This window comes from Opisthocomus hoazin, chromosome 18 (assembly GCF_030867145.1).
Source record: "Opisthocomus hoazin isolate bOpiHoa1 chromosome 18, bOpiHoa1.hap1, whole genome shotgun sequence".
Lineage (NCBI taxonomy): Eukaryota > Metazoa > Chordata > Aves > Opisthocomiformes > Opisthocomidae > Opisthocomus > Opisthocomus hoazin.
The window spans coordinates 17,504,731-17,645,618 of record NC_134431.1 but is presented as its reverse complement, the minus strand read 5'-3'; the positions used below and the strand labels follow the sequence as shown (position 1 = coordinate 17,645,618).

The 140,888-nt window shown below is 49.3% G+C and overlaps 2 protein-coding genes across 10 annotated transcripts; both read left to right on the top strand.

Annotated features, from left to right (window-relative positions):
- The first annotated feature begins 43,761 nt into the window (after positions 1 to 43,761).
- Positions 43,762 to 113,358, top strand: MYT1 (myelin transcription factor 1). 7 transcript variants are annotated; one of them, XM_075438808.1, is made up of 23 exons: positions 43,762 to 43,860; positions 68,535 to 68,635; positions 76,381 to 76,435; positions 78,322 to 78,352; positions 82,119 to 82,181; positions 82,958 to 83,205; positions 84,062 to 84,934; positions 85,611 to 85,745; positions 87,162 to 87,252; positions 88,877 to 88,990; positions 90,436 to 90,650; positions 93,326 to 93,450; positions 94,131 to 94,400; positions 95,130 to 95,284; positions 97,710 to 97,772; positions 97,977 to 98,045; positions 102,160 to 102,222; positions 102,809 to 102,892; positions 106,971 to 107,192; positions 107,763 to 107,854; positions 108,763 to 108,866; positions 108,977 to 109,120; positions 110,579 to 113,358. In XM_075438808.1, the coding sequence occupies exons 1-23, from the start codon at positions 43,836 to 43,838 to the stop codon at positions 110,717 to 110,719; spliced, it is 3,483 nt and encodes a 1,160-aa protein (XP_075294923.1). In that variant the 5' UTR covers positions 43,762 to 43,835; the 3' UTR covers positions 110,720 to 113,358. The 7 variants fall into 7 exon arrangements, with proteins under 7 accessions (XP_075294923.1, XP_075294921.1, XP_075294922.1 ...); XM_075438806.1 differs by having other exon boundaries at positions 93,245 to 93,450; XM_075438810.1 differs by lacking the exon at positions 43,762 to 43,860 and adding an exon at positions 48,217 to 48,400 and having other exon boundaries at positions 93,245 to 93,450.
- An 11,829-nt stretch (positions 113,359 to 125,187) lies between these two features.
- PCMTD2 (protein-L-isoaspartate (D-aspartate) O-methyltransferase domain containing 2) lies at positions 125,188 to 137,722 on the top strand. Of its 3 annotated transcripts, none has more exons than XM_075438701.1 (6): positions 125,188 to 125,302; positions 128,428 to 128,756; positions 130,009 to 130,111; positions 131,895 to 132,066; positions 132,669 to 132,792; positions 134,317 to 137,722. In XM_075438701.1, the coding sequence occupies exons 2-6, from the start codon at positions 128,450 to 128,452 to the stop codon at positions 134,697 to 134,699; spliced, it is 1,089 nt and encodes a 362-aa protein (XP_075294816.1). In that variant the 5' UTR covers positions 125,188 to 125,302; positions 128,428 to 128,449; the 3' UTR covers positions 134,700 to 137,722. The 3 variants fall into 3 exon arrangements, with proteins under 3 accessions (XP_075294816.1, XP_075294817.1, XP_075294818.1); XM_075438702.1 differs by lacking the exon at positions 125,188 to 125,302 and adding an exon at positions 125,364 to 125,620; XM_075438703.1 differs by lacking the exon at positions 125,188 to 125,302 and adding an exon at positions 125,674 to 125,727.
- The last annotated feature ends 3,166 nt before the right edge of the window (positions 137,723 to 140,888 follow it).

Here is a 140,888-nt window from a genome sequence, read left to right as displayed (position 1 = left end):
AGGACCCTCGTGTGAGCCGTGGGCTCTGCAGGCCGAGGTGGCTCTGGCTGCTGGAGGGGGCTGGAAGCCGGGTTTAACCCCAGTCCCACAGCGCTGCAGGGGCTGCCGTCAGCCGGTGAGGTTTTGGAAGGCCACCTCTGCCACCGTGCAGCCCCGGGATGGCCACGGAGGAGCGAGGCAGCCCCCAGCCTCCCCCCTCTCTCTGCCCGCAGCCCCCCCCTGCAAGCAACAATTAGTGTTAATGCTCAGATTGTCTTTTTGAGCCTTGAAAAGACAAATAAAGGGCAAAGAACTAGCAGGGCTGCTGTGATTCACTAATTGGCACTCCCTTCCCTTGCCTGTCTGCTCACTTGCAGACCAACAGCGCTTTGAAGACCGATGTAATTGAATTGTCAAGTGGCAGGAGATACTTAGGTGGCCGCGTCCAGCTCTGCCTTTGTTCGTTGATTTGCAGTGTTTAGCTACAGGAGTGTGCTGCTGGCTCTAAGCTCCACAGACCTGGCAGGGTCTCGGTCACCGCTAGCACCAAACATCGCTGCCGCAGCCCCGCAAGGGACAGGTTGCCACTCACCCATGTCCCTGAGGACAGAACTCGTCAGAGCTGTGCTAACCGTGCGTGGCAAGCGATGCCGGTGCAATGAAGTCTCATCTCAAGGTTCAAGTCACTATTGTGTACTTTGATCTGATGCTTACTCAGTGGGTCCAAGCTCCCGCTTGGAACCCTGAAACCTCTTGCTGATGGGAGCGCCCTGGGCAGGAGATGGAGGGACTCAAGCAGGACGTCAGGCTTGCCGGTAGCTGCAGTCTGCTTTGTCTTACATCTTTATACTTATTGCCAAGGCTGTTTTGCACTAATCATCTACTAAAATCTCCCCAAGAGCACCAAAGTCAGTTTTGCCTCACAAATGCCACCAGACTGCACATTCAGGAAAGCGTGTGAGCTCTTCCTTGGAGCCGTCTCTAGCCTTCTCCAGCAGAATTCAGGCAAGTCCTAAAAATTACATGTGCACGTCCTAAATCAGGGCCAGAGAGGTTAACGTGTTCAGCGAGTGTGCAGAATATGCCACCACCTCCTGCCTTCGCAGGCCGATTGAGAGGGGTGAGCTGGAGCTGCCTGTGTCCACCCCAGTCACGGGTGGATTTTTAGATGTCCTCAAATTCCAGCAATCCCTCAGAAGCCCCTCAGGCTTTGAAGATTCCTTCATCCCACATGTAGGATGCTTTTGATGACCTGTCAGGGAGTTTTATGAATCTGATCTATTGGGTATCAAACAAATACTTTGTGGCAATTATTCCGAGATAAAACTTTATTCTAGCAGCAGCCTCTCTGCCCTGGGAGCGACAGAGATATCCTCCCATTTCTTCAGTTTGCCACCTGGGAAACTTCTCAGCAGTAAATAGTCGTGAGCTGTTATTCTGGATGCATATGGTTGGTTTCAGAACCGTGTGACAGGTTAAAAATAAATAAAAATAGCCTTTCATATCAAAGAACATGTTTCTGATCTCTGCTGCCTTCTGCCTACGGGACTTGCAGGAAAATAAACTCCTACAGGCTTGATTTGCTTTAAAAGAATAGAGTTGCTAGACTTGGGAGCAAGAAATCTGCTGATTTGTTCGGGTGGTTGCTGTTGTTTGCTCTGCTCTTTGGGAAAGGGATGAGTCACCACCTGAAATCGGTACGTTCTCAGAAAATGTTCCAATTTGACTAAGAAGTCAACAAAATTAATTTCCAGCCAACTACAGAAAATTTGTGATATCAAGTCTTTATGACAATATGGAGTATAAAACCACTTTTTTCCCCCTCTCTAACCAGGAGGAGTTGTAATTCATAAAGGAAATAAAGCAAACAAGAGAGCTTGAGCTAACACCACCAAACTGTAGGATAATCTGCAGGATTATCCTGTAGGTATTGATCTCAAGAAAAAGAGGAGCAGCTGCAGAATCCTCTCAGGGCAAAATAATTGTGTCTGAAAGCTTGTTTGCCAACTGATCTGTATCGAGAGCAAAGGAATTATTTTGGCCTTGGCAGGGGGGGGGAAATGTCAGACAGGATAATTTAGTTTGCTGCTGGGATGATGCCGGGAAAGGCTGGCAGCCTGCTGAGCTCTGCCTATCTGTGCATCGCTGAAAACCAGCTAGTTTCCCCCCCCAAAAATGTATTTTTTTTTAGCCCTTGGAAAAGCCATACTGTCCTGTCCCCTCCTTCACTGTTTCTTGGAGGGAACAGATTTCACCCTGCAAAATCCTCCTGGCACTGCTGGAACTGCCAGCGCTCGCACCCCTCTGCTCCTGCGTTCAGCTGTGGCTGGGAGGCAGGAGTCCTGTCCCCGCGGTGGGGACAGCAGTGTGACACTCGAGTGGCAGATGGTCTGTGGGAAGCATCGAGGGTGCTCCAAGGTTGGGCTCAGAGGACTTAGGGCACAGAATAGATGTGGATGGTGCTGGCTATTGGGCTAAACTGGGCTGATATTTGGGCTGGAACTGGGAAATTGGTATTTTATACTGTGTGTAACCGACACGAGGAGGAGTGGAGCAGGGCTGCAAGAGGGGGCAGCTGGAGGAGGGCTGCGCTCAGGCATGCATCTGGGGGAGATGCTGTGTGGCCCCTTTGTGCCATCCAACAAACCTGGCTCTGTTGCAGCCCCGGGGCTGGAGGAAGATGGAGCAGGAAGGAATATTGCCTGTCCTGGAAGTGGGAGCACCACAAAGCCCTGCATTGAGGGAGGGTGATGAGCTGAGAGGGTCCTTTTTGTCCTTGGAATCCTTCCCAAGCAAGTCGGAGGAGCTTTGGAGTTGTCTGTGCTTGCTAAGGGACCCATTCACAGAGCCTGACCTCATTTCCCTCGTAGCACACACCAGTGTGTATTCTCTCTGCTTATTAATATGAAAGCATCATCGCTCTCACCTGTGTTTGTCCAAGTTCCCCACAGATCTTTCCCAGGTGGGGGCTGCACTGCTCTCTTTCCTCCTACATCCCCAAAATAAACCAGCTCAAAATTAACCTTGGGATCGTTTATTACTGTTCTTTTCAAGCCCCTCTTGGATTAGAAGTGGAGGTTGGACCCCTCTGAGCACTGTGCCTTCAGCCCTGCAGCACTCATCCTGCTGCCTGCGGCTGGGGTTGTGGCATCCTTAGCGGGGCAGCAGCTCCCGCGGGGAGACAGGGACCTGCCAAGCCGCTGCTTGCTCCGGCTTCTGCCGCATCCCTGGTCACCTGAGGTCTGTGTGACCCCTTGTCATCGCTGCTTTTCTGGGTGGTTTGTATTCCCCTCTCCCCTCTCCTGATGTGGGTCTGGCCAGGAGACCCTCTCCATTCAGCCCACCCCCCCAAAGAGCACAAGGAAGGAGGAATAGCAGATGAAAATCGAAAAGCCCGCTGAGGAGGGTGACTGTGCAACCTAAGCATGCAGAGAAAGCCAAAGATGCACGGAACAGCATTTTTTGACTCGAAGCCATGAAGTTCCTCAGCCATCCTCCTCCTCTCTCTTTTCCTGCTGCGAGAGCTCTGCGTGGTGCCCAGGGAGGCACAGACGTAGGGATTCATCCATTTCCCATCAGCTAGTCCTGGAAGAGGATTTGCGTGAGCCTGAAAATGTCAGTGTTCCTGGAGGACAAACTGGCTTAAAATCCAACCTGGAGTTTGTAGAGCAGCGTTCAGAATTCCGGTGGTGGCACCAAGAGAACAGCGTCCCCTCACGTCATCACATCTGACCAGGAGACCAGGGCAGGGGAGCTGGAGACCAACCTGGCTCAAAAGCTCTGTGTGAGGATGAGCTTGCAGCTCCAGGGAAGTTTTAGGGAGGAAAGGGGAAAGGCAGGTATCTTCCTGAATGTGTGCATGAAGTTGTCTCTGGAGCATTGGCATGGCAGAACTCCTTTCCACCAGGGCTTTGGGGAAAGCTTCTGCTGGGGATACAAAGGAGCAGCACGTTGGAGTAGTTGGCGTGGTGATGGGGACCACCATCACTGCGGTTCATGGTCTTCCTCAGAGGGGGAAAGGACTTTCTGCAGCAACAAGTTAATGCTGCAAAATTAAGCCAGAGAGGCACCGAGGAGGCTGTCTGAAGGTGTTTCAGCCACTGTCCTCCAACTTCAGCCCGAGCAGAAACTGCTGAGCAGGACGCGCTTTGCAGCATGCCAGGCTTGAGGCCAGCTTTGGGCGTCTTTCGAGAGCGAAGCTTTTTAGAGCGGGGACCAAACCGTGCGTCCCAGGCTCTCGGGTCTGTGCAGCTCATCGGACCTCGTAGGCAGTGAAATAATTTCCATCCTTTCTGCTGCTGAGAGCATCCCTGTGCCGGACGCCGCGTCCCTCACATCAATAGATGGCAGCAGCTTCCCGGGCGCTGATGGAGGAGGCTCTGCTCAGAAGAGCTGAAGCAGTTATCTGGAGTTCAGCCTGTCTCTTGCCTGCCTTTCCCCCTGGTTCTCAGCCAAGCCTCCTCCACAACCCAAACTGTAGATGGCAGCAGGAAAAAGATTTTCCTGTTTCTTCGTGACTTCTGTTCTGGACAGTATTTTCCTGCTAATGGCCGCTGGCTGAAGGAGCTCGTTGGCTCTGATGTTTCTGGCCAGCTCACAGCCCTGGCTTGACTTCAGGCCAGTTTGCAGGCTTTGCTGAATGGGGCCGAGAGAGTTTTCTCCGTGTGCTCCAAGTGATCTGCGTGGTGTGTGCATGGGAGACGCCTGTAAGCATCTGCGGGGGAGCGGAGGGAGATGCTCCCACCGAAGTTCACACCAGAGCAGCCCAAAAGCTTTGGTGCAGACTGGTGCGTTGCAGCCAGGAGGCAAACGTGGCTGCCGTCTCCTGTTAAAGGAAACAGAGTTTAGGCAACAGTTGTGCTGGCAGAGAGGTTGTGGCATCTCCATCCTTGGAGATTTTCAAAACTCAACTGGACAAAGCTCTGACATGTGGAGTCAGCTTCACCCTTAGCCCTGGTTGGAGAAAGAGGTTGGATCAGGGTTCTCCAGAGGTTTTCTGCACTTGTCAGCCCGAACTCCAACTCGCTGGTCTGCGTGTGCTAGTCATACTCCTCTGGGTCAATACAACATGTTTTTCTCTGCGTTGTAACTGATTGCAGAGTCTGTTACTCCTTCTTGAGTTGGGATAGATGAGTCTTCAGCAGCACCATCCAGGCTGTTTGACACCTTACAAGTAACTGTCAGTGTGTCCTAGATGTGTCAGCAGCACCCTGAGGCTCCATCCGTACGTGTCTCCCAGGTACAGCCACGCTGAGGCTTCCTAAAATGTTTTTTGAGGCCCTATTTCGTGAATTTGTTTAAAGCTTCACTCTTGGTTGATGTAACAGGAGTTTAGCAAGCTGATGCCCTAAGGAACATGGGTCATTTGAAGTATATACCGCTCAGCAGAGGAGGAAATTTTAATGTAATACATGCCAGATATGAAGAAAAATCAAGATTAAAGTGAATCATTGGAAAAGCTTCCTGAAAATGAGAGCTATTAGCTACTAGAGTAACTCATGGGGACGGAATATTTAGGCTATTTAATGCACCATAAATTAGACGGGGAATTCTCATGCTTTAACTCAGTAGTCACTTGATTTAAATCTGCTTCTCTCCCTGGCTTCCTATAATTACAGCATAGCTATCAGCCACATCCCCAGCCACCTGCAACGCCTGTTCCCAGTGAAAGGGACTCCCAGATGTTCGACACCTCTCGGCGCCGGGTCCCACGTCTATGGGGTCTCTGTCGCGGAGCCACCGATCCCAGCTCCCACCCTGCCAGTGGCTCTTGAACCGCCCGGCTGCTTTTCACACTACGGCTCTCTTTGTGGAGCTGGGAAAGGTTCCAGAGCAGCTGTGTTAGGATCTGTCAATCTCAAATTGCAAAGTCATAAGGAGGGAAAATAATCATCGTAATAATAATAATAAAGTCATCAACTTGTCTTACCCTCCAACAGAAAAAAGGTTTTGGTTGGAGGTTTGCATTAGTTATAATTTTCTCCAAGCTGATTTCTCCCTGTGATGCCACTATACAGCCTATAAACGATGCTCAGGCAAAATCTCTTCTGACATTCATCGCTGTTTACAGAGCTCATCCAAAAACAAGAGGCCTTTTCTTCACTTTATTCAGCATCACCACGACTCGGTTGCCAAGGCATCAGCCTTTGATTCCTGCAGTTTGGCTCTAATCAGCGATGCCTAACACCTCCCGATCACCACGAGCGGTGAGCTCAGCCGTCCCTGCACCGACCCTGCAGCCGAGCAGCGTCGTGGCCCCGTGATGGGACATCCACCTCCACCGCCCAGCCTTGGTCGTCTCCTTCCTGAGCCTGCCCTAATGACCTGCCTTCAAGCTTGATTTGTCAAGGGCAAAAAAGCAGGTGGAAAAGATGGGCAAAACGATGTTTTGTTAGAGCTTTATTAGAGCTTGTGCATATATGGTTGTTCATCAAAAATCGCCGCTGAATGGAAAGAGCTGGTCAAGATGACCCTGAAACAGGGGGTCATGAAGCCCTTGATGTGTCAGGAGCAAAACTGAGGCTGTTGTTAGCTCTCCTACATTTTGACTCTCCCACAACGCCACCACCTCCGCCAGCTGATGCACATCTGTCCTCAAATACCCAGGGGTTTTCTAACAAGATAATTTCTAGCTGCAAACCCCACCACCCTGAATCAATCGCCCACATGAGGGCTAAGCAGTTCTTAGATGAGGGGTCTGTTAGCAGCCCCTCCTAAGATCCCCATCCATGCATTGCTGCTAAAGCTGCCAACATTTATTAATATCTTCAAATCCAAGCCTGACCAATGGAAAAAGAAGTTTCTCCTTTTTTTGGTTTTTCACCAAAAAAAGAAGCATCACCTAAGCTGCACAGCATGCTAAGGAGCAGAGAGAAGTGAGTTGAAGAAGGGGACAGACAGTGCATCTTGGTGCCTGTAAGTTGCTCAGATGAAGTTCATTTCTCCTTGTCTGTACAAGGCTGGACTCTTTGCATTTTCATGGTAAATTTGTTTACCGAGCCGTTGTTGAAATTCTGGAAGCAGAGAAAATGCATTTGCTCCATAACCTTTCCGGATCTGACAAGTCCTATAAAATCTATTAAAGCCTTTAATGAAATCCCCGCTCAGAGCCAGCTCCCATGAATGAATGTGGAATCGGAATTTAAATTAAAATGTTGTTTTTGTAGTCTATGGGCTTTAGCCTTGACAGAAATTAAAGGGACAGTTCCCATTTTGGGGTACATCGCTTTCTCCCTGTAGTTTTGTTCCACCCCACAGTGCCTCTCCAGGCAGAGGATGGGTGTTTGAATCTCTTTTCCTCTCACTGAGACTGTGGCCAGTTGGGAGCACTCAGCTGCAAGCACAAAACCTGGTATACTGGATAATTTCAATTAGAAAAGAGTAAATTGCTTAATAGGCAGCACTGTCCTTTAAATAGGATGCAGAACTCTCGTTAGCAAACGGAGGGATGCTGGGTCCAACCTCACCCTCTGAGGTACATGGACCTGGCTAGGCACAACGTGCCCTTGCTGCAGAGGTGACCACGGTGCCAAGGGCACCATCGTTAAGGGCATCCTTGTACACTTCCCAGTCCCTCTGCCATCAGCCACCTGGGGACACGCTGTGGCTCGGCCCCGGAGTCTTGGTGCTAGGGAGACACTTCCAAGCAATCCTCTGTAAGGAGCCTGATGTAAATCCATTGGATGTGCTTGGCTTTGCATACCCAAGGATTTAATTTCCATATGTAAATACAGGTCTGCATTTGCAGGGGGTGTGCAAGCAGTTAATTATTTTTGATCTCTTCTGCACTGAGCAAAGCAAAATCCCACGTGAAACATGTGCATCTGAGCCTCAAAAATAAAAGGCTGCTCAGGGTTTTGATTGCCTTCTCCCAAGCTTGGACCCTGCGCCAGCCTAATGCTGCACAGTTCAGGGATGGACCAGCGTTATGTGGGTCTCTGATACCTCCTTCTCCCAGTGAAAATCTGCCAGGATGTGCTGGGTTTGGCTTCCCATGGAGTGACGCCACCAGCTGTCCCCACTGCCTCTTTGGCTGTGCATTTTCCAGCAAGAAGTGGCAAAGTCTACATTTGTTTCTTTAAGCAAGTTGACTTCTTTTGGGGGTATTTTGGTTTCGCATATTTGCTCACCACTGCATCAGCTCTTGTTGTTCCCCTGCAAGGAGTCAGCTCTTTACCTGGGAGAAGGAAAGGAAACCATCCATCTTCCTTTCCTAGGAGCCAAAAGCTGCCCCAGCTCTGGACTCCTCTGGCTGTAGCCGCTCATCCCTGGACTTGGACCTGACCAGAGGAGGCTGCAAAAGCTACCCAGCTCGCTCTGTTTTGGGGATTTTTGAGTTTTCAGTCACAGTTTTCACAGCTTGCACCTCCTTCTGTTTGGGTTTCTCCCTTTGTAAGGGTTATTTTTACCCAGAGAGGCCCTGTGCTTCAGCCTGGATTTATGCCATGCCCTGGGCTCCCCTTGCCCTGTGGTGGTGGTGGGCTGAGGAGTCCTACCCCATGTCCGAAAATGTGTTGAGCATGCCTGGTGCTCTGTGGTCCTGACCTGGGGCCGAAGGTTATTCAGCATCTTCTTTCTTTCCTTTTCATGGTGGCTGCTTCCAGAAATGCATCCCCAGCTCCCCTAACCCACATCGTTTGATGCTGGGCCTCAGCAGAGGATCTGTTATGAACAAGGCATTGCAAGAAGGGCTGCAGATCACAAATAACTGCATAATAAACACATGCAAACAGCCATTTGGTTCATGGCTGATAAACTTTCATAGTCCATTTTATCACGGTGTATGCAGAGGAGGAGAGCTCAGGATGCTGCTGGTCAGCTGCGGACCGTTGCTCGCCCTTCTGCCCTGCCAGAGGTTTGGGTGCAATCCTGAACTGTGGACTCATTTGATCCACACACCAGTTTCTGCAGGCTGGGAGGACATCTGTGCCTCCAAAATGTTGCAGAAGACCAAGGAAAAGGGTAATTTCTGGCACGGGTGATACCGCAGAGAGAGGTTTCATCCTGCAGGATGCTCAGCACACAAGCTATGGAGGAGGTGGCTCCTCTCCCAAGGAGGAGAAAGCAAATGCTGCTTGTATTAAAACCTCTCTGGGGTGAGCACACCCATGAGCAGAGGGGCTTGCCCCAGCTTCGTAGGAAGCCTTGCTCCTGCAGCAAGGCTGGGCTTGGGAAGAGCCTTTCCAGAAGGGAGGATCTTGGAAGCCAGGCGAAGGCGAGAGTCTGTTTTCAGTGCAGAAAAGCAGGGGAACTCATTAGTGCAATGTGAAGTGAAACAGAAAATGCTTAAATTTGTTGGCAAAATGGCAGGAGGAGGGAAGGAAATGCTCTTTCCATGTCAATGCATCGCTGGAAGGATGGTGAAAAGTTTGTTTTGTTTTGGTGGCCGTCAAGCCTTTGCATTTTTCTCCTCTTCCCTTTTTCTTTAACTCTGGTTATTACAAAGCAATCCATGCTGTTTCTAAGAAAAATATCATTAAGTTTCATTTTGAAAATGTCAAAACAAAATGTTTTGGCATTTCTGAAGTGAAACATTTCATTAAAAATGCTGTGTCTGAGTGTTTTGACATTTTTTAAATCCGCTCTCCTCCTCCCATTTTCTCAACTTAAATTTGTTAATATTTTTAGCCCTTCTAAAACTTAATTTTGCAGCAACATAGTAGTAGTAGTTAAAAAAAAAAATTGCTACCTTGTGTGTTCTGAAAGCTGTGAGCCATGGGAAACATGGGCAGCTGAGGTCACCACTTGTCTTACAACCTCAGTTGTCATTTCCATGGTGCGAAAGGAGTGTGTAATCATGTAATTTTGTAGTAAGAGCTTTATTCACTTTTTATCCACTTAGTCGTAGTGGCAAGAGTACTCTAAATGCAAAAAATGGTCTGGTGGTGGGGAGCAAAGCCGGAGCAGATTGGGAACTGGGTGATGATGCTGATGTCCCCTTGCCTTCCTCCCAGTCCCTTGCAGCACCCCTGGTTCAAATGCTGGCTGCATCGGAGCACCCAAACGGCTGCAGGGAATCGTCTTGGTGCTTCGGCCAGGAGAGCACGGGGAGGCTCGAGAGGAACGGGCTGCTTTGAGGTGCACCAGGGTGGGCTGCTTGCATGGTGTGGGATGGTTTTTGCCTGCCAGCTTCAAGCCCTCCTGGTGTGCCATGGGCATGCGGCGTGGCCCCCCTCCAGCCAGAACAAACTGCTGATGCTCGGAGCCGATCCAAATACCGGCCGACTCGAACGCAATCAAAAGCTGCCTTTAAAGTGCTGCTTTTCCCGTCGCGGAGGGAATAGCTGGTGGGGAGTGTTGCTTGTGGCAGAGTGTGATAGTCGCCTACAAAGGCTTGAGGTGTTTGTCAAAGGGGACGGGGAAGCTTCTGAAGCCAAGAGATGCTTTCAAGAGGAGAGTGAGTGAGTGCAGGCTCCGGTCTGCGTCCCATCACTCGGAGATGAAAGGATGCAAGGCTCTGCTGTATCGTCTGCTTGTTACCGCAGCTCCAGCATGCAGCAATTGCACACCCTTCCACTGCCAAAGCCTTAACACTGGCTAAGTTAGAAAGAACATATGAAAATATGGAGTCTTTACGTTTGCTTTCAAATCACCTGACTCCAGGAGTTCAGGTCTTGATAAGCATAGCAAATATGGGCTCAAAATAGTACTGCTCGCTTGGCTGGTGTCACTGGATAAGAGAGAAGTAGAGTTTACATGACATTTACCTGCTTGTAGCAGCACCTCCCAGTTATCTGCTGGCAGATAAACCAGCACTCCCACCAAGAGGTCTGGTCAGAGGAGAGGCTTAAACCAAGAAACACCGGTTCTAGGTGGGGGTGATGGAATAAGGCAGTTCTGTTGCTGAAACATAAAGGCAGGCTGGATCCTCTCTCCCCAGGCATCCTGCAGCAGGCAGGAACACGCTGGGGCCGCTCGGGGCTTGAGCTCCATCTTTGCCAGTCCCTGCTTAGTTTGGTGCCATTTCAAGGATTTGGATGAGCCACGTGAGGCTGAGCAGGAGCAATTCGTGAGCATTCGTTTCCTGGAAAAAATATCCCGTGGCCTTACAAATGTCTATCTGGAGGTTTTCCCAGGACTTCAGGAAGACCCAGAAGCTGCCTCAGCAGTATAAAATATTGACAATAATCCCAATCTGATTAAGAAAGATCCATCTTTTTTAATCCTGATCAGCCAGTTATCTTCATGCCAAAAAAAACATGTTTGTTCTTGCCAGGGCAACTGGCTTGCTAGAGGGCTGCGATCCCAGCTCTCAGCTCCAGTTTCAGCATCCTCCAGGCTGGCTGGGCAAGCAGAGCACTGACCAAGGACCTTCTTTCAGTGCTGGCTACTGGCAACAAGATCTAGGCAAATGGGCCAACCACATTTGGGTTTGGAAAAAAACCTTTTTTTCCTTTTCTGTAGCTGAACTTTTAATTCCCACGTGGTGGGAGCGGTTCTGGATCTTAGGACCAGAGAGCTCCCTGAGGGTATCCCACGCTGCTGCTTCAGGGGGATGCAATCATCTTCAAGGCTGAGTTTCCCCAGCAAGCACAAGCTTACTCTTGCACCGAGGTTACCAGCTCGCAGTAGTGGTCTCCAGCTGAAACCCTCACGGAGATGAGACAGTGGTGGTTTTTATAGGGGTGAACTCAGGTATGGGGACAGATCCGGGCTTGGACAGCCTGAAACATGGCTTCATTCAGGAGGAAAAGGGAAAAAACTGCCTCTGGTCTCCTCATCCTTTGAGTTCTTGCATTTTTTTAACAAATACTGTCACTCTTCCAGCCTGTTTGGTGACCAGTTGCCTTCTCAGGGCTGCTACGCATCTGTGCTGCATCACTGCTCTAGATGACCCCAGCAAAGCCAGCCCATGGCTGCACCCATCCAGAGCCCACACATCAATGGCATCCTGGGGTGTATTAGGAAGAGTGTGGCCAGCAGGTCGAGGGAGGTTCTCCTTCCCCTCTACACTGCCCTAGTGAGGCCTCATCTGGAGTACTCTGTCCAGTTCTGGGCTCCCCAGTTCAAGAAAGATGAGGAGCTACTGGAAAGAGTCCAGCGGAGGGCTACGAGGATGATGAGGGGACTGGAACATCTCTCCTATGAGGAGAGGCTGAGGGAGCTGGGCTTGTTCAGCCTGGAGAAGAGAAGGCTGAGAGGGGACCTTAGAAATGCGCATAAATATCTGCAGGGTGGGGGTCAGGAGGATGGGGCCAGACTCTTTCCAGTGGTGCCCAGCGACAGGACAAGGGGCAACGGGCACAAACTGAAGCAGAGGAAGTTCCAGTTGAAAATGAGGAAGAACTTCTTCCCTCTGAGGGTGCCGGAGCCCTGGCCCAGGCTGCCCAGGGAGGCTGTGGGTCTCCTTCTCTGGAGATATTCAAGACCCGCCTGGACAAGGTCCTCTGCAGCCTGCTGTAGGTGACCCTGCTTCGGTGGGAGGGTTGGACTAGATGACCCACAAAGGTCCCTTCCAACCCCTGACATTCTGTGATTCTGTGATCTCCTCGGGGCCCTCCACTTCTCCTCTGTTCTAAACAAGCATGCAGAAAAAAGGGCGGAAGAGAGGTGGTGGTTCAGGAACATAAAGTCCCACAAAGAAAATTATCTTCCTTTCACTGGAGTTTTTCTGAAAGCTGCTGGGTTGCAAAGGCGGTTCTGTTGATTGCCGTTTCACTCCCTGATTATGCAGTAATGGAAGCAACAGAAATCATCAAGCTTCCTTCCTCAATTTGAGTTTGCCCTTCATCCCGTGGTTTAAGGAGAAAATGGTCATTTGGAAGAGGAAGGGGGAAGAAAACACAATATTGTTTATCTCCCTTAAAGTCATAGGTCTTTATATGCCATTCTCATTTTACAGCATGGCCACTTGAAAGATCAATTAGCGACTGCCTCATACACGAGCAATAAAACCTTTCACAGGGAAACTTTTCCCTAAGCTGAAAAGTACTTTTCTGTCCTCCCTACAGAAAAAGGAAAGGCCAGGTGGTTCCTCAAATGAGGAATTCCCAGGTAAGACGACACGGGCTGTGAAGAGGCTTCCAGACGGGCTGTCAGACCCTGCTCCATGGGCGCTGTGCTGAGGGTCGGCACCAGTGAGCAGGGGATGAGAGTTTTTTGGGAAAACTCAGCAGGTTGTTGGGCTGGGGACATACCGAACTCACTCCTGATTAGGAGCTGCAAAGAGAGGAGGAAAGCAGCTCTTGCAATGGGAGGTTCTGGTGTTCATGATGAACTTGCCCATCCTCTCGCTTTCACTGCGCTCATCCTCTGATCGCTGGGATGACTTGTGAGGGCACTAAGCGGTTCAAACAACTGCTCTAGGGTTATTCTCTCTGGGGCAAAAGCACCGGCTCTGTTTTGAAGTTTTATAATGCATGTGCACATCTGTATACCCACAAGGGTTTACAGACATTTGTGTAGATAAGGCTGATCAGAATTTCACAAAGCAGGGGCAAAATAACTGCAAAACCCAATTTTAGGGCATCGCATCTTAGCAAGGCCTGGGATTTGGGGGTACTGGAGCTGCAAAGGGTGACCCTGCTGCCTTGGCACCTCATTTTGGGGGGAAAAGCAAAGCTTTGGCCATCCTAACATGCCTGGGACACTGCTCCTGCTCACCCTGGTGCCCTGGGCAGCTGATGCGGCTGCACCTCTCGCAAGGGCTGAGCACTTTTCTTTTCTCTTTCTTATTTTTTTTTTTTTAAAAAAAACCTCCAATCTGTTTGCACTTCTCCCCCCCTCCCCGTCGCCATCCCTTAGGCCTTCTGGGGAAAGAAAGAAACAGCCTCTCTGTTTTTAATCAACCTAATTAGTGTATCTTTAATACAATTAGAGGGAAATTTTACCGCTTCTCCCCCCTCTACCTCCCCGTGTATCAATTAAAGCCCCACAGTTGCAGGGTAAATTTCTAATCCATTTAGGACCATCTCCCCCAGCCTTGCATCCCCCTCCTCCTCCTCCTCCTCCTCCTCCTCCTCCCGCCTGGCAGAGTGTTGCTTCCTCCTCCGTTTTCTTTCGGAGTCTGTTCAAACAGCACATTGTAAGGAGTAAATAAATTACTCTCTGCCCCCTTGCCCTCTCCTCCGCGGCAGCCGGCCCCGTTCCAGGCAGCTGCCCTGATTGTACGGGCAGGCGCGGGGGGAGAAGGGGCTCACACAAAGCCGGGGCTGCGGGGCTGCACGCTCCGGGTCAGGGGGGGTCACGCTGTTCATCCCTCCTTTATTCTATTCTTCATCCCCTCTTCAGCATCTTCTTGGGTTTGGGTGGGGGGTTTTTTCCAGGTCTTGGGGTGTTTGGGGCGGTTGGGGAGTTAGTGTCTATTTTTGTGGGATGTAGGGGTTTATGGCTGGAGGACCCCCCATGACCCCAGGTGGGTTTTTCTCCCTTTGGGGGTCTGAGGGGGGGGGTGGTGGGTTATGGCCCCGCTGCTGTGGTCATGACTCCTGCTCCCGGGATGCTGTGTGGGGAGCTGGGGGGTCCTGCTCTGCCCAGCTGCCTCCCTTCGCCGCCGCAATTCCCACATGGAAAAAGCTTCCCTAAACCCAGAGGGAACAGCCCTGCCCCGTGCCAGCATCCTACAGACCATCCCAACTCAGCACCCGTGGGCCCAATCCTGCCCTACACACAGCTATAGCAGGTTGGGGAGCACGAGGTACCAGCTGGTGGAGCAGCACCCAAATAGTAAGAGCATTTTCTTGAGGTTTGGGGTTTTTTTTGGTGTAGTAAAGACATACGGCTGCTGCATCTGCAAAACCCAACTGAACACCACAAAATGTGGCATCCTGCAGTTCCTTCCCTGCTCCTTCAAAGCTCCCCGAGACGGCTCCTGCCCAGGCTTCTTCGCTCCAGCTTTCGCAGGACTTCAGCACCCACCCCAGAGACTTGCTTAATTAGTGCATGCTCGTTTGCAGACTCCTGAGAGGAACTGAGGGCTCTGGGCTGGGATACCTGGAGCGTGGCTCCCGGGGGGTTCAAAGCTGGGAGGGAGCTGGGAAGGAGGAGGCAGGACCCGAACTTCTCCCCCTCTTTTTGCCCATGGGTGTCAGAGCTTGCTCGCAGAGGTGAACAGCGAAGCGATGGGTGCTGTGGGGCTGGGTGCTGGTCCTGCACAGTGCCTGGCAAGCGTCCCAACACAGGGTGATGCCCTGGGAACCCCACCACAGCCTGTCACTGAGCTGTGCTCCAAAAAGTCCTGCTGGCAGTTCGTTATCATCAGTGCAAACACAATTAGTAGCTTTGCTGCTGCCTTTTTGAGGGAGATGGGCAAGACTTCCCCTCTCTGCATTTCTCCCCAGCTGGCCCACAACTACAAGGTCCTGCCTTTATGGATCACCGAGTCCCTGCGCTTTCTTAATGAACCTGCGTTTAATGCTTGACTTCTCTGTGTCATGTTTAATTACAGCAGCTGTAACTTCCTCGTTGGTCGGCTTGAAATAATATCTAAGTGCTTCTGAGCTTTAGAGCCTTGTTATTCTTCTATAATTAGAGTTTTAAGGCTGGTGCGAGCCATCTCTATAAAATAGGCAGCCATTTGCCATGCATGCTTATTGCAAGGTTTCAGGTTTCCCAAAGACGGGACAGAGATGCTGTTATTGCAAATCTGGCAGGATTCAGTGGAAGGAAAGGTGGGCCCAGGGTGCAAGAGGTGGCAGCCACGCTCTGCAGATTGATGACAGTGAAGCATCTCGCCAAGCATTTCGAAACTTGGTTATCACCAAGGAGTAGATACAGAAAAGTTCCTCGGGGTGTATCTGAGACAGAATTGCTTAAAGTTGAGTTTGCCGCTTTTCATATCTGAATGTGCTGCTTTTCCCCCAAAGAAGGACTGGGGTTGGGAGGATTTGGGGTCCTCACTGTCTCTTCACATCCCCTCTGCTTGGGTCTCTGTCTGGTGACCCTTCAGGGAACAGGACACGAGAGCAAGATGGGTACAGGGATGAGCATCGGCCAGTGCGATTGATCTGAGGTGACACTGTGCCTCCCTGGGAGACGGCGGGTGAGACAGCAGCCAACTTGCCAAACAAGTGGCCTTTTAGGACCTGCCAATTCGGGAGAGAAGGGGGCTTTGAGAGGGTAGAGATCGCCCCATTTATATCACATCTGCACTCCCAGCAGAGGGGCTGCAAATGTTCCCGCTTCTGAATCTCCCCCGCTATATTCACTGCCTTTTAAAGAAAGGGTTTTATTCCAGCAAAAGTGAAGGGATTGATGTCTTTTTCTTCACTTATGTTCGGGTACCTGTGTTGTCTGGGCAGCTGTGGTGGGAGCTCAAGCATGCGGACCAGCAGTCCAGCTGGAGGGGCTTGTGCCAGCTGTGGTGGTGGGCTGAGCCACGGTGACTCCCCAGTTCTGTCCTTGCTCTGCCCAGTGGGTCTGGGGGGCAACATGGGGACTTCTCAGCTTGGGGACAGCTCCTGTCCGAGTGCGTACGGTGTGTTCCCAGGCAATGGCGTTGCAGAGCCAGTGCCACCACCAGAGGCGAGGTGAGAAGAGCAATAACATCTCCAGTTTTTATGAAACCCATGCACCTCTGAAATTCCCTGCAGCTGGAGGGCCTCATTGCCCCAAACGAGGCAGAAAAAGTCCCAGCCTGTGATGGATGCTGAGCCGCTGCTGGGGTACAGTCCCAGCCCCAGGGCAACCCAGATCCCATGGTATGGGACAAAAACCTGGGACAAGACTGAGCTGGAGACCTTGGGGTGGTGCTGGGCTCACATGGGCTGGGGCAGCTGGAGATAGGACACCCCATGGGTCAAAACACAGCAACTCCCCAATGTGGCTTAGGGCCATCCCCTTGTTCCTTCGGAAAGTAGTTCCTTAAAAGAAAAGGGCAGCCTGCTGATCCATCCCTAGACTGGGATGAGCTGACACAGGCAAAGAAAAAGTGCCCCAATACATCGTTCCGTGCCGTAAACTCTTTCCTGAAGCATCAGCCACGGACCATGTTCAGAGGCAAGATCCCAAACCCAGCAGAGCTCAGGCTGAGCCCATGGCATGGGACCTGGCTCTCGAGGCCGGAGAGAAGCTCATCTCCTCCCAAGCTCCCCGCCCTACTGCTTGCGCGGAGCATTAAGAGGGCTTTTTCCAGCGAGAAGGGGATGGCGGGGAGTGACAGTCTCTGAATTGCAATTTGAAACGTTTACAGCCCAGTCAGTCCTAATTCATTATTAGCTGTAATTGTTTCAAAGAAAGTGTCCACTGTTATGTAAAATGCAGTCCCAGATGCTCCTAATGGTTCAGGCTCTCTGATTGCTGTAATTTGCAAAGCTTTCGCCTCGTTGTATTTTTTTTCCCCCCTCCCTCTGTAGTTATGATGTGCCTTTTATGAGCCAGCGAGGAAGAAAGAGAGAAAAGCACGCCATTAGAGGAAAATAATCATATTGTACCTGAAAGGCCATTAGTGAGTCTGATATGAAAGTATGCACCTGGTCTGCGCCCAGCCTGGCCCGGATGCTCCCCGGCACCCGGACGCTGCGCGGGCACACGTAGGGGTCGGGGACACGCGGGGCCTGGGGATGGTTCTGCTTGCAGGGAGAAGGGTAACAACTTGGGTGCGCAGCCCAAAGCGATGCTGCGCTAACCCACGCATCAGGGTGTGTAAATACCCAGCGAGCTCCACAATTAATTTTCACAATTAGACGCGGGCTCTGCACGGATGAGAGATCAGCTGGGGTGGAGCAGCTTTTGGCTGGCAGATATAATGGGGGGGGATTTTGCTGATGAGGGGGGGTTTGTCTCTTTTTTGACGTGAAGGAGACATCCATTTCCCACTTCCATCCTCTGATGTTGCTTTGTATAACGGCGGAACTGCAGGGATGTCTCTCGCCAGGATACCCAAGCTGTGTCGCTTCGGGGCGTTTCAAAGCTCCTATTGCTTGCTGTCTTTCGCCTCCACCTCTGCTTTGAGTGCAGGTGTCTGCTTTAGCCTGTCTGTGTCGATCCTGTCACCAGGACTTCTGAAGTCTATAATATCAACCTAATTTAAGGAAGGCTTTACTTGATGAGACAGATTTCAGCCCCTGCTGTGTGCAGAGGGAAGAAATGAAGGTTGGCTTGGTGTTTTCATCACACCCTGCCCAAGGCTGAGCTCCCACGGGATGAGGCCCAGTCTTTGGGCTGAGTTTCTCGGTGCAGTTTGCCTGGATGGACTGCACTAAACCTAGAGCTGGGATCAGACAAAGAGGCACTTTTAGTGCTTTTTGGGGTTCTTCTAGGCAAAAATAGAATAGAATAGAATAGAATAGAATAGAATAGAATAGAATAGAATAGAATAGAATATTTCCATTGGAAGGGACGTACAATGAACATCTAGTCCAACTGCCTGATAAAACCCAAACTCATTATAAAAGGGGCTGGAGGACATGAAAAAGGAGTACAGTGTCCCCCGTGTCTCGCAGATGCTGCGTCCGTAAATTATCTGGGAGTGAAATACTCGATGAATTGCGCTGGGTTTTCCCCGTTTCCGAGGCCAGGCTGGGGGGAGCAGCGAGACGGAGGAGCAAAGGCCAGGAGGAGCGAGCCGGGGCGGTGGGGAGGGAGGGCAGCCCTTTCACCTCCGCTCTCCCATATCTCCACCAAAACTATCTGCAACACGACCCAGCCTTGCCGCTTCCCACCAGACAGCCCTGCCCCGGCCCCCTCCCCGGGACCCCCTCCCCTGAGACAGGCTTTGTCTGGGGAAGATTGAGAGGGCTGATGGAGCGGGGCGGCCGCCTTACCCTTCACCTCCGAGGAGGGTGGTCCGCCGGGGTCATTGCCGGGGGCACGCAGGGCAGTGTGCGATGGTATTGTCTGCTCAGGAGCCTTGAGACGGGCTTTTAATGGGGGAGAAAGGCATGTAGCACCCATCCCAACACCTTCCAGTTCACAGGATCAGTCCCAACACCTTACATTTTACAGCATCCATCCCAACACCTTGCATCTTGCAGCCCCCATCTCAGCACTTCGCATCTTGCAGCCCCCATCCCAGCCCCTTGCATTTCTCCCCCTGTCCTGGTGCTGGAGATTTCCCAGTGTTGGGAATAGAGGGGATAACTCTTATTCATGGGAAAGGTTTAATACGGATTAGCTCAGGAGCCCTGGGCTGTGGGTCCAGCTCTGGCAATTAGCAACGTGCATGGGCTTGGAAGTGTCAATTAGGCTCTTGAGCCATTGTTTGCTCGTTAACACAAGGTCTCTAATTACCCTGACCTGATGCTGCGGGGATGCTGAAGTTTGCAAATCAAACATGTGCGTCCTTCAAAACAAAGTTCAGGCTCAATATCGAGAGAGCCCTGGCTCCTGCGGGATGCGATGATGCAGGTGGCGGCGTGGCCGGACTCGCCAGCCCCGGCAGGAGCAGGGACGGCTGCGGTGACGGCGGGCAGACAGCTCAGCCTCAGGCAGGGCTGCGCGGGGCAGACGGGGTGATGTGGCTGGAGAGCTTCGCTTTGCAATCTGCCAAAGTGATGATTTTTGGGGGTGAGGTGAAACACTCTGAACTCCCCAGATCAGAGCTAGAAAAACGGATACCACAATCACAGGCACAATGGGCGCATGGGAACCAAAGCAGCCTTTCTTGTTCGATTTATTTTTTTTCCTTCCATCTCAATTAACTCTCTTTATTATTTCATCACGGAAATTGTTTGTGCCTTTAACGAACGGGAGGAACATTTGCAAATGCCTTTTTGTCTGAAGTCAAAGCTGCTTGGTGTTACTGAACTTCAAGGGATCGTTCCCTGTTTCCGCTCCTCTCCCTTTCTCTGCTGAGGCAGAACGTAGCGAAACTTAAAAGTCAGTGATTCAGACTGCAATTATAACCTAAAAGCACAAATAAAAGATAAGCTGGCATCCTACTGTTCTCCATTTGCATCTGTGTCACATGGGATGAAGGGAAAAATAAAATCTGCTTTTATGAAGTGTTGAGCCAGAGAATCTTGTCCAGCAGAAAGAAGAAAATAAACAGATCCCCTGAGGCACCGGGCGTCTGAGTTGCAAATGACAACTCGGTTGGAAGACGGTACATGAGAGGCACCAGGAGTCTGCACACAGGCTGGCCGCTCCGGCCACGCATGGAGCATCATCCTGATGCTGCTAAAAAGCTGCCATGTGCTGGTTTTTGCACGTCCCATGAGCACCACGCACCTAAATGGGAGGGGTTCCTATTGCTCCCCCCAATATTTCCAACGCCGAGGAGGGGTGGTGGTGGCTGCCCGGGCACTGGAGGGCTCGGTGGGGCTGTGGGGCTGCCGTAGTTTGCCCATGCCCCATCAGACAACCATCCCACGTGGCTCCTCAGGGCCAGTGCCTCAAACGTTCTCCTCTATTTTGGGGAGCAATGGCTCATTTTAGCATCAGCAGAGATTTCTAGTGCTCCTGTCTCGGCGGATTGAAAAATGACCTCCCAGGGTGTTTCAGGTTTCTCTGTTTTCAGAGACAGTTGGGAACTCACTGGGGCCCTGTAAACACTTCTTGCTGAAAATAAACAGGTTTTTGAGACAATGAGCTTTTTTTTCTCAGAATGTGATGGGTTTCTAACAGAAGAAAAAACCCAAGGAGAAGGCAGGAGGAGGAGGGGTTTGGCTGCGATACTGAAGAAAAGCTATCGTATTTGGGAGCAGGGGGGCTGTGCTTTGTGTCTCTTGGGCTGGAGGGGAACCGAAGCCCCGCCACCAAGTCTCAGCTGCCAGAATTTGTCTTCCAGCCTGGGAGCAGATCATCTCCCATCCAGGCACTGAGCTGGATACGGGGAGCCACATCAATACAGAAAAAGCTCTAAGCTGGTCTCCCAAACTTGGCTCTGTCCTTTGCCACCTCCTGCTTCTCCAGAGACCTACCCAATGCTTAAGGAAAGCAGGTGTTATTTTTCCCTGCCCCTATCCGAGACCCTTCAGTGCTGCATATATTCACGGCTATGGGACAGGCAGCACTTGATATCTTTCCCTAAAATCGTGCAGAGCTTTCCTTGGAGGGGCTCCTGCCAGCCTGCCCGGCCCCGGGAAGCGGAGCAGCTGTGCTGGGGATGCTCGGAACAAAGTGCCTCTCCCGGTGCCGGCAGCCTGCCATTTGCATACAGATGCGTAGGGAATCCTGGCGGGTCCCGGCGTCGAGGGGGAAGGGGACCACCGGTGCGGGCAAAGAGGTGAGGCCGGCCGATGTGCGGCCCCCAAATTCTCCACCTCATCGTGGCAGGCTTGGGGGGTCCAGCGGCGAGGCTGTCCCCACCGCCACCCCGATGTGCATGGGAGCAGGAGCAGCCTCCAACCCAACATGCTGGAGTGTGCAGGATGTTCCCCAGGACGCAGCATCATCCTGCCCTGTCTGTCTGTCCATCCTTTCTCCCTTCCCTGCCACTTCTCTTGTTCCTCCTCTTCCCTTCTTCCTCAGCCTGTTCTCATGCTTTTCTCCCCCTGCCGTCTTTTGTTGAAGATCCTGAGTAACACTTCAAGATGATGTTTAGATCCTGCTCATTTGCTGTCCAACAGCTCTGGGTGCTCTGCACTACCTCACCCAGAGCACAACTCCCCCTGATTGTGCAAAGGGTGTAAAACCCTGTCCCCATCACCCTTGCACCTCAAGTCCTCGTCCCATGCCACGGGCAGGCATTCACCAGGAGCAGGGGATTCTGCGTGGTAAGGAGGGTCGAACAAACCCTCCATCAACAAGCAGGGAAAAACTACAGCCTGTGAGCCCCTCACCCCCACTCAGCAGAGGAACTCCAACTGGAGACTGCTGTGGTCCATAAACAGCTTGTTTGCTTTATTTTAAAGAAAAGTTATCCATCAAATCTGTTTGAATAGCAAATAGATGCAGGGAAGCTGTGAGCGGCCGTGGAGGGTCCTTGGGCAGAAGGAGAGGATGAATTTGTCAAACGCGCTGTTTGTACAGCTGGATCCCTGAGCTTTTTGCAGCATCGAGAAAGCTGAGGTTGCATCTGAACGAAACGCTGAATTCATCACCCACTTTCTGTCTGCCCTTCTCCGGATGCCGATGGCTCTCTGTTGTCTTTGCTGCTGGACTCCCAGCCCCGCTTGACACGAGGCTGGCGATGGAGGGGTGCATGGCAGCTCACATTGACTTTCCGAGTGTTGCAAAAGGCTCGAAGAGGTAAAACACCAGAGCCTCAAACGCTGCGTCTCAGCGAGGAGCTCGGCAACCCCCCTCTCCTACCAACGTGCAATTAAAGAGAACAAAAACCCAACACTGTGCAGGCGCCGGAAATGCGACTGCTTCCTCGCCTTCCTCGTAGCTCCCGTTATCAAATATCATCCACGGCATCCCAAATGCATGACCTCGGCAAACGGCAAATTGGGTCTGTTTATCACGTGGCTCCTGAAGAGGTGCTTGCCTGGTGAATGGCCTTGGCATACATTAAGTGAATAAACTGCCCCATTGTGTGGCTCCTTCAGCCGCTCTGCTCAGTTGACCCATTCAAGAACTGTTTGTTTGCACAGATTTCCCTGTACAAGTGCGACAAGCTGAACCCTGGATCTGAGCAGATGTGTTTGGAGTAGGCTCTCTCTCTTCGCTTCCTTCCCATCAAGGTGTATTGTTGCATCTTTTGAGAGCTCAAGCTCTCACCAGCGTGACTCACTCAGGCAAAATTTTTGTGCTGTTTTCAGGGACCCTCAGGGGTTTCCAGGCATGATTTACCTCTTCTGTGGCCATATTTTGAGCCTCAAACTGACCCAAAACTTCCTCCTAAGAGGTGTCTTTATGCTTTGTCACAGCATAGCCATGCATGAGAAAACAGGGAATGCAATGGGGCTCGGGAAAGGTGTGCAACCGCTTTTCAAAGCCAGAACGGAATCAGGGCAATGGAATCTTTTACCCTACATCAAGCAGGTTTGAATGGATAAGTCTCAGCCCTGCTCCTGGCATTCATAGCTGTGATACCTGTGTCAGCATCTCCTCTCTGAGGGTGCTTGACCCAGGAGAAGGTGCCTTGCAGTCCTCAGGGACTGTCTATCTCAGACATCCTTTGCCTTGACCTCGCAGCACTGTGCGTCCCAGCCCTTCCCAGCAGCCTGGGGCTCTGCCGGAGGAGTTGGAGATAGGAGAGCCCCAGCCTGTACTTCTGGGATACAGAGAGGCCAAACTATCCCTGTGGCTTCAACTTCTAATTGGCAAAATCCCAAATGATGTTAAACCCTCTAATTAATCCCTTGTGCAAGGGCAAACCCCTGGCAGCACCCTTATTTCAGGAACCCCATTTTTCAGACAGAGAATCTGGAGAATTTTTACAAAAACAGCACTTCTCCATTTGAAAACCACAGATATTTTGGCTCCTAAACTGTCTGATACACAGTTCCCACTGCTTGTAGCTCATGTCTCAGAAGTAGCAAAGCGCTGTGTAAATGTCATGAGTTGAGGCTGATCAGGAACAATCTCACCTTGGTGCAGAGACCCAATGGCTCAAGGATGCATGGAAAAATAGTCTCCAGGGGTAAAAGTGAAGGGATGTCCTCACATATTTCAAAAACGTGGGTGACTTCAGGTATTGATTAAGGGCACGTCCCTCAAAACAAAGAAATGGTGGCAAGCTCTGGAGTGCGTGACGCTGCTGCCTGAAATCAAAGTCAGCTCGAGGTTAGCTAAAAATACAGCAGGCACGTTCCGCGGGACTGTGGATGCCAAGACCCAATAAGCTATTAAAAGTTCTGGAGATTTTAAATCCTTTTTCCATTGATGTATCACATGAATCACAAATACCCTCAAACGAGCCATTTGTTCGTCTCCCTCCAGACGGAGCTGACAGGGGGATAAAGCAAACGCATGCAAATATTATTTCAGGGCAGGCTGAGATTGGACGGGGTGAAAGAGAAAAGTTAAACACAGAAGCATATTTATTTCTGCATAATTTTGTCAGCTTTCTGCTGGCAAGCGAGAGACTAAACTTCGGAGGAGCCTGACCTCGGGATTATCCGAGGGAAGACATGTGCTCGCTGTTTCGGAGTCACCATCTGTGAGGGAGAATTCGGGGAGCGAAGGCGCGTGGCAGGGAGGCGGCTGCATCAGCCCAGCCCGGAGAGGGACCGCCGGGACCCTCAATTCCTGAGCATCCTCCCAGCCCTGCCCATGCATTCATCACCACCACGAGTTTCTGCTGGACAGCGGGGCTCTTCAGCTTTTCTATTTCTTCCCCACCAACCCTCCAGCCCAGCTCCGGGGGACTTTCCCCCCCTCCTGCAATCAACCCCGGCGGGTCCATTTGCTTTTGTCTCCCATTAATTGCTTGCTACTTTTCACTGCCTGCTCCTCCCCCTTTTAAAGATAAATCTTCAAGCCCGAGCGAGGTGGAGAATGGCTGAGCCCGCTGTTATTTTTGACATTCGCCCCAGTGACAGCTGGACCTTGCAAGGCAGGGGCCGTTCGCACACAAAGCCTATTAGCTGTGCCCACTCACTTAATGAGGCCTGAAGTCTGGAAGGAAAATTTCCTCCCCGAAGTGTGGCAGAGCCCTTTGTCATTGTAAACAGGCGCTGCTCGCCGAGTTCTGCCTTGCCTTTCTCCTTCCTGCCACCGTGGCTTTTCTATTTACTCAGGAAACAAAAGCGAAGCCGTGTCAGCGTGCAGGGAAGAAAATGTGCCCAGCTACTCCGGTTCACACGCATGCAGGGACACGCGCGCCTCTGCCACCCACCTACCTCGGCCAGGGCTCCCCAGTGTCACCGACACGAAGGGGACACCCGGGCACGGGCTGCGGGATGGGGAGGGAGGGATGCGCCTGGGATTTGCAGATCCATAGGAACTGCTCCCTGTAAGAACTGGCTGTACAGGTCAGAAGAGCAGTGGGAAGAAGAGCGGGATGCTTCCTCCAAAGTCCTTTACCAAACCATAGTGATATGGGGCTCCAGAAATTCCTGCATTAGCCACCAAGTTGGTTTTGAGGGATATTTTCTTCCATAAATTTCTCAAATTTGCTTCATTTTTTTCTCGTGCAAGGAGCTTCTTTCACAGCTCTACAAATAATTCTTGAATATCTCCTTCTGCCTCTTTTGAACTTGCAAACCACCTGGGTTTGTTCATCGTAAGCCCCAAGATGTCCCATGTTATGCCCCTTTACAATGGCAGTCACTAGCCAACAGAATAAAACCATAAGTGCCTATAAAGCATTTTAGAAATGGAAACACACTTGGTGTAACTGGTAGCACATGTTTATGGAGACTGTTAGCAATATGCAAGCAAAGAGCAAGGAAAAAACCCCAGCTGCTTTCCCTGAGCAAGGCCACCACGCAGATGGTCCTTCCTTGGGCTGGGGGTGACCCGTCACTTGACATAGACCCCGTCACCTAGAGCGAGCAAAGTTACGAGGATGAGAGCTTTGGAATACAAGCCTTGATTTGCTTAAGAAGATGAAATGTCCAGGTCCCAAGATTTGCAACGTAACCTTGAATGTCAGCCAAGCGTAAATCAAAGCTGGAATATCGTCTCGCTCCTCATTCCGACTGGGAAAGAGCTGAGAGGTAAGAGCTGGCCCTTCTTTGTTGTGTTGCTACTGAAGCCTAAAGAGCATTTCAATATCCTGCCTGGAGTGCGCGCGAGGGCGGGCTGAGGCTGCTGCAGACATCACAGCCTGCGCAGCGGCGATTTGCTTTTGTGGTTCAAGTGGGCAGAGGATGGCTTGAGAGCTGGACCTCCGAGGGTGTCCTCATGTCATTGCTTTCCTGGGCTGCCCCTGGCTAAAACTTCCAAGAGGCTTCAGAAAAGCAGCTCCCAGCCTTCGGCGTCTCAGTATCTGAACTGGCACCCCTTCCCTTGTTTCTTTTTTTGTCCTTCTTCTCCAGGGATTTGCTTGCTAGTTTTTAAATATTTGCATATTTCAGTGCTTTCTTTCTGTTGGTAACCAAGGTTGTTTGGTAAAAGCTGAGACATTGTCTGAATGTAAGTCAGGCAAAAAATTACCTTTCTTGTGTGCTTTGCAATTATCACAGCAAAATGATTCCTTTCTTCCCTCTGTAGGCAGTAATTTATTTTTTAACAGTAAAACGAAAACGTTACTTCAAGAATGCCGGGTTAATGCTGCTCTTGTTTCCCCTGTGAAGTTAAGCTGGCTTCGTGACTGAAGTGTTTGTCTTCAATTTATAAAATTGCTTATGGGTATGTCCCACTTTGGGGAGACACAAGAGGCATTCACAGGCGAGAATATCTCAGGTTCCAAATCGGTTGTTTAGTAATAAAAGGAGGGAAAAGACCAATCTTTATCCTGTATTTTAACTTGCCTTTGCCACTGTTTCTAAAGAGGCTTTTCTCAGTTTGCGTCGTAAATCCTAATGCATAAAACTGAAATACAGGAAATACACAGTGATCTCTGATCGCCGATCTCCACATCTCCGGCTTGCTCGTCCAGGTCCCTGCACTGCTGCCAGCCCACGAACATGAGGACTCCTGCACCCACATTGTGGCAGCCATCAAGGGATGATGGAGAGGGAAACAGAATAAATAACGTTGATGTGAAGTCACCAAGTCCTTCCCTTCCCACAAGCCATAATTGCTCTTTTGCACCTTTTGAATTTCAGCCCGTTCTGAGGATCAGGGGAAGAGATTTTCTGCTCTCACATGGCTTTGCGTGAAGCGCTCAGACAGCAGCAGCTTTGGTGGAGCTCCTCATTGACCATCCCAGCTCTTGCCATCTTGGGCCAAGACCATCTGTTTGCAGCAGCTTAGTCTATCTGATGGGTAGACAGGTCTTGAGAGACAATGATGATTTGGCAATCCAGGTCTCCCAGTTTAAGAAGTGTCCAGTTTAGGGAGACATACGTAAATGCTGATTGCAGGGTAGGAATGTGACAGCCTGGGCTGTAAAAGCAATGCTAATGCCGCAGCAGTTGTAATGTACTGCATAACTTTACCCACCATTCGAGCAAGCTTTCCAGGTCCTCTGTTTGACGGCTCCTGCATTTCCAGCACACGTGAAAGCCTCTCAGTCATACTTCTCCATAAATCCTTGAAAATTTTCCCTGATGGCAGTGGGGAACCTTCCCGTTGCACATAGTCACCTTGCATAGGGCAGCTCAGGAAAGCACAGAGCCTGCCGTGGTCCCCTTTTCCTCATGTCATTCTGTGTACTTTGTGGGCTGGATTTTGACACAGAGAAGTCTGCAGAAGCCCCTCTTCCCTCTGGTGTCAGCTTCTCCCCAGCAGACTCTGTGCAAGGGGATTAGGACACGGAAGAGGAGCCCCAGAGACTGGGGAGGAGTTTGTGCTACAAACCAAGATGGGGGCGAGGAGCCTTTCTCCACCACTGTGGCCTCTTCATCTCAATGTCCTTCTAATATCTGCTAATCGGCTTTCCATTTGTAGGCTCCGTTTTAATGCACTGGTGTTCATACCTCCAACATTAAGTTGGCAAGCTTGTGCCTGTGTAAAAGCTGTAAGTCAGGACTGGGCAAACGGCTCCAGGAGTGCCTGCGAGCTTGGTGTGCGTCAAGGGGATTTGCATTTTGAAGACAGAGCTAATCCCTTTTCTATGGTCCGCACTTGTAGGCAGCTGCCCCAGAAGCATTTTGCCTGTCCTCTCCTCCACCCTCGCTATTAACGGGGATTTCAGAACAAAGAGGGCTGCGGGTCAGGGGTGGGAGCACCAACCTGGAGTGCAGAAGACCTGGCTCCAGCCGTCTGCTCTCACACAGCTTCTCAAGGTGACCCTGGATAAGTCTCACAGACGACATCTACACAGGCACCAGAGCAGGCTTACTCATGCGAACACCCGACCCATCCATGAAGCTGGCCTCCAGCCCAGCTCCAGCTCCGGTGGCCAGCCTATATCAGGAGAGCTGCTGGGGAACATGGCTGGAAACATATAGCTACAGAAACACCTTACCAGCACTTCCAACCAGCTTTTTAAAATTTTAATTGCATATACTCAGTAGTGCTGGGCCTGTATTTTGAGAGCTCTGTGAAAATCTGGGCACGTGTTTCTGCCCCTTCGGTCTACGGAGTCTTCTAAAGTGCTGATATTGAGCAAGGGTTAGATTTCATATCGTCTCAGCTGAAAGATGCACGTACTGCAGAAGTTTCTCCGAGACCAGCAGCTGTCGGGGGAGATGTCCAGAGTCCCTGGATGAGACCGCAATTTTCAAAGCCAGCTGCAGGATGTAGATACTCTGCACTCACCGAAACCGAGTGTTAAATCTAAATATTCAGTTGGCTTTGCCTAGTGAACAAAACCCCTCTTGCCACTATTTCATTAAGAATATTAACCTGAAGATGAAGAAGGTGAGAGAACGGAATGCCAAGAAATTTGCCTGGTTTTGTGCTTCATTTACTGAGTCCAGGATGATATTTCCAAAGTACACAAATCCTACGCAATGATCGTCTTCTACAGTTGTGATGAGTGGTTTGGAAGGTGAGGAGGAGTTTTTAGACCATTCCCAGCCCCTTCTGCATGACGCTGCAGTTACCTGCTAAGATGCCCTAAGACTCCAAGAGGCCAGACTCCCTGCTCACATCTTGTGAAAGAAGGAAGAACTGCAACTCCAATTTCTGGTCCGTGAGTGCTTCCCTTTCCAACAAATCAACATTTTCCAACGATGGGAGTAAAATATTTCCTTTGGAAAATCTCCCCACCAACATTATAGCCACAGGGCACACCAAGTCCATCACTAGGTCATGGAAGTATTTGCAGGTGTTTGATCTCCGACCTCTCCTCTTGGAGTGGGAAGACTTGCACCAAAAAAGCAGTCCCACCTCCATGTTGGTCCTAATGAAAAATGTCCCATGCTGACAATCTTTGGTGTGATTATTTCGTATCACAAGGTTGGCTGGGCAGATGGATACTGCCAGAGTGGGGAAACCACCCAGCACACCACGAGCAGGTGGGCTTTTGTTGGCCATGCAGGAATGCAGATCTCCCACAAGCAGGGAAGAAAATAGAGTTGGGTTGCATTTCACATAAGGCTTGTGCAAAAAAATTAGCATAATAACATGTAAAAAAATGTGATGTGAAACTAAATATAGTGCAGTGCTATTTTACCAACCTCTGGTTAATCAAAGTTAACTGCATTATAATGTAACATGTGTTGTCTCACTGCATATCAAATTTCCATTCTTGCAAACCATCACCGTGTTTCTGAAAGGCAGCTCTACAAAGAAGTACAGCGGAAAACAAAATCCCAAGCATACTGCACTTCAAATCATCACTAAACTTGCTTTTAGACTTATAAAAAAGTTTTAATTCTTTAAGTCTCACCATGTCATTTGAAGCAAACTTGGGTGGAAGGGTTGGGTGGAAGGACTAGCAGGAGGAAGCACCCATTTCCAGTTCTCTGGAAAACGACAGATTTGTCTGCCATGTCTGGAACAGACATACAAATATTTACTTGAACCGAATCCACAATTTTCTGTAGAAAGAAAGTTTTCAGGTAAAGCCTTTCAGCCTGCTCTATTCTGCAACGTCTTGAGTCTCTCAGAGCAGCGTTGTCACTGCGTGAACATTATCCAAGACTGGTCCTACAGGAAAGTCAGAAAAATAAAGGTGCACCGATCTCATCTTTGTTTTTTTTGTTTTTTTTCTCTTTTTTTTAAGAAACTTGTCCTCTAAGTCTCAAACCTTTCCATTTTCTCCTCTTGCAATTTCTATCATGAACCATGATCTCTGTCCTACCAAGTTCTTGCTGTGGCTCCGAGGCAGTACAGTACATACTTCTATGTTATCTTGATTTAAAAAGCAGAGGTTATATTGCAAATCAGACACCAGGCTGTTACCCCGTGCAAGCCTTGCCGACCCAGTGAATCCCAAACTCTTGTTAATATTCATATCGGAGCTAATGGCGGAGTTGGAAGCTCTGATGGGCTCCGTTGCATTAGGTCCCACACAAACACATGTGGGGAACACACAGGTGCCCGTGTGCTGAGCGAAGCTCTCCCCTTTCTGAGCTGACTGATCATCGACCGCCCTCACCCGGGTTTTTTTATGCCACGAGGGCTGCCGGCGCTTGGCACGCTCCGGGAAACACCCTGCTCTCCCCGTTCAAAGCCCCTGTGGGTTGAACTCCTCCACGGCTGCTGTTAATAGGTTAATGAGACCCTCGTCTAGCGGAGTTAGAGTGCCTGGCTTTCTAAGATAAAACTATCCAGCGACATTAGGAGGTTGGGCCTCTTTATGACTGAACGCCATTCATCCTGAGTACACAAGAGCTCGCAAATTTAATAAGCAGAATCCATTTCAGCCCCGTGGCCTGCCATGGCAACAGGAGAGAGGGGCTCCAGCCTCCGCTGCTCAGGCATCATTATCTCCAGGGCCATCTGCTCCAGAGAAGCACAATCCCAAACTCATTTAAATAGAGCCAGCCTGAAATATGTGACGATTTTTCCCAGTCTCCCCCTCCCCGCTGGCTCCCCTCCGCTCCCCGCGCGCGGCTACACCTCCGCACATAAGCGGGAGGAGATGTAATATTCAAAGGGTGAGGAGAGGGTACGGGAGATAAGATTATAGCGATAATGAACTGAGGGAAGGCGAACGGGGGAGGGAGGAACTTTCCTTCTTTGGCTGCCGTTCCCCGAGAAAGCAAGAGGTTGCAATAAATTATAAATGTATTTTTCAAATCATCTTCTTGGAAGAAATGTTTCATAAACAATGATTCGTCACCCTCCCCAGAACTCAGCCTCTCCGGAAAAATAAAGTGGTAAAGAAAACTAACCCAGCTAATTTATTTCTTTCCCTGCTTTCTGACTGATGATGCACTGTCCTCATCATAAATGGACGCAATAAATTACTGTGTCCCTAAACGTGTTCACTGCTCCTAACTGGGGACATTTTTCAGAGCAAATGGGAGGGGTCAGGGACTTTAGTCCTCGCCCTGTGACGCTCAGGCGGTTTGCACCCATGCACATGCTGCCTCGTCTTTAGGGGCTCTCAAGCCAGGGTTTGGGAGGGGGACACATAACAGCTCATTGAGGTGAGTGGCCTTAAATGCATCCCCGAAGGGGACAGGAGAGGACATGGGCTTTGACAGAGGGACATAAACAAGAGCGTGTGAGTTGCACCATCCCTCTGCTTCTGGGCAAAGTCATTTTTAATGCATCTGTTTTATTTCGGATGTAACTCACTGCTCGCAGGCACGGTGGCTGCAGGAGCTATAAGGAGCGATGGGAGCCAAAGCAGGGGCAGTGGCGGATGCTGGTGGGTGGTTTTACAAGTCGTTACCCCACCAGTGTGTAAAGTTTGAGAAGCGCTTCAAGCTGCAACTGGGAGGAGATGGCCAAGAGCAAGCACAGGGGAGCCACAGGGAGATGTCCCAGTTGGCACCCAGGCTGGGCAGTGTTTCTCTGCCCGGTCCCTCCACCACGGCTCTGCACAGTGGGAGAGATGTTGCAGCCGGAGGGGAAAGAAGTTGCTGCAGGAATTTCTGAAATATGTCATTTCTCATTTGTTTTCTGTCAGGGTCTTCCTACCTCCTTTTGCTGGGTCACAGGAGTAAATCCGTCATGGGCAGAAAGATGGGTTTCCTTTTCCGAGGTGGAGGCAAACGCCTGCCTGCTGAGCATCCCTGTCCCTCCTGAGAGTCCCTAAATGTATCTGAAAACACTTGCCCTGTTCTTGTGCTTCTAGGGCTGCCGCACACCTACACCACACACCCGGAGCACACGTGTACGTGCACGGGGGTGCCGAGGCTGCGGATGGGGTGGGAAGCCACAGCCCCGTTAGCTGTCAGGGCAGACGTGCAGCACGACTTTGCCAGCTCCCCGTCCATGCATGCGTGATGCAGGGGTCTCTGTTGCCTGAAGCTTCTACTTGCCAAGCTACCTGAAGCTCCTACCTGAAGCTCCTACCTGTCAAGCCCCAGCTCCACTCCATGGCACGTGGAGTTCCTGTGGATTATATGGAGAGAGGCTGCAGTACGTTAACGAGATCAAATAAAAGCGTAGAAATGTGTCTGGGGGGGGTGAAATTAAATCATATATATTCATTGCATTTATTTGGTGATGTGAAGCCTCGCAGTGCCCGTAACACCCTGTATACACTGTTATCTTTCACCTACAGCAGAGGCAGCCACCTCTGGGAGAGAGCGTGGCAGACGGACAGAGAGCTATCGCAGCATCACGGAGGTGGGGACATGATGGATGCCTGCAAGGATGGACATTGCTGCCCTGGCCCCGGGGAGAGCTGAAGGAGGCACAATGGAATTACACATCTTGGAAACTGGAGGTTTTTCACCATCGACTGAGTCCTGGGTTTTTTCAGCATCTGCTTCTGCGGGTTTTTGCAAGGGGAGTGCTTGCTCAGGTGAGTAAAGTGCGGTTAGCGTTGGTGCCCATCCCTGGGCAATGCAACCACACATGCGCAAGACGTCTTGGGTGACCAAGGTGACCAGCGTCCCCTCCTGGAGGCTGAAACTGCTTTGGTCACATCCCTTACTTTGCACGGATATAATCTTCAAAGCGATCACTAACTCCAGTTGTCAAGTCATTGATTAGGAACGCAGACTCAGCAGACCCTGGGTGATAAATAGCGTATGACATCGTAACTTCTATAGAAAGCCTCCACTGCTTGGAAATCTTTTTAGGTTGATAAATCAGAGGATCTACCACAAAATCCATAATAATGTGTTTTTCTCTGTAGCTTAGTTAGGAATGATAAGGTACCAAGTGTTATCAGAGATTAATAAGCTTCAAAGCATTTGCAGAAGTATTTTAATGTATTAAATCTGCAGAATAGTTGAAAAATTCACAAGAACGGCTTTGCTGCAAGTTTCCCAGCTTTTTTTTTTCCAGGACTGGTTAACGCCACACGAAGACCTGAACCTGACCAAGCCTTTGAATTCTCATCCTAAACAGAGATTTGACCAACAAACAAATAAACAAAAAGCCCTGATGAAGACACAAGTTCAGCTCCTGTTTTCTTCTTTAGAGGAAAAACACTTTCTTCTAAATAAATTTCAGACCTTTTTATTTCCTCACATAAATCCTTGTCAGAAATGTCCCAGGAACTGAGATTCACAGTAACATGCAGCGTCCACTCCAGGTGAAAGGAGAACCAGATGTCCTCACAGACAGACGGATGCTGCAAACTCCATCTGATCCTCTGCGAAATCTCAGCCCGGAGTTTCATGGACCTCCTTTCACCAGCCAGCCTAGACTCTTGCCTTAAGCGCATGCATTCAATTATTTAGCAAGGAAAATGGGCTCCTGTAACTAATAAAATATCTGATTTAGCCCCTTAATCCCATTCTAACATCTTTAAACCAGTGCCAACACAGGTGAGACCTCTGGGAGAGGAAAGCTAAATATTGCTTTCTGCCTCGTGGCTTGCTTTCCAACGCACATTTCATCCCATCTCTGTTGTTCAGAATTAATGTTGCAAGGAGAGTGGCGGAGAGCTTTTCTAGGAAAGCGTGGCAAGCGCCCAGCTCCAGCAGAGACCGGCCTACCACCGTGCAGATCCGCTGGAACACGAGTAATTCCTCCCGGATGGCAAAGGCTGGGCTTGGTTTTTTGAAATGCTTGGCTGTTAGCAACATAAGCAAACCGACTCATGGGTCAAAGCTCTCAGAACAAATCTTTCTGCCTTGTTTTTCAAGGTTTAAGAGATAAAGCCCAGCAGGTGGGAAGGAAGAGATTGAACAGGGCAGTTTTTCATTCTTCTGTAAGCAAATTCTTGGTCGCAATCTCTCCAGCTCCTGGCACAGTAGCCTCACGTAACGAGACAGCACAGCCCAAAATCTTTCCTGCATAATTGTGTGCTCCACTGGACTGACACCGGGAACGAATTTAGCTCACCCGAGGCTCAGCTGGAGACGGGGTGGCTTTCGAGGAGCTTACGCTCTGTCCCGGCACATCGCCCCTCCTTGATTGATCACCTTTTCTGCAGACTCTGACAAGAGGTATGAAATTATCGTTAAAGATGCCCCTCAGAAAGGCTCCAAGTCATTTTCTATCAGGTTTACACTATACTGGGAGGAGTGAGGCAACTGGCATCTCCCTTTGCACCCCGTTGTCTGACTCCACAGCCGATGGAGCTGGCTGGGGCTAAAGGGATGGCACGGAGGAAAACGTGTGCTGTGAGCCAGGTCTGGGCAAGCCCAGGAGGTCAAAAGATACTGGTGATTTGGCTTTAGTCTGAGACAGCTCCGCTCTCAATTTTGATCACATTAGCAAGACTTAAAAAAAAAAAAAGCAGAAAAATTTGATATTTTCTGACCAAAAAACCCATATTTGGTTTGCTTGTAGTGAAGAAGCGTGGGATTAAAATTCCAGGAAAATTTGGGGCAGGATACAGTTGTAAATGTACCTGACATCCTTCCCGGGATCCATTTCACACGCAGCCTGGTTTTCTTGCATATTTTCTATTTTTATTTTCTTTCATGGGTTTCAGCCATGGTATTTATAAGAGCGGTTTTCCGTGCGTAGCAGCTGCCATTGCCATGCTGTCAGCCCGGTTGCCATGGCTGATACGCAGGGCTTGTGCCAGAATTTTGTTGGTCAACAAGCCGCCGTCAGCGCTGTCGGGCAGCGTGTTTCCATAGCTATCTGCGGAGAGGGGCATCTTCTGGGGATGTGATGCTGAACCTCCTTTTTAAAGGACTCGGCCTAAATGCACTCACGGGTCTGTAAGTCTTTAATGTGACTATTTAGCACCCTGAGAGCTGAACTCTTTCCAAATTAGCCGGAAAAGCAAGCACGACGATTTTTAACGCAGCATCGACAGAGCAGCTCATTTGTGCTAATCAAAAGGGAGCGATCAGCTTGAAGACGTCCCCTCTTAATTTAATTCATGGACTTCAAAAATAAGTTTTTTCAGATGCAGGTGCCTTGAGAACATCCGTTCTTAAATCATTTGAAGTAGCGAATTCCTCTCACTGGACTTAATTAGGGACAGGTATTAAAACAAATCGAGGAAGAAGATCTTAGAAGAAAAGTGGTTTTATTAGAAAAGGACTGTAGGGCTTTTTAATTAATGCCAGAACAGCTGTCCTTAAACTGTTTCTCTCTCATGAGCAGATTATCCCAGCGAAGGCTAAAAGGCCGTGGAAAACAAGAAGCCAGCTCTGTTCCGAGCTTCTGGTCCCCGTCTGCACCACCGTCATCAGAAACCGCAGAGCATTTGTCTGGTCCTCCCTTGGACTGCAGCATCTTTCTGTTTTCTTACAATCTAGACTCATCCCAGTTTGTTTCTAAGCGAAATGCTTTTTTTGTTCATGTTGCATATTCCCCAAACAGTCGTATCAGTGGTGACAGCATGTCTTTTTGATGGTGTTATGACAGTGTGACGCCAAACTCGTATTAACATAACATTGCTTTTTAAATCTTGTCTGAAAACATATTGTTCTCCTTTGCCAGCGCGTCTCTGCTTCTCTCGCCCTTTACCATGGGCTCTGGGCTGCCTTTTTTGGTTTAACCCAGTTGTCGCAAGCGGGCTGATGCGCAGGGTACACGGAGGCATTTTGCTGATTATTCCAGTGATGGGATGAAGGGAGAGAAGAACGAGCCCATTTGGCCAAGGCTGTCCAGAAGCTTCTGCCGGGGGAAAGCCCCCAGCCCACCTTTCCCTGGCTGACGTTCTCCTTTCTCTTCTGCTTCACCTTGCTCAGATTTATTAAGTTTAGATTTATAAAGTTTAGGATTCAAGAACCCCATTGCTACCAAGGGATTATTTATATTTCTCCTACATTTCCTTTTACCACCTCAGCTAAAAGGTGGACTCTGATGCCCCCCAAGAGGTGACGTCAGTCTTAAACTCAGAAAGCTCATGAAGCGGGAAGAGCCATAACGCGGGGGGCGAGGAGCTCTCTGTGTGCAGGAGGGCATGAGCAGATGCTCCTATCAGTTTGAATGTCCTGCTTCGCTGGTGTGAGGTCTGCAGGATGCTCGCTCACAGATTGAGCTGGATTGGCTGGGAAATCAAAATTATTTGCTAAATAACAGATTTTTTTAGAAGGAAAGTAGAAATGTTTCCCTGGGAAGGGAATTGCTTCCCTTGTTGCCCAAGGAAGAGATTTTTATGTTAAAAGTGGGTAATAGGAGAGCAGAAATCACGCCCAGTCCCTGTAACACGCGGGCAGCGAGATGCACACTGCTGGGCACACGCCTGCGTCCGAGGGAGCCCCAACTGCCAAGGAGGAGCTGCAGCCATCGAAATGCAGTAAAATACAAACGGCCTTTCCTGAAGTACCCCAGCTCGAGGCAGGAACCTTGCTGCCAGACACCGGCCGACCCAGTGCCTCATCAGGCAAAGCGCTGTTCCCTTGCTGGCCAAGAGGACAGGGAGCAGGGGACACCCTGAGCTGCAGCTCCACACCAGGAGCTGCCAGGGAGCCCCGAGGCCGGGGGCTTTGCTCAGTCTCCGCGTTTGACCGAGCTGGCAAAACCCAGGGGTGTCTTCGCCCGACCCTTCTCACCTCTCCAGGGGGGAAAATATGTTCAGGTCCAGCTTGGCTGAGCGTGCTGCTGGCGGCGGGGTTTGCCTGGCTCTCAGCCCATTAGTGACGTATGGAGGATGGGAGGGGGTCCTGCGCTACGATGATGCACAGTAAAGCCCCTTGACAGCCCACCGATGGGGGGGAAACACCGGTTTTCCTCTCCAACAGCTTGTGGATTAGCACAGACCCCATCCCCATCGCCCCGGACATCTGCACCCAGCAGCTCCTCCTGCTCCTTTGCCCCCAGCCCCTTCCTCACCGCAAACTTTTGCTCAGGTTTTATTTTTGCCGATTTGCTTTCCCGTCCCTCCTCCTGCTCCCTGACCTGACAAGCGCTCCTTTTAGCAGAGTATTAATTAGCAGCGCAGTGCTGGGACTAGTAATTATCCCTCCCTTGTGCTTTATGGGCTTCCCAGCACGGGTTGCAACGAGGACAGGGTGAAACAGCTCAGCTGGCGAGGGGCTTGTGGTGTGTGTGTCTCGGAGCTGTGGTAATTGTCCTGTGCCAGAGAGCAGGGAACGAGGGGACGAAGAAGGAAAAGGAGCAAATCATCTCTTTGGAGTCAGTGGTGAATCAGAGAACTCCAGCTTGTAGCCTTTAACCAGGGTGTTTTCTTCCCAATGGCTCCCGGAGTTCATAATGGAGAAGAAAAATAGGAATAACCTTCGGCTGTCCACCAGGAGATGGAGAAGCCCGGGAGGGCTGAGAGGACAATAACGATCTTTGCCTGTGCTGAGAAACTCCCTTGTAGCAAGAAACATGAGAAAAAACCCTGATAGAGACCTACACAGGGGTGAGAGGGAGAAGATTGCAGGGATGTGGGTACACCTGCATGTTCCTCTGTGGGTACCTGCACGGGGCAACAGCATCAGGCTTTGCTTTCGTAGGGGAATTGCTCATATTTCCTCGCAGGGCTTACATGGGCTGCCCAGGCACAGCTGGGCACAGCAGCACCCATTCAGTTACCTCACTGATGTTAACTACCATGTTAATTAACTACGTGGAGAGAGTTCAGCGGAAGGCTACGAGAATGATGAGGGGACTGGAGCATCTCTCCTACGAGGAGAGACTGAAGGAGCTGGGCTTGTTCAGCCTGGAGAAGAGAAGGCTGAGAGGGGACCTTAGAAATGCCCATAAATATCTGCAGGGTGGGGGTCAGGAGGACGGGGCCAGACTCTTTCCAGTGGTGCCCAGCGACAGGACAAGGGGCAACGGGCACAAACTGAAGCAGAGGAAGCTCCAGCTGAACCCGAGGAAGAACTTCTTCCCTCTGAGGGTGCCGGAGCCCTGGCCCAGGCTGTCCAGGGAGGCTGTGGAGTCTCCTTCTCTGGAGATATTCCAGCCCCGCCTGGCTGCGGTGCTGTGCAGCCTGCTCTGGGTGACCCTGCTTGGGCAGGGGGTTGGGCTGGGTGACCCAGAGAGGTCCCTTCCAACCCTGAACATTTTGGGATTCTGTGATTCTGTTAGTGACCAGTTTACAAGGTCTGCCCAAAATAATTCATGCTAATTTAGTGCACTGCATTTCACTGAGCGTTTTCAATGAAAAATTCTGTATTTAACTCTGCCGCTCACACAGGCAGAGCACTTCTGTAGTACCTCGCTGTACTTCTATCCCAAAATTTCACGGTGACCGGCCAGCCAAGGCTGCTGCTCCGAGGTGCTCATCACCCGCTGATGGGACCTGCCGGGGGAGGCGATGGCCGTGGCGAGCCCAGCGAGGAGGCACCGTGCGGGAAGGCAGAGCCGGAGAGCGTCGAGCCGGGAGCCCGGATGCCTTCCAAGGCGCAGTGCTACCACCGCTGCCAGAAACGCAACAGCTCTCTGTCATGAATGGGCAAAAAAAAAAAAATAAAATACTCCTTTCAGGCCAAAACTGTGAATTTTTCTGCGGCAAAATGACAACACTCTGCTAGTGAAAATTGCCTTTCATTACAGCAGGGAGGGGAAAGGGAGATAAAGATGAAATAAGCTGTGCTTTTCTTCCTTTTATGTCCTTTTCGCAAACCTGTAAGGATTCTTTTTGCCTTTTTTCCCCTTCAGTTTCCTGCAGCAGTGAGAAGTTTTATTACAATTTATTGTGTATTTGACTAGGAATTTAAGGATCTCAAGCAAATCACATTCTGGTAAGCACTGCTAATAGGTTTAGTAAGAGGCAAGGTGTGCTCTGAGCACCTTTTACTCGAAATAGAGAAGCCAGGTGTCAGAGGAAAAATAGATGAAGACCCTTTCCCACAGCCACCCTCAAAACATCAGTGGCAAGAGTAGAAATGAAATCCCAATCTCCTACATCCTAGGCCCTTGTGAAAAACTCTCTGCTCCAGGATTCTTTTCCCGGTATCAAGGATTAATTGTAGCAGCAATGGAGCTGGGATGCTGAAGTCCTCAGCTATAAACCAGCATCCTGCCCTTGCTGCTGCTCTGCCCCGTGCCCGACATTGGGACAAACTGAACATGAGAGAGCTGAAGCCGTGCGGGTTGCACCGACCCACTCGGACATTCCCACATGTAACATCTTGGAAGTTGTGGGAGTGAACTCTGCAGCTTTTTCCTGTGCTGGTACAGAGAGCAGGAGGTGCTTGACTTCGCTAGGCCAGTGTGGGTAAGCCTTGGAGGACACTTAACGCATGGAGATGCACTGTGCAAGTAAATCCTCCCAGTCCAGGGTGGAAACCCTGCCCCGGGGGAATTAGGCAGAGTCATTTGTCCATCATTAACAGGAGCAGACAAAAAGATGGCCACCAAGGTGGTGATCATCCCTGTAAATGTAGTTTTCCTGAGAAACTTCATCCTCAAGCTCATCAGCGTTGCATCTCTGCCTTTGCAGCAAGGGAACTTTGAGCATCGTCCCTGATACGGTGGAGCCAGCTGGGCTTTTGGCCTCCGGGCTAAGGAAGATGACACGTAGCTATGCCAGCGACTGTCTGTGTGACCTCAGTCAAATCACTTGCCACTTGGAAGAGAGCGGAAGAAGATTCCATGCAGCAGCTCCTGAGGGTGGGCAGCCCCAGCTCACGGTGTGCTTGGAGGAGGGGAGCGGCTGCAGCACCAAACCGAGCTGCTGAGAGTGCCAGCACGGCGTCAGCCTCCTCCCGCCGCCGGTCTGGGGCAGCCCTGGGTAACGGGCAGTCTGCACTGACTGTCACCTTCCTGGCTGCTCCCTCTCCAGCTCAGCAAAGGCAGTCCCACGACGGTCCCGAATCACCACGTGCCTCAGTTTCCCCATCTGTTAAATGAGGCTAATCATTGCTTTCAGTTCTGCGTTGTCGGCATTGCACTGCCATGCAGAACCTAACAGAAAAGGGCTTTCTCCGTGAGGGTGAGCAACACCCTGGAGCTGAGCGGCTCCCCTGGTTGGGCAGCCCCCATCCACGGTGGCTCTGCTGATTTTGGGCACATGCTCGTCCCTCCTGCACACCAGACAACGAACTGGCTCGCGAAACCGCATCCTCCCTCCATCTCGTCTGAAGGCAGATTGCTCACGGGCGGAGGAAATCTCCTGGAGAGTGAACCTTGTCAGCAAAAATGCAAATATTTGGAGACAAAGTGTTCATTACAGCAGAACTTGATTTCAGGGTCAACCCTTTTTGCAGCAAATTGTTAGCCAGCTAAAATGTTTATTGTCACCACACTCTGGCAGTTTTGACAGTACCTATCAAGTTGAGCTCGACAATATCTGCATACTGCTTCTCCGGCTCTCCCTCGCGCGGCGATGGGAGAGGTGCTGGAGGAGAGAGTTAGGGCAGAAGCAAACAGTCGACACAGAACGGGAACTGTCGTCATCTTTGTGAAACAGCCAGGGCTGCTGTTGAGCGGAGGAGCTGTTCAGAAGGAGGAAAGCACAACACAGGCTGTCGGTAGGATGGTGGCGGCGCGTGAAGTGAAACATCCCGGGGGATTATTGTTTTTTTTGGATGTAAAACTGCACACGTGGAATAAACTCCCCCGGTCTGGCCGTGCATCAGAAGAAATCACAGCCTACAAAAGGACAGTCTTTACTTTGGTCTTCTTCCATCCAAGCCACGTGGCTTCCTGGGACCCACAGGCAGGGAACCACCCAGAGCTGGGTGGAGTTTCTGTCTGATCACACCGCTGGCAAGCCCGGAGCCCGAAGGAGTGAGCTCCCACATCTTTGCACTGCGCTCCGAGACCAGAGGATGGAGGGACCCAGGGCCAGCTTGGCCTCGCTAGTGAAGGGCGTGAAAGAGGAGCAAACAGCAAGAATTTGGGGAGAACAAGAACCAGGTGAGGTGGTGATGAAAGCCCCAAGATGGAGCCGAGATCGTAGCTGCAGCCACAAGGTCTGCTAATAACGTTTTGGGGCTCCCTCTGCTAGACAAAAGACAGCAGCTTCCAGCTCAGGGACGGACTGATTCTCCTCTGCTTTTTGCTCCTCCACGTCTTCACCCTTTCCACCAGCTAATGCACAGGGACGGTGGGCCAGTCTGGAGCCGCTGTGAATGGGTTTCATTCCCTTGCTTGCTGGAGCAGAGTGAAGGCTGTTTCATCTCAACAGGCTGCTCCCAGCACCCCTTAATTTGAGATCGCCTGCACGCAGGAGGCAACGGAAATGCGTGACCTTGCTGAATCCCGGCCGCTGCAGCTGCAGGAGAACAGGGGAGGAAAAGAAAAGAGGGGAGGAGGAAGAGGCACTTTGCTGTCTCCCATTAAAGCCCCAAGAGGCTGAAGATGAGAGAGTGAAAGTTTCAAATTGCCAGAACGTAATTCTGAAAGTCATTTTCCAAGCGCAGAGCTCTCTGCAATGTCACCTCTCATCTTCCAAGGTGGGGATTGAAGGGACAAGAAAGCACAGAATATTCTGCAAAGACAGAGCTGCTGATTCAAAGATGGAAGAGGTGCCAGTGCCCAGTCAGGCTGTCTCACTGCCCCTGCTGCCGGGAGATCTGTGCAGTCAGAGGTAGCTGTACAGGGGGCCCAGTTCCAGCTCCTTTCCTGAGCCGTATCCAGCCCGGATGATGGATCCAGCTGAGCTAAGCTGTGGTGGTTTGACTGAAATCAAGTTAATTTTCTTCATGCAGTTAGAAACTTTTCATTCTCATGGCTAGCATGGTCATTGTTTGGGTTTAGTTCAAGAAGGAATGTAAGAACTTATGGGTATCTTAGCCGTTACCAGGGAAACCAAGGTCTTCCTCGGCTTCCTATTGGCCAGGTGTGGGGCAGCCAAGAAAGGGGGCACTGATGGACAGAGCTTGGAGGACATCCAGGTTGATCAATGAGCCTATTCCATACCAGCAGCGTCATGCTTTGTATATCATTGGCATCGGCTTTTCTGGCTGGTCAGAACAGTCCTTTTGGTCTGAACAGTACTTGTTGGGAGGACTGTTCTGGGCAGAACCGTTCAGTTCAGTTCTGCTCAGTTGGTTTTGTTACTTCGGGTTTTTGCCGTTCTGCTGTTTCGCAGTCGGCCTTTGGGCTCTCCTGCCTTTCTTGTCTCTTTGCTCTCTCCGCAGCATCAGCTGCTCTGGACCGGAGTGCTCTCTTCCCGGGACTGGCTGCTCAATGCAGGCGGAGTTTGTGAGGAATGACATTTTATTTTACATGTTAGTAGTAGTATTTTTTGTTAGTGTATTAGTATTATTTTGTTATTCCTATTAAACTGCTTTTATCTTAACCCACGAGTTTTCCCTTTTGTCCATTTCTCCTCCCCATCCCGCTGAGGGGGAAGGCGAGGGGCGAGTGAGCAGCTGTCTAGTGCTTAGTTGTCAGCTGGGGTGAAACTACGACATAAGCATGGCTTCTCTAGGTCCTTCTAAGAGTAAAGATCTCAAAACAAGTCCACCTAATCAACAGTTACACTTTTATTTTGACTCAAACTCCTGACGTTCAATTCAACCCAATGATGATGATAATGATTATTACTATTATTATTTTCTTAGACCTCCCTGAGATCAGCGGTGACTGTGATGGATGTGCAGAAGAAAAAGTGCACTTTGATATTCACACACCCCCTGCCCCACCCTAGCAAAGCTGGTCCTCCCCACTCCCTCTTCCAGCTCTCTGCCTTCAGAGAGATCTGGATTAAGGAGTCAGATGTATTCAACAAAGAGTTCGGTCCGGGATCTTCCACCAAAGAGTGAATTAGCCTCTTGTTCTACATTCTTTGCCGACCTTTATTCCAAATGTATTCCCCCTTATATTTATAAAATAAAAAATTACCCAAATATACAGGCATTCCCTGCTGAGATAAATTGCATTCAACTCTCCTTCAGTTAATATCAGCTTTGTCCCGGGCTCCTTATTACTGGTGCCACCTGTCCCTCCACACACAGGCTTTTCCCCTTTCCCTTCCCAAATTACCCGAGCCGAGACTTGGATGGGCTTGTCATCCTTCTGCAAATGCGTGGATTCACCCACCCGCGCCAGGGTGCTGAGTTCTTACACTGACAATCAGGCTTTTTGCCAGGCACCCCCTCCTCTCTCCCACTTTCAGAAAAGGCACTGTCCCCTCTCTGCGGGCCAGGGCTGACCCACAGAAAGAGCTGGCCTTGTTTTTACCCAGGGTAATGAGCAGAGCATGGTGGGTCACGCAACCTACAGAAGGCACTTGGCCCTCCAAGCCAACGAGGTAACAAAGTTCATAGCTATAGTGCATGTTAATCACAATCCTGGTTAGTTTTCTATTATTATTATTATTATTATTATTATTATTATTATTATTATTATTATTTCCCAGTAACTATTTCCCTGCTTTTCCATCTGGGAGGCCAGTGAGCGCGTTCCTCACTGGCCTCTAGCCAGTTTTCTCCAGCTGGGATCAGTTGAGTCCAAAGTTGCCATCTGTCCTTTGAGGCAGAGGGACATCCTCTTCCATTTCGGATCTCTCCTAGAAGCAAACCCCCCTCTTCCTTCCCCCGTGCACCCTGGACTCCACCAAAGCATCTAACGAGCTGCGTGTGGCCATCGTTAGACCACCATTTCTAAGCAGACTTGGCCAAGCAAGAGGTCCAGTGACCCGGCCCGAGCCCCCCAGCCTATGCACTGCCTGCAGGGTCGTGGCCACATCCCCTGGCCCAGCCCCGGGGCGAGCTGGGGATCTGCCACTCTGCAAGCAGATACAGTGATTTTGGGGGTCTCCCTGACGTAGTGGAGGTAGATGGGGATCCCTAGGGATGCTTGGCCTGGAGGGGGGGGGATTCTACTCCCCCCCCACCATTGGGCTGTGTAGGTTGTCACTTCATCTCTCTCCTAATTACAGAGAGAAGCGAGGCGCTGAGACCCCGACCGCTGGGGAGGACGGGTCCCCTTCCCCAGCTTCTCCCCCCCTGCCCAGCCGGGAGGGGCGATGGGGGGGGACACCCGCACTGGAGCCATTGTGCGGGGCCCCCGCCGATTGGCCGCCGAGTGCGCTGCAGTGATTTTGCGGCGGGGTCCCATTGGCCGTCGCCAGGCATAAGTTTTTGCTCCGGACGGCAACTTTTCCCAGGGCCGATGGAGTAACGGCGGGCGGCTCCGCTCCCGCACCGCCCCGCACCCCCCCGCAGCCCCCGGGCGGAGGCAGCCGCCGCTGCCCGGCAAGGATGAAGCTCTGCGGGACTTTCCTCGGTTCGTAGCCGGGCGGCGGTGGATGGATGGGGGGGGTGTGGGGGTGTGTGAGGGGGTTTTGAGCGCGTCCCCCTCCCCATTTCTCCTCTAAAGCCCTCGAGCAGCTTCATTCTGCCTCAGCCACGCCTTGGCAAAGCGGCTCGGGCGTGGGGGGAGGGGGGATGGCGAACCCACAAACTATCCCCTTGTTTGCGGGGGGGTTTTCCCCCCGAAAGCACGGTGGGAAGCGGTACCCCGAGTGTGTGTCAGAGCGCTGGTTTCTCGTGTTCGCCTTTAGTAACGGAGGTCCCGGGTTCATTTCCACCCCCCCACCCCCCCCCCCGCTTTGCTCCGGGCTCAGCTGCGAAGGGCTACACCTGGGGGGGGGGGGGGGGCAGTGCTCGGCCCCCGGTGCTGCTGCTCCGGGGCACCGGCGGGGCTTTGTCCCCGCTGCCTCGGGTTTCACCTAATTACAAAGGACGAGGGGGGGGGGGGGGAGGTAGGGAGAAAATCCTGTTTTCTGCCGCTTCTGGTCACAGCTCTGCCGGGGGAGGGGGTGTTTGGGTGTTTGGTTTGCTTTTGTGGCTTCTCCCCACCCCCCGCACATCGCGGGGCAATAAAAGGGCGAGGGGGGTGTTATTAAATAAAAAGTTAGTTCGTGCCTGTTCAGCTGGGTGTGTTTCAGTGCCTGCATTAACCGAGGCACAAAGGAGAAAGTTTTGGGATAATGCGAGGTGCCTTTTGCAGAAGATGGTGATTGCTCCAATTGCTGTTCTTAGAGAGAAAAGCCCTCTAGATTTGGGGCAGACAAAGACTTTGCCTCTTCGGGAAGGAACCGCCCAAATCGGGGAGCAGGGGCGCGCCGGAGAGCGAGCAAAGGGTTATTAAAAGTTTTTTTGTGTGTGTGTGTGCCTGTGCATGTTGTTCCATCTGCCAGGGGCCTGTAGTGGGCAGGTTTCTTTGCAACCCTTCAGCTGTTCCATATACAATATTAATGCTGGCCATTTCTATTCGGCATACAACAGCACTAATTGTAGTCTGAGGCATTAAGGCAGCCAGCCCATCTGCATAGAAGCTTTCAGAAAGAAACAAGGGGAAAAAAATCTTTCACCCCCAGCTGGTATCCGGAGAAGTTGGTGCCAATTACAAATGCGTAAAGTTTGAGATCTAATTTACTTTGAAACAGACTCAAAGAAGGCAGAGAAACGCAGCGTGGCGGTTTTATGCCTGTATTTACACAAGCAAACGCAGTTTCATTTTAAATAATCTCAAACTTGAAACACTCGGTGGGAAAACATGATCGTGGCAAGATTTAAAAAAAAAAACAACCAAGTTGCACAGAGCGGTGAGGGGACGTGAAGGGAACCTATTTTTAAAATCCCTTTTGGCATTCGCTGCTGCAGGCGAAAGGCAGGCAGGGACCCGCGGAGCATCCGTCCCAGGCAACGCTCTGGAGGCGAAAATCCGTGCATATTGACTTTATACCTCTATATACCTTTATACAACTTTATACCTCTCTGTCGTGTATATATATATATATACACACTTTATACCTCTCTGTCCTATATATATATATATACACACACACTTTATAGCTCTCTGCCCTATATATATACAGCTCCCTTCAGGGAAGCGGCGGCTCCTTCAGACCCGGGAACGCCCAGTAATGCTCTCCTCCCTGGAAACAGCTCTGAAGCGACTCTGCAGACTTGGAGAGGGGGGAAAAAATAAGCTAAAAAATGCCCAAAATGGTCGGAAAGGCTGAAAAAGCGGCGGGGCCGGAGCTGTCCACCGGCGTGGTGCTGACCCGGCGCCGCGCTGCAGCCCACGCGTGGCCTCGCTGCCCCCCCGGGCTCCTCCAGCGTGGGTGGGGGGCGGAGGATGATGGCCGGCCTGACCTGGAGATCTGCAGGGGTTTGGGGGGGATGTGGGGGGCTGCGAGAGGGGGATTCCTGGAGTTGGCGGCGATTGGAAGCTGCGGGTCTGGCGCTGTGTTCGCAGGGGTTTGGGGAGGTTTTGAGGGGAGGGGAAGCGCGGGGAGTTTGGGAACAAAGCAAGGCCAAACCCCCCCTCTCGCAACCCGGAGCTTAGCAGAGCGGTATCAAAGCTGTCAGCTGCCTCAGGGCTCCTAGGTGCGTCGCATGTTAATAAGTGCAACAACAGCAAGAATAAAATTCATCTGTGCCAACGCTCGGCGAGGCACAGGTACACTCGCCCGCGTGCATGCTCACAGACACGGAGCACGCATGGACACAGATTTATGTGGAAACACGCAAGTAAACAGACTTCCCTCCTGCCTTCTAGCCCACCTATCGTGCTTTTGTTTCTCAAGTTTTAGCGTTGCGTCTCCCAGTGAAACCGCGGTCGAGAGGAGCAGGCGGCATTGCGAGCGGAGAGGAGCCGAGTCCTCGCGTCCCTCCCTGTGATCCTATCGCTGGGGCAGAACAATGGAGATGCCGTGTAGCACCAGGCCTGCTGCCTGCAGATAAGAGTTTAATAGAATTTCTGAATGCCAAAGGTTTAGGATGTAAAATATCCCTGTCTTCGTGGCGTGTCCAAAGGAGATAGAAAATGGCTTTTCAGGAGCACTCTCTGCTGAATACCTCCTTTCTGGTAGGGGTTTAGGAGTGCACCAGGCTTGCAAGCCGTGGAAATGAGCATCGTCAGCATCTCCAAAGCAGCCTCAACAGTTTTAAAATCCATATTTCTGTCACCCTCTCCTCGATAAAACGCCAGAGATGGGAAATCAAATCCCTCTCCCAGTCCATGCACTGGGAAACGGCCCGCGGGTGGGACGGGGTTGCATCCAGCACTGGGGCAAGCTGCCAGGCGGGTGTCCTGCAGAGCGAACGACGGGCATGGGCTCAAACTTCGGAAGGGTTGAGGGGTTTTCCCCCTCCCCCTCCCGCCTGCACCTAACCTGAGTGGCGTGGGGGGGAGCTGGAGGGGGGCGGCCGGGGCTCCCGCAGCTCCGGAGCTGGAGTTTCCCGCAGGAAAACGCATCCCCGGGAGGATTCATCTTTTCCTGCCAGGCTCTGCCTCCGCTCTCTGGAGGCTCCTGGGGTTCCCCTCCGTTTGTGAGCTCCCATATCTTTTTGGGAAATCTTCATTAAGACGACGGTAAAGACTTCACCGTCTCGGCGATGCTGGGGACGGCGTGAGGGGGCAGGAAAAAGCGCTGGGTAGCAAGCTGACCCCCCCATCCCCCTACCCCCCCAACTCCGTGGGGCTGCAGCAAGCCTGCTGTTCCCCCCTCCCCTTCCCCCCGCTATTTCCAAAAAGTTGCGATCCAAGCGCGAAAGCTCCCGGCTGGAGTCGGGGGGGGGGGGGGGGCCGTGCCAATGCCCTTCCCGGCTCCCGGGGGTCCCCCCAAAGCCGCCCTCCCCCCAGCTCCCCCAGGGCTTTCTCCTCCCGGGGTGGCCGGATCCCGCCCGGCAGAAGCATCTTCAAGGAAAGATGATGCCAGCTCCCGGGAAGCGCGGCTCTTGCTGGGAGAGAATGGAAAGAACACGCACTTCTCCTCGCCTGGAAACAGTCCCCAAACTCTTTTAGTCACCGTATTCTTTTAGGACTTCTCCCGATGTTCTCCTTCCCATCGCGAAGCCCAAAAAGCAACCGCCCGAGCGGCGATCCGACCTTCCCGGGCGAGGCGATGCCTGCTGGGAATACGCGGTGTCATTTGGCTTTTTTTCTCTCTTTAAGGGGTGGAAAAAAAGAAAAATATTTATACACCTTTAAACCACTCGCTTTTGAATATGTATATCAGCTAATACGCAATACTTCCAGGTTCCTAGAGGCGATAAATTTCCCAGTCTGTTCTTTATGGTGATAGGTCATCTTCCTAACCACCAATAAATATTGTAAAGTACTTTCGCTGGAGCTGTGCTAACCCAGGGCATCTGTCACTCGCTGCTTGCCGCTATTAGGAATTATTGGGCCGTACCACGCGCTGGGATGCGCGGGGGGGGACACGGCACGGCGCTCGTCGCGCTCGCCCTCCTTTTGTGTCGCTGCGATCAAAGGAGCCCCGAGCCTCGTGCATATTAATTATGAATCAGCTCGGGTAAAATCCCTCTCACCTTCTGCTGGGGGTCGGGGAGGGGGGGGAGCGGGAGGGGAGAGGGGCTGGCGGGGCTGGGAGAGCCCCAACTCGCCGCGCACTCCAGTCAGCGGCTCCATCCCTCTCTCTCTCTCTCTTTTTGATGCTATACTGTAAATTTATTTCACCTCGGAGAGTAAACAGATATATTGCAACCCCAAGGGTTCATGGGTAGTGTATTTACAAAGGGAAGGCGCAGCAAGCCCCCTCTGTGCCATTTCCATTAATGAGAGCGGTCATTAAGTAAATGAGACATTGCCTTTAGCAGGCTTAAGAGTTCACACACTAAGGAGTATCCGATATTTAATTGAAAGCAACAACCCGTCTTACACGCGTGTTACTGGTGTAGGGAAGTGGGCTGCCCTCCAAGAACTCTCCCCCCACAACCTCCCCCATGCAAATTTCATGATTGGTTTCCGTGATGTCATTTTGCAAAGGGGCAGACAATAGCTGTGGGGAAAGGTAAGTCAATATTATGTTCTTTCGCTGACAAAGGCAGATAATGCTGGCTTTTTTTCTTTTCTCTTTTTTTTTTCCCCTCTTTTCTTTTTTTTTTTTCTTTTTTTTTTTTTTTTTTTCTTTCTTCCCCCCTCCCTTGGATTGAGGCAGCGGGGAAAGGCTTTCGGAGCGCACAGTTGATGTAAACAGACGCAGGCGTTTCGCCTTTCGGGCACGAAGGCTGGGTTGTTGTTTTGAAAATTGCACTGGAGAACCGAGGGGATTTTTATGATGATCATCACGCTCCTAGGTCCATCTTTGCTCGCTCGCTCGCTGGCTGGCTGCGAGACGCTAGTGAACATGTTACGCTTCTGACTGAAAAGAGGTTGAATGAGGCGAGGAAGGAGGAAATTTATTTAAAAAGAGAGAAAAAAAAAAAAAAAAAAGAAGCACAACGTCGCATTCGGCCGGGAAACTTTCTGAATATTTCTGGAAGAGGATGCTCGCCGGGTTCGTGGACCGCGAGATCGGTGGATGTGTACCCGGAGGGAAGCGTGCGCGGTGTTAGCAGCAGACGCTCCGCGCCCGCGGAGCTGCCGGAGGTGCTGATGGCGATGCGCGCCCGCGGTGCGGGGACCGGGGCTCCGCGCGTCCCTCTCCGGCCTCTACCCCCCCCAACCCCTCCAACCTCCCCAACCCAGACCCCTTCCCGCAAAAACTCCAGCCCAAGTCCGCAGTTTTACTCCCTGGAGCTCCGCGGGAGCGGGGGGGGCCGCGCCGATGGACGCAGGTGCGGGGGGCTCCCGCTCCGGTCGCCCGCCGGGGGCTCGCTCTTGCCTCTGGCAGACTTCTCTTTTTTTTCCCTCTGTTTTTTTTTCCCCTTTCTGTTTTTTTCCCCCTCTTTCTGTTCCCCCCCCCTTTATGTTTTTTTGTTCCCCTCTCTGTTTTTTTTCCCCCTCTCGTTTTTTTTTCCCCTCTCTGATTCCCCCCCCCCCCCGTTCCCCCCCCCCCCCCTCCTCAATATTGACTACTTCGGAGTTCTCTATTTATAGCGGCGAGGAACAAGGGAAGCGTGCCATGTTGGTGGATTTCTCCCTATACATCGGCCACGAGAGAAATCTGCCGGTTCTTATTTTTAGCCAGCTCGGAAGAGGCTTTTCTTGGCTAATCTCTTTATCAATTTTAGCAAAGTTGTTTGTTGGGTTTTTTTTGGCGTGTTATTTCTGTTTGTTTGTTTTGGTCGTTGTTGTTTTGTGGATAATCGGGGGGGAGGGCGAAGGGAAGGGGGCTGGCGCCTGAGGTTACGCGATCGACCCCGGCGAGTTAGGCTGAGTTTGGGGAGCAGTTTGCCGGCGGGTAGGACCGACCCTCCCCGGGGGGGCTCAGCACCTTCCGAGGCTCCCCCACGCTAAGGGGCAGGTCGCGGGGATGAGCACCGACCTGGCGGGGAGGGGGGGGGGAGGCAGCTCCCCTCCCGCTATTGTTGAGCCCCCCCGCTCCGAGCAGCCGCTGAAAACAAGTGCAGAAAGCCCAGGCTAAACCCCCGCCATCGCCCTGCCACTACTTTTAGTTATTTATTTTTTCTTTTCTTTCCCTTTCTCTCTTTCTCCTTGGCTCATCTGCTGTTATTATCAGCCTTTTCCATATGGCCACTTTAATTAATGCCAGACAAAAGGGGGTTTGGGGCGGGGGGGTGGGGTGGAGGGAGAAATCCAGGAATTAGGGTTTATAGTTGATTTGTCTCTGATGCTGTCATAGAAACCAGAAGCAAAGATGCCGCCTTTCCACTTCTTTGTATGATCCTGTTTATTGTTCCCGAGCGGCGCAGGCTGGAGCAGGCGCAGGCTGCAAAGCGCAAAGCATCGCCTGCTGCCGCTGCGGCCCCGGGAACCCGGGCGCGACTCGTCCCCTTCGGCTCTGCTCTCCCCAAGCTCTCCCCTTCCTTCCTTCCCCTCTTTCTCCTGCCTCGGGAAGACGCGAGGATAACTTCTTTTTCCTTGCTTTTTTTCCTTTTTTTTTTTTTTTTTCTTTGGCAAATGGTTTAGGGATCTGTGGGATTCCCAAAGGCGAAAAGAGTCGGAAAACTCCAGAAAGTTGGGTTTATCCCTTCGCAGCGAGCAGACGGGAGCTGCCCCTTGCTGTCCCGGCGGAGTTGGGGTCCGCGTACCCCGGAGCGGGGGGTCCGGGTCTGTCCCGGGGTGCCGTGACGGCGGGGGGCACCGTCCCGCGGCGGTGGCAACTTCCCGGGGTCCCGTAGGAAAGCCAGAAATGCCCCCCCAGCTCCTGCGACGGGGGTGCCCGGGGCACTGCCCAGCTCTGGAGGGGGGTCCCGCTGCGGGACGGTGCTTTAGGTCACTGCCAAGGCTGGCGTTGGTGGCTTTGGGACGGGGGGAGGGGGGTCCCTTCCCTTTGGGCAAACCCTGGGCTGGAAGAGGGCGAGAACCCCCACCCCTGAAGAACACCGATCTCCCCCTTTCTCCACCCCCCCACCCCACCCCGGTCCCTTTGCCCGCGGGCTCATCCTTGTCCCAAAATCAGCGGGGACACGGAGCAGGGGGAGAGCAGCCCGGGGGTCGGGCCGGCCGCCCCCCACCTCCCCCGGCTTTGCTGTTGTAGAGCCGGGCGGTGCCGGTTCAGTGGCCTCGGGCTGGGCTGGGGGGGAAGCGGGGCTGGGGGGGCACAGCGAGCCCAGGTGCCCTCCAGCCGGGGGCTAAAGCCATTAGGCCGGCGGCTAACCCAGCCGGGCCGGGACCCTCCCCAACAACCCGAAGCCCCAAACTGCGGGCCGGGGGTGGGCTCCGGCCCCGCTCCCCCCTCCCCCGGCCCCGTCCCGCGGAGCCCCCGGGGGAGCCGGCAGCGGAGCGGCCCCGGTTCCTGGCAGTCAGATGATGAGGGCAGGGCTGACTTTGCAAGACGTAGCCCGGCGTCAGAGCAGCTGCCATTTTAGCAGACAGTGGTAAACTGCCCCCCCCCCCCCCCCCCCCTCCCCCGACAGCCCCCCCCTCCCGAAGGCTCGGCTTTGGGGTGCTGCCTCCAAACTTGGCTTCTTGACGGGGCATGCTGCTGCTCTTGGGCTTTGGGGGGAGCAGTGCACCCTAAGTCAGCAATCCACCCTGATTTACAGAGCTTTTGGTGCTCAGGAATATGATATCTATGAACTTTTCTCCTCCCCTCAAATCCCACCGTGGTTCTGCATCAGTGTTTGGGGAGGGCAGGTGAATTTATACTCCCCAGCCCCCAAAATGAGTCGGTGCGATGCAAAACGGTCCCTAGCTCCTTGTCCGGTGAGGGATAGAGCCCTCCTTTTGCACCCCGGGGAGTGCTTATTTTGCAAGGGGTGCTGGCACCCACCCCACTCGAAGGTTTGGGGCCTTTGCCCCCCAAGAGCTGAGTGATGAGGGGAAGCGGCAGGTTTACAGTAAGGGTTGGAGCATGGGGGGGGGGAAATCGCCACGGCTGGGCTGGGCTTCCCAGAAGAAGTGAAATCAGCCGTGGGAAGGGGAGGGAGGTGGGGGAAGCATCGCGTTATGGCTGGGAAGTCAGAAGTGAGAGTTTAATGCCAAAGTAGGGTGCAAGACCCGGTCTCCCCTTTGCTTTGTGTGTGTGGGGGGAGCAGTTTGTAAACGGGAAGGACTTGGTTTTACAACCATGAACTGTCCGGCTTGCTTGCTAGAGTTTTTTTCTTAATGACAAAGGACTTCTCCCATTGCTGCTTTGTAGTTGTTCCCCTTTCTCGTATGTGGGAGCTGAGGGTGGAGGATCCACGCTGTAAACCTCCAGAGCTGGGAATACATCACCATGTGCTGCTTTTCCTTCCCCAAGGAATCCCCTCTCTGAGTTCCTTGTTGTGCAAGCGCTGTTTACTCCCTGGCTGTGCAGACAAGGATGCTGACACCCAGGAGGGAGCTAAGGTGACCCAGACCAGGGCTGTTTGTCTTTCAAGGAGATAGCCCTAGAGTGGCTGTATGAAGGGACTGGCAGACTGGGATTAACTCCTGCCCACCTTCTCAGCTCCCAGGTATTTCTAGAGTTTTAACAGGGCAGAAGCTGCTGTCGGGAAACCTCGCTCTTCCCACCTGCCTTTCCACCTTGTCTGCCTTTCGCCTGGGTTTTGCTGATTTCTGCAAAGAATAACTCCACCACCTACATACCAGCACTGGTCCCCTGGTGTCTCTGACACCCTTCAGGCTGGCTTGTGTGAAACCTCTCAAAGTTCTGTATCTCTTCTGAGGCTGTTTACCTTTGCGAAGTAGAAACTTGATCCATCACCTAGTCCTTAGAGAGGAGATCACGGTGCGAGTAGAGAAGTGGGGTGAGGAGCACATGCTGTGAAAAGATTCTGGGGTGGGAGAAATGCCCCGAACCACCTTGCTCTTAGAATGAAATGAATTTACGGGAGATTTCTGCTCCGGGACCTGGAGGCCAGGTCAGGAGTAATGCCAAAGAGCAGGGCTGGGGCATCCCTTCTGCTTCCTTCAGAGGTGGGAGGGAAATCTGTCACCCTGCACTCCCCCAAAATACTTTTGCCAAGGAGAAAAGGGCTTTGTGTGCGTATATTTGGAGGAAGCAAGTTTCTCCTCTTGGCAGGTTAATCTGTGGAAGGGAATTTCTGGAAGTGACGCGTTTGCCCTTGCAGAGCTCGGGAGCTGCTTCGCTGGGAGCAGCTGCGTGGTGGCTTGGCCCTTTGGGACAGGACCGAGACACAGAAGGTGACGAGCAGTTTCCAAGTGTCCCCTCCCTGCGCAGGTTCACTGGGCTGGCCCTGTGTGACAGCAGCAGCACCCGGGTGTCAGGCAGGGGGGGCATCCCGCAGCTGCCCGGAGCTGCTTTGCCCCAGCATCTTGCGTAGAGGGGAGGTTGTTTCTGTCCTGGGAATAGCTGGAGGTGGGCACCAAGGTGAGGACACCTCGAGGGCATGAACATGCTTTGAATGCTTATACTTACAGAATGTGAACGTTAAAAATCACCTGAATGGAGCAACTCCTTGAAAGTTTGAAACATTTTGCGGATTTTCTGTAGACTCTTTTTTACAGAAGGCACAAGCTGGCGTTTTAAGTAAAAATGGCTAAAAACACAACACTAAGCTAGTGTTTTTCAATTGTTGAGCTTATTCATGCCTACAGCACTTCTGTGGGGCCTTGCTGTGGTTTTGCAGGTGGGGTTGGGGAAGCAGAGAAGGTTTGTGGGACGGAAAGGTCCAGACTAACAGCCTGGGATCTTCGTGTGAAATCTTGGTCCCTTCAAGCAGGAGTTTGCAAGTCGGGGTGGGGTCTGTATTTTGGACATCACTGGCTGCTTTGTAAAGCGACGCCTCCATCCAATGCATGTATGAAACTGGTCCAGTGGTGCCCTGGAAGGACCCGGCACTGGGAGCTGTGGTTGTTTTCAGGCAGACCCAAGAGGGCAAAGGCACACGTGGCTCCGGCTTGGTTATAGATGAGCACGGGGAGAGGAGATGGGCTGTGAGCACGGCCGGGGCTCCATCCCGCCTCGCTGCCCCTCTCCCGATCCCGTCAGAGCATCCCGGTGTCTCGGCTGCCACGCACGCCTTCCTGCGTGACTCAGATGCTGGCGCGTTTTCCAGCAGTGAGGAAATGAAGTTAGCTGTGAGAGCTTGTCCAGGGAAGGGTGGTCTGGTGTGAAACGAGGTCAGGAAAGGAACCGGCGAATTTCCAGGCACAGCTTAGCTGAGCAAAGGGTGGCTGAGATCACCTTGTCCGACCGGCCAGGCTGCTCCCAGCAAGTGTCAATCTTACAGCGGAATAATGAAGTGACACCCTCTGTAATACTTTGCTTTTCATTTTGGTTTAAAAAAAAAAAAGATAAAAAAATATAATTTTCACCTGAATTAAAATACTTTTGATGTTTGTCTTCCATTGAACTTTTTGCTTCAGAGAGAATAGATTAATAAACACTTTCAAATGGAAAAAAAACATCGTTTGGATAGGTCCCCCTTTTATCTTTAACACAGAGCTTTAATGCTAACCTGGGCATGGGCTGTCCCTTAGTTCCTTTTGTCTTGCTTTTTTATCTTAACAACAATAAATTTGCTTTTATTGTGATCATGCTGGCCTTTACTGGTCACTTTTTATTCTTTCCTTTTTTATTTTGAAGTCAGCACATTAAAAAAAAATTGCAATGTTATTTTAATCAGACCAAATGAAAGAGCAAATCAGAGCGAGAATTTTAATCTGCCCCAAGCAAAACTGCCTTGTACATCTGTCATGTTGGGATTAGTGGAACTCTTTAAAGAAGCTGAAGACTTTTTAAACAAAGTATTAAACATTTGTGACCTGATTTCCATTCTTACAATATTCTCATTAATAAGAGTGCAGGCTGAAAGACATCTGTTAGGTCCTATTTGTTTTAAGAATATTAAAGAATAATAAGAATATTGGAGGGTGAGTGGGGGTGTGTGGAGGAAATCTAAATATAATATTTAGAGTCAAATCTCTAAGGTGCAGTTTTCCAAAGTGATTCTGTGTCTAACTTGGGTCAGGGTGGGGGGAAGTGCAACTCTTGATGAAGCCCGTCAAGTTGGATGCTCCGTATCGTTGGTCTTGCTTGGTCAGCATAGGCTGTCAGAGCTTGGATGAGCTTGGTCTGGTGCTCCACCCCTGCTTCAGCAGAGGAGCAGAGGCACCTCTGCCTTCCTGAGATAAAATCAAGTCGGACACAGAAGAGCAAGAGGAGATGTAGCCTTAAACTGTACACAAATGTGTGGCACCTGCATGCGTCCAGCACTGCCTTGGACCAGCCAGAAAATGAAGTAGGAAGGGAGTGAAAACGTCCTGCTTGGGTTTGCTGCTTGTGTTTGATTTGATGCTAAGGCAGTTCAAGTAAATGGCCCAGCTTGGACCCTTACGGAAAAAAAAAATAGCCAGGCATGAGTTCGGTAAACTACTTGCTGAAAGAAGCGTTCACGATTAACATGGGTATATGGTTTAAGCGAAGGTTGCTGTCGACTGCAGTCTTTGCATCTTGTTTATGCTTGCTGGGTAAAATATTAACTAAAGCATCTGAACATAAAGTTCTGGTGTGAAAGAATATCAGCAGGGGAGAGCCATATGGTGCCAGCCTGCTAACAAAATACCAAACGCTGGAGATTCCTTTTTGCAGAAGACTGAAAACTCTCGTCCCCATACATAATACATGAGTTCACGCCTTTGATTACTCTAAACATTAGTCCAAGCGGTACAGGCGTCTCTTTGGAACTAACACAACTTAGGGCATGCAGTTCTCTTCCCCCCTCTTCCTTTACATAAAAGAAATCGATGTCGAGCTGTTAAGATACAAATATCCAATATGCTGTAAGACAATATGTTTCTGAAACTGCTGCGTAAGCTGCCTTTCCTCTAATTAAATATAAACTGCAGTAGAGACTCGGGTTTCTTCGTTCCTTTGCTCGAAACCATTTGGCAAGCGCGTGGCTCTCTTCAGGACAGCATCTGCAAGCCAGGTCTGTGCCCATTTTGGGGAAGTTTCTCGCTCCTCGCGGGTGAGATGAGACCTTTCTGATCGATGCTGAGGACTGTAATCGTCTCTCCACGCAGCAGCTCGCGGGCGTGTTTACCTGAACGCTGCCCGCGAGCCGAGGAGTCAGGTGTATTCATCAGCAATGGATTCAAACCCCGCATTAGGAAGATCCCCTGGTGAACTTTATTATAAGGTACAAGAGCTGGCTCTGGGGGAGCTTTCATGCACACAGTATTTAGAAACCAAGGTATTGCTGGCAAAATCTGTAGGTGACACTCTGAGCACTTTGGAATTTCTTTTTTTAAACAATTGCTCGAAACCAACAATTTGATGTTGAATAACTCTGCCTTGTGCTTGTCGCTGGGCTCCCTGAGTGTGGCTTGTTAAGTTTTCTGATGAGTACCCAATTACCTGTGAGTAGAAACACCCTTGTAGTGCAGAGAAACCTCCCCAGCAGCTGCCTCTGGTTAACCCAGGTTTCAGAGCCAGCCTGTCGTCTTTCCCTGCCTCTGGTGCTCTCTGGATGGGGAGAGCCAGCTCTTGGGGCTGTCTGTCTGGCAGCCATGGGTTTGGGGCCAAAGCTTGCATTGGGGTCACCTGTTTTGGCACTTGGACATCCAGACCCCCTGGGAAGAACATCAGGTTTAGCACCTAAATGCAGAATTGGGCTTTCCTCTTTCGGCACTGGCTTTTCCCATTCCAGCTGTACTGGCACAGCAGGGTGATGGGATGGAAACAAAGTCAAAGCCCAAACTCTGTTGGCTGAAGTTCTGGCGAAAGCTTTGGGGCAGAGAAGGGTCTGGTCTGCCAAGCTGTGTCCCAAGGGGAGGCTGCTGCTGGGATAAGTGAAGGTGCCAGATGGGCCTTGAAAGAAGTTGCTTGATTTCAGCCAAGAGCTTTTGAAAACCTTCTTATATTGGGGCTTGAAGCCTAAGCAAGAGCCTTCCTTCAGGTACAGAAGTCCAGTCCTCACTCTGTACCTAAAACCCAAGTGCCTGCATAGGAATGGGAGAAAATAAATGCATTCCCTTCCTGATAAAGGCAAAGAATCTTTATCTGTAAGAAATCAAATGCCTTGGGTGGGAGATAACTTTACCCAGAGTATCTTGGGCAAAGCTAGCCCTACTCGAGCAGCTCTGCGGAGAGGAAAGAAAGCTCATGGCTCTGAAAGCTGATGTGGCCATGAGAGAGTAGGAGTCCCAGCTTCTCCCACTGTTTCATACATTTCTCCTCCATAATTTTGAAGCTTTGCATCTAACAAGCTTCTGGCAAGTGGAGTTAAAGGTTTGTTTGTTGCCCTCAATATTTTGATGTAATTAGTCAGCAAGGAACGCACTGCTTTTGCCCAGAGAAATGCTCTCTCCAAGAACACAAGTGACAGGAGAGGATTAATAGCCTTCTGGAGAGAGCTGCAATGTTTTCTTTTATATATATATATATAAAAAATGCAGCCTGGAAGCAATGTTGTTGCTTTTTTTTAAAAAAAAAAAGACAGTCTAAACAGTTAACTTTGCCTGCGGTGTCGGAGAGGGGAGCGCGGGGTTGTCAGCTCCTCTCCCACAACCCCTAGAAACTTTGGGCTGGCTCCCGTGCCGGCAAAGCGGCTCTGGCAGGTTGGCTGCCTCCCCGCTGCCGAGCAGGGAGCATTGCTGAGGAGAGGAAGGACACCCCGTTGGAAAGGGGACGATTGGGAAAAGAAGGGTTTGGAGGAGAGAGAAACTTCCCACTCACAGGGTGTGAGCTATTCCTTGGCTGCGGGGTCTGGGGACCTTGGGCTTTCCCTGCCCCTGGCTCGATATCGGGCTCAGCCCATGCAAGCGGCTGGAAGTGGGGATGAAAGCTGCTCCGAGAGCGCTACGGGCACCGAGCTGCTGCCCCATCCCTCCTCGTTGTCCCCACTCCGTGTTCACAAGCAAGCACAGGCTGCCGTGGCAAGGACAGAAAGGTACCACTTGCCTCTAATTTCAATTACACGGGGTCTGCAGGAGCGCTAAGAGCGGTGCCGGCAGGGCTATAAACTTCTCATGTTTGATGATTCTCCTTCTTTTTAAGCAAGCAGTGCACAGCGGCTGCCCCATTCAGTGGCGATGCTCCTGGGGGGCCGTGACATTACGGCTGGCAGAGCCTTGCTCCGCAGTGGAGGCTCCTTTTCAGTAAAGCCATTTGAAGGGTCAGCTTCGTTGCCTCGCTCTGCGGCGGGCAGCGTGGCAACCCGTGCGTGGCCCTGGTCCCAGAGGTTTGGTGTGGAAATGGGCTTCGGTTCAAGCACGCCGAGCCCGTGCCACGAGGGGTGGGGGGCTGTGCAGCGCTGCCTCTTACCCCCGGGGAGCTGCTGCTGCACGATGATCTCACCTCCTTTTATGCCTTATTGCTTCTGTCTCTCTGACTCCATATGACACACGCTTACGTGTCAACTTTTCACTTCTTATACGGCAGCGGAGGGGAAAGGCTTAATATCATAAAGACAAGCTGGCAGCTGGGAAGTAGCCCACTTAGTCATCTAACTTTGCATCAGAGGCGCTGCCAGGCTCTTCCCTGGCTCTTCCAGGCAGCTTCTCCCTCCTCTGCCTGACCTGGTGTCACATGTGGTAGAAATCTCCATCCAGAAAACCACCCACTTGAGCAAATGCTGTTGGTGGCCCTCAGTCCTGCGCTGGGGGCAAAAGGGTTTGTGTCCCTCAAACACCTCTGTGTGCCCAGCTTGCGACAAATTTAGGCAGAAGCTTTTGTGGGTTTTTTGCAGCTCTGTGTTTTTAGCCACAACCTATGGGGCTCAGGGCAAGGTCCTAGAGCAGATTCAAATTCACTTGGGCTGTGGCAGTCAACTCTCCGGAGGTTTGAAGCCTGGAAGGAACTAAAGAGTCATTGACAACTAAATCTGTAAATGACTAAAATGATAAAGATCAGTTCATATATCACCTGTTTCTTTTACTCTTCCCATAATGGGTTGCCCTGTCGCAGGAAGGCCGTCTGTAGCTGGTTTTTCTCACCTGCTATTTCTGTATGCAAAGAACCTCATTTAATACCTTTGCTTGTTACACCTGTCTTCCCCGCAGCGTGCAGCCTCGCATCCCCCTCTGCAAGCACAATGCTCCTCCTCTTCTTTCTCGATTTCCAAACTGATGATGGAGCAGGCTTGGACACAGGATGTCAAATACCAAAGCTAGGTCGATGGATCCAACTCAATCTCTTTGACTTCCATCCGTGCTGGGCTTACCTCCCCCTGCAGGTGTAGAAGCGCTGTGAGAGAGGGGAGGCTCTGGCTGCAGCAATCCCTGATGCCTCCTTTCACCCCTCAGCCTGGTGGGCTCTTGCTACTGGTGCATGGAGACAGCCCCATCCCCATCGCTGAGGAGATGGGAGCAGAGGGCTGTCTGATGCGTGGCTGCTGGCGCTGGGACCGCTGCCACGGTGGAGATGGAAGCAGCACCACGCTGCTCTCCCCGGAGGTTAACCTTTCTCTCAACGGCTGGGAGAAGGAGCAGTGAACTAAGGGGGTCTTGGAGCTGAAATCCCCTAATCTCATTTGTTCCTCTGCATCCATCATCTGATCGTGGCCGCTTCCCTCCAGCCCCTTCTTCAACCACCCTTCTCGCTATTCATCTTCAGCCCCAGGAGACCTAATGCTGCCCCGGGGCCCTTTTGTACAGCACAGATACACCACGCACACGCATACACAACCCTGAAGGTCTTCCCAGACCACCTCAGGTGAGGAAGGACATCCATGTCCAACACTGGCTATGCCAGTGGACACTCTCCTCGTGCCCTTTGTGCTCAGCCCACACAAACCTCAACAGCTTATGCAGGTGGTTTTCCCCTTGCTGAGAGCTTCTGCATGTCAGCCATGTAGTGGGAAGGGTTTTACAAGACAGAAGATGTTCTCACAACCTCTGCTATTGGCTTGTTCCCTTCAGCAGCAACGCGTCTTTGAGCTGCTTCCTTCCCCCTGCCCCAAGACGCACTTAGCCAAAACCATCTCTAAAAATTCATCTGTGTTCAATTCTCCTGCTGGTGTTTCAACACATCGGCTCCTCGGAGGCTTTCGATTTGGTATGAAAAGTAATTATTACCGGGGTGCAGTTTAGCAGTTGTGTTTTACAGTGCTGCTAAGGTTAAAAGAAATAATAATAATAATATAAGAAAGACTCAGCCAGAGTAACTGCCTGCAACATGCTATTTGCATTTTTAAGGAAATACTTCTTTGAGACAGCTTGGGTGAAAGGTCGGCATTTGCATATAAATGGAAAAGAAAGTGTGTGATGCTGGAAGTTACATCTATATTATTTTCTCAGCAGTAAGCTGCTGTTTCGGAGATTAAGGGACGCGGTTTGCATTTGGCTTTTATCGAATAGAGAAGGTACCAGGAAAGCCAAATTAGAACAAAATAATGAGGAAAGCGTGCAAGAAGAAAGAAGCGACATCCTGTTTCTCGGAGATGCTCTCCTGCGTGCCTGCCACGTTACACGCCTGTTTGCACACGCGCCGGGCACAAGCCGATGAGCGTTGCCGAGCCGGGCTCCCTCTGCGCGCACAGAAGGGCGCTGGAGATGAAGGCGGTCTGGGTGGTGGATAAGCCTGGTGGATGCGGGGATGCTGACCCTCATCATTCAGTGATAAGCTGGGGCTTGCTTGATATTTTATTCCTTTTTTTAAAAAAACCTTGGGGATTTTTTCTTTGCTTGGTTAGTTTTTTTTGTTCAGGCTCAGGTACGTTTGGAGAGGAATTAATCGGCAGGCTCATACAAAGTTCCTGCGGTTGCAGTAGGAAAAGGCAGGCTTTGGGCAACTCTTCGTGGCTGGCAGAGCGAGGGCAGGAGGCAGAGATGCTCATGGCTCAGGTCTTGCTCTCGTCTTGGAGGGGGTCAGCATCAGCTGAGAGCTTTTCCAGGCCCTGCTGTTGCCCCGGGCCTTGGAAACCCCAAAGGGGCTCTCCAGCGGTGAACCTCATTGCTTTGTTTTCCCTGTTGTTGGTGGCCTTGCGTGCCACGCTCGGAGGGGCTTTGAAATTTGACAACTCCCTCAAGGACCCAGGGAAGATGGGAGGGTGAAGTGTTCACTCTTGTTGCGTATGAGTGGTGTCTGTATAGATCTTTCTACCTCAGTCCTGCCTCGATTTTGTATTCCATTCATTTAATCAGTAATAGCGAACCTTGGCAACAAACTTTGTCAAATCACATTTCATAAATTCTGATTAAAAGTCACTTCTTACAAATACCTTTGATGGTGATTCTTTAAGTGACCTAACTACTCATTCACGGCAACTCTTTAACCTTTGTGATCAATGTACGTAAGAACAACGCACAGACAGCAGCGCTGCGGTGGGCACGCCGCGTTTATTCCTTCCTTGAGGAGTACACAAGTGATACGAGGATGGAAGGGGAAAACCGCCTTCTCTTCTCTCTTCTGCAGCGCTGTGTAATGTGCTTCTGCCACTTTGCAGAAAAAGAAAAAAGACTCTAATAAAAAGTCTTATTAACTGGCCATGAACACTGGAGCATGAATATTGCTCTTAATGAGGGGAGACTGTAGCCTCATTTGCTTCCTTTGCATCGTCGGTGCGCTGAGGGCTTCGGCTCCTGTAGCACTGGGCAATTCAGAGAAACGGGGTGAAACATCGGTCCTTGCCCAACAACACTTCGTGGCCTGGTGTGCAGAGGTGGAGAGAAGGCCCAGGGTGAAGGACAGCACAGCCACCACAGGGGTTTGGTGGTCCCACGGCAAGATGATGTCCGTACCTTGCTCCTGGTGGATCTTTAACCCTCTGCTGAACCGCACTGCTGAGGACTTTGCTCCCTCTCCAAGGAGTGGGTTTCAGTGCTTCTTCCCTTCCTATTGTGACATGGCCTCGCATTTTCAAACTCTGAATCTTCTTGCGATTAACCCAGTTGCTCCATGTCCTGTCCCAGGGTCACGGGAAAGGGATGATTCCCTTTTTCCCATTAAGGACCTGGCAAAGAGAGTTCAAAAGCATCCAGAGGTGCCAGGTATCACAGGGCAAAGCACGAGCTGCCATGGCCGAGGTGGCCACAGGGGCTGACACGGCTCCTGGGCAGAGGTGGCAGCTGATGGCATCAAGAGCAGGATAAGTCAAGCGGTGAGGTGGCATGGGGCTGGGAAGGAGGATGCAAGTCACTTGTGCTTCGTGCAGTGCTGGAGGAGGGAGCTGCGGCAGGAGATGCTCCCTGGGCTGCTGGCTGGCCCCTGGGCACTGCTGCAGGAATCACTGGAAGGAGGGTGGCATGTTCTTGTGGCTGGAGAGGGAGAAACAGCAGCATCGTCCTAGTGGTGACCTGTCCTCTTCCCCTTCGCATAGCCAGATGGAAACCCTGGTGCTCCCCTCCTCTCCTCTGTGCCCCCAGGACCTGCAGTGCTGAGCAGGGCTGTACTCTGCTGTCGGGAGCAAACACCTCTGAGCTGTGCTGGTGCTGAGCTGATTGCTTAGTGGGTTAGCAAGTGTCCTTTTGGCAGCGAAAGCATTAGAAAGGCTTGATGCTACTGAAATCAAAACCCTTCCTTTCCTTTGGGTAAGGGGAAAAAGAAGATCAGAGTGCGCATCACAGACCTCGCAACCTTTGATGTCGCAGCGTGTGGTTCGGCAGCACAGTGGGTTAAGCCACTGTTACGTGTTTGTCGGGGCCGTAGGATCAAAAATTCAGCTCACTGGTACGATGAGTGGCTGGATCTCCAGACAGCCTCACAGTACAGCAAGGCACCGTCGGTGAGAGGGGGCACGGCTGGGAGCGACGGGACGAGGAGCAGCGAGCCCCGGGCTGTGGAGCGGGATGTGCTGGGTCAGTGCGATGACGGAGCCGGGGGATGGGAGCAGTGGGAGACCAAGTGCTCGGGTGAACTGCCCCAGAGACCAGCCCGGTGCATACGGGCTGGACATGCATATCCCTCGTCAAGGGCCATGACATTTGTCAACTTGCTTTAAATACGAGTTACTATTTGAAAGCACGGCTTGGCCGAGACTCTTGCACGCAGTGGAAAGGATTCCCCAGGCGCTGGGGGCGGGTGACCATCTCCCACCATTTGCTTCCTGTTCACTGGGGCTCACTTGTTCCCCGCTTTGCTGTCAGTGCAAACGCAGTCATGGGCCAGGTCCCTGCAGCTCAACCCCAGCTTTATAGGAGGAAACCGCTCGTATCTCCCCATTTCTCCTTTTATAGAGATTATAAACTCTTTGGGGCTTGTCCAGGTAAGCTCTCCAGGTGAGAGCATCAAAGCTCAGGGACTGCCTGGTGACTGCTAAGCTCCTTTCCAAACATGCTAAGGAAAAGTGTCTTGACGTCAGCAAACGAACAACAAAGAAAAACCTGCAATCTAGCTGGCCATGCTACATCTCCCGTCCATACACCCCGTCCTAACTGATTATTAAATCATATTTGCTGATAAGTATGAGATGTAATATCTATTACACAGCTGTTAAACCTCAATTAATATGTTTTAATGATCAGTCATTTACTGTGCAATACACAATTAACATTCGGTATTAAATCTTAAATTAAATGCATGTTTGGGAAGCTAAATTTGAAGCACTGAACATGGCCGTGCCGCAGTAAACAGCGATAATTGCATTGAATAGATGTGCCCTGAGAGGGGGTTAAACCAACGCTCCTGGCATCAGAACGGAGAAGAATTGCTAAAGTAGCTGGGTTCTACTTTTTCAGTGTATTTTGATTCCTGCAGAGGTTTTAATTCATCTCCCTTGAAAAAAAGCACCCTGATGCGTAGCTGCTGCGCTCCTGTGTGCGTGAACGCTGAACTGGCAGGCGCTTGGGGAGGGTATCAGCTCGGGGGGGGCTTTTCTTGGCAAGGGCTGGGCAGGAGCGTGGGGCAGCTGGTTGTGCTGAGCCCTGGGGGCTGTGCAAGGGGGTTCAGAGGTGCAGCTAGGACATGAGGCTGAAACCTGAAATCAAAAATAAGACTCACGTTGCCTGCTGGAAGAGAATCCCTCTCTGCACCGCTGGTTTGGGGCCGTGCAGGAGAGCAAATTCGATTATCAGTGTTCTCCAGGCTGTGGCTGGTGGCCATCGAGAGCAGCGTGTGTGGGCAATGCACTGCGAAATGCACAGGTATGAGCCAGCAAGCGGTGCAGAGGAGGTGAAGGGGCCCATGGGTGGCTTTTGCAGCTTAGAGAAGATGTAAAGTTTGGATCTGAGATGCATTTTTTTTTAATTCCTATGAAAGGTGGAGTCCAAAGGGCACCCTCTGATCCCGGGCACTGTTGCTGTGTTTGCTCTGAGAAGTGAGCCCGCGTTGGCTGGTGGGACGCTGAAGGACCCAGCCGGTTCTCAGCACGTTGCTGCCTTGTTAACGAAGTGTTCACCTTTCCCATGAAAAATGTGCCTGAACGAAAAAATGAAGAAAAATCTTACTCTCTTCCTTTCCTTTTCTCGCACTTGGAGGAGCAAATGAGGATTGATGTGTTTTTCTTCTAGTCTTTCAGTTTAAATATGCAGTGATGCATCTTAGGAGCAAACGAAGCCTTCACCCCCCATCCTTTCTCGCAGGACCCCGTCTCTCACCCCATCACTTTGCTATAACAGATGTAACCTCTGCGTAGATTTGGAGACAGGGTGGTGCGGCTCTTGCTGCCGGCAGGCAGCCTCCAAACGTAAGGACACGTGTGGGAGCTGGCTGCCACCCAGGCAGCCCGCTCCTGCAGCGTCCTTCCTCACTTTCTATTCACCAGCCGCACTTCAAAGCTTCCCGTGAGGTTTTTTGGGTTTATTTTTGGGGGAACTTTCTGCCGCTCTTTGAAGGGTTGAATTTTTTTCTGGCAAATCAATGCTTTCTTCTCGCTTTGGAAATGGAAAGTAAAAACACACTCAAGCCTGATTAACACTCTGAATTGCATTTGGTCTCCCTCCCAAGTTTCCAGATCTTCTTCTTTGGAGTTGATGAGGGTGACCCAAGGGTCTTGTGACAGGATTCTGCACAACTCGCAGTGTTTCAGTTCACAGCTGACCTTCCTCAGCAGATATTTCCAAAGGAGAGGAGAGGACGAATAGATTCAAGTTTTGGGAAACAACCTCATTTGGGAGAGGACACGCTGATGTTTTGGTGGTGGACTGTCATAAATGTCGATGGGGAAAGACATCTTGTCTGCTGAGGGACCCCAGTGCGTGATCCAGTCCTGACGAGGTGGTGGGTACCGAGGATGGAGTAGGTGGAGGAAAAGTGGTGACTTCCTTTGGGATGTGAAGGTCAGGCAGTGACCTATCAGACCAGCTGAGCATCTGGGATAGTTTTTCAAGGGGGAGTGGATGCAAGTTCTCCTGGCTGTGAGCTTTGGCTGTCCCAGCTCCATGCCAGAAGAAGACTCCAGAATGTGCTGTTCCCTCCAGGATCTGTATTCGCATGGACAAAAACTTGCATTTAAAGGCAATATCTCGCAACTCCTTTTGGGTAGTACAAGTAAGGGTTAAAAGAAGTGTCCTTCACGTAACCAGCGAGCTGTGAGCTGCGTTTCTGCTGAAGCCAGGGTCCGGAGGAGAGGTGGAAAGGGTACAGCCAGCAGTGCAAGCTGATCCTCTCCGGAGACCAGATGCATTTAAGCAGCACAGAGTCGTGGAAATCTGACTCGTGTGTTGACAGAGCTACCTTGGCCATCCGAACCGGGCTGGGCAGAGGGACGGGAGCGGGCAGGAGGGAGCAGAGCTGGTGTGGCCAATGCACCTTCAGCCTGGCCGAAGTTCCTCACCCCAATATGCAGCCCTTTCCCCTCCTCTTGCTCACAGGGATGAAGGCACAGGAGGTTGGGACGGGGCCCATGGCAAGGACAAGCTGGCACCTCCGGCCAGATTTACTGTGGCAGCTTCTGGAGCTCACCCTTAGCTGACAACTTAGGCACGTGTGAGCAAAACAGGCCCAAAGAGGATAAGAGTGCATGTGCGTGTTTTGCTATTTTTTGCTCCTTGGGGTTGAATCTCATAACCTTTCAACCTTTCAGAAGTCTTCTAAACTATCTTTAGGGTTATTTTTTCATCCAGGATCTGCAGTTTAACCTGCTTTCTGCTCCTGCCCCCATTGCCTCCCAGAGAGGATGCTCTGACTTTAAAACAAGCTGCCTGGGAGAAGGATGCTCAGGGAAATGCTTCAGATAAGCAGACAGGCTGTAGTGTCCTACGAATATGCTACAGAAACATCTTTATTTCTTCTTATTTGATGTTCTTCCCCTCTGCTCCCCTTTCCTCTGTCCCTTTCTAGCTTCTTTCCCATGTTTTGCTTGGTTTTCATCATCTACCCGGCCATCTGGGCCTCCCCGCTCTCATTCCTCAGAGCTTCTCCAAAGCAGAATAATGTTTCAGCAACTCATGGATTTTGTTTCCAAGCCCTGTGCCTTTCCTGTGGGTCCAGGCTGGAACACAGCGCTTCAGACAGGGCTTGGAGTGGAGTGTCCAACACAGGTGTTTCTCCTACGAAACTTAGAAAAGTTCCCCCAGCTGCCCTCCTGGCTGCAGAACAGGTCTGTTTTAGGACAAATACACGAAGGTGACTTTCAGGGTCATCTGTCTTAGGTGCTAACTTGGATTGCATGTCACCATAGGATCAAATTATCCCAGTCTTTCAATGTTGTCATTCTTGCAAGAGCACTATGGGATATACTGGTTGTTCCTTAATGTCTTGTAGATAGAGAACAGACACAGGCAGGGGAGAAATAAATGCCCTAGCTATTTGCTGTGTGTTCTCCTAAAAGCTGCTTTGTGGCAGAGCAGATCCGTAGTTGTTCAGCCGGCGTCCTACACACTCAGCAATTACCCATTACTAGGAACACCCACCTTCCACAGATTTCCTTTAGCATGTGTGAGCCTTCTCCCTGCTTTCCCTGTCTTTGAGATCATCCCAATAATAGAAACATCAAGTGAAGGAAGCATGGGACTCTGTTTGGCAGGGGAAACGAAGCCTCTGCCCTGAGCTCTTCCCCAGGCCATTAGCAGCTCGAGATGAATGAGCGTGCTGGCGTGTGTGTGGCTCCTCACATGCCTCCTCCTGGGCGGTGCAAAGGAAACAGGAGAGCATCGACGGTGGAAGATGAATGGAGCGAGACTTGGAGAACAGGCAGTAAATTATTCAGCACTCAGTGCCAGAGGGAGATGCAATTGAAGATGCGAGGGGAAGGCTTGTGGCGGCGGCACCCAAAGCGACAACGGTTTGCCAAGGTGAGCTGTGATGCTGAGGGCCCGGAGGGCAGAGTCTGGGGCAAAAAGCTCTTGATCTCATCCCTGTGAGCAATAACTGCGTGGGAGAGTGAGCTGTGCCACGCAGCTCCTCCACACCGATCAGGCTGCTGCAGACCCATCTGTGTGTGGCAGGGCCGGTGCCAGCCGCTCGAAGATGTTTGAAGTTGTACTAGATGAAGGGAAAGTGCCAAGAATCTGCTTGTAAGGCATGTATTTCCCACAGTCTTCCATCCTGGATGGAGGCTCCTCTCTGCCTGCTCTCCCTCACTCCCAAAGCAGCTCTGCCTCTGGGAGCTTCAACTTCGAGACCCTTGTTTTGCACCTTCACTGCGTATCGCCGTGTCCTCGTTTCAGCTGGGACAGAGTTAATTTTCATCTCAGTAGCTGCTGTGTTTTGGATTTAGTACGAGAAGAACGTTGATAACACTGATGTTTTTAGTTGTTGCTATGAAATCAAGGACTTCTTCCAGTTCCTGGTATTCAGCTAATGAGCGGGTGTGAAGGCGCTGGGAGGGAGCATCGCCAGGCTGCGAGCCCAATGGAAATATTCCATGCCATAGATGTCATGCTCAGTTTATGAATGGGAGTTGGCCAGGGTGGCAGGAACCTCTTCTCATTTTCACGAGTTCGAATCCTCTCTTGTCCGGGAGTTCGACCTTTTTGGGGAATTTCATTGAATCAATAATTTTGGAGTTCTGTAATTGCTGCTTGGGGACTGGCTGTGAATTGGTCATCTGGTGATGAGAAAAATTGTATATAGTTTGTTTTGCATATTTATTATTATCAGTATTATAATCAGTATTAGTCTTTGCTTTGTTGCCTTATTAAACTGTCTTTATGTCAACCCACGGGTTTCCCCTTTCGCCCATTTCTCCTCCCCATCCCACTGAGGGGGGAAGGCGAGGGGTGAGCAAGCGGCTGTCTGGTGCGTAGCTGCTGGCTGCCAAGTTAGCGTATGACATGCTGTAATGACCCACACCCAAAATGCTGGTGTCAGGGAGTTGTCAGGGAAACCTGCACGAGGACCCTGCTCGGCTCTCAGTGCTGCCCAGCTAATGGGTCCCATCCACTGCTGTAGATGTGCGAACTTCTGTGAAACATTAAAAATTAACTTCATCTCTGGAAAGAGAAGAGGGTGTTAGGGTGGAGCAAGTGTGATGGGCAGAGAAGCCCTTTGCCAGCTGACCACCTTGCCCAACCCACCAGTGACACTTGCTGTTGATGTGTTTTCCAGCTGAGGACCAAGCTGAACAGTGTTGCAGTGTTTGGGGTAGGCAGAGGGACCACACACAAACTCTTCATGGTTGAGGCTCTTGGTCTTGATGTGCCACCCTGGGGTCCTTCTTGGGGCATGGAGACCCTTGGGCAGGGTTTGAATGGCCATTAAAGAATGCAGGCAGCAGATAAACACTGAATTTTCGCCTCCGGTTGATGCTGCTGATGGAGTGCCAGGATGACTCTGCATCCTGACCCCTTGTTCCTCTTCCTCTCCCCAGAAAATGAGTTTCGGGGTGAGCTGCTGAATCAGAGGTGGACCTGCGGAGAGAAGATCAGCAGCTGTGAGGGAGCCACCAGCCTACACGGCACACACATCAAGGTGAGAAGAAAGCCCTCGGTCCTCCATGACCGTGTGCTCTTTCTGTACCGTGACCCCCTGCTCCATGCATTGACCACAGGACGAGGGCCATGTGCGGCTCCAGCCCTTTTGGACCAGGTGGTCCTGGGGGAATGGAGCCTTTCCGGTACCCAAAGTGATGGGCAGGAGCTGGAAGTCTCTGTCTCCTTGTTACAGCTGAACCTCCTGTATGGTGAATCCGGGCAGAGAGGGCTTCCAGCTGTCAAGATTTGGCTTCGGGTCCAGATATTTAAATCCTTCCCTTCCTCTCTGGTCCCTTCCTTCAAGGATGGCTCAGATCTGCATATTTAGGTCAGTCCCAGGCCTGTCAAAAGAGGCCCTTTCTCCAAGACGCCGGCTGGTCGGAAGAAGCCCCTTGTAGGCCAGGTGAAGCCGTGGTGCATTCGGAGGAGACAAGCAAGGCATTCATCCCCACCGGGACCCCGGGCAGCTCCTGGGGTCTCAACAGAGCCGCTCATTGACTGCTGCAGCTGTGGCTGATGAAAGAGGTCCAGCCAAGGCTGTCAAACCTCCTGGCAGATTCACTGCCAACAGATTAGGAAGCTTTAATTAAGCATAGAACTGGGCTGCTCATTACGCGAATGGCACTTCCTGTCCCATTCTGGCCTCTCGGTAACGTGGCACCATCTCAGCCGGGTGGATGGACCCACCTGGGCGGTGGAGGAAGCCCTCCTTGGGTGACTGATATTACCGACTCTTCCTGTACCCCTGAATAAACTGAGCCCTGGGAAAACCCCAAACCAGCAAAAATCCACCCTTAAAACACATCCTTCTTCACTAACAAGCTGTCAGCTGCAAGCAGGTGTCGTCAGCAAAGCTCACACCTTCTTAGAAAGCAGAGTAAGCAGTTGTTGCTATATTTAAAATGAACTCAATTAAGGCTTTTCTATTGAACCTGCCAAATAAGCACTTAGATTAGATTTAATAAGATTGTTGTATGTTAATAAAGCAATGATTACAAAAGGTAATATTCCAAGTACCTGGTGCTCATCTAGCGCTCTGCCTCTGCTGAACACACTGCTAATATTAACCATCTCTTGCAACCCCCAGCTCTGCTTATCTGTGTTTTAAGAGAGTGACTGGTCTGGGGGCAAGAGGAGGAGGTGGGAGGGGGTGTCTGGTGTGGGAGCAGGATCTGGGGAGCTGCAGCTTTTGGAGGTGGCAGTGCCGGTCCTCCAAAGCCGGGTCAGCAAAGAGTCACACCGCGGGATGCCGAAGGTACACGAGGGTCTGATCCCGTGCATCTCTGGCTGCAAGACTGGGCAATAGATGAGTTCTGGTCCTTCACTGTAAAAGCCAAATCACACTTGAATAGGAAGGGGGTGGAGGAGGCTGGCTTTCATCAGGCTGCTGCCGGCTCTCTATGAGGAGCTTTTCCCATGCATTACTTTAAATTCATTTAGACAAATTTAAAAAATATTTCTCTGCATATCAGTGCAGTAGCACATTTATTTTCTGCTATATTTTGCTAAAATCCAGATAGAACTGAGGATAGTTTAGGCCTGGATAGTGTGTGTGTGTGCAGCCCTTTTATCTCCCAGGGGGGAGAGAGGTCTCAGTCCCTCCCTCACCTGTGAATCAGCACTGTGTGCGCACACTTGCACGTGCACATGCGCTTATAAATACATATTGTATTTAAATGTAGTTTTTCATGCCAGTTACTGCTTGTAATCCGCAGGATGCACAACGGCGAAGGACAATGGGATGTGGGGCACGTTTACTAATTTATTTTTGCCTCTGAAGCAGTCCAGGTGCAGGATAAAATTTCCCATGACAGGTCTGAAATGAGATCTCTGAAGGGTGCTGGGGAGAGGTGCTTTCTGCACGGAGCCAGCCGAGACTGTCCGCATGGACGCTCCTGCTTGTTCTTGTCCTGGACCATGCTGGCTGATGGAGAAATTAATTTTTCTTTCCCAAACCTTCTCTATTCTCCTGTGCCGTGGGGAGCTAGCTGATGGTACGGCCGAACAGCGGGCAGCCTGTTGCTGTTGATGGCTGCTGTTGGGACAGGTAGGGCTGACATTGATGAGGCCACCAGAGCCCATCCCTGCCACGAGCGCTGGCTGTCGCAGTCCGCTTCGGAGGTGGGCACGTAGCTCACGGCAGCAACCAGCACGTTGTGCCACTTGAGGATAATCTTATGAAAAAGACAGCTTATTACTGAGCTTAAAAACAACGGGGTTGAAGAAATGCAATATTATTTTTTTTTTCCCCTCTCCTGCCCCTCCTCTTCTGGCGTAAGAGCTGTTTGCACGTACGGAGCCACTTAGGTCCCCGCGCGCGTCATGTGGCGTCTGGCTTGCGTGTTGTAGCACTTTCAAACAGTCAAGAGGAAAGTATATGTCAACTTAAACTACTGCAGATGAGATCACCCCAGCCTAACGCTCGAGCATCAGCGCCGCGGAGGCACACGACACAGCTGCGGCTGTGTCAGACGTGGTGCTCGGGAGCATCTTTTCTGGTCCGCTTCACTGGTGGGGAGGATGCCTCTGCTATCGCTACAGAGCGTCAGCGCTCGGTGAGCGTTTCACTGGCAGCGTCGGGTTTTTTTGGGTGGGGGTTGGACCCTTTCTGCAAATGCAAACTGACAGCGCGGCTTCAGGAGATTGTTTGTGACACAGATGTAATTTTTAATGTGAGGTGGGTACAAGCTACGGTTTTGCATCTAAAGATGTCAAAGCAAAACCCTCCCCCCGCCTCCGAGCCCCAGAACACTGCACAGGGTGTCCTTTCCTGGAAGCAGTGAGAGAGCAAAAGGCAGACGGCAGCTTATTCAGCCGAGGATGGGACTCACAATAGGTGGAACGTCAGGAGGATTTAAATCAAGCAGCAAGGAAGACCCTAAAGGAAGAAGGAAAAAAAAAAAAACCCTAACCTCAGAGTGTGGTTAGAAAACAGCAGCTGGGAGCTACTATTGAGCCTTTTATAGAAGTAGAAGGCGACTCTTCATCAAGGAGTATTTCTTCCTCCATCACCCCTTATTTATTCAAAATTAACAGCTGAGAAGGTCCAGCAGGATGAAGCCCGCTTCATTTCCTGCAATGACTGATGATGCCATGGCACTTTGCAGGGAGAAATTTGGAGACCCAAATGCAGGTCTGTCCACCCTTGTTCAGCCCGCAGCAGCCAAGCAGGCATTCCTCATGGGGTGCAAAATAAAAACCCTTCTAAAGAAATCAGGACAGGCCATTCCAGCCCATCCTTGCTGGTTGGGTGTTGAGGGGAAGTTTTGCTGCCTGGCTGTGATTTGCCCCATAGTCCGCTCCCAGCTGGACCTTGGGGTTTGCTCCCTTCGTTGACTTGCACTGACAAGGTGATGCTGGTGCAGGAAAGGAGCAGCAAACAACAGTGCAAATTAACCAGCAAATTAATCTTCTCTGGTGAGAGCTCGAAGGAATTTGCTGGGACAGGGTTGGTGATGGTGGAAGTTTTCCACATAGCATCCTTCTCCCTTCCCATCCCCCATCCTGGCTTTGAACCTAGCCCTGAAATGGGGCTGCAGGAGATGGACCATCCTCTGACTGTGCACGGCCAGGGTAGAGTGGGGTACGGTGGGGCCCTACCTCGCACTTGGTACTGCCTTTCCCTCGGGGAGCTAAAGAGGGGGCTTTTTGGACCTGGCAAAGAGGAAGGACTGAGTAGAAAACAACTTTTCAACACTTCCGTAGGAAAAATGTCATTTCTTCTAGCAATTTCCTCCTCCTGCTTTACCTGCTGCTAGGCAAATTTAGGTTTTTGTTTTGGTTTGGTTTTTTTAAACTAAAACTAGAGGCTCTGTCCGTCTGTCCCTCTAAATCTCAGACACAGCTTCTTGCAAATGGCATTTTGCTATATCCACAAACAAGCACTGATGGAAGCTCTGCTGCTTTCAGAGTAAAATAAATATTCCCGCTGAATCCTCACCTCCCTTTGTCCAGCTGAAGGCTTTTTCAGCGTGTTTATTTTCTCTGAGCTCTGTGGTGCTCTTGAATACACATAAAGTATTACGCTGACCGTGGGGAATTTCAGCCTGGTCCTTAATAGCATATTTGCATAGAGCTGTCAAAGCTCAGGCACACCTGGGCTTCAGTGCATGGGAGGCTCCAGAGGTTTTATGTTAGCACCTCGGCCTTCCGTCGGAAAAGAAATGTGTATTAAGATAAGAAAGAAGAAGAGAATATCAACCCTGTAGGTACTCCATAAAATTAGACTTCAGATCCATGCTGTGGTTCCTGCGCTGCATCTGCTGTAGTCTTAGCAGCAGAGCAGGACTGTTACTGTAAAAATAGGCTGTTAAAATTCATGTTGTACTTGGGTTAAACCGTCTTTCAGGTTTATCTCTCTGAACCCCATTGATTTAGATTTGCAGCACCAGGACATCATCAGCAGAGCTTGTATTATGGCCGTGTCAGGAAGCTCCTTAGTGTGGGGCAAACATACAGTAAGAAATAGCCTCTGCACCAAGGCACCTTTAGAGAGAAGATATAAAAATGGCGCACCCAGAGGTGAAGTGATGTTCTCGAGGTTACCCGGACCGTCAGTGGCAGAGCATGGAGCTGAACCCTGAAGCGAGAACCCTGAGACGCAGCACAGGGTGCTTTCCACTGCGTTGTCCTGTGGTGTTGGGTTAGGAAACCTGCTAGATGATTATTTTGGTTTAACATGACAGAGAATCCAGCGACAACATGAGGACGAGCAGAATAAACCCTCTGTCTTTTCTAGCTGGACTAACATGCTCTGAGGCTGGCAACTGGTAGCAATAATTTGTTTGCAGGTTTCCTTTCAGATTGCTTTGTTTTCCATTCAGAGTTAAAACAAGAAGAGTGAAATCCAGATAGCTTCTCAGCCTGGCTATTATGCGAGCAAGAGGGAGAACAAATGAAAATACCCCGTCAGTCTCCAAGGCTGCAAACGTGCACTATGTGACCTGAAATTTCGCGTTAAAACGATCTGTCTAGAGGGCTTCTCGCTGAGGAGGCGAACAATAAAGGACAGTGGTTTCATGTAACCTTCATGCATCCGAGCCCGATAACCACGGAGCCTCCCGAAGCGCAGTAATGGCCACGTCAGTTCATTTAAGTTGCCTGGGAGGAGCAGGGGCTGAGCTCAGAAATGGATCTTTTTCCTGGTGTTTCTGCACTTTGGTGGGAAATGAAGATTTTTGAGGATCATGCTGCTGTTGATTTAAGCTGAAAAAAGATTCCTGATGGTAGAAAACAGAGCCTGGGTGCGCAGAGCCCACCCCATCCCTCCAGTGCTGTAAGCGAAATATTTTAAATACACAGCAGTGGAGCTGTGTGAAATTCTCTAACCATGGAATGGGATCTTCTCTATGGGGAAAAAGCCAATTAATTTAGGTTTTTTTTTGGTTGTTGTTGTTGTTGTTTGTTTGTTTTCCATGCTGATCCTGGCCTGAAAGAGGTGCTGAAGGCAATGGGAGGAATTGCTTTCTGAGGTGCTGTGGTGCACTGAGGAGCCTGGATGTTACCTCAGACGCGATACTTGATTTTTTGACGACAAATGTGACATGAAATTGGATCTCCCCCACTTACAGGGAAGCAGCTTGTCCTTGAAGGGCAGGTTTAAGCAAACTGAAGTTTTGCTCTGCTTTTCCCCCGCTGTCCCTGCGGGGTCCCAGCCCTTCCCCTGTCTTGGCCGGCGCTGGCACGGTGCAGCCAGTGCCCGTTATGCTTCCCGCCGCCTGCCCTCCCCTGCCGCTTTGAAGAATTTATCTGCAGGAAACTTGTATTGCCAAGGCACCAGCCCAACACGTGCCAATTCCCTGGGAAAACTGTCAAAAAAAAAAAAACCAAAGAAAAAGCCCTCTCTGAAATGCATTTTGGTTGGAGGCAGGCTCCCAGCAATCAAATGTATTAGTTGTATTGCCGGCGTGTGGCGGCAGCATTAGCGAGCGAGCTCAGCGCACGCCGACGTTGAAAGGCTCATAAATGTAATGAAGTCCCTTTGACACCTGCTCCTCTCCACACTTTAAACGTGAGCCATTGGTCCTCGGGGAACCGGGGCTTTAAAAATAGAAATTATAGTAATTGTCTGCTGTGTTATTGGGAAGATTGTAATAAACGTGGAGCACAACACCACAGTGCCACGAGCTGAATGCTGAAAGGACGCATAAATTTGCTCCAGGTTTTGATTTTTTTTCCTGTTTTTTTTTTTTTTTCCTTTCCAATCTCCCCATCTAACAAATCGCATAAATCATTGTGTGTTAAACGCTGCATTTCTAGGGGGGAGAGAGGCACACAGGAAAAATTCCTCCCTCCCCTTCGAGGCGTTTTCAGCTGCCGTGCTCCATCGGCTGGGAACCTCTGTCCCCTCTCCCTGCATGTCCAACTCCCTTCCTCCCTCCTCGCCACCTCCAAATCTTAGTGGGGACAAAAGGGGCCCAACCCAAGCGGTGCATCCTTCGAGGGTGATGGGTGAGGACCCCTGGAATTTCGGGGCGCACAGGGGGATGCGGTGGCACACATCACGTGTGCATCGTCCCCGCTGCCAGTGAGCAGCGCGTGCCCTGCATGTGTGTCCCTTCCTGCTCCTCGACCAGGGGGAGCAGCTGCTTGTGTGCCACCTTCTTTTGGGTTGCCAGAGCGTTGGCTGTGGACCCTCCTCATTTTGGGATGGCACAGGAACTGGTTGCATCCCTCTCCAACTGGGACCTGGAGAGGATGCTCCAAAGAGAATTTGGTTTTTTTAATGTGAAATCCCACTTGGAAAGGGTCCTTTCCCCCCCCCTTTCCTCTCTCCTTGTTATCCCAGGAGGAAATGTCCCAGACAGTAACACTGCAATAAAACCCGAATTTTTTTGTCCCCAACCTACCAGGCTACGATCCACCTCCCCGCTCACACCCCGACCCTGCGTACCCCCTTGGCGTGTCAACGGCGAGCTGTAAAAGCAGCCCTTTGACCACCTCAGCAACTTCATCGACCACTTGAATGAAATCCCATATCTGTTATTCCGGCCACGTCCTTTTGCCCCGCCGTGGATGTCCCCTGCTTTCGCTGCTCCCACCTCCAGGCACAGCCTGATTTCAAAGCTGTCCCCAACGTCGGGGCATGGAGCCTGCCCTGCACCCCAGGGCTGGCTGCACTTCAGCCATGTTGTGATGTTTAATTAATATCAAGCACTTTGAAGTCCCCAGTGTTACTTATTCATGCCCGTATTCCCCACAGACCCTCTTGTTTGATGTCTGCGTTGCAGGGGTTATTTAGATGCAGCTCTCTGGGTCAAATTTAAGCAGAGAGGAGAGGTTGCTCTTTAGGGCACTACACAAAAAGTTGTCCTTTCTGGGCATGAGATCAGCTCAGCTGCATACTCCGAGATTTCTAAGTATGTGCTGTCTGCTTACCTAGGTGCTCGCAGCACTTCTGTGGTGTAAATCCACAGAAATCAGTTCTGCCCTTAACACATAGCATCTGGGATGCAGCCATTTTCCACCACGGGCCATCGCATCTGCGGGTTTGTCCCTCTGTGGTACCTGAGCAGCAGAGAGCCCTGGGTGTGTCCCAGGCTGTGGAAATTAATTTAAGGTTGCTAAATTTGGGCGCTGTGGGTTGAACAATAAAATCAATGCAAGAAACGTCTGTCTCAAAAACATGGGAAAGCTTTTCCTGCCGCCCAGGTATTTACACAGAGCGCCAAGCACATGTGAGATTGTCCTTTAACAACAATTTTCTTGTTATCTTTCAACAATTATCTTTTCTCTCCATTCCAGATGAGTTTAGAAAATGACGATAAGAGAGCACGCACGCGGTCAAAGGCTATCAGAGGTGAGCAGCCGGTCATCCCACTGCGCGGGGAAGCGCAGACCCCAGCTCCCTGCACTTCGCTTGTTCCAAATACGCTTTGATTTTTCAGGTCCAGGCTTAACTCTTTAAGTTATGCTCACCGTCCCCCCTCCAACCCCACCAAAATTTGTCTACAAACCTGGGAAGCTCCCATCCACAAACCTTTACAGGTCCTCATAATATTTAAGCCTCATTGCCTACCCCCAGAAGAGGGAAAAAAAATAAATAAAAGAAAGCAGCCCCTTTGCATGCTTTGCTTTAGGGGAACTGCAATCACTGGAGCTTCAGATCAGCTCCTGGGGCTTTCATCACGCACACTCTGCCAACGGCTTTGAAGCTGCACATCTGAGAGCGCCTGGCAGAAGCAGCGCATGCTGGAGAGGCAAACGGGGCCATCCCCCGGCAGGGACGTGAGGACAAACGACTTGTTACTGCGAAGCTTGGTTGTTATTAATTTTTTTATTGGTCTTTCTTTGCGTGCTTTCTCTCCGGGAGAAGGCGAGGTGCTCTGATACAGGGCGCAGGGTGTCACCCCGGGTGGTCCCGTGGCCACATGTGGTGGTTACAGACCGACCTCTCCATTTTGGTTCGTTTTTGGGGCTGTGGATTCGCTGATTTGCAAAGGCGGCTGGAAGTGAGGGGTGAACGGGGCTGGCTCAGAAAGTGCGATGGCTGCAGGGGCTGCAGCTTCGCCCACGCGGCCGTGCTGGACCACCCTCCTTTGTCCCGACCCACCTTCCTCCTTGCTCTTCTCAGCATCCCCATCTTTTTAAAGACAAAACCAAACCCAGATGCTGCCAACTGCGCTGAAGCGAGCTTGGATATTTGGGTTTCATTGCTCTGTTGCACATACATAAAGGTGCTCGCTCAGGTTGCTAATGAGAGTGCCCTGATTCTATTTATTTTCTCGCACCCTGCTTTCCACACACTTGAATCTGGGTTTCTTGACGTGAAAAGGTAATTTATTGCGTACACCCTGGGACTTGCCACTGCCTCCAGTTTGTTGAAGCTTGTGAGTCATCCCACCGGGAGCTGGATCCCAGGAAACCCAATTAGCTCAAACAAATTGAGCAAACGTGTTATGGTTTTTAGCCTGGGCAAATATAGACTTGTGTTGTGGATTTTTTTCCCTCATGATTATTTGGATTCCTGGCTGGATGTAAGGCTTCAGCAGCGATGTGATGTTGTTGTATGTTGTTATTGTAAGCAGTGGGATGTCCTCTTATTCACAAGTGGGGAATAATCCCTAAAACCCCTACAAACTATTGTTTACCCTAAAAGCCAAGTAGCACATCCCCTAGCACGTGTCTGAGCGTAGGCAGGGACTCCCACATCAGCCCAGTGTGACCAGGGGAGGAGAAAAATGTGCCTGTGCCTGTTGACAGGCAGGGGGTAAATGTGGCCATTGCAGCAAACCAGTAGTGAACTGTGCAAAAAGTTACTGAGGGGCAGATTTTAAAGGCAAACATAGAGAAGAAGGCATGAGAAAACTTGGTCTTTACTTCAAAGTGTTTGAGTCATACGCATGTATGTCAGTACAGCTCCATCAACTTTAAAGTCGTCATCTAGTCAGAGAGAGGTAGTCCCTGATGCTGCAAGCGTGCACTCTTGTGCTTGCAATTAAGCACCGGTGTGAGGATTTACAAGGCAGGATTATGATTTCCTACAGGCTGGCATGCAGTAAAGAATGGCAAGATAGATTTGCCCTTTCTTTCCCAAATGGGATGCCCAAGGAGGCAACAGAAACCCAGCAGCAGGCGGGAGAGGATGCCCCAGAGAAGGGGGATGTCTCAGGGGGGCTGAGGAACCCCTGTTGAGTTTTTGACCTTGTGTTTGTTTCCATTGCTGCATCCTGCTCCTTCGCCCAGTGCCCACGGAGCTCATCGGCCAGGAGGTGAGGTAAGGACCCTGCTCCTGCTCGGCGGTGGGAGGGAGGCGAAGCCCCACGTCACCTTACCGGCTGGGCAACCTGGGTGAGGGGAGCAAGCCCAGGGGACTGATGGGGTGGAAGTCTTGCTGGGGGGCTTGTACTGGTGGGCAAGTCGTTGTGTCCAAGACCTCGGGGCACCACTTCACACATCAGAGGAACCACAGGAGTTAACGGTGGTGAAAGCACAAGCTCTGGATGGGTCACATTGGACTGGGAAACCATCCTCTGTCCCACCCCAGATCTAAATCCCAGCCAAGCCTGATGCCCATGTTTTGTCTTGCAGGATTATTAGGGACAATATCCTACTAGCCAGAGTTGTTTTTCCACATATTTTACATCCTCTTGTTGCCCCTGAACAATGCTGCGTCACATCGCTTCTCACACCAGATGCTCCTCCTTTGGCCCTGTGTCCCCTGTTGAGTCACTGAGGTCCTGTTGCCACTCATTTAGCAGCGCTGGCATGCCAACAGCAGCAGCCAAAAGAGCCAGAGTGAGCTTCTGCAGCCCTACAGAGCTTCTCATTATAAATAACAGCCTCCCCCACCTCTAAGCTCCCTTTAAACCTTGCACAAGGGCTTACGCAAGAGGTAGGAATCTTTAACCTGGACAGGCGCTAATAGCAGGGGCTGCCTTTCCTAGCAGCCTCCAGTAGAAAGCTGTGTGTGTCAAAGAGTAATTGGACCTTAACCAACCCAATTTCAGAGCATTTCTGCTCCTCCGCTCTCCTATTACTCGAGAGACGGGAGGAGCAAGCGGCAGGCATGCCACTTCTCCAACTTTTATTGCTGAACACTTGAGTGGAGGTGGTAATTGGAGCAGGTGACATATATAAGGGGCAGGACAGAGTGCTCCACAAAGCCATCTCTGCAGCTGTCACCTAATTGCCTGATTAACTGGACGATTAATCGACTAATTGGCAGCAGGGCATCGTCTGCATAACAATAAGAGACCCTTTTGTCAAGCATAGGAAGGCTGTGGAGAAGGGGAGAGCAGGTCGGTGTGGTGGCTCTTGTGGGGATGCAGAGCAGCTTTAATAGACCTCGAAGCCCCTTTCCCCTTTTGGGACTCCTGCCAAAATGCATGAAACCTCCACAGAGGAGAGCGAGGACCAGAAAGCCTGGCCCAGAGCATGCCGAGCATCACCTCTGCGCTGGTGCTCTTTAAAGAGATTAAATTGACACACCGAAGCCAGAGACATCCCAAACTGGCACCTGCTTCAGAAAACCTCGATGCTGAACCACTTGGCTCTTTCCTGCTTACTTTTTACTGCAGGCTTCATTTCACCACATCAAAAATGGAGGCGGGGGGGGGGGGATGATCAGCTTTAATTGATTCAGGAAGGCTTATAAAAGCCTGTAACATCTTCATCAGAGCAGCTCTTGTTTCCCACTGAATGAGGCCTTTTTCAGGCAAGTCACTGGTGACATAAACACCGCTCTGTCTCTTGGTGTGTAGTCACTTAAAGTGTGTCTGGGGCTGCTCAGTACAGAGCAACCTCAGTCATGACTGAGGGCAATTAAAATTAAATAGACTTTCAGATCATCAGCAGAGGGAGTGGTGAAGCGGGGAGAGCCCTGTTCTAATAACATACCTTAGCGGTATGTTTTTATGTATGACCTCGAGCATTTTGCTCAGGAAGGGGTGCCTCTCTGGCAGGCAAGACCCCAGGCGTGGCAGGGCTCGGGCTGTCTGTGCACCATGAAAAACCTGGGAGCCATCCCCCGAGCAACAGCATTGGAGGATGCTCAGCATAGAATCACAGAATGGTTTGGGTTGGAAGGGATCTTAAAGCTCATCTGGTTCTACCCCCCCTGCCATAAGCAGGGACATCTTCCACCAGCCCAGGCTGCTCAGAGCTCCATCCAACCTGGCCTTGAAGACTGCCAGGGAGGGGGCAGCCACAGCTTCTCTGGGCAACCTGGGCCAGGGCCTCACCACCTTCATGGGGAAGAATTTCTTCCTAATATCTCATCTAAATCTGCCATCTTTGAGTTTAGAGCCATTCCCCCTTGTCCTGTCACTGCACCCCCTTGTGAAAAGCCCCTCTTCATCCTTCCTGTCAGCCCCTCCAGGCACTGGCAGCTGCTCTAAGGTCACCCTGGAGCGTTCTCTTCTCCAGGCTGAACATCCCCAGCTCCCTCAGCCTGTCCTCGTAGCAGAGGTGCTCCAGCCCTCAGATCATCTTCATGGCCCTCCTCTGGCCCCGCTGCAACACACCCATGAATTGGGTTAAAATTGAGCCACGAGCACAGGGGACAGCAGGAAGGGGGGACTTTATCTCGGAGGGGCGAGGAGGTGCAGCTTACACCCACGGCCATACATCCGCCTCATCTAGAAAGCTGTGTCCCCTCAGGGGACATGCTGCTGTCATTTGCCCTCTTAGCATTAGCTTTGCTAAGCTCAAGCAAGCCAGTCTCCCTGAAGGACGGATTCCTGCTCCCCTGGCAGTTCAGTAGCCCTCTCCTGTCCTGGTTTTGGGTTGAAGTACATTTTTTGGACACAGCGATCTGACTTGTGCAGGGTGTTCTGGGGAGCTGAGCCATTAAGAACCCGCCCGTGCGCCCAGAGCTGCTGCATCCCTTAGTGCACTGAGATCCTCCTTATCCTGAGCTTTCTGCTAAGGACAGAAATTCGGAGTCCCTAAAGCCTAACTTGGCGCTTGGTACTATTTAACGTTACCCAGTGTCTTTTACTCCGAAAATAATAGGCTGGCCAGGTCCCCTCTGGGCTGGCAATGCCTTCTCCCTTTGCATTGTCGTCAAGTGATTTCATTAGTGCTTCCAACTTCCCAGGCTGAGGGTGATACGGTGCTAAACGAGGTTATTAATCCTACACGACTCCAGAATTCCTCAGACGACAGGCAAGTCGCTTGGGCATCCTATAATCAATGCCATAATCTGGTTTTGCCAGAAAATGTTTGCTTTAATGCTTCTTATCTGGAGCCCTTGTAGCTCCTGGAGCTGGGACTAATTACCCCTGCAGGGGAGACGTGCGGCCCCACGCTGAGGGATGCAGCGAGCAGGCTGCGTCGCTGCAGCCCACGGCAAAGGCAGCAGCGGCTGCCAGCGCTGCCCAGAGCTCCCTGGAAGTCTTTAACTCATCCTCTTCTGCAGAGCAGCAGGAACGAACGCAGGGATTTGGGAGGTCTGGTCACCTAAATCCCACCCGTTCCCCTAAAAGTGAGGCTCCGAGGTGCTTTTGAGGATTTTTGTCCTGGTGATCTCCACCCAATGTGGTCTGGTTGAAACCTCCTTGCTCCACTCCCAGCCTGCTCTCTCCAAAAAGCCACCTGTTTCTTACTGCAAGGAACCCCAGTTCACTGATAAACCATCAAAGAAGAGAAAAGCCCACGTTTTTCTCCTGCACCAGTGAAAAAGAGAGTGACAGCGGGGAGGCAGAGTGCAGTAGTTGTCTGCTTTCTAAAAGCTTGCTCTTACACATGCAAATCTTTAATTAAACATACTCATAAAACGATAATGAACCGTTCATCTAATTAAATGGGGTGAGTCGTTTCATTAATTTTTAGCAAACCACAAGGCTGCTCTCCTGCCCTCCTCGCTTGGAATTCAAAGGGACAAGCTGAACCGTTTGAGAGAAATTATCTTCCCTTTCGCGGTTATTTTGTTCCCTGTGCACAGAACCTGTTTAACTGGCCATAGTTTATACACTTCTAATTAAAAATGAATTCTCCAAGTCCTATTGCTGTTCTTGATGGTTGCTTGTTTCCCTCTCAAGCTGTCCAACCCCAGGCTGTAACGGCTCAGGACACATCCGTGGAAAGTATGCAAGACACAGAAGGTGAGGCTGGGTCGGAGGTAGCAGGGGTGGAAAAATGCCAGCAAAACACCCCAAGACAGATGTTCCTTGGAGAGAGGCTGGTTCAGAGCAGCAACCCACCTCACCTGCCTCCAATCTGCCTGCCAAAGAGCCTACTTCTGTCTCTATCAGTCCGTGAGGGATCCTGGGGGATCTGCTTCACCAGGCTGACAGCAGCCTTCCTACAGACCCCAAGCCACGGCACAGTTCCTGGCTCAGGCGCGTGGGGTTGATGGGAGCTGTCGACAGGCAGAGATTTTGGTCTGCTTAGTGCTGCTATGGACGGGAAATGTGAGCATGCTGGATACCTTCGAGGCCATGGCAGCCTTAAATGATGGTGTTCATCACCCTATAATGGTGAAATTGGAGTGGTTGGTGGACATGTCCCAGAGGGCGGTTCTGTATCCCCTGCCTGGTTTCATGGTGGCACTGGTGGCCATCACCAACAGTGGTGCTGGGACCTGTTGGTCCTGCCACTCCCCAGAGAGCAACTGCCCATGGGCCAGACTGCTGGAGTGAGCCCAGCATCTTTGCGCTGACTTCTGAGTAACATTGGCATAGTTGCACAGAGTCAAGGTCTGAGAGCAGATCTTCTGGCCGCGAGGTGTTAATGCAGCTAAAAATCTGGCCCACTGGATGATTTCCTTTTAGTATTTGTGTATTTGTCCCACTTGCCTTTGCCGAACCGGTTCAGATGCTGTAGCCATGCCTTTCTCACTCGGCAATGCCTCCTCTCTGCTCCTTGATCCCATCTGCAGTTTACAAAGCTGCCCTCTAGCAAAGAAGAGGAAACTTCAGGATGCGGAGGCTGAACATCTGGTGTCGAAAAGAAAATCCCATCCGCTCAAGCTGGCCTTGGACGAAGGCTACAACGTCGACAGTGACGGTAGCGAGGAGGCCGAGGTGAAGGAGGAGTCCGGCTCCGATGAGTCGGAGGGGACTCTGGAGGAGGATGAGGCGGAGGCGGTGGAGCAGGAGGAGACCCGCAGCCCCGAGCCGGCAGAAGGTGCTTTATCATTATTGATTGCAGAGCTGTGTTCTGCAGATGAATAAAGGGCAGGGAGTGTTAATAACCAGGAGTTATAGCTCCTCTGAATTATGTACAGGATGGGTCCTTCAATTATTACGTTCGGTGGAAGCACAACGGCAAAGTTCTAGTTAAGACAAGAGGCGATACGCACAGATGTCTCCGGTGTCTTAAAAATGGGAACTTTTCCATCAGGGATGCTCCCGGGAGAAAGACCCAGGGCAAGCACAGAGGACCTCGCCGTGTGGCTCAGATGGTGGTGGGGAAGGCAGCCGGGGTCCCACATCGGAGCCTTGAGGGGCTCGGCGGGAGCCTTCGCCCTGGCCGGATCCGGACTCTCTCGGAGAGGAGGAGTGACAGGCACACGAGCCGGGTGTCCAGCCGGGGTCCTGGCACTGTGTCGGTCCCCGGTTTGGAGCTGCTGGCTTGGGGAGCACTGGGAGCGAGGGGACCAGATGGCTGCTGACGGTGGGGGGCCGGGAAGCCGTGCGCATCTGAGCCCCGTGAAAGCTTCCACATGGAAATCCCTTTCTACCTGCCATTCCTAAATGCAATAAATTAGGCTGCTCCGGGGGTAGAACAGCCAGACTCTGGTTTCAATTAAGCTTAAGTAAGACAGAGAGATGTTTATGAGCTTACATAATTACTATCTTTTCCTCTTTTTTTTTTTCCTTTTCCTCCTTTTTTCTTATCCTTCTTTTTTTTTCCTCCTTTTTTCTTTTCTTTTCTCCTTTTTTCTTTTCCTCCTTTTTTCTTTTCTCTTCCTCCTTTCCCCTTTTTCTCTTTTTCTTTCTTTTTCCTCTTTTCTTTCTTTTCCTTCTTTCCCCCCCCTCAGAGAGAAGCCCAGCAAAATCGACCCATTATGGACAAAACACATCAACAAGTACGTCTGGGCCCAGCAAGGCCAACTATAGCAGCTATCAAGAAATAATCGCCAACTCTCTCCTAAACCTAGGCCAAATAGCGGAGGAAACCCTCGCCATCGAAGGGCAGCTGCCTGAAGCTGAGCTGCAGGTCTCCAAGCCGCCATCCAACGTTGTGCACCTGGTCCACGAGGACACGGGAGAGGAGTTAGTGGAGGAGGAGTGTGACAAGGAGATCATCATCCAGACGGAGGATGCGGAGGAGGTCATTGAGGTCACCAGCGAACGCAGCAGCGAGTTGTGTCCGGAGCACCGGGACGATGCGAACTGTGAGGAGTCCTGCAAACTGGAAAAGGCTGAAGCAGAAGAGGAGGATGAAGAGGATGAGGAGGAGGATGAAGATGAGGAGGATGAGGAGGAGGAGGAGGAAGAAGAGGAGGAGGAAGAGGAAGAAGAAGAGGAGGAGGAAGAGGAGGAGGAGATGGCTCCTGAAGTGATCTGCGAGGAAGCTCCTCACACTTCTCAGGACACCCAGAAAAGCCACTGTGAAGGGCAGTTCAGCCCAAAGCCTGAGTACTCAGTTATCGTGGAGGTCCGGTCGGATGACGACAAAGACGACGACGCCCGCTCCCAGAAATCAGCAGTGACCGACGAGTCAGAGATGTACGACATGATGACGAGGGGGAACCTGGGGCTGCTGGAACAAGCCATCGCGCTGAAAGCCGAGCAGGTGAAAATTGTACGGGAGCCCAGCCGGCTGCCAGGAGAGCATGTAAAGCACTTCCAGGTGGACGAGAAACAGAGCAAACCACTGGACAGCGTCCGAAAGAGCTACTACGGCAAAGGTATGGGGATGAGCCTTCGTGTGTCTCCTTCCTTCCCATCCCCAGTGAAAGAGCTGAATTTGTCTGCTCAGCACCCTGTGAAAACTAGGCTGGTGGGGGCTTTCACAGACCACAGAGGGAACTGAGCCACAAATCCTCAGTTCCCAGAGGGATGGGGACAATTGCCAGAGGGATGGGGACAATTGCCAGAGGGATGGGGACATCCTAGAGATCAACAGTGAATGCACAAAATGATGGCGTCCTCTACATCTCAGCAGGGGAATTGCCTGGCTAAATTGCCTGTTGGGCTAGAAAATCTCAGCCTGGACAGTAGGGCTGGTTTAAAATCCAAGTGGGTTTTAAAATAGTGGTAGGAGTCCAGCCACAGCAACGTGAGGGACTTGGCAGGGGCTGCAGAGTCCCCCAGGTGCTGAGCTGGGCTACCTGCTCAGTCGCTGTGAGCTGCTCCACACTCCAAGCCAGGTGAGCTACTCAAATTCCTTTGCTGATTTTGATTTTGGAAACTTCCAGTGTAACAATTCCACTTTCAGAACAAAACCCTCTAAATCCAAAGGTTTCTCCCTGTATGACTGGAAAAGTGGTGGGAAGCATCCTTTGCAGTTTTTCTCTCCTTTCCACCTCTTCCCCTTCAAATCCACTAAACTGCTTCCAACTGCCCTTTCCCCACAACCCCTAGATCCCTCAAGACCCGAGAAGCGAGAAATCAAATGTCCGACTCCTGGCTGCGATGGAACCGGCCACGTCACGGGACTCTACCCTCACCATCGCAGCCTCTCTGGTTGTCCGCACAAAGACAGGATCCCTCCCGAGAGTGAGTACTTGGTGGGATAACAAAGCTTGCTTAAATCAGTCTGAAGCTTTATTTCCTAGGGAGATGTTCACACCTGACGTGTAGAGCTGTCTTAGGGCCAATGGGCACTCCAAATAGTCCCAAATTATGTGAATTTTATGACCAAGTCCCTAGCCCAAGCCTGATATTAATCCTTGGCATATAGCAGAGTTTCTGGCATGGGATGGTGCTTTTCCAACTCGTTCTGCGATGCTTTTATCCACCGAAGTGTTATCGTTCCTCCTGGGAAATGCTATGGAGGTTACTAGGAAGTCCTACCCTTCTTAAAGATTTTTAGCACCATCCTGTGGAGAATGAGGTCCCTTCTCTGAAAATCAAAGAGGTGCTTTAAAAATGATGCCCACCTCCAGAGGTGTGTTAAGCCATTCCCATCTTTACCACAAAGGTCACATATTTTTCCCCATTTCGGAAATGCTTTTGGGAAGAAGGGGAAACTCTGCTTTCCTGCTGTCCAAATGTGCTGAAGGTGCTGCTGTACAGCAAAGGAGGAGTCGTTCAGGACGTGCAGGATAGCTGAGTCTCCTCTACACTCTCCTCACCACAACTTTCACAAGGTGCTATACCAAGATTCATCTATTCCACAGAAAATATTTATCATCATCGTAACAGATTTTTTTATATATATACACATAGAGATATATTTTATTTCTACCTCTCTACCAGCATGCTAAATAGCTTTCCCTGTGCATATACATAAAAATCAATGTTGTATGTTTATGATAATGGCATAATAGACCAAAAAAATAAAAAGAAAAAAGGAGCCCTTCCTTATCAGTAATTTCAAAGGTTGCAGACCTGCCATAAACACAGAACTGCAGGAAACAAGGAGAAAGTACAGCTATCTTCACACAAGCTTGAATGCAAGAAAATATTAATAAATAACTAACGCAAGCTGCGTGCTTTAGAAAAGCTTGCAAATCAAATTATTTTCTTTACTTTTAAGGTCAGCACTGCAGGAAGCAATAATCCTGAAGATTAAAATTAAAAAAAAAAAAATAAAACAAAGACTAGTCCTAAGGATAAAAGCAGAGATACAACTTCAATCACTTAAAACTACCTGAAACTGGGAAACCTGGCTCCAAACCAGTGGTGGGCGGGAGGGGCTGGATGGGGGAAACTGGATTGCAATCAGCAAAAGAGGAGAAAGCCCAAGCTGTGTGCAGAGATGCTAATCTAGTGCTGACCTGAGCACTGCTGCCTTGTGAATCTTTTACTCTTTATGCAGACGAATTCTAATTACAGCATTTCACGTTCCCTGATTTCTAGGAAACCAGCGTACAAGACTTGATGATTTTTGTCTTCTTTTTTTTTCCTCTGATTTTTATCAAATTGTTTTTGCTTCCCTTCCCCTCTCCCCTTCCCCTTCGCGCTCCGAAGTCTTGGCGATGCACGAGAACGTGTTGAAATGCCCCACGCCAGGCTGCACAGGACAGGGCCACGTCAACAGCAACCGCAACACGCACAGGAGGTACCAGCTTTGACTTCTTCTCCATAACGGCTGGGGCAAGGACGGCAGCAGGGCAGCCAGCCCCGAAAGCCTTGGCTTCACTCTTGCACTGAGAGATGGTGCAGCTAGGATGGGGAATGCAGGGATGACCCTACGACAAAGAATAATATGAGAAAGCAAGATGGGACAGTGGTTTCTGGCTGGGAATAAAGCACAGCGATGCTTCCAGGCTCGCAGGTGGGACTATGGAGGGGTAGATGCAGGTGGGGGATTCATGGAAGGGGTGTTTGGCACTAGGGAAGCAGGGGGTGCCCAGTGAGGGTGACCGAAGAGTGATGTTTGTCTTTGGTGGTGTGGCACTTAGAAGGATTTCTAGGAATTTCCACAATATCTAGGCTGAAATTATTGATGAACTGGGAATTTAGGTGCTCTTGCTGTAGGACCTCAACCCAGCTGTGGTCAGGTGGGGACAGGGTTGCACTGTAATTATACCCCACGCTCTGGCTTCAGTCAAACTCAAGCACTTTTACAAATGGGAAGGCTGCAAGCGGAGGGGACGGTGCACTTAAAAGCTAGAAAACTTCCAAAAAGCCAGGCTAGCTTGTGCTGCAGGGATGCATGCACACATGTAAACCATGCATTTATGGTTTACTATTCATTGCACTTCAGCTTAATTGGCAGAGAGCGACTGCTCTGCAAATGCTGATGTGTTTGCGGGCGCGAGGTGAGTTTGTGTTGTTTCTCGTTCAGCCGTGGAGGAAGCTGGTGGATGCTTCGTCGTAGCCGTAGCTGCTAGAGGAAAATTAGGGAAACCCGCTTGGCTAACTGAGAAGCTCGGCTTGGTGCAGGTAGCGAGCGGTCACAGTGAGATTGAAGTGACCCACTGCTGGTAGCGCGTTATGGAGCGAGCTTTGGGTGCAGCGGTTTGGGCTGAGACCCGACACGCTCGGAGCCCTGAATTTCACGTGGGCCTGGGCTGCGGATCGCTCGGTGCTGGCTGCTCCGGTGATGAAGGTGCCCGTGATGGCTTGGGGTCGGCTGGGAGTCTGCGTGCTCTGCTCATGAGGGGTTTTTACCTTCCCTGAGCAACCTCTGTAAGAGCCAAGCTGTCCCAAAGAGGCAGAGCCAGGCTCACACGTAGGGCATGTGTGAGCAAAAGCCATTACAGCCCGCGACCTCCCCCAGGCACCAGCGCGCTGGCAGCCGTGCACATCAGAAGTGCAAATGTTTCCCTGCAAGTGCCCCTCGGAAGGCTCCCTTCAAACCACCCTTGCAAAAGATCCAAATAAATAGAAATCAAAAATGCCATTTAACTGCTAAAACCACTCCAAGAAACCAGCCTGTCCCCTTCTGCCCCTGCTGTGCTCAGCCTGGGGCAGCTGCCGCCTCCATCCACCTCCGGGCCCTGGGGATGCTCCGGGGCTTGTCCCAGAGAGATCTGGAGCTTGATGTTTGGTTCTTTGCTGCTTGCCAAGACTAAAAGTAAACTAGGATAATGATAATTAAAAAACCCTTAAATGCAAAAGCTTTTCTCATGGGTCCAGTGCAGCTCTGGGTCCCTGAAAGGAGTGAAGATGTTCATGCTCATCCCTCACGCTTCGTTTCCTTCTCTCTTTTTCCCTTCTTTCAAAAAAAACCCCCACAGTTTATCTGGGTGCCCCATTGCTGCTGCTGAAAAATTAGCCAAATCGCATGAAAAGCAACAAACGCAGTCTGGTGACCCTTCGAAGACCAGCTCCAATTCTGACCGGATACTCAGGTAAAGGGGACGGCGCAGCCCGGCGCGGTGCAACTGCGCTGCCCCAGCGCTCCCCGCGCTGCCACGCTCGCAGCCGTCACGGCTCCCTCCGCCTGCATCCTGATACTGCTGAGTCCTGTCATTACGATCATAGGTCTCGCCAAGGTGGGGAGATATTTAATTGATGATCCCAGGGAGGGCATTGAGGACAATGAATTGCTTCTGTAGCATCAATTAATGCTGAGGCTACAGGCCAAAGGGTTTTACCAGTGCAGCAGAAGGCATTTGTGACGATTGCTCTGCAATGCAAACTGCCAGAGAATGATGGCTATTATATTAGCATTATAAGTAGGGTGGGCTTGGGGAGGGGGAGGAGAAGATTTAGTCTACATATAAATCACTCGATGGCAGTTTTGAATAAGTCCACTTGCTTTGCTTCCGTAGCCCGCACGGTTTAGAGGAGAGGAACCTGCCACTCGTTTCCAAACCAGTCTCATTTCTTTTGTTATTTCGCCCGTCTCTATCTTCCCGGGAGAAAGGGCTGTCTCGCATTAAGGATGTCCCTGATAGATGCTGGCTTCCGCAGCTGATGTGATTCATGAGGCTACAGATGGATTGTAATATGGTTAGTTATTTTCCAACGAGAGAAGGATAAAAACAGCAGTACGAGCCCCGTGCAGCACTCCCACAAAGGCATCGAGGTCTGATTAATATATTTATTTGCTCCCCAGGACTGCTGAGCACCCCAGTGCACCGGTGCTTGGTGCTTTGGAAAGGCCATTTAGTGCAATTACTTATTTATTTGCAGCAGAGCCCGCGCCGGGCGCAGAGCGCTCTGAGTGCATCATGAGGACGGTCCATGCTCCAAGGAGCTCCCGCTCCGAGGACTTGCTGGTGGAAAGAGGTCACAGGAAGGAGAATAACAATAGGCCATTTATATACAATTTATATGCAAGACAAATTGATTCATGATAGGCAGCCCAGCAGAAGCGGGTCTTTAAGAGGGACTCTGCATGCAGGGGAGAGGCCGTGGTGTTTTTGTAATGAATCTGCAGGGATGTGGAGCTAAACTGGGGTCCTCATGCCTTCGTGTGCCATCCTGCGTCACGGGTCCCATAAATGAGCGATGCTCAAGTTTCTGTTGCTGTTGGAAAATGCTGCCACGCCACGGCTGCCTGCAAGAATATTGCTGTGCGTGAGCTTGACACCTCGGTGTTTTGCCTAAAAAGAGAAAAAGAAAAAAAAGCACAAAAAGGAGAAAAAATAAGAAAGAAGCCTAAGAGACCCAAACCAGATGCAGACTGGCTGAGGGAGAGCAAAAGGACTGATGCTATCTCCTCTTCCCCAGTAGCCCTGCCCTTTGGGGACAAGATGCAGCTACGTGTCCCCATCACATCCAGTCCCCTCCCAACAACCATCTCACCAAGGAAAAGAGAAATCACTGTTGCTCATTGTTTCATCCTCAGGCCTATGTGCTTTGTGAAGCAACTGGAGATCCCTCAGTACGGAAGCTACCGGCCCAACATGGTCCCAGCAACCCCCCGGGCCAACCTGGCCAAGGAGCTGGAGAAGTACTCCAAGGTCACCTTCGATTATGCAAGTTTTGATGCTCAGGTTTTTGGCAAACGCATGCTTGCCCCAAAGATTCAGACTAGCGAAACCTCACCTAAAGCCTTTAAATGTAAGTTGGGAGCAGGGATGGGCTGGGTTTTGCACTTTCTGCCTTTCTCAGCATGTCGCGAGGCTCTTGGGGTCGTGGCTTTGAGGTGATGGGAGACTCGGGGCCGAGTGGCTGGATCCCTCCTGTTCCTGCAAAGCAGGGGGAGAAATGGGGATGGGGAGGTTGAGATGGGTCCTGTGGCATGTCCTTGGTGGAGAGAGGGGTCCGTGGCTGCCAGTAAAGGTTTGCTTAGGGGAGAGTCGCTTGGGCTTTGGGAAGAATTGCATTGAGTGGTGGGAACATTAATCTGAGCGATGTTTCTAGGTGGGAGAAGTGACACAGTTGTCCTCAGTCAGTCCCTGCCGCTTTGCAGTTCATATCTATCGATCTGTCTTTCCTCATCTAGCTAAATGGATTATAGTTTTCTTCTCTTCCATCTTATATACAACCCACTCCACCCATTTGTCTTCTCTGCTGTGCTCTGCTCTCCAGCTCTGCTACCTATCAATCACCCACCTCCTATCTACTGTAGCCACCCACTTCTGCTCTGTACCGAGGACCTTGCACTGGTTACAACACCGTGCAAGCAAGGCGTGGGTGAAAAGGAAAGGGCTCAACAAACCCTCAGGGGCTGGGCTGTCAGGAGCAGGAGGGAAGCTGCACAGGGAGCCAGCCCGCTGCAGCCTGATGTCAAACCTCCTCCTCGACACCAAACGTGTACCTGAAGACAGATGATGTTTTTGAGGGGGAGGGAAAAAAAAAAAAAAAAAAAAAAAAATTTAGGAGCCCAGTTTGCAGAAGTCAGCAGCCTCAAGAGGGCTTTCTGTCTGGCTAATCCCACTTCCACAATCCTGTTTAATCCTGATGCAGCTGCTCTCTAAAAAGTGCTCGCACTCGAAAGCATCCCGGTTGTTGCACTACAATGGAAGTGCCCTTTATTACAGTACTAAATCTGTAAAGGATCAGACAATGAAATTGGATGGAGGCCAGAGAGCACAACTGCCACTGTCATCCTGGGTTAGGGCTGATGGAAAAGTAATTTGTTTCCCAGCACAAGTGATTCTCTTGCTGAATAGATTGTGTTATTTGCAATATTAGCGAAGAATTTTCAGGGTAATTGTACTGACAAAAATAATTCCAGCAGACCCACTAGGATAATCCTTTCTATTTTTTCTCATCGCTTATTTTACTAATTTGCTGATTGCGAGTCTATTAGTGGTAGAAATACTTACGAAATGGAAAAGCATCGCTGAGCCCACGGTGTGAAATTGAAATTGGCATCTCACGATCCTGGATATTGTCAGGGTGGGCTGGCAGATACCCGCACCCCACTGCAAAGACACGGATTAAACCGGACTCGAAAACAAGCAGCCATACACAAGAATAAGCATTTGGGCAAAGCTCCAATGAGTTAATCAAAGCGACAAGATGAATATGATTGCCAATCATAGCAGGGAAATCTGTTCCTTTCACTGAGAACTTATTTTAAAGAGATCTTCATCCAGAGGGATTTATATTCCCCTGCATGTGTGTGCATAACTCCCATTAATGTCAATATGCATTATATACGCACACAACAAGAAAGAAAGCCGTCCTCGGGAAGATTAGCATTTTATAGTGTCTTATATTACGAGTTTGTAATGGGAATAATGAAATCGCTTTGCTCTGTAGTCACATCAGCCGAGGCTGTCTTGCTGCTTTGCCATCGTCGGGCCAAAGCTTGTGGGTCTTCCCCAGCGAGACTCCTGCTGAAAGGGGGGGATTTTTTTCCCCCAAAAATGGCATAGTGAAATGAAATAAGAATTTGAAAATTTTGCAAATTGATTCAGAATACAGTCCTGCAATTGGCCAAAAACTGGCGATCCCCAGTTTGTACCCACTGAAACTGCTGAATTCAGAGGGACTTTGCGTGGATCAGGACCCTCCTAAATGGGACTGAGTACAAGATTTGGGCAAGTTTTATTGTGGGTTAACCCTGGGAAATGCTCACTCTCGTTTCATAGGGTGTAAAGCGAAATTGCATCTCCAGGCTTGCACCGCTGTGTGCTGCGCTGTGCAGTAACAGTGCGGAGTCGTGGCTGCGTGAGGCTGTGTAATAAATCCTGTTACTCGGGCATATTTAAATGACATGTCAGCTATCAGAAAATCCATATTTCATTGGTGTCATCATCAGCAGCTCGTATTTCATTTGCTATTAATATATTTTTTTAAATTGTAATTTTTTAAACATGCACGAGAAATCTCCCTGCAAGTCAGCTGGGCAGATGAGTTATGAACATATGGAAAGCAACAAAAAAAGAGCCAGGAAGCTTCTCCAGGCTTTGTCCTTTAACCGCTTCCACCGAGGAGTAGCTTTAATGAAGAAAAGCACTCCTGTTTTGGGGACTTGATGGCAGAGTCAGTTAATGAATTAAGTTTTCACACCCAGAGACCATTGCACAAGCCACAGTCAGCACCGCTCCTGTTGCACATCCCAGGCAACAAAAGAGCCCATGGACTGGTAATAACCAGAGGCTGCCACTGGAACTGCCGATGTGTCAGACTGACTTAACCTCTCCCGCTGCCTGTGCCGGTTATACATCAGCCTTGTGTTGTTCCTTCTCTTTCTATTCCAGCCAAACCTTTTCCAAAGGCCTCTTCCCCCAGCCACAGCCCCTCCAGCAGTTACGTGAAGAGCACTTCATCTTCCTCCACAGGCTTCGACTACTCCCACGACGCCGAGGCTGCGCACATGGCTGCCACTGCCATCCTCAACCTCTCCACCCGCTGCTGGGAAATGCCGGAGAATCTCAGCACCAAGCAGCAAGAGGCCCCCGGCAAGGTGAGCCGCGCGTGCCCAGGGACCACCGCCCCACCACGCAGAGGAGGGGGTTAAAACTTGAAGTTCGGGATGGGAGATCTGCCTTTTTTTGCCCTTCCTTTGATTTTAATGTTTAAATATAGAGGGAATCCAGAGACTCATCACATACCACCCTTTCACTCCTTGCTTTGGGTGATGCAGTTTGGAGGAGATGGTCTTGGCTCTTGGTGCATTATGGAAATGCACTGTGGTTCAAATTACCCATCTGAGACGATCATCGTTCCCAAGCAGAGTCTCAGCGCTGGTTTCAGTTGCTCACTGGTCTGTGTCTGATGCCATTTGAGATTCCTCCAGGCTGACCTCCAGCTATTTTTCAGAGGAACACAGGTTTTCCAGGAGTCCCGTGTTGCACCCCCAGCCTCGGGCAGATGTCTTAGATGCCATGGGTCATCTCACATGGCACTAGATGCCTGTGTTCAAGCAACTGAGTCAAAATGTCACATTGCTGGCCTGTTGCATGGCACTTGCATGGCATGTTTCTGAAATATTTATGAAAAGGTATCCCTTTCCATTCACTTCTTTCTAACTGACTATGGAGAGGACAGAACGTGAATAACCTGCCTCCCGCACTGCAAGAGACAAATGGGGGGAAGATCCCTGCAGGGCAACTGCTAACGCTGGGCATGTTTCCAACCTTTCAGTCCATGGACATTGAGGTGGATGAAAATGGGACTCTGGACTTGAGTATGAACAAGCACCGCAAACGGGAGAGCACCTTTCCCAGCAGCAGCAGCTGCAGCAGTAGTCCCAGCATGAAGTCCCCAGACGTGTCCCAGCGCCAAAACAGCACCAGTGCCACGAGCAGCACCATGACCTCCCCCCAGTCCAGCCAGACCTCCCGCCAGGATGAATGGGATGGGCCCATTGACTACACTAAACCAAACCGTCAGCGGGAAGAGGAGCCAGAAGAGGTGAGCAGTGACTCTTGATGCTTAAATAACACCTCATGGGGGGACTGAATGCCATGCTTGCTTGCACAGTTGTCCTGTTTCCCCCCAGAGCCCCTGCTTTGCCCTTTGAGCCTAGGAGAGAGGTATTATTAGCTTCGTCAGTGCTACCAGACATCAGCTGTGGACAGCCAAGCAGGAGGCAGATGCTCTTGGATCTGTTGGGGTGCTCTAGCCAAGGAAGAACCCACCACTTGTGTTGTTCTGGGTCTGCAGTGTTTTCTTTGTTGTAAATCCTTTCAGCTCATGTGCACCTGTGGTGTTCCTGGTGACGTTCCCCAGGATGATTTATATCTGTCGTTAGTAGATATGGCCCCGTGTGCCACTTACATTAATCCTGGGGCTGGGGGAACCCAGCCATTACGTCCTGGCTGGGGTGAGCATCCTGGCCCTGGAAGCAGTGCTCTGCCTCTCTGCCCATGAGGATGACTATGAGGGGATTGCACTGATCTTCATCCCTTCTCACCTTGGGAGAGCCAGGCATAAATGCCTGTACAGATGTGTTTTACACATTTCTCCCATAAAAAGGGAAAATTACAGACTATTGGAGTTTGGGTACTGCGAGGCGCTTGCGAAGGGCTCAGGAGCATTAGCAATGCTGCGCTAACTGGGATGAACTTGGGATCCTTTCCCACCACTGCTCAGCAGCAATGACCACCACTACAACCACTTTTCCTGGCTGTTTGCTTGCAGTCAGAGCCTGCTGCCCACTCTTTTGCCTCGTCGGAAGCTGATGAGCAAGAAGTGTCGGAGGAAAATTTTGAAGAACGAAAATACCCAGGGGAAGTTACTTTAACCAACTTCAAGCTTAAATTCCTCTCCAAGGACATCAAGAAAGAGCTGCTCACGTAAGTTCTGCCTTCTTGTCTCTTCCTCCAAAATGTATAAAATATGTATGCAGCACAGCCAGGCTGGTAGGAGACAAAATTTGTTAGCAAATACCTTTCAGATATTAGAAGCTTAATTCCCTTTCTTAATGTGATTTGTCTTATCTAAGTGGTTCAAATTAAAGCTCAAAGAGAAACCCTATCCTCATACAGCTGCCGATCATTGAGGCAAAATACATTCCTGTATGGCCTTGAAACTCTGCAGTGATGAAGACAACCTTCTGGGGAGCTTGAATCTCAGGATTCATGGACAAGGCTGTGGAAATCTCCTTGCAGGGCCTGTTTTCCCTGGTATTTTCCTGCAAGAGTGTTTCTGGCACCATGATGGAGCCTGCCCAATCTCCTGTCCTTCTTGTTTTGGGACACCAAGTGATGCTGTGAAGCTAAGAGAACCCAAGGGATCTCAGTACCTTGTTGATGGGGGTGTTTAACCTCAGGGTGCCTCACTGGGAAGGCAGGGCTTGTTGGCTGCCTAACGTAGAGCAATGGGTCCCATCACTGTGATACTGCAGGGTCACAAAATGTGAACGAGGGCTGCAGCAAGACTGCATCTTACGTTGGAGAGAGATCTTAGCTCACATCTACATGTTCATGGCACTGGGTGGGTGAAAACACCGACCCAGATCTGTTCTGTTAGATGAAGTATTGCTCTGCATCCACGTTGATCCCCCAAACTAATGGTTAATGCTTAGAGTCTGACCCAAATGCTGCAGGTCTGGAGGCGGTGATGGGGAAGTCTCCCCTCTCAGGCATCCCAGCAGATCTGCTGTGTCTGTGCCTCTGCCTCTGACCTTCCCATATGTTAAGCAGGGAAGAGTCGGCAGGGATCATTTTGCTGACCTTATACAAAGTAGCTCGTTATTTGGCTGCGCAAGCAGGAGGCAGAAGGAGCAGACAGGCAGGGAGGAGATCCGTGGGGGCAGAGCAGCAGCAGCATCTTCCCTAAATGAGCCAAGCACAGACCAGCTGCCCTATGCAAGGCTCTAAAGGCTTTGTTAAAACTCTGCAGCGAGGTGAATAGCAATTTCTGAGGTAGAACCCAGAAGTCCTCCTGTGCTTTAATTGTATCATAAGGGTAGAGAAATTTCCTAAATGGAAACATTCCTGGAATAAATAAATGGTGTCGTGGGCAGCCCTGAGCCTTCCCTCCCCATTTAGCATCCTTGTTCCTCTCTGGCCCAAGGGCTGTAATGAATTAGCTGTAGTTAACTCAGGAGCAGACTTGTCGGCTGTGTCTGATGCTCTGTGCCTGGGCATAGTTCTTGGGCCACCTCCAGGCACTGACAGCAGTCGCTGTGAAGGTGTTCCTCACCTCTATCTTCTCGCTGCCCTGCTGCCAGCACACGAGTGGGCACCATGTAGCAATACATCGCTGCTGCTTGAGCATCTTCGTATCAGTGCTGGCTCTAGGGGTCCCTGTGTTTTTGTGGGTGCTGAGGCTGTGAAAAGGACTCAAGGGCGAGCAGGGAATAGCTGCATCCCCAAGACTCGATCTGCCAGGCCAAGCTGTCCCAGGACATTCCTGCAGTGTCCCGGGACATCGCTGCTCTCTCGCATCCCCTCTGGCCTCGGGCAGGCAAGGCATGACTGCACCAGCACCTCACTGCTCATGCACAAACTGGATTTTACTCCCTGGACACTGAGCAGGGATGGCACCTCTTCCCATCGCCTGCCAAGTGCAATTCACGGGGAGGGCGGTGGAGAGGGACGGGTGGGAAATGCTGCCCGGCAAAGGCAGCAGTCCAGATGCGACGGTTCCTGCCTGTCCTCGGTTCAGGAGATCCCAGGCACAGGAGTCAGAGATTGCTTTTATTTCCTTTCTGGAGTGAACAGTGCTTTCAATCTTTTTTTTGCAGCTATAAGGGCTGGGGAAAAAAAAAAAAAAAATTCAGAAAGCTGAAACCTGATGCTTTCAGGGAATAAGCTGATTCCTGCAGCCAGAGCTTCAGTATTGCAGAAATCCTCCAAACTGGCAGCACCAAGGCAGCGGTGTTCATGCCTGTTCGTTCAGGCCACCCAGCAGGCTGCTTGAAGTCTCCCACTGCCACTGAGCAAACCAAGCAAATAACTATTTTTAACACTTGTATCGCATTTGCCACAATTTATTTTTTCAATTTTTTCAATTTTTTTTCAGGGTCCTTTTGATCTTTTGGGAACAAAAAGGGGAGGAAGGGGAGCTGAGAGGGAAACGGCTGGTTTATTTGCATGCAAACATAGAAACACGTGCCGAGGCTGGATGGAAGGAGCTGGTGTGAGGGGTCTGGCTGAGCCCCCCACCACAGACGGACCCCAAGGGGGGCTCAGCTGGATTTGTGGATCCCTGGCTCTCGGGTGAACCCGTTCCCTTCCAGCACTTACACTCGTTGTTGTTGTTGTTGTCACCCAGTTGCCCAACCCCAGGCTGTGACGGCAGTGGACACATAACGGGAAACTATGCCTCTCACCGCAGGTGGGTTGACCTTTTTTTCATGGTTTGGACTCTAAAGACAACTTTTTTTTACTTTTAGTATATCTTTTGACCGTGTGGATAGTTTGGTTCTGTTTCCTCCCCACCTTCTGTTGCCCCTCTCCCTCACCCCAGCCCTTTTTCTTTTTCCTTTTTTCCTTTTTTTTTTTTTTTGCTTATCCAGATATTCCATCTCTTCTCTTTCAGCCTTTCTGGTTGTCCTCTTGCTGACAAGAGCCTCAGAAACCTCATGGCTGCCCACTCTGCTGACCTCAAGTATGTTTGCGCTCAACTTGGAACTCCTTTTTTTTCTTTTTTTCTACCCTTTTTTCTCTCTTCCCCTTCCTTCTCCCCTGCCCCCTTCTTGCTCTGCTTTTGCTTTCCCATCCCCTCCCTTCTCCTTTCAAAGAGCCGACCAAAATCCGCCTGTGAGGAGCTCTGGTGGAGTCCAGCCTGCAGCTGCCACGCTGGGAAGAGTCAGCATCATGGAGCAAGGCTTATTTTGGGGAGGGGGGATCACAGCAGTGATGAGAAAAAACCTGGACCCCTGGCCGGTTTCCTTTGGGCACTGTAGAAATATGCTATTTTCTTTTTCATTTGGCGTCTTTTCCCAAGCTCTTGTTCCCTAGTTTTTGCCATAGCCTTTTCAACGTTTTCGTACAGCTCCCAAATAATCCAAAGCCTAGACGAAGGCACATGCTTTATTTTTGCTTAGAGACACAGCTGGGAAGATACCACCAGGACATGGTAAAGCCAACTGTTTTGAAGAACCTGGGATGTTAATTTTATGCTAAATTTTGGGGGTTGTTTGGGATGCAGTGACAGAGGTTCCCATTCGTTTCCCTGGGAGTTTGATTTGTGAGGGAATGAAAGAGGCAGCAACCAAACGCTTGGTGAGGCCAGCTCCTGAGCCAGTGACAAAAGGCTCAAGGGCACACAGATTTCTTTGTTCCCATTTCTGCTCCAGATTGGAGGAATTAAAATATCTTAATCTGAAACCTGTTTTTAGCTTTCCTGCCATCTTCCCAAACCTCCTGGTTTTCACTAGGAACTGATTCTTCACAAGAGGATTTCCCATATTATCTCTTAGGTTGCCTCCCCTAAAGAAAGGTTTAATACAAATTGTATTTAATAAAGAGCAAGACACTGGGGGGACCTGAACCCTCCTGCACTCAACTTCCATCTTTGGGGAAAAGCTAATTGGGAATTTTTTTCAATATCTCCTCCACGGAGCCAGCCTGTCTTTGGAGACTGATCCTCCTCTGAGTTCCCCACTTTGCTGAATCCAGTTGCAGGATTATTCAGACACTGCGATCTTCATAACTGTAACTGAAGAGTCTCTATTGAGAGTAAAACCTCACAGGGGACTTCACAGTGCACAGGCTCATCATAAAAGGAAAAAATATGCCCCATGTCCTGTATAGAATCACTGATGTTTGGAGCCATGGTGGAGTCAGTTGGGAGCCCCTTTGGTCATTAAGGTGGTCAGCAAAGCCCCAATTCCCTTTTTGGTGGCCCAGAGGGCAGCGTGCGTCCGGGACTGCTTCGCACCCCAGCACCAATGTGGGTGCTGGTGCCAGGAAAAATGTTCATTAACTGCCTGCTCCTTATCACAGAGGTGGAAAAAGTAGCTGGATTAGCTGATATTAATAGAATATGCTAGTGGATGGAAAGGACTCGCATGATTAGCGCTAAGTACACTTAATCATGTGTTATAGACGATATACATTTTGAAAGAACCTCTTAAGAGAGCTTTGCTGAACTGGTGTTTCTCCAACAGCCTTAAAGAATAGCCCAGTGATCAGGCAATTAGCGTTACAGATATTAAAAGCTCTCAGGAGCAGTGCCCACTTCCAGTAAGGGCCGAATGGGGTTGTCCCCGAGACCGAGCATTGTGCTGAGCCTTGCTGTGCAGCATCCCCTGCTCCCCTTGGGCACCCGATGTCAGTGCTTTTTATCAAAATACTGTACAAAACAGGAGAGTTCTGGCCAAAACAAAGCTTTTTTAATGTTATTTCCCAAGTAGCGCTATTCTTCTATGATGGGAGTGGAGGAGGGAGGAAGGGAAGAGGATCTGGAGATATTACAGATAGCGCAGCCATCGCTTTTCACCACTTCAGATAAGGCCATGTCAGTGTTTCTATTATAAATCCTATTTCAGGGGTTAATATTCCTGATATAAAAAAAATAGCTCCAGGCTGGAACATGCAATAAAAGGTCTCTGTTGGCATGATTTGTCTCCAGATAATTAAAAATAAAACTCAAATCACTTCTCTCCTTTTTTTAAAAGTCCTGAAAGGCAGAAGGAGTTCGGTGTTAGTGTTTTCATAATTTCATCCCACCCTGAAGCTAGAACAGCAAAGAAATAGTTTTGCTTTCTATTTTAACAGCACATAACAGGGAAATGTCACAGTCGTCTCCTAAAGCTGTAATTTCTAAATGACTTTGAGAATTTGCATCCTCATCGAGGTCCTGCTGGGTGTGTCCCTTCTCTCACTGCACCAGACCTGTGTGCATTTATGTTTTCCTGGGTCGGAGCATGCTGAGCCTTGGTCCTGAATTAGTCTCTCTGTCACCCTTCTGGGACCAGCACGTGTCCCTGCTCTCCCACCCTAGGTGAGGTGCCAATTTGTTTCACCAGTGGAGACTCTTTGATAACCCATGGATGCCAAACCCTCTATCAGAGCTGGTGCAAAGAGGAGAATTTTGATATTTTCTAACAAAAAAAAAATGCAGAATTTTTAAAAGGCCATTTTCCACGCTGCAGAACTAAAGGCATCTGTGGAAATCATTGCTCCATTGACTCTTAGGGGCCAGAGCACCCCAAAAGTACCATTGCCTAGGTCAGGCATGAGCTTTCCCAAAGGCATTGGCCTCAGGGGCTTCCTGTGCACCGTCCCGTGTTGCCCATCGATTCACTGGGATGTCCTGGAGACACATCAATCCCTGCTCTGCGGCGGGGTACCCACCAGTGGTACCAAACCAGGCACCAGTGTCTTTAAAAACGGGCATTCAGAAAGCAGAGGCACAGCAAAAACCTCCCCCGATGAGAAAGGGCACTCTGCAAGCTTGCGGTCATCCCGTGAGCTTTGCTCGCTTCGGCTCAGAAGCGAGCGACTGAGCATCTCCTGCTTGTCCTGCGGCGGCACCGTGGATTTCCTCCCCCTGGTCCTAATCACTTGACTCAAACAGCCCTGGCTAATTGGCAGGCTGGCACGCGGGTCCTCGGCGAGGACTCCTTGCCTTTCTTCCTTGTCCCCATGACAACTTTTATGTCTGCCGCGTCACCTACAGCAGTCAGAGCAGATCTTTGTGCTCGTGGTACTTCATATCCCCTCACCTTTCTCGCTTCTGCGCCCTTAATGATGCGGTGCTTAACTCGTGCCATTATGCTCGCTGCCGCTCGGCAGGGCTCGCAGCCCCTGCTAGCCTTTGTGCAGGTTTCTGTGATCACAGAAGAATTCTCCAGGCTTTGCATTCAATCACCTCCCTGACTGCTTACCTTCAAACCCATGATCATGGCTGCATCTTCAAAGAACCCTTTGTAACAGCAGCTGCTGAGGACCGAGGGGCAGATTTTGCACCCAAGCACAAGAAGCTGCTGGTGCACCATGCGTGGTGACCTGGTGGTCCCCAGCCCGAGGGCCCGCAGGCAGCTGTCCCCTTGCAGGTCCCCCTGTCCCTTGCCCATGATGTTATGGAAGGAGGAGACCTGAGGTTAACCTAGCCTTTTCCCTTCTATCCCTTCACTACTTTCCACCAGAGGCATCAAATGGTTTTGGACTCTGAGGAGCCTCTTGCGGTAGGGTGTCTGTTTGCCCTCAGTGAGATTAGCGCCTTCCAAATCACCCAGAACTGAGCTGAGACCTTCTGTTGGGCTTGCTCTTAGTGTTGGTCTTAGTGGCCCCAGAGGAGAAAGCTTGATGGCCAAGTTGTCCAGAGCTGTAGGCTATTTTTCTGGTTTCTTGTCTATGCTTGCATCCAGCCCAACGGCCCTGGATGGTACCTGCTGCCTCCTTACGTCTTCCTCAGAAGACCGACACTGTCCTGGAGGTCTTTTCTTGGCTCATTATCATCTCCTGAGCTGTCCTCTTTGTGAGGGTGGGACCCGCATCCCTTTACTGGAGAGCTGCCCCCCACCACTGTCCCAACATCCTCATCTCTTCCCACCAATGTTCCTCTCCAATGCCTACATCATGCAGCGATGCATCGACTTTGGTGCTGTGGATATTACAGACCACACCTTGTTCTTACAGAGGCAGAAGGGGCAGGAAGAAAAACCTGCTTCTGTGTTGACAGCTCCTACATTTCTCTTTGAAATGAGCCGTCGCAAAGCGTCGATCCCCCGCTCGCATCCCCAGGCTAATCCGAGCCTCCCTTTCCTCCGCAGGTGCCCTACTCCTGGTTGTGATGGCTCTGGTCACATAACAGGAAATTATGCATCGCATAGAAGGTAAGATCTCCCTTAAATTATTTTCTCTGTAGCTTCTCTCTGTTTTTTGTTTTTTGTTTTTTGTTTTTTTCCCCTGCAGTGGGCAGAGTTGTAAAGTTCTGAATAAAACATTAATGTTACTGACAACCAAAGCCTATTTTCATCTCTTTAATCTGACTTCTCTTTTTTTTTTTTTTGATGTTTCCAGCATCTGATTAGAAGCTCCCTTCAACAGAATAAAAGACAAAGGGTCATATTTTAGCTGATGCAATGTTCCTGTTAATAATGCTACCTATTTATGACTTCTATTATCACTTTAGAGCATTAATAGCAGAGATCTGAGCTTTCTGTTTCAACAATTCCATTAAACATCGCAGGCTGTTAGCAGATACCTTCTTATCTAGACACCATTAATTACTGTCCATCTCCCTCAATTTTTTATTATTTTTTTTTCTTCCTCCTGACTTCTCCTCGTGATGTGAAGCTGCAAAACGAGGGAGATCAAAAACACTGTGCCAAATTCAAGGGAAAGATGACTGAAGCAGGGGAATAGCAAATGCAGTGATTCTGCCAGTGAGACAGGCCTTTCTTCTCTTTTTAACCACAGTCTGTCAGGCTGCCCTCGTGCCAAGAAAAGTGGGATCAAGATCACCCCGACAAAGGATGATAAAGAAGACCCAGAGCTGATGAAGTAAGTCCTGAGCGGAGCCGTTCACTCGATCCCCTTTGCCTCGTGCAGATTTATGTGGGGGAGCAGCATCCATCCCGCATCCCCCCTCGTTCGCGCTGCTCGGAGCATCGTCTGCCCGAACAGAGCAGGTGCTGCCAAAGCTCTTCCACTGTTTTTTGGGGAATTTTTCCCTCATTCCAAAAATGGTGTTGCGGTTTTGAAATTTGATTGGAAAATTGGGCACCGGGGGAGGCAACGGTGTATTTTTTCTTACTTGTTTTTGTGGATGTGTAAGGTAGGCTGGTAGGACACGAACAGTTCCTCTCTCACCTGTGCTTTCTATAAAGCCTGGAAAAATCACTAGTGTTGAAATGGAGGGTAAAAACCCACAGTCAAGAGAAACATCCCGGGTTTTTGGGCAGCAATGGGCAGGCAAGGGGTGCCGGAGGGCTTGCTTAACTCACAGAACACAGTAGAAATGGAAACTATCCAGCACTGAGCTGGGTCAGGATCTGGTAACCCCCAGTAAGACGCATTTTGTAGAGTCTTTGCCACGGCTGAATATTGAAAGTGAACAGAAAAAGCCTTTCTTTGCTGCCTCGGGCTGAATTTTTCAAAACATTCCAGGGGATTTATTCCTACTGGGAACAGAGATTTTAAATCCCTTAGTCCACCTCAGGAGCTTTCATTCGCTGTGAAATCCTTTTGTCCTGACTTTTAGCAAGCTTGAGCATCACGGGCTTGGCATCCAGGGCCTGACGCGAGGTTCAGAGTCCATGTCTCGACCCCTCACGTAGCTACAGGACATCAAAACCTTTACAGCAGGGCTGGGGCCAGCACTGACTCGAGCATCCTACTTTTTGTTAATGTGGAGCATCTCCAGGCTTTCTGGAGCAAGTGCTGGCGGAGGGGGTTAAAAAGAAACAGGGGAAAACTTCGCAACCCCCTCCAAGACTTTCCGGATGCGCACAAGCGCTGTCATTTCTGGCCAAACCCTGTTGGCTCAGTTGACTGTCCCCAAATGAATCTTTTTTTCCTCATTTTAGCCCTAGGGCATGTCTTGCCCTTGCAGAAGAGCAGAGGTGAATACCTCCGCTGACCCGGGTTTTGCCCTGGAGCAGAGGCTGAGCCGGAGCGGAAACCGGTGGGTGCGGAAGAGCCCCGCGGCGACTGCGGGAAACCGGGATGCGCCAGCCGGGGGAAGGACCTTTAAGAACGAGATGATATTTGAGCCATCTGCTCTGTTCCTACTCCTCAGTCTACAGGAAGGAAAGCCTCCCAGTTAAATGAGCCATGTGATAATTAGCAGGAGTTAGAAGAGTTTATTAAAAATTAAGCAACCTACTCAATCTGGGGGAAAAAGTCCTTTTTTGGCTCAAATACAGCAAATTGCTGGTGGCGTTGTAATGCTGTGCCATTAACCAGTGACACAGTGAAGGAAAGGACCAGTGGTAAGCACCGTCCCGCTCCTTTTACAGCAGCTGGAGACCCCGGGCTGGGAGGTCGCCCCTCTCCACACTTTCCCCAGGGAGATATGCCCTGCAGGGCTGGGGAAGCCGCGGCTTCGCCGATCCGTGCCTGCCCCATTTGGGGTCTGACTGGTCAGAGATGTGCCAAGCAGTTCCCCCAGGGCGGTTTCTCTGCAAAGAGGTTGCTTCCCAGTGCAAGGAGGAAGGGGCTTTTATACGGCTGTTCTGTTACGGTGCCGCTGGTGCTTGTACAGGAATGCGGGACGAGCTGTCAGGGCATCCCCAGCAGAATGACGGTCCCCACCGGCATCCTCACCAGCGGCTGGGTCTCTCCTATTCCACCCTAAAGGTGCAAATGTTGGGAGGCTGAAGTGGCAAGAAACGGGGTTGGAGCATCACCAGAGCTGGGATTTTCTGACTCCTACAAAGCTGATGCCATCCAGCCCTGGCCTGGTCTCGGAGGTTCTCTGTGGCTCTTGCGGCTCCGTCGGCAGCGGGGCCGCTGGTGTGGGTGCAGGCAGTGCCGGGTGGGCTGCGAGGGGCTCTGTGGCAGGAGGACGTGAAGGCATTCCCCAACGCCCCACTGCAGGGGCAGCAACCTCTGCTCCTCCAGTACGCCCAGGAGGAGCAGAAGCTCCTCGGAGATGTGCAGATCAACACGGTGCAACAATCCCTCCGCTGCCGCCTTTCCCCAGCCCTCGGAAAGCTCATGTCCTGCCTCCCGCAGCAAGGTGCACCCGGCGCGGGTTTGCGTTAAGGAGCTTTGGCTCTAAATCCATCCTCTGCCTGCACCGAGCACCACTTGGAACCCGGCCGAGTTTTGCACATGGCCACCAAGGGGAAAGTCATTTGGTCCCTGTTGTTTTTTGCTGTTTATCCTTCAAGTAATTTGCTATAGATGTGATTGAACAGATCACCTCAACCTTCAGCCCAGCCCTGGCATAAAAGGGAAGCATCCACGGCTGCCTAATTGATCAAACGCTACTGGTGCTTCTGTTAAATAATAATAATTTAAAAAAAAAAAAAAATTCCAAGCCAGCTGTTTTGTACAATAAGGCTCTGGTTTATTTTTTAACAATGAAAGTGTAATGAAAGTTAAATTAACAGCGTAAAATATGTAGTGGTTGGGCTGTAACGGCTGCATACTAAATGCTGGGGTTTGTCTCTTTCTCTCTTGCTCTTTTTTTTTTTCCTCTCCTTTTCCTCCTGAGGATTCAGTAATTTGCTCATGATCATATAAAAGCAATGATGTTATGAATTTACTGAGGATCCTGCTGGCAGGGATATTATAAGTGAATTGTGCTGCATTTGCAGCTGATTAAAATCGAGATCAGCATTTTTCAAATTATCTTGGGAAAAGGCTGGGTGTGCAGCTCCCCCCTTCTGCTGTCATCTCCCTTTTGCACGAAATATAAACAATCAGGGTAATCATTTCTGTGGTGAAACGCAGCTCGCGACTTTTGGGAGCAGCTCAGCGGATATTTTGCTGGGGGAACCTGAAGTCCCTAATTGCTTTCAAACCGAGGACACGGGGTGATTTTTGCCATTTCTTACCTATTTCCACCTCCCCTTTTTTAGAGTAACCTCCCTTGAGTAATAAACTTTTAACTGTATTTATAATTGACTAGCATCTTTAAACAAATGCAGACCGCAGCAGAAACCTTTATAGACACACCGGGCTTTGCCGAAGGGCTGAATTTCGTGCTCGTGCCATTCGGCGGGGAGGCTGCGAGTGGAGAGGAGATGGATGCCTTTCAGAGGCACGCATCCCCTTGTCAATTTTCAGCTTCCATGACACTCCTCACAGCTCCCGCCTGCCTTAACTGGCCATAAACTTTGGCCGAAGCACATGGTGGGATGGCAATTCCCACTTTTATCCCATTCTGAGCACGGGTTGATCTCTCAGTAGCCTCAGGATATGAAACCAAGAGGAGGAGGAGGCAAGCGAGGCCATGCCATGGCTGCAGGCTGAGCGGTGCCCTGGAGTTTATTTGTCCTGCTTGATGGGGTACGGGCTCAGAAACATCTTGGACACCCTCCTTGCAGGAGCAGGTTTGTAGCTTCTCAGTGCACAGACTGCAGCCTGACCGGCTCCTGGGCCAGGGACGCATTCACAGAGAAGGGTAGCGTCCCCATGGGCACAGACAGTGCTCCTAGATTGCGTTGACCGTGCTAGTTTAGGGTAATAAAGTTGATGACCCTGAGTTTCTTGGCAGTAATACCAGGCATGGCTGGCTGCAAACGGGCGATGGTTTGGTACGAGCATGTCAGTCTTGGGATCCCATATGAGGCAGACCAACCTGCCATCTTTGCCCTCAATAAGGCACCAAACACGTGGTTTGGGACACCACTGGGACCTGCTTTTTTTGAAAGTGTGAGGGTGATGTGACCTCCACAGTCTTCTCTCTTGCAGGATTTACCTTGGTTCTCTTTGGCTGTTTTGAAGGGGCAGTCGCTTTTAATTTCCCACCTGCCATTTCCATCAATGGAGCATCTACCCCATACGGCATGGATGAGATCCCCAAACGCGAACGCTTGCTTCCCGGACTTCCCTGTTCCTGCTCACCCCTTATGTCCTTATGTCCCTCTTCATTCTTGTGCTCTAATTTTCGGTGATTCCCTGTGCCCAGGTGTCCGGTTCCTGGCTGCGTTGGGCTTGGACACATCAGTGGCAAATATGCCTCTCACCGGAGTGCATCGGGGTGCCCTCTCGCAGCTCGCCGGCAGAAGGAAGGATCACTCAACGGCTCCTCGTTTTCCTGGAAGTCGTTGAAGAACGAAGGCCCGACCTGCCCTACCCCGGGCTGCGATGGCTCCGGCCATGCCAATGGGAGCTTCCTCACTCACAGAAGGTAAATCACAGGGTTGAAATCACCAGGAGCATGACGACATTGCCATGGACCAGCCTGCCTGCCTGTAGATGCTGCTTGAGCATCGCTCAGCTTTTCATGCAAGGCTCAATAGCTGGTGCTTTTGATGCGGACCTCAGGCAGCTTGCTCCAAGGTTGGAGTTTGCTGCACGGAAGCAAACGCGTAGTTTTTTTAATATTGCAATGGTGAGATGTAGATTGGGCAAAATCATTAAAAGTCTTTCCATGAGCTAACCAGAACAGGACTTTGGCACCCAAACCAGGAGTTTGGCACCCAAACCAGCCAGACTTATCTCACCTTCCTCACCTGTCATGCCCTCTCTTTTAGGAAACAACGTGGTTTTTAATCTTTGCTCAGAGAAAATTGCTCTCGCTTTATAAATGGGGAGTTTTGTGGTATTATTCATAAAGCAATTTCCTCTGTACCATAACAAGCTTTTAGAAGAACTGTCTTGCAGCATGAACTCCACCAAATGGTACGCACTCTTGTTGGAAACATAAGTACCTATAAATACCAAGAGTTTATGAAACTCCTTTTTATTTGCTTTTCAGTTTGTCAGGGTGTCCAAGAGCTACTTTTGCTGGGAAGAAAGGAAAACTCTCAGGGGATGAAATTCTCAACACAAAGTTCAAGACCAGCGACGGTAAGGATTTTCACTCCTTTTGCTTTGCGGGTGTGCCAGGGTATTGAGCCCGGACATCTTTTTCTTTGCAGACTGGGGAGATTTCAACACGGAAATCTGGCCACAGATGTGCAAGAACATTGTGTGCTTTGAACACCCATTTCTTGGGTTCCCTGGGTGTTGGGGGTGGTGTGGAACCGGCACCTCTCCCTGAGTGACACACTGGGAGGGAGCAGGTCAAACAATAAAGCAGCAGTTTCCATAGTAAAATTCCAGGCAAAAAGAATTAATGCTGAAATTGAGAAATTTTTGGAAATATTCACTGGCATTCTTACAAATCACTTTCAGTTGTTCAGCGATTTTCACCTATTCAGGGCTTTTAATCCTGCAGATATTTCTGGATCTGGAATTTTGTTAGCGATGGCACTTTGCATTTTCAGTGCTATTACTGAGGTTTCTGTGGTATTTGACAAGGTTCGGGCATTTGACTTGAATACTGATAGAGTTTGGAATCTATAAATACCTGCACTCTTCTAGAAATATTGCTTTATTTTACGAACCTCATAATTTGTAATCAAGATATGCATTAGCTTTTTAAATAGCATCTTCCCCAACTCAGAACCAGACACAGTGACCTGAGTTTTCAGGGCAATCAGCCTTGCAGGGTGGTTGGAGGTCCTGGACTCCAACCGCTCTGCTGTCGTTGGCTTTTGTATTTACATATTGACCTATAAAGCATCATTGAACCCTGATGCTAAAAACCTTGCTAAAAAATATATATAAAAATAAGCAGGTGGGATGTGCATCCCATTTAGAGGATGTTTGTGAGTGGTGGCGTCTACGAGATAGGATGGGCTCAGCAGAAAGCCCAACATTTTTTGCTTATCCCGCAAGCCTTTGCTGACTGCCCATGCCCTTCTCTTCTGCAGTTCTGGAGAATGATGAAGAGATCAAGCAGCTGAACAAGGAGATCAGTGAGCTGAACGAGTCCAACTCGGAGATGGAAGCGGCCATGGTGAAACTGCAGTCGCAGGTCTGTGTGCTTGGATGTGTATCCAAACCCATGGCCAAGCCCCTTGCATAGGTGGTGGCGGGTGCCGCTGCGTGAGGGCTGGTAACCCCGCCGTGCTCTTTGCTCTGCAGATCTCCACCATGGAGAAGAACCTGAAGAACATTGAGGAGGAAAATAAAATCATAGAGGAGCAAAACGAAGCCCTGTTCCTGGAGCTCTCAGGGTTGAGCCAGGCTCTAATCCAAAGTCTTGCCAATATCCGCCTTCCGCACATGGTAAGAAACTTTGACAGTGCTCGCCCCAGCCAGTGTGATCGAGAGCGCCGTGCCAAAGCCAATTCACGATAAGGCTTACGTACAATTAAAGAATGGGAGAATTTCTCTATATACACCTATGTGTCCTTTATAAGATCAGTACTTTTGCCTTATCTCTGAAGCTTATATCTCCCTTTTGTTGTCATTTTCCGCTGATCTCCCTTTGTATCTATTGTTCTGTCTCATTACATCTGGGAGCATTCTCACAAAATAGGAAACTTTATCAAGGGCACCCAGTGCCTTTTAGGCTAAGACAGCACAAGCAGAGATCAGGAGGGATTGGATTTCAACGTCAGAAAGATCTTACAGCTCCTATTATAATGCAGGTAGTTTCAATTCAGTTTTGAATAGCTGGCAGCCAAAGAATAGCATTCTTAAAGAGAGTCTATTTTGTTTAATTTAACAAGGTCTAACAGCCCACAGCATGTTACCATAGAGTTACTGCAAAATGAAAAGACTGCATTAAAATAGTAAAACCACAAAAGGCTATTAATTACCTTCTCTCTGTTCCCAGGAACGTAATTACTGTTGTCAAAACCAGGTGTGGGGAGGGGGCACTCGTGTTATTGGGGAAGCTGTCCTCTTACAACTCATAAAGACCATCGCCATGATCATAAGAATGCGCTTTTGATTTATTTTTTCTGCCACCATTTTTTTGGGGGGTGGGGGGGAATCCTTTTCATTGGGCTTTGTATTTAAATTCAGGCTGGTTGGAGAGAAGCCATGCTCCAGCAGAGCAGTTTTGGACAGTATTCACCCAGCTGCCTAACTGGCAGAAAACAGCTCACTGAGTGCTTTTCTGTGAAGTATTTGACACATAAAGGTCAACTAAACTGTTCAGCAAATATTTTTTCAAGGTTTCAGGCAACTCCAATTAAATAATGCCCACGAGACTCATGTGCTCATTTTATTCCCGTTCTTTTTCTTCCTTCTCCCTTTCTTTTTTCCCCATTAACTCCGAGTTAGACATTCGCAAGGTTTCCACGACGCCCCTCAAAAGCAAAAGCTGTACGGCAGCTGCGTGCTGGCATGGGCAGATGCGAGCCCAAGGTGACCGGGCTTCTGTCCTAACTTTGCCTTTGATTGCCTCCGTGATGCTTCAGCAGTCGTCTCATCCTCCAGCCCTTCATTTCCATGGCTTGATTCAGCCTCAAGCCTGCCAAACTGCCTGCACATGCTTAACATGATGCCGTTAGCAGTTCCATGAGGCCAACGCATATGATTAAAGACCCAGTTAAGATCTGGCAGGATCAGGGGTTGCACAATGAGATTCCCAAACGTACAACACCACCCACAAAAAAGAGTCCAACCTGGAGACCTTTGGCTGTTGGTACATACACAGATGATTAATTGCAAAGAGACTTCTCAGCCTCTTCCTGCTCTACTACTAACACTTTTATTTGGCTTTTTTGGCTGCAGGAGCCAATCAGTGAGCAGAACTTCGATGCATATGTGAACACGCTGACTGACATGTACACCAACCAGGAGTGCTACCAGAACCCGGAGAACAAGGACCTGCTGGAGAGCATCAAGCAAGCCGTCAAGGGCATCCAGGTTTAGTGCCGTGGGATGGAGACGAGCAAACAGACAGACTGTAAGATGGAACTTTCCCTCCAAGTATTCAGGTTTACAAGTTAGAAAACTTGTTTAATGAATGAAAAAAAAAAAAAAAAGAAAAAAAAAGGACCAAAACGTAACCAAGAGGCCATTTCTGAGACGTGGAACTGATCGAACTCAATGTTCTCGTTTACTTAACTTTGGACCTTCTTGAGAAAAGTGGGATTTTTCTACCTGGACCACGAGGTAGATCAGGATGGAAGGTTAAATTCTCCAGCAGGCTGTGGGGCTCGGTAGCTGGTGAAGAGCAGGCACCTTTCCTGAGTTGCCATGCTCTTGCAGAGTTGATCCTAGGGTTAAAATGTTACAAGAACAGGGTCTTGTCTGATCCAAGACTAGCGTATGACTGGCTTAAACCCTCATGTTGTCTATGGTCGTATGTCCAGATCACCCACTCACACATGAATTACGTTCTATGTTGCTACAAGTGCTGGAGCTGCAAGCTACCTGTAAATCTGAACCTGTGCTGGGCCTCCCAACCCCGAGGTGTTCAGATATCCACTGGGCATGGGAACTCTGAAGTATTATAAAGTAGCTTATTTTTATTTTCTGAAAGAAATCTGAAGAGCAGTTCTGGATCTCCAGTGGAAAGCGCAATGGAAAAAAGGTTCTCAGGGAAGCTTTTGGAGTTTGCAACTACAGTATTCCTTTGTCTGTCTTAACTATGAGAATAGCTATTATGAATAGGCCAATACCAGATATTTCATACAGAAGAATTCTTTAACGTGTCATGGTCCGGTGAATATGATTTTTTGGAAGTCTGTTTGATGACAGTTCTGGTTCTTTTCATTATAGTGATCATCCTTACCGCGGCGCAGTACTGCCAGTCCAGAGATCATACATCAATGCCAGAGAACGTTTGAGATTGTGATGAACAAAAAAAAAAAAAAAAAGAAACAAAAAAACAACAAAAAGAGAGATTTTAATTGATGGCCAGCAAAGTGCTTACCTACCGTGAATCAGTTGTTGATTTCTTACAGATATCCACAGGGCAATGGGTATTTTTTTGGTTTGGTGTTCGACATTTTGCGCAAAACCACAGCGCGAGCACCATTCTGCAAAAAAAAAAGGGGGGGAATGAAAAAAGAGAGTATCCAGGTATTGGGTGTTCTTCCAAAGAAGCATTTTGTAAGCAGCTCGGTACACACAGCCCACTGTGCACTTCAAGAACAACCTTCTAAATGTCTTCGCGACGCTGCTCTCCAGCACCCGCTTCGTCGCGCGTGGAGCCGGCTGTCACCCCGCGGGTCCGACCCCGTCCGGAGCTCACTGTCCCGCTGCTGCAAACACTTTGGAAGCAGAGGGGGGCAAAACCACCCCGAGGGGTCCCAGTGTGGAGCACATCCGCATCCCACATCCCGCACCCCTCCCGGCGGCGGGGCGGGCAGAGCTGGGGAGGATTTTGCTGACCCACACTCAAGGCAAGACTGCGGTGTCGTTTTGAGCCCAATCCTGCAGATATTTAGGGCGTAATCCACGATTTGGGAAGTGAGTAGGAAGCTTCCTAGAGATTGCAGCGGCCACTGGATCTGGCCTCGCAGCTCAGGAGCGACTCACCTCGCGTCGGTTCCCCTGGCGAGTTGAGCAGGGCAGCTGGCAGGGGTGGCTTTGCTCATACCCTTCAGCGTTTGCAGGATCAGACTCCATGAGTTCACTTATTTTAGAACCCATCCCAAGTGCAAAAATACAAAAGAAAGGGAAAAAAATAAAATGAATAATTTGAGGTGTTAAAAACACAGCGTTCTTAACCTGTAAATAGAGTCCAAATTGATTGTGACTGCAATTCAGTTAGTATTTAAAAGTAGAGAAATTGCACTTCCTGGAAGAAAGAGAGGAAAAAAAAAGTAGTTAGTTTAAATATCCTGTAAATTATTTAATTTTGGCAAGATGTATGTAATTTATATTTACAACACCTTATGTTAACTTTTTGCTATTTATTTAACTTTTTTATTTATTAATTTTATACTTGTTTTAAACTGGACACCGCACCATAGAAAAGAAGAGAAAAGAAGCAAAAAAAGTTAAAAATTAAAACTTTTGACCATAAAAAAATGATATTCCAAAAAAAGAAAAAAAAGAAAAAAACCCCTATCTACAACTCCTACTTGTAATTTTGATGCAACCAAGTTATTTTTTATATATTTTGTTATTTATTCTTTTAATGATGGGAATTTTTTTAAAGATATTTTATAACTGAGACATTTTGATAATTTTTTGGTTTGTTTTTTTGTGGGGGCAGGGGCACCAGGGGGAAGAGAGACTTTTTCAGTTTTTCTTTTCTTTTTCATTCGTATTGTTTCAGGCACTGATAACAGGAAATGAAAATTCTGTATTTATTATTTATTTAATATTTAAGTCGGGGAAAAAAAATGAACTGTGCTCTTGTTGTATATTTATTTTGTCGTTTGTGTGTCGGTTATGTGATGACTGAGTACTTGTTTATGTGAAGGAATACTGTTAATATTTAAATAATAAAGAGTCACATTGAAAGTTATAGCAGGCTACATGTTATTCTGTGAAAACGAATACTGTGATCTACTTTCCTCAGGAAATGTATTTTGCAGACAGAACTTCCTAATGTACTGGCAGGGTTATTTCGTAATAAAACCCAGTTCTGTTTGTGACTTTAGTCCCTATGGTCTTTCTTTGAGCTGCTGCCAGCATCCCTGACATGTCCCCAACGGGCTTTGTCCCCGCTCACACATGTGACCTCCCCTTAGAGTTGCAGCCAGGGACTGCCCACCCAAAACCTGGCCCTCCCTGCCTACTAAATTGGGGAGATTTAGGGGGAATTTAGGTTTGGTGTCTCCGAAGGCTTTGAAGAATAAGGAGCTGCCACCATTCAGCCAAGCCAGCGCCTAAAATCCCACTCGCCCCACAAAGGGGAGAACCCAAAGTCCAAGGAAAGCTGTGTATGTATTTATTCCCAAGGCAGGAGGGCTGCAGGCTGCGCTGGGTCGCACCCTGCACCCCCAGCGCTCAGCATCCCCGGGGTTTCGTGGCTTCGTGCTCCCGCAGGCGTGTGCGAGCAGAGGAGACGTCACCGGGGAGTGGAGCAGGAGATGCCAGCCCTAGGATGCGACACAGAGACCAACACTTTCTCCTCCTGGATTTACAAAAAAGCCTTGCCAGATCGATCTCTGAGGTTTAGCTAAAATGCTGGGAGATGGCTTGTTTTTGTCAACGAACTTAGATCTGCCCGGCTGTGATGTTCACAGATTACTTCCCTGGAAGAAGGGAGATTTTTCACTGGCAAAGGCTGAAGTTTTGAAGCTGTGGCCATGAAGAGAATTTCTCACGGGTCTCCGCACTGGAGATGTCACTTCTGAAGTTGCCAAAATTCAGTTTTGCTGTGCTGTAGCTTCCAAGTTGAAACAAGGTAAATGATATTAAGGCCATTTGGAGCCAAGTGAGTTGGGTCAAATGGCAATTTCAGGCAGGTCCATCACCAAGAAATTCAATTTTCTGATTAACCAAGCTGAACTTCCCTGACTGTCCCCACGCAGAGGCACAAGCACTGCTGGGTTGCAGCGAGAGGGGGTGGCCATACCACAAAGACACAAAGGTGAAAGACAGAGTAAAATGGAGCCAGAAGGGTAAGAACTATAGCCAGAAAAATTTAGAGCCAGGTTTTTCTAAGAAGATTTCTTAAAGCCTTTCCTCAAGCATGTACATGGCCATGTGTGTTCATTAGAAGTTTTTTCTGTCTCCGTTAGACGTCTGCAAGCTGCAAGCTGTCCTGGGGCAGAGGCTTAGGACAGGGTTGTGGGGATGGTGGAGGAGTGGACATCCCTCTGGAGAGGCTGCAGTAGATGCTCTTGCTTCATGCTGGTGGGTTTCCAGGGTGGACAAGTGGGCTGCCACCAGCTCCAGCCTCTCCCCCTCCTTTGCAGGGCATGGAACAGAGATCGCAGGTGCAATTAAATGTGCAAGGCAGGGGCTGATGAGCACAATCAAACTTTGGGCCCACGGTCTTCCCCAGTTGTGACCAACTGGGAGCCATGAAGCGACACAGCCACCATGGAGACACGGAGGATGGTTTGGTTCAGAGCCTTCATGCTGATCCTCTGTGTGCAGCAAGATCAAACCTTCCCTCCACAACCCCTGCAGCCTCAGGTCCTGGAGCAGGAGACGTCCTGGGATACAAGCCATCCTGCCTTATCTTCATGTGGAGACAAGCCAGAGACTTCGCTGCAGCAGTGCTGGCTCTGCCAAAAGCAAGTGCTCCTCCTGCCTCTGCCCAAGCTCCTTCTCCAGGTTCTTCTCTCAGCATCTGGCTTTCCCCTCTCTGAGCGGTCAGATATAGGACCTGCTCCAGATCCCTTCACCCTGTGATCCCAAATGCCTGAGCAGAAGCACCTTTGGGAGCAAGGAGCGCTGGAGATGGAGCCCAGCTTTCCCAGCTGCCCTCTCAGCCCCAGGATCTGTGGAGCAGGAGCCCCAAGGACAAGGTCTCTTTGAGGCTTCACTGGACACAACTTAAGGTTGATGGTGTTTTGCTCCCTCCACAAAGGGCTGGACATCTTAAAAGGAGAAAAATGGGGCAACTCACTCACCGGTTCACCTAAACTGGTTGGTATGTTGTTTTTCTGAAGGGCACATAATTGTTTCATGGGGGGTTTCGCTAGACTTTGCACCGCCGAGCTGTTCCTTGTGCCAATATTTGATTATGATGATAGAGCTAATAGACATGCTCGCTTGTCCTTTCTTAACGAATTGGCTGTGCTGCATAATAGAGCGGTTAGATTTGTGTTAAATTGCAGCTTTGGGAGCCATCACTGTGAGATGTTATCTTCCCTGAACTGGCGTCCTTTATCGCAGGGAAGGGAATTGAATTGGTTTAAGATGGTAACACTGTCAGTTTATAGGTGTGCTTAGGAGAGCTCTTAAGCCTCCTCCAACACATGTAGGGTGAGAGCTGAATGGCAGAGGAGAGAGGGTCTTTTGCTTCAAGGATGCAAGGGAAAAGACACTTGTCAGCATATGGTTGTTTCTAAACACGTCAATAAATCATTGACCAACAAGAGTGTCATTTGGCCTCACTGATGCCTCTGTTAATTGTGAAAAGCTGCTAACGACCCATCCCTCCATTCTTCTGCTCAAGTGGTACCTTCCACTTGTCAACATTTACCTAGCCTCTACCGGAGAGCCATGAGCTCCAGCAAAGGCTTTCGGGTGTGCGCAGAAAGGGGTTTCTTTCCCAGCCTTGTCCATTTTTTCTGATTTTTGTTCCCCCTGCCCCAGAGCTCCTCTGGGTGAAGTCTTAAGGCTTGGTCCATCTCACCCTGCTCCCACGACCAAGGTGTCCCAAAAACCAGACAGCTGGGTGGTCAGGAAGGGGTTGCCTCACTCTCCATCGGGTTATTGGGGAGAGTCAACTTGGCTCTTCAGAGCTGCCATTTGGCATTGAGTTCACCTCCATCTGCCCCCGGGAAGATGATGCTGAGGCTGGGGAGCAATCGGATGGGCTGAAGATCACACTGCAGCCAACAGAGCAGACCTCGACTGGAAGCTGCTCCCCTCCCAATCAGCACTGAGCACAGCTTGGCTGGATTAAAGGCTCTGGCTCGCACTTGTTAACACACTCACTTCTCCTACACTTTTATGAGAAGATATATCCTGAAACGACCTTCCGCTTTGTACAGAAGGGCTCGTGGGATTGAGGCTGTACGAAAGCATGCGGATGATGCATTCTTCAGACAAATAGCTCTCGTTATTCCAGATGCCTTCATCCCCTTCTTTCAGTGGGATGAATAAATCACCAATTGTTGTAAAAATGGTAGTATCCGATTTAAAGACATTTTCGACCCTGTCAACAAGGAAGTATAACAACCGTTAAAGCCTGCTTTCATTTATATAACTGCAGAGCTCTTTTGTTTGAATGTCAGCAACTATCTGTGATGATCTGAAGAAACACAAGCCATGAAGGGACAGAGCAAGGACACATGCGCTGCCTGAGCTCCAGGACTAGCACGAAGGGCCGGGCCACCCCAGGAGGACTGGTCCACACTAAGATGTGATGTCTGACCCCACAGCATTATGGCCATGGTTAACTCCAGCATGTCCTTATTGAAGCTGGGATGAGCCAAAATTTCTCCTTGCCTCTTCCTTACTTCCAGTGAGTCCCAGAGTCCACTCAAACTGAGCACGAGGCAGTGGCCAAATGGTTGGGACCCAAACAGGGGCAAATCTGGCCTTGGCACCACAGGGGGAGCTGGTTTTGGCCTGAAGCTCATCAAGTCCAAGATCAAGGATCAGCTCCTCAGGTTTTGCCATTTGGCAGAGGACTCCTTCTCAGGCTTCAACAATTAATAATCCAGCCCAACCATGCTGAGGCTGTTTAGCAATTAAATAACATAAATCCAGAAGCTAGATTAATAAACAGTCTAGTCTGTCTAGAGCAGTCTACAGAGTGGAGAGATGAAACTGTAAAATATTTATTACCAGCTTGGGGATGAAGTCATTAATTTAATAACTACCCATTGCTTTGCTTCTTACAGTTGTTAGCAGTCTGAAGGTTACAGAAGATTAGGTGGGAAACTTACTGCCTCCCTGCTGAGAGCAGCCTTTCCCATGAAAGCCAGAGCCCAGCTCCCATCTGTCACCCCATTACATTTGGAGGTAGTGAATATATTACCGTGCCGCTTATCGAAATAAAACAAAACAAAATTTCTGCTGGCCACATGGCAACCCTCCACGAAATTTAATGAGGACGCTGCCCTTTGCACATGAGGCCATTTCCAACAGCTGTAGAGACGAAGGCAGGAGGACCTTTGTCGGTGCTCGCCGCTTGCTCATGACGTGGCTCCCACGACGAGCCCGGCCCCAGCAGCATCGCGAGGGCAGGTGCCTTTGGGGACTGATGCTTCGGCTGCCTCGTGTCCTGAGAGGTGGGGAGCATTGTCAGAGCCTCCCTCAACTGTGATTTCTCAGCGGGTTTTCATGTTTTCAGGAGAGGGAACATGGGTATTAGTTCAGTTCCTGCTGTGAGGATATTGGGGAGCATCCAGGACTTAGATACATGCATCCTCTTAACAGTGATTACGGATGGAGTCCCCTGATGAGCGTGCTCCCCTCTTGACAACTACGATTTCCAGCAATGTTGCAGCAAAAGTCAGGCCGGGGGGGGAGTGAGGGAGGGTGTCTGTGCACCCTTGGCATATTTTGTCATGGGTTTCATCCAGGGACACCAAAAAGCTGTCATCCAAACGAAGCACACAGGGGGCAGGGTTTGAGCAGGAGGCAGTTTGCGATGTGGGACGTGTGCCCCCCACCAGTTCCCGCTGATGAGGGGCCGAGACATTGCTAATCCTCCCCAACGACCGCGCTGACAGCAGAGGTAATCAGATTGCCTAAATAATTTAATCAAATCTTAAGCCTGGTTTGTAAAATAAGTAAAATAAAAACAGGCACATACTGTGAGCACGGGACACACACCACAGCACGAATGAGTGCATGGGTGCAGCCATTCAGCCCTGCCAGGCGGCCCCCAGCTGCAGCCTCTCTGGGGGGGACCAGCTCCAGCAGCACTGGGTGCCTGTCCCTGTTCTTGAGGGCAGGAGAAACAGCTCAGGAGGCACTGAAGGGTGGTGGATGGCTCCTGGAGAGCTCTGTCCCGACGGAGCCGCAGCTCCCCTGCAGAGCCCATGCTCCTCGCTCAGCCACCAGCCTTGGAAGAGCCCCTTTGGCCATGGGCATCCCAGGTCCTCGAAAAGCCTCGGAGGGCAGCAGAGCCACATGGACCAGCCAAAGAAGACACAAGTGGGAGCCCTAACTGGGTGCCTCGAGGAAGTAAGAGAAGTGAACAGGAGAGACAGTGGCCAGCGATGGAGGAAGGCATCTGATTTTTACCTTGCGCCATTTAGTGTGACTGTAGTTCTGCTACTAACACAGAGAGCACCAAGTAGCCTTGTTCTCGGGTAATTTCTAGGTACTCTGGTTGACACAAATTATCCTTGATGAGAGAGGAAAACAACACCCCTGACATCATGTTCTGGCTTCTGCAGGCTCCCACAAAGGAGACGCTTGTGTGATGTTTGTGAGCATCTCGAAGACAAGTACAAAACTGCCTCTCCAGGTACTGGAGATGAGAAGCTCTGGACAGGTGGATCATCAGTGATGTCTTGACCAAGACTCTGCACCACGGTTTAATGATATCAGGGTGTGTTTTAGCACAGACAGAGTGGGATTTCAGTGGTACTTTAAGCATGGTAGGGAGGAGAGGGGAAGAGAGAAAATGCTTGTGAATAAGCTGGGCTTCTTCCATGCTGAATGGCACGACAGACCTGCAAGATATTTCCGCTGTCACCAAAAAAGTAACTGAAACATTTCTGCAGAGCGTTAACCTCAATTTTTCCCTCACAACAGACTAATTTGCAACTGTCAGCACAAGCATCTTTGTCCTGACCATCCTGTACTCCGGTACACAGCCAGCACGGGCAGGGCTAACTGCAGAGGCCCTACCCCAGTATCATGTCATCGCATTACCCTTTCATTTCTCTTATCAACGCCGCCATTCAGTTCCGCTCCTTCTTCCCAGCCGTTATCACAATGAGCCAAGAAAGTGCAGAGCATCAGCCAGGAGGAAAAAAAAAGAACAGGTGAAATTCTGATGTTGTCAGCTAAAACAGATTCCAGATGAGCTCTGCCCACAAAGAAGCTGAATCTTGGTGATTTAGTTGCCAAATTTTACATTTGCTCCCTCTCCCCGTCCCTCCTCTCGGCTGTGAGCTCAAAGTGGAGTCCTGACACTGCAAAGTGTTAATAGAATTAGTCTCCTGCTATAAACTGTTCACTGGGGCTTGTTAGCTCAATTGTTGATGCTAAATTCTTATCAGAGCCACCTAAAAGAGCATTAATCAAGAAAGGCTGAACTCCCTGCCTGGGTCACAGAAATTTAATTAAACCCCAAGTAAAACTGGAAAATCATTCTGAAAAGAGAAGAGACGAATGCAAAATGCTTTTCATCATTTGCCTCTGCATCTTTTTAGTTCAAACCCTCAGCCATGATTTCAAAGAGAGTTTTGCCAGAGTAAAGGCTGAGTGAAGCACAGACAAGACTTCCCTCAGTGTCTCCTCTAACACAAGGTCCTGACGCTCGAGCAGGGTAAATGAAATATGGAAAAGCACTGATTAAGGCCTGCTAAGGACCAGGACCCACAAATGCAAAGGAGCAGAATGCCCTTCCAAGTAAAACAGCGATCTCCTTGGGAAAAGTTGTGTTCTAATTCTTGGGTTACGGATTTGTATCTCTTTCCCATTTACTATGCAAAAAGGCGCATGCAACAAACCATTTATTTGGTAGACACAGAGAAATCTTCATATTGGTGTTGGTAGGACCTCATGTGGGATATTGTGTGCAGCTCTGGGACCTCTCTTTGGGAAAAGAAAAGATGAATTCATCTTTGAACAGGCGCGGGGAAGGACGGGCAGGGTGATTAGCAGAACGGAGAACCTGTCTTAGGAGAGGAGATTAAAAGAGCTTGGCTTGTTTAGCCTAGAAAAACAAAGGTTAAGAGGGGATATGATTACTCTTCATAAATACATTCAGGGTGGGAGGAAGGGGAATGATTTAAGTTAGAGGATAATACGGGTAGGAGATCAAACAAGGCTCATCTTGGCCAGGAATACATTTCCATTGGAAACCTGAAGATGTTTTCCTGTTGCTGGAGGACGAAGGTTTTGGAAAGGCCTTCTGAGCAGGACGGCTCAGCCCCTGTGGGTTTTAAGAGGAGATGGACAAAAGTTGTGGCTGCTGCAGGCCGACAGGCGAGTCTGCAGGTAGGACACGTGGGACTACCAAAGCCAAAGCAGGAGCAGGAAGATGTGAGATGGCTACTATTTTGCTGCATCTTTATTACTTCCAGCCTTCAGTTTACGAATTACTTGCAAGATCCAGGAATCATTTTCTTCCCCCATAAATATGAAAAGCTTGATTTTTTGAGCTTTTTCATTTGGCAACCCTCTCCTAAAGCATGCCAGATGGGCCATAATGAGACAGGAGAGTGACAGGACACTGAACGGGGCTCACTGGTGCTCCTGGCAGCATCACAAAGAGATGAAGCACTTCGTTGCTGTACGTCCCCAGTGGCAGGGACCTCTGGTGACACCTTCTCCCACTCTCAGCCAGGCTGCACCATCTCCTGGCTGCTCTCCTCTGATGATGCAGTTAAGTGAGATGAATCCAGGTCTTTATGACTCCTTTTTCCAAGTGGCAGTGGTTATGCACAGGGCAGTACAGTAGAAATCAAGACATATGTCCTTCCTCTCGCTTCAGCAATTACTCACAGAGCCTTCTGATGAAGCGAGGCAAGAGGACAGCTTTAGGGGACACACACACGCATGCATCCTTTGCATGGGCAGGCGGAGCTCAAGTGGTTTGCTGTCAGTGTGTTAATAGTAATAGTAGTGTAAATGCATATGTCTGCATGTATTTACATATACGCATATATGTGTGTATAAAGTATATTTTTCTGAAAGTGGTATAGTGCCAAAATGACCAGAAAACCGAACAGAGCATATTTTGCAAAATTAAAAAAAGAAAATGGTGAAAATATAACCCCATGATTTAACGCTCCTCCAGCTCTTAATTTATGTGAGTCATTCTGTCACTCACAATTCTGTCACTCACAAATTACTCTGTTGACTTAAACAGCCACCCGTATTGCACGGCTGCAGGTCAGGCTGCCCGAGTGCAGGAGCTCAGCCTGCCGGGCCCTGACTCAGCTGCTAAAACGCATTTTTACTATGTGCTCTTTCAAATAACTAAAACCATCCCATTTTAACTGAGCATCAATAAGCTGGACTTCAGAAGTTAACTCATGCTGCCTGGTCTTTTAAAAATATTTATAAAAGAAATTGGTTTAAAAAAAAGGAAGGAGGAAACTGTCCAACACAGGGAAATGAAGACAAGGAAAAGCAAGAAAAATCTTGCTTTAAGGTCATCCTCACAAAAATTGCTTGCTCTCAGCTATTAAGTATCTCAGCTAATGAAGGATGGAGACCTGATTCTTACTGGTAAGACCGTAGAGCTGGGGATTGCTGAGAGTAGGGACAGGGACTGCATTTTCACCTGCCTCAGCCCAGGAGAAGACGCTGAGGTGCAACCTCCAAACCCCGCAGCAATGCCTGTACTACTGGAGACACCTTGTGGTACATGGCTGAGAAACAGAATAATGCTGGGATTTAACCAGTGCCACCAGGCCCTGCTGTCCCAGTCCCACTTTGCTTTCTCTGCTCTCAGAGGCTGCTGCTGGGGCTCTTCAAGCTGGGGCCGCTGCCCACACGCGTTTGCAGACAACGCAGATGCAGGAGTTACTAATCTATCGCTGCCTGTAACTTGCGGATAACAAAGTCCCAGGTGAGTTGTAAGGGTGGAAGGAAGTTGTTTCTACAGAGCAGGGAAAGAAGTAGCACAAAGAAACCGCAATCTCAGCCCCATGAAATCCCCAACCATTCTGTTTTTATAAATGCGGGTATTTTTGCAATATTACCAGACAACTTTGGGTTTCCTCCAGAGCTGGAGCCTGGTGCTATGACCCACGTGGAGGCGTCTGCAGCAATAACTACCTTTTCAAAGAACCCAGAGGGGAAAAAGCTCCCAGGGGAGCAGAACCAGCAGGTGCCAGTGGGAAGCTGGGGGTGAGCCCATGCAGTGGTGAAAGTGTGCCTGCCCAGTCACAGCTTGGCATGAGTCTTCTGTTAATCACCCCGATTTGGGCAATGTGCAGAAAATCACCTGTCCCTTGGGGGTGACAGTCTCTCTTCAGCTATTCCCTCCCCACGGCTGTGGCCCCTGACACGTCTGAGGTGCAGGCAATGAGGTGAGGACTTGCGGTGGGCAAGTGTCTTCCCTGGGTGCTTCTGGCTAATTCCTGTGATTCTCTGTCTGGAAACGGAGGGGCCACAAGTCTCACTGATTCTGGTGGTGAAAGGCTGGAAGGAATCATGAATACACCTGGGAGGGCTCAGGGTGTTTCGGAATCCCTAAAACACCCCTCCAGCTCTTTGTGGTCTTCTCTGGGACTCTCTGCAAGAGCAGCTGCTGCCACTGAATCTTCACCTCTGCCTCAGTCAGAGTTTGCAGGGAGGCACAAGTGGTGCCACCCTCCACCGCTGCTGCTGCAATCTCTCTGCCTGCAGCACAGCTGCTCAAGAGATAATGGGAATTTTTTTTACCCAGCTTTTAACAATTATTGTGGAAAAAATAAACAAACTGCTATTTTTCAAGCGGCTCTAGCGGGAAGGGGAGCAGATGCTGAATGAAGCCCTGGAATCACACCTGTAAGGAGTTTGTCTGCTCTGCAGTTGCAGATTTCAACTGTGTTGCCATTATGCTTGAGTGCTTTCCGTATTAAACAAGACGAGGCGAACGCAATCACCATGTCCTGTTTTGGTTGATTCAGCAAGGAGGAGTTTCAGTGTTCACTCTCCACGAATAATCCCATTCTCCCAGGCAGCTGTCTTCTGCAAAATGAAAGTGCAGACATCTACAGTATTAGCCCGTGCCTGTTTGCAGAGTCTGCTGCTATCACGTAAATGAAGGGAGCTGAGATAATCACCTCAAAGCATAAATACATCTTGGATGCTGCTTCACTTTCTCCTATTTAAATATCGTTTACTAGTTTAAGTCTGATTTTTTTTCTACCGTGGGCATCTGGAAGGATAGCTATTTTGTTTTTTTCACAATTCATCTCCAAAAATCTTAAATCAAGAAGCCTCTTGTCCAGATGTGGTTATTCCTTCTCATTTTGTAGACACACGTAGTATCAAGTCCTAGATCTAAGGCCAGTCCAAACAATTTTGTTTGATCTGCAGCCTTAGCGGTCACACAGATCACACAGCCTCAGCCAACGCTGTGTGGGTCACCTATGGATGAAGACAGTCACGCACTTTTAGAGATGATTTCTCTCACTGTGAGACGGGTGAGAGGAACCACCTTTCCCTCATGTCTTGTTGTGCCCTGTCACGTTGGTTACAACCACTGAAGAAGCCTACGTGGGTGGGTAAAAACTAAATTAGGTGCCCTAATGCTCACCAGATCACGTCAGCGGACAGGGATCCCTCCACTGCACGAATGGCAAGTCAGATATTGAGGCAGGCTCGCAATACTCCATGTTTCCTTCAAGCCCCAGCCCCTGGAGTCAGGTGAATATGCATCTCGCTTCTTTTCTTCTCAGTGAATTTATTTCTGGCATTTATGGTTGCAGCAAAAAAAAAGAATAAATCTAAGCATGTGACTCAAGTTGGGTGTTCATAGTTTCAAAATGCAGAATATCAATCAGCTCCCAGAGTAGCGTTTTTTTTCTAAATTCCCATGATTTCTTCCCAAGCTTGACCAACGATATCTGAACATCTGGTGTTGGCCACGCTTCCCGCAGGAGGTTCAGCTACAGCGTGAGGGCTGTGTGAGCCAGCAGGAGACTGGCATCTCCCCAGCTCCTCGCCGGCTCGCACCGCGGGGCTGCTCCACGCATCCACTCGGGAAGCCCTGATCCCCTCCGGAGCTGGGGCAATGTCCTGTCACAGCGGGGTGTGCTGTGCAGGGGCCATGCAGGGGATGAGGACTGGGAGAACTGGGAGAACTGGGCGCTGAGCTGAAGGAGCAGGTGCAGAAATGCAGCCCTGTTCTGGGAGCCAGAAATGAGGGCAGGGTAGGGGGTACAGGGCTGGGGGAAGGCAGCCACACCGGGGATACATTCCCAGGGGCTGTGAACTGGGACAGGTCAGGAAAAGTGAGTCCTGGTCTGTATTTTGTCCTGGTCTGTATTTAGTCCTGCTCCGGATTTAGGCTGGATCGGTAGCTGCAGGCTGTTAGCCCAGTCTGTATTTATACCTGGTCTGCATTTAGGCCCTGACATTATCCCCAGGCTGCTGGCCCAGGCCCTGTTTAAGCCTGGTCTCTGGGCTCCACCTGTGTTTAGCCCAAATTTGTAGCTCAGATCCATATTTAGACCTTGCCTAGAGGGCCAGCCCGTTGACCTAGGCTGTATTTAGACCAAATTTGCACTCACGGCCTGTCCGTATTTAGCTCTGACCCATAGGCCCAGCGTGTTATATGCTCCAGTTTGTGTTAAGGCCTCGTCTGTAGCACTGCGTGTAGGTCCCATAAATAGGTCCCATAAATAGGTCCCATACAAAGGCCCGGTGTGTGTTCAGGCCGCAGGGCCTCCAGGGAAGGGCGAGCTCCCGCCGTGATGGATCCCAGAGCCCCTCGCCCGCCCGGGGTCTCCCCTCAGGGAACCAGCGCCGCCCCCCGCCCCGCAGTGGTACAGTCCTCCCCCCCGCGCCGCCTCGGTATGGCACAGCCCACACAGCGCTACCCCCCCGCGCCGGACCGCAGTGGCCTGATCCCCGCCCCCCCTTCCCCGCGGCGGTGGTGCGCCCCGCGCATGCGCAGTGGCGCGGCCGGCGCTCAGCTGGGCAGTGTTTACGGCTCGGGAGCGCGGCGGGACGGGCGCAGCGCCGGGCCCGGGAGGGGAGCGGGCCGCACCGGGCCGAGCCCAGCCCAGCCCAGCCGCCGCTCAGGTACGGCCGCGGGGTGAGGAGACCCTGTCCGCTGAAGCACGGCCGGTCCCTGCTCGACTCGACCTCACCAGGCCGCTGCAGCCCCCCTACCCCGCTTCACCTCAGCTCCGGGGCCGGCGCCGCCTCCTCAGGCCGCTGCCTCCCTCAGCCCTGCGGCCTTCCCTCGGCGCTGGGGGTTCCCCGCGGTGGGGCATGGCCCTCCTCGGGGCCTCTCCGCCGCCCCAGCGCGTCCTCCCCGGCAGGGCGGCCTGGGCTCCCGCGGAGGAGCGCTGGGCATGGCCGGAGGCAGCGGTGCTGTGTGGAGAGCGAGCCGCCCAGGTGTGATTAAAGTGGGGGGGGGGGGGAAATGTCAACATCAGGCTTCCCTAGACCTCCCTCCCACTGTCATCTCCATCAGTTTCCTCGGCAGCAGCCTGATAACGCAGGTAGTGACTGAGCTATATAGCCTGGAGCTTTCGGTTTGTCATTCGGGAGGGTTAGAAGGGATTGGGTTGAAAGCTGTGTCAACATTGTTTGGTTTTTTTGTTTTTTTTTTTTTTTTTAAATCAGTAAATAGCCTCACCTTTGTTATTCCTTCTGGAGCCTATTATATCAGAGCAGGGATTACCCTGGAAATCTGTTGGGGTGAAGAATTACATATTTGTGCCTTGTGCATTGTTTTGAGTCTTTCCCTGTGCATCTGCTGGTGTTTGTCTTGGAAGAAATTGCTTTAATTTCAGTGCTTTGTTCCAGGCATCTGAATGCAGCTTCTCACGTCAGACTTGTTTGTTTGTTTTTCTGTTCTGTTTTTGTTAAAGGGGAAGATGGCAACATGCAATTGAAGGGATGTTTCAACACTGAAATGCTGCTTGGTTTGATACCTGTGTTGTCATCTGCTAATGATTGTAATTTTTGCACATGAACTTTGTGCTTGCTCAGATTTGTGGAAATCTGTGCTTTGCCTACAAGTGTGAGAAGTGCAGCTGGGCTAACTGTGGAGGGAGAGGATCTTGTTTTAAAAAATTTGTTAAAAAGTAGTCCTACTCATAGTCTTGGTTCCCACTTGCAGTATAGGAGAAGGGAAAGAAGGTTTAACAAAGATGTGGAATTACCCAAAGAGGGATTTAATCATCAGATTTCTATGCTCTGCATATAAAACATGCATTTTATTGGAAGTGAGCTAGTGTCCAGTAGAAGTAATAATTTCAGAAGTAACTGACGCCTGTCACAACTTGGAGGTTGCTTTATAAAAATGTCTTCCATGTTGTAGAACATGGAAGAACAGTTGTTGATCATACAGCAGAGCTAAAACCAGGTTGGACCAGTTGTCTCAGTAGGGCTTGTGTACATCGAAAAGAATTTGTTGGGGATCCAGAGTGGAACAGTGTCAAAGCCACAATGTTTTATTCATACTTTAATCTAAAAATGCAGATTTTTAATAGCAAAAAGAGCTTAAGTGGAAGAAGGAAGCAAGCCTAAGAAGAAAATACACAAAAGAAAGTCAAGGAAATCAATACCCTCAGGGAAAAAAGTGTTTTAATGCAGAATGTTATGTAAAGCATACTGACCAAAGATAAAAGCAACCGTGTATATGCGGATGCAATGAGTTGTTGTGTATGGAAGCAGAGGAAGAAAAAATTGAATTGGCTGATGAACACACCTAAGCCTTCAACTTGATGTGTTTCCACTGTGAAGGAATAAAACGCAATCATTTTTTTGTGGAGAAAATGAAGGAGTAACTATAGAAAGGAGGGAGGGTGGCGTTTTTTTAAGTTTTGGTGATGGTCTGAAATGGGATTGATGTGTTTGAGACATTAATGTATGAAAAACTGGCTTGAGTTCCCTGCCTAAGTATATCCTGTTTTGTGTGTCTCTACAGGTAATCAGGGTGGTGTGTTATTTGTATGACTGTGAAATTTCCTTAGACTCCTCTAGCTTTTCTTTGTTTCCTCTGAAAGTGTACAATTTGCTCTTGCTGAGTGTGACAAATAAACCCCAACAATTCAGCTGTAGGCAGATCTTCTGATCCCAGGAAAGAATTCTGAAGCTGCTGCTTCTGTGGTTATTGTTGTCACCAGAGAAAGGCATTGTAAATAAATGCATTTAAAAAAAAAAATCGTGTTTTCTGAAAAGGATTGGTTTTTTTAAGATATGGGTAGGGAAGAAAAGCTAGATTAATTTTGAGTGGTAAACTATTCTGTGTTCTTCTCCCCCTGTAGCATTTTCTTTAAAACCTATAGATATTTTAGTACATGAAGCATATAGCCATGCTTAGTGTAATGCACAGTCCAGGAAGGTGCTTGCTTTCTTGCTTTTCTTACCCCCACACCAATAAGCCTGAATAGGTTGCTGGAGATGATTGTGTTAGTGAAGTCTGAAGTGTTTGTAATTCATAAATCTGTGTCACTGAGGAGTTTCCAAATTGGGGGTTAGCTCGTCTAGGACTTGTGAGGACCGAAGAAATTCCACAGCCTTCAGTGGAAATTCTCTCCATAGTTCCTGTCTGTATCGTTAAGTGTTTTACTGATGGATCGTAGCTTAAGCTTGAAAGATGGGCCATGTGAAAGTGCATTTGCTAAAGTAAGCAAGCTTGTACTCTGGGTCAGTTTTAACCTCTGTGAAATCGGCATCCTGATGCATGTTCAGAGGAAATGTAATTTGAGATTTTTCTGGTTTTTGCTGCCTGTGCTTTAGTCTCTTAGTTTTGCCTTGATGCTAGTAGAGATAGAAAGTCTGCATGTGGCAAGAGTTCTGACAGGCAAGCCAAACTTGCACTGTCGGTTGGATTTGCAACAAAAAATGACCTATAAGCATAGGAGCTAGAATAATCCTGTATATAAAAGGGTTCAGTGAAAAAGCTGACATGCTAGTAAAGCGTTGGTAGTGTTTGAAGACAGGCATTGCACATTTACATTGTCTATTGTGATTTTCCTCAACAGTGTCAAGTACTAGATGCCGAATCTGCTGCATTTTGTTTTTCGCTGTTTGACTGGGGGTGGGGGTGCTGGTGGTAATGTTTTTCTGCTGCTTGTGGTCCTCAGAGTACCCAAAGGTCTCTCTCAAAGTACTTCATATACAGCAGCATGAGTTAGTGTTCAACTGTATGCTGTATACCTTACCTTCCTTTATTGTTCTTTTGGTTTTAGTGCTTATAGAAAGCTGTTGAAGATGGGAGGTGCAGTGAGTGCAGGAGAAGATAATGATGAATTAATTGATAACCTGAAGGAAGCACAATACATCCGGACAGAACTGGTAGAACAAGCGTTCCGAGCCATTGATCGAGCAGATTACTACCTGGAAGAGTTCAAAGACAATGCATACAAGGACTTGGCATGGAAGCATGGAAATATTCATCTCTCAGCACCGTGCATTTACTCTGAAGTGATGGAAGCTTTGGACCTCCAACCAGGGCTGTCATTTTTGAATCTTGGCAGTGGCACTGGTTACCTGAGTTCTATGGTTGGACTCATCTTGGGTAAATACCTTTTCAATCATGTTAACTGTTTACGTTAGATTAGAAAATAAAAAGTTTTGTTAGTGGGAATGAAGCATTCCTCAAGTAATGACACTAAAAGGTAGCTGGGAAGGTAAAGAACGCATTAATCCAACTGGCCAGTTTATCAGAATTCTTGTAACATTCTCTCTGGAACTGATGGCTGTAGGGGATTCCTGCAGGACTGGACACAAGCTTGGGTTTGTTGCCCCTTCAGCAAGAACCCAGCTCAGGAGCAGTAGTGTCCCGTTTAAACTAGAATTGAGCATGTCTGCAAAAACCTGAGACTATAGCTGCTCTGTGCCTCATTTGTTTTTACACTGTCCTGTCTAAACTGAAACATGTTTGAGATCCAGTTTTGACTCTTCCCAGCATACAGGTGGGAATAGTCTCTGGAAAGCGGTTAGTGCTTCAGAACAGACTTCATGACCCCATCTACAGTAGGCACAAAGCAAGGCATCAAAGTGCAATTACACAGTTGCAGTTCGCCCTTTAGTGCTTCAGTCAGCACTTGTGCTGCCAGGATGGATAGCAAATGACTGTAGGGTACATATTTTCCTTTCGTGGAGGTGTCAAGAATTTTAACTGCTGAAATGTTTGCTGTCAGGGTAGAGTCTTGCTCCCGTCTCCCGTGGCTTTTCATGGTATCACATTTGTGGTTTTCTGCTAGATTTGTTGAGATTATGTGGGCTGCCAGTATGTAACTCCGGGGTTTTTGAATCTTTTGTAAGAGTTACCAAGTCAGTTCAGAATAAGAAGTGTGGGTGCTGAACAACTTCTGTATTTTCCAATTTATTTTTGCTGTTAATTGAGGTACAGTGTATGGTGACTGTTCCTGGTTCCTTTGAGGAGATATTTAGCATGTCAGCAAGGGGGTATAAAAATAACATAAAGATTTTTTTGAGAGATTTATTAAAACATGCAGGCTATTCTTCTACATTGGATTTTTTTCCAGGTGGTCAGTTTTACAGCAATAGTATCAGTGTTTCCCTCCTACAGAGGAATTTCCTGCATAGTCAAGAGCAAATGATTCAAAGTTAATTGTGCAAAACAGCCTCATTTGCGGCCAGAAATTGCAGGTATAGGGTTGCAGTTCCCATTGTAGTACCAAGATAGCTGACCTGTCTGACACTTGAGGAGCAATCCATCATAGGAATTAACCAAAACTGTATTCAGTCCTGCTTGATTTTGTGTTGTTGCCTGTTATCATTATCCTAGAGTTCTAAATTTGCAGGTCCTTTTGGTGTTAACCATGGTGTGGAGCTTCATTCCGATGTGATCGAATATGCGAAGCAGAAATTGGACTTCTTCATTAAAACAAGTGACAGCTTTGACAAGTAAGAATGCAGAATGCTCGTTTGGATTCATTATGTGCGTTTGGCTTTAGTCATGGCAGTTCTTGCGCCTGTGTGGCAGCTCTGGATTCAGGGTAATCTGAGGATTCTGGCTCCTTAGGCTTGCTGAGCTGCAGTGTGTGACCTTCTAAGCTGATGTGTATTGGGGGGGAGTTTCAGGAATTTTTGCAGTGTTTTTAATAGCAGTGCTGATGTTGCAGAGCTCAGAGGAAGCTGAAGAAGGTTGCTCATTTTAAAATGCACTTGCAGGTAACAACTTGAAACTTGCACGTAACAGGAATAGTTATGGTTGTGATCTGAGAGCATGCATGGTTATCAGAAGAGTACAAACGGATTTCTGTGGTGGCCTAATATGTTCTATCTGAGAAGAAGAAAAATGATATTTTAAAATATGAGGGTAGTGTTATGATGGTGAAGTTGGAACTAAAACTGCTTGGGATTTGATTTATGTTCTTCCTTAGAACCTCCATTCTGCTGCTGTCACAAATAATAACTTTCCAGCAAGATAACCATTGCCAACAGTAACCTCAGCAATTAAAGTTGTGGCTGTCATATTTTTGGATCCGTTTCACAGTTTGTTCAAACAAGGAAGTAAAGCATCTCTGGATACTTGATAGTCCTCCTCTCACGGGAGGAAGAAAATTAAAGTCATTACATGCTAGGATTTAAACTCCTCAGCCTTGTGCTGTTGCTGCTGCATTGGAAAGCTGCTGCTGAGAGGGCTCTATTTTCTTGATGTTGACAGTAGACCAAAAGTTTTCAGCTTGGAAGGTGCTTGCACATAGATGACTGAGATTTTTTCAGAGTCATTTTGCTATTGTTTGAATAGGTGTTTTAAGGATCACTTTTTTCTCTCTGCAGACAAATATAGCTATGGAGCAAAAGTGAGCTGAATTCAGAAATGAACATGACTGGAAAATTGGCATTGCTGAGAGAAATGGCTGCTGGGTTATGCTGTTAGAACACCATGTTCGGGAACTGTTAGCTGGCTGCTCTGAATGTCTAGCACACTTTGCAAAAGCAGAAAGCTTCAGAAAGTGTTTAGGAATAAATAGGTGCTATATTGAGCTACCTCTCAAGATACCAGTAAACGAATGGATATGTTCTACAACTTCTATCAAAATCAGCTGTTAAATGTGGGACTTGAAGCTTACATAGATTTGGAACATGTAAGAAAACCAGAAGCATCATAGAATTGTTCATTTTTCTTCTAAACTGAATCAGAAATGCTATAGGCAAAAATTCTTCTTATGAAGGGTGAAATCGCAGTTCTTTAAAAGCTAATGGCAAAACTTCCATTGGCTTCAGCAAAGCATATTTCTGAAGCACCGGGTTATATTTTCCCCCAACATCTGAAAACCATTTTAAAACTTTTTAAAAATGCCAAAAAAACCCTGATGAAGTCCTTAAAAGACTTTAACATTTGGAATTGCAGATCTAATATTTATATTTGCATATTATAACTGAGTCAGCATCAGGTGACTAAAAATAGCTCATTCTGAAGAGTTTTGTGCTACTCAAGTATGAAATTAGGCATCCTTAGCCTTTGGAGATTTTAATCTATGAATTCTCACCTCGTTATTATGTGGTTTTGAGACTTCTAGCTGTGGTTGATAATGTCTAGAGTACGCGGACTTCAGGGGAGAAATTGTCTGAAACCTTTTTTTCTGAAGTATTTTTCATCGTGTCATTTTTTCAGCATCATGAGAAATTCATCTGATAAACTGTAATACTCTTTTATGATACACATCCTCTTCATTTTCAGATTTGAATTTTGTGAGCCATCTTTTGTTACTGGCAATTGTTTAGAGATTTCTCCGGACTGTACTCAATATGACCGTGTTTACTGTGGTGCTGGAGTACAGAAGGAACATGAAGACTACATGAAGAACCTGTTGAAAGTTGGGGGAATTCTTGTCATGCCTCTAGAAGAGAAGGTTGGGTGCCTTTCAACTCATATTTCTCTTTCAGTTATTCTTAATTCTGCACTCAAGATAGTAATTTGGGTTATCTTTTTGGTGTGAAAGTGTGTTGTTTTAATGGAGTTGTATGGCTGAGGTGTAGCTATCTGAGCTGTTGCCTCTGTCAGGGTGGTTGTGATAAGCAGAGTGCAATGTCTTCCCAGCGAGGTGCTGTGCAATGAGTTAGCGCAAGAGATGTGAGCTGTAGGAGAAATCAAATGATCTGCAGACTTCCTTCAAGAGTGAACGCTTATCGGTGACTGACGTGTTTTCTCAGGGGTCAGACATAGCAGTTCTGGTTCAGAACTGAGGAGGAACTGGGAAAGCAGGGTGGCCCAGACTGCCATTGCCCATGCTCTGTTGCAGCAGATGAAGTTACTTGGGGTTAATCCTTTAAGGAGTTCTCAGTTTTCTCAAAAAAGCCCCAGTGTTTCTTTCTCCTTATTACCTAACTTTTACTGTTGTAGTTTCTAGTGCTTTAACCACTTGTCCAGGCAGAAAAGTCTTCTGTTCATTTTTTGTTCAAAAATCTTCCTGTAGTACACACAATGGACAATAATCTCTTTGTTTTGGTTTAGTTGACTAAGATAACTCGTACTGGTCCTTCTGCCTGGGAGACCAAGAAGATACTTGCTGTTTCTTTTGCTCCTTTGATTCAGCCGAACCACGCAGATTCAGGAAAATCAAGGCTTGTTCACTTGCGTGAGTACAGACATTCTTGAGCATGGGGGAGGTTTCTTCAGCTATTTGGCTATAAGCTGCATCTTGCTTCCTTAGGTGTAACATCCCTATGAATCCTTTCAAGGAAAATGACTCCAACTGCTTCCTTCTTTGAGCAGTTATCAAAGTCTTATGTTGGATCCCAGTCTGTCTTTGAGGATATCTACAGAAGTCTGATGCGGGAGTCAAAATTGCATAAAATAGATTCTAAACACAAATGATTTCTTGTGAAATTGTACCTAAACTTTGTGGGATGTTTGGTCATGGTTTTTGCTATTGCAGACATCTGCTTTGATCCTGAATTGTGTACTGCCATGGTTCTCGGGCACTGTGCCATCATGATGGAAAATACACTAGCAGTACCAGTGAACAAACATTCTGTCTGCTCAAAGGCTCTCACCGCCCCACAATTCAGAATTATCCTGAACCTGAACACTCAAGGGATAGAAGTTGTGTAATTTTTGCTGAGCTGTTTGAAATGCAGGTCATACACAGTGGCCTCAATCTTTAGATTAAGACTTCGCTGTAGAGAGGCCTCTGAAGAACACATGAAGAGAGAGATGCTTCCATAAAGAGATTAGTCAGGCTTTGTTCTTATTCTGGAAAGGTGTCTTTGCATGACAAAAAACAGCTCGGTAAGCAGTCCGTACAGTGCTATAAAGTCCACTAAATGCGTATTTCAGCATACTTTTTATGGTGGCTTTGTAGCGAGACCTACATAGGTATTATAGGTGATTTTTTTTTTTTTTTCTGGTTCCTTCATTCAGGTCCGAGGAATGCTTACCTGTCAATGGAAGACTGGGTTTTTTTATTGTTTCAGTTTGAATTCACTTTAGCACAGGAATGTGTGTACATTAATACATTTTTTTCTTTAAGTTGCTTGAGTTATGTTGTGCACTTACGAGCTGGCAGCAAAGTGCAGAAGACGGAACAGTCTTCCAAACCATTGATGTGGGAGGTATTTTAATACGGTAACTTATTGTATGCTTCTATAATTACTTTTACCAAATGGTTTCCAGCCAGTCTTCACCCACAAAGTCTGAAGCAGTTTTTGAAGAGTATAAATAGTACTCATGTTTTATGAGCGAAGAACTTGGCAAAGCTGAAGTAACTTCATAATAGAAAAATCATTTTATGGACTTCAGGTCTAGTTATCTATGGTAGGAAAATACCATTTTCTAAGTTATTAAACAGTTTCAGTCACTATGTCTTACAGTCTTTAAGACGTGTATCTTAAAATAATTGTGAGGACTTGACATCAAAATATGAAACTCTTCTTTCATCCCATTCTTTTTCTTCAGTTAATGAGAGAAACACAGAATTATATTTTGTTTGGAAAGTTACAATGCAGTTTATGTGAGTTGACAGGAGTTGAATAGAGCTGTTTTTGTAATCACAGCAGGGAATTCAAGTGGCCTGATTTAATTCCAGCAAATACAACTTTTCCTGTGAGTACTCTTGAGGGGAGTTTCTCCATATCTGTTCATGGTTTTCATTTTGTTTCAGCCCCAGTGGCTGTTCGCAGCCTCCAGGATCTGGCTCGCATAGCCATCCGAGGAACCATTAAAAAAATTATACATCAAGAAACAATGAGCAAAAATGGAAATGGGCTGAAGAACCCCCCAAGATTTAAACGAAGACGAGTGCGTCGCCGTCGCATGGAAACTATTGTTTTCTTGGACAAAGAGGTCTTCGCTAGTCGTATCTCCAACCCATCAGATGATAACAACAACAGTGAGGATATCGAGGATGAGAGACGAGAAGAGGAAGAAACTAAACCCTCTGAACTAAAGCCAGACCCCCCTGTAAACTTTTTGAGAGAAAAGGTCTTGAGTCTGCCTTTGCCTGATCCCTTGAAATATTACCTGCTTTATTACAGGGAGAAGTAATTTCCTTCTAGAAAGTGGGAAGTAGTCAGAAAATAAAGTACTACTTAGGGCTTGACAAATGTATACCACTTGCTTGCCTGCTAATATGACCACCCAAGGCAGTAGGCTAGCTGGGGAATGTGGCTGCTGTATACTTAAACATTATAGCTTTTTTAAGTTTTTTCTTCTCGGTTGTGTGCTATAGTTTTATCCTACAGCAGGGATTCCTTAGGAAGCAAGTTGGTGAAATGCTCAGCTGCTTGTGGAAAGGAGGATTTAATTCCCTGAACCTAACTGCACAGAGATGTTCTAAAAATCTCATGGCTGCTCTGCTGAACTGCAGTTTTTAAATATTCTTAAGCAGTTCCCCAAAGACCTTTGCTGGCTGCTCTCTCCCACTAAACCTGCCATGTGTTTACCGTGGTGTGTGTTTAATGGAGGATGAAGATTATTAGTAAAAACTGACCTGGCAAATCTTGTTTCTTCCAGTAATCTGAAAAAGCACAACTTTTGCAGACATGAGAGGAAAGAATATTTTGCATCTGGCCTTGTGGCATCCAGGTTTTGAAAGAGAAGGAAAGCATCAGCTCCCCTTTGGTTAGGCTCAGTTTTGCTTATAAACTATATCTAATTTTTCAGTAAAAGGTAAAAATGTTTTACAGAATATTGGGTTTTTTAATGGGAAACACCTGTTCTAGTGAATTTATCTAATAGAGATGCAAAGCTGGGGGGTTTTTTGTGTATTTTTTTAAAGCAGTGGAGGCAAGTGAGGAGTTGCAAAGCTGATTAGCTTTGACAAGATGCTAGGGTAGTCCGGGTTGTGATTGCTGTCTCTGGAAACACAGAGCAATTCTGAGTGGGGAAGAGGGTAGAGAGGAGATGCGTAGCAGCGAGTTTGTGAAAACTGACCGTGAAAGCAGAATCTGTGGATTTTGCTGTTGTGTGAGATAAGTTATGTCTGCGGGGCTGAGCAGAGTGAAGTGCAGAGCGTGAGCCTGAGCAGAGTGGCTTGTGTCCTGGTCATTCAGCCGAATGTCATTTTGTGGAGAGCGTGTAGAACCTGAAAACAGTCTAGAAAGCCAAATTTATGCGGTTTTTGGGTGTTGCTGTGTGTGTGTGCCTCTGCTGTAACGAGGTGGCTAGAATACAACTTGTGTACACACAGTCCACATACGGGAGGTGGAATGAAGGTGATCAACTTGATAGTTTATTGCTACAACAATTAAGTAGATGTTTTAACAGGCTCATACAGAAAGACTTCACGCTCTGCAGTTCTGTGGATGCGAACTCTTTAATCTTTATTCCCAAGTCTTCCCGTGATGGTGATGGAAGGAGATACTGTGTTTAGAAGGGGAAGTTTACTTGGTTCAGCCTGTTTGAAAAATCTACCTAAACCAGTAAAGGCTGGAAAGAAACCCTTCAGCTTCTAGTGATGTGAAATACTCCTAAAGCTGGTGGGGGGAGGCGTGAAAAACCCCCTCTCAGCAGGTAATGAAGCTGTGTTAAGGCATTGCCCCATCAGAAGCACTTAAGTTGGTATCGCTTTGGTATCTTTTTTTATGCTGTCTCCTCATTTTGTGAGGAGGAATGAATGAAGACTGTCTTGCCAAAAATACGCTGGGTTTTCGGTTGGTGGTACTGAGTCGTCGCACAACTTGCTTAATGGTAAATAGTGTTTCAAAGTTCTGTGCGGCTTTGAAAATAAACTGATAACTCTTCTACGTCTAAGCCTGAGGTGGAGAACTCTTACTTGCTTGATAGGCTTTCTGTATATCTTTGAGAATGTTATCTGATAAGAGGGTGTCATGTGGCTGCTGGCACAGAACACGGTAGTAGGCTGTGTTTCGCCTCTGGTTTCCTAAGTCTCCATTTCTGCTCTAAATGGTACCCCAAGCTATCTTGCTCCCTCGGATTTTTATTTTTTTATTTTAAATGGGACAGTTCGGTGGCCGCTGAGCTGATGGGTTTCCTGTGAACATACAAATACTCATCTTGTAATTCTGGCAACTAAGATGAGTTTTGTTCTACAAATGAAAATCCTGAATGTGGTGGTAAATGGAGGCTTAACAGAATCTACATGTAAGATTTCTCTGTGCTTCCCCAAAGGCTGTCGCCTCTGTCTTTGTTAGGCATTTCTGCTTAATAGCTGTCATACCAGGTATGTGCCTTTCTGTGTTGTGGCACAATTTCCACGCCCCTACGTAGTACAGGGTGCCTCCTACTTTTGGCTACCAGGTCATCCTTCAGTTTGTTGATACAAAACTTCTTTTAAAGAAGTTGCTTTAGAAATGCTGTTAAACTTCAGGTTCGTATTAGCAAACCTTGCTGAGATTCTGTTAAAGCTGACTGATTGAGGGAGAATTGTCTTTCGTTTATCCCTGTTTGATTTTTGACCCCATCCCACCCCCAGTTGTAAAAAATATTTTATCAGATTTTTCACCAGATTTGCCTTTTTTATTACATTTGCTAGATTTTGTAGCTTTCTATAAGATGCATAAAATACTGCTATTTTTCCTGGATAAGGTTGAATAAATAAATATATATACAGGAAATTTATGTTCTAGGTTGTCAGTTTGTTCCCTTGTCCAGAAAAACAGAGATACAAACAAACCCATAGTAGAAATTTTATGTGTAATATAATTGTGAAATAGCATTGCTTATAGCCTGTAAATGAAGGGGAACTGTAAATACGTTTTCCCTGTGCACAAGCACTTGCACTGTAGTTTTGTATGCATTTGTAATAGACTTCTTGTAGCATAACTGTTTTTGTATAGTCTGTAAGCTGTCTAGGAGTTTTACCTGCTTTGACCATTTCCTTTTGTGTTCTAAGTAGTCTTCACTTTAATTGTATGTGACTCCTTTTACATTTCGATACTGCAGTAAATTTGCAAAAAGAAATGAACTTCAAGCTGCTTTAATCATTAGTGTGTAAGATGAAAAATCTGTAGTTGGTCTAAGGCATGCAAAAGTGTTACACAATTTAAACTTTATTAATATGTGTTTCTGTATCAATAAACTCAGTAAAGACTTTTTAGCCTTCTTAACATGGTTTTGCATCATGTTGTGATTAGAATACTTTGTAGATAAGTATGTATTTCCATAATTGAGGGTTAAGACACTAGAACACTAGAAAAAGCACTTAATAATACGGTGCAGGTGCATAGTTTCAGCTGAACTCCTCAGAACATAATCTGTCAAAAGAAACCTGCCCAGCTGACCATTTCTAAACCTTTATGTAATGGAGTTGTGCAAGATGTATTTTGGAATTGGCACACACAGAACTGATCCAGGCTTAATGTATCAGAAGGGTTGAAGAGTGAATTCGCTTACCTGGCTGTCAGACCTCTGGACAACAGATACATGAGGTCATTTAGTCCATTTCTGTACTGCAAGGAATTGCCTAAAGCAAATGTGTCAGGAGTTTGTTTAATGCATTCGGAACTGGAACTCTGCTCTGCTGTCCTGTCCTCTCTTTCAATGCTTAATTAATGCACATTTTTAAGAGCTGGTGTTCAAGGCTTCCATTTCACTAGCATTGAGAATAATATTTTGGCTTCAGCTGTGATAGGAAACTACTTATAATAGCAGATACAGCTGTTGCTAATTAAATATATCTCAGCCTTTATTCCAGAGGATAATTGCTCCCAGTCCGTGTTTCTTCCTGTCACCTGTATCTATGATAGATGTCCTTTTACTGACTATAACATGAGACTAGTTCAGTGTTAATGTTTTCCTTCATGTGATGCTTGCTGAAAAAAACACAACTTTTCATCTTTGGAAAGCTATGGATGTGTCATAGAAATGATATCAAGTAAATTAAATTTGTCAGGTATGTTTATGTTCACTTCATAGTAAAATGTATGTCACAGTTCCCGGGGAAGTAACGGTGAGCTCTTCAGGGGAGCTGTTCGGATGAAATCTTTCTGCTGTGGCAGAAGTGGTAGTTAAAAATTAAGCAAAGAAGAGGGGGGGAACACACCTGAAAAACAAACCCTGATTTCCTTCTGTTCTACTGGTGCAGAAAGGTGTGTCCAGCAGAGGCTGGAGATGCTGAAGCAGGGGACACAAGTGTTAACGTTCCTTCCTGTTGCTTAGGAGTTAACTTCTGGTGCTTCTTCAGAGCTGCACACTCCTTTTTAAACAATTTGTCATGTAGATGGAAAAGAAGATAAATTAGTGCAAGAGTCAGGGAACCGTGATTGCTGGTGTTTCATATCTCACAAACATCCCATTTGTCATGAAGGAGAGATTAGAAGTTGGTTTCAAGTTCAAGGGAAGATCTGCTCTTAAGTAAATGCATAGGCTGCAGAACTTTCCTTGTTGCACTCAAATTACTCCCTGTGGTCTGGCCACTGTTAAATTTGCTGACTTTGCTAAAGATCCCATTCCCACAAAGTACTAGGCACCCATCAATCCTGCTAGAAGCTGCCACCCACCGCGCAGCCAGGTGCTGAACTAGGATTCCAAAGACAGTACGTATGGCAGCATTACCCATGCCTAGCCCAGCTCTCCTGTTAGCAACCTAAATAAACCTGGAAGGGACCTTTTTTTCCAGGTGGTTGGTTTAGAGCTCAGAGTTTATGCACCACAGTGTAACTGGAGGTAGAAGGCAAAAGCCTTGCATTTCTGAAGCAGCCAGATGTGCCAGGGAAGGTGTGGATGACTTTCCTAAATACTGAAGCATGGTTTGAAGAGAGCATTTTTGCTTATATTCCTAGAAATACTTCTTTACAGAGCAGCTCCTGAGTAGCTGTGTTACCCTGACCTAACAGTTTGGTGTGTTTTGGCAAGATGATACGGGGAGCAACCAGGCTGGAAGAACAGATGGTTGAAGTCTTGAAGACTTTGCTGACATAACCTACGTTGTCTTTTCTGATGCACATGAAGAATGCACTTCTCAAAATGGAATGAAAAGCTGTCATTCACCTGCAGCAGTCTGCTCCCAGCTGCTGCACAGAGGCTGAAGCAGATGATTTCGCCTTTTCAAGCTGGTTTTGTGAGAAGGGTTGGGTGGCCACTAGAGGACACTCCAACCCCTGAGGTGGGTCCACGGGGCGAGTGGGGGGGGAGTTCGGTGAACTTGCCTTGATTTCACAGTAATGTCAGGGCAAACAAACAAAAGCTTGCCTGAGGACGAGATGCAGAAAACCTTCTGGATAATGCCCTTTTATAGCTGGGAACGAATCCAGCTTTTACTATCTGTGACATGGAATTTGTAAGTGAAACCCCAAGCCCCAATGCTCTCTCCCCAAATGCTCAAGAGACGATTCTGAAGGGAGAAGAGAATTGGGGAGACTGAATTGTCGCTCTTGTTAAGTACTGTTTTGTCATGTTGCTGGTATTGTAGTTTGCAGTATAAAGCAGACTTGCAGGTTGTTGGGAAACTTCTGTTTGATCTTCCAGGTAATGTGGAATGATGCTGCATTTGGAATTCCTCTAATACCTTTATATCCTGGTGAGGGTTAATGCCTGGTGCTCATGCTAAACTCACACATTTAGGATCTTGTATAGTAGTAATTTAAAATCTAAAGACAAACTGTTTTCACTCTAAGCTGCTTTATCACAGTAAAAGGTGATTAATTCAACTGGAAACGACCTCCCTTTTGCATCTCGATTTTTATCATCTAGTGGGAGAAACAAACTGAGATCTGCATTTCCTACAGTTCAAACTGGGTGGTTTCATTCTTTCCCTCTTTACTCCTCAATTGCCTTTAATTTCTCCAAAATCCTGACATTTTTCCAAATGACATCCTTGTAAAGAGAAATTACACTGGTTGAAAGGTCTTTGAAATGAATCAGCTTTTACTCTGTCTAAGAAACTTTACAGAATGCCTACCATCAGGATTCTTTGTCTTTATTTGCAGGTTATTTATCTCTGTTAGTGATTTCACTTTTAAAATCACTTATCTGTAGCATTCCATGCTCTTGTCAATGGTTGGAGATGTGTTTTTGCTGGATGTTATAACTACATGTAATAAGAGACAGCCTTCACCCTAAAGCTCTTACTGCCCGATGCGTTTCACAGGCTGTTAGATAAGATGCTATCCTTAGTTTGCAGAGAGTGTGCTAAGGCAGAAATTTTGATGTAAAAACTTGACCCTGGGCCATCTGCGTCCTAGCGCAGCCCTGGAAGCACAGGGTCAGATTTTGGTCGTTGTCCACAGAGGTGCACAGGGCGTGCTGTCAGGTAAACGCCTGAGGAGAAGGTGA

What these genes read in the sequence shown, in the direction of transcription:
- MYT1 (XM_075438806.1), top strand. Translation starts at nt 43,836, where the DNA reads ATGAAGCTCTGCGGGACTTTCCTCG. An exon ending in AACCGCAACACGCACAGGAG is followed by an intron (nt 87,253 to 88,876) that starts GTACCAGCTTTG and finishes AAACCCCCACAG; the next exon opens with TTTATCTGGGTGCCCCATTG. An exon ending in AATTATGCATCGCATAGAAG is followed by an intron (nt 102,223 to 102,808) that starts GTAAGATCTCCC and finishes TTTTAACCACAG; the next exon opens with TCTGTCAGGCTGCCCTCGTG.
- PCMTD2 (XM_075438701.1), top strand. Translation starts at nt 128,450, where the DNA reads ATGGGAGGTGCAGTGAGTGCAGGAGAAGATAATGATGAATTAATTGAT. An exon ending in TATGGTTGGACTCATCTTGG is followed by an intron (nt 128,757 to 130,008) that starts GTAAATACCTTT and finishes CTAAATTTGCAG; the next exon opens with GTCCTTTTGGTGTTAACCAT. An exon ending in ACAAGTGACAGCTTTGACAA is followed by an intron (nt 130,112 to 131,894) that starts GTAAGAATGCAG and finishes CTTCATTTTCAG; the next exon opens with ATTTGAATTTTGTGAGCCAT.